Raw genomic sequence first — 144179 nt, 5'->3', positions numbered from 1 at the left:
TTTGTGGGGCAGGTGCTTGTTCTTAAAAAGCATTATAGTAGAGGTTAGTGTACCTCATGCCGCAGTAACAGGCTTTTTATGGCATGTCTTCATGACATTGTCTTGGACCAGTTTGCACCAATGAGAGGCTGTCATTATAGGATCAGTTTCCAGAGTTCTCTGTACGCATCAATTATCTCAGTCTGAGGGAATTTTTTTTGCTGGTCAAAGGCTTAAGTTATCTTGCTAGCCACTGGGCTCTTTCTCAGGACTGTATTAAAGTGCTCTCCACCATCCTTAAACTGGCAGAAAACAATACTGGAAAGTTTGCTGCTCCCACCCACTGGCATTCCTTATCATGCTACCAACACAATGTTGGCAAATGATAATTTCCTCTTTTGCAATGTTCAGGGCATATCATATATAGGGATTGGTGGATTCCCTGGCCTTGTTTCCTGCCCCTCCCCACAAATGTTACCAGCTTGTGGGAAAATACTCTCCAATCACTCTTCTTAACATGGGGTCATAAACTTACTGTCATTTGGCACAAGTGTTTTCCATAGGTACCTTCAAAGAGACTCCAACTCTTAGTTGATATCAGCTGATAGCCAGGCTCCTTCCATAACAGCAAATGTCTAGAACATTGTTTTTCTCCTTGAATACACTCCCAGAAACACTTATGCTGATCACTGGGCTCTTTTGGACATGGACGTAATGTGATTCCTGAAGAGCGCTACACATATATTAAAAAACAGGGCCAACAACAGATGACAAACACAGGGAGAATGGTACTGTGCTGCCTTTTCCTCTGCTTCACTGTACAGCTGCCTACCACCATCACTGCTGGTCAGCATCTGTTTAGGCTGATCTATGCCTCCGAGATCAGCTTAGAGACTTGGTAGATACAATGGGCACAAAGAACCAAACTCAGCACAAAGCAGAATGGTCCTGGAAGCCAGTGCCTAGAGTCCAGAAAGAAGGAGAGTGTCCATACCAGGCTAAAATGGGCACTAAGTGCAAGGGTGATGCCATCCCTTGGGGCTTACCTAACTGTGACATTGACCAAAACAGCAAAACAGCTTGAAAAACATCTCAGCCCTGGAACAGCTAAAGATGACCTTAAGATGCTTCAGCTAAGAGCTAAAGATGAGACAAAGAAAACATCATGAGAACATAGCATAAAAAGTGGTTAGGATGATGGGAAGAAGAGTCTTTTGATACTGCTAACTTTGCCTAGTCTCAGGATGACTTTAAGCTGCTTCAGGCATGGACTGGGAATGACCTGATGGCATCATCATGAAGGAATGGCAGGAAAAAAGAGGTTGCACGAACATGATTAGGTACAGTGGGAAAATGCTCACTGTGTAGTAAAAGCCATTACAAGCTCATTCAACATTCTATATTTTGAGAAAAGGGGTGCTTTTCAAAAAAAAAAAAAAATTGCAGCAAAGAATATGATAAAGTTGTTGGATTTGTTGTTGTTCTGTCATTGCAACCCAGAGCATGGCCTTAAGATGGAAATAATTTTATTATAATTGTAAAGAGACCTTGGTGTCATTTTTTAAAAACTGACAGTAATTCCAGCAGCCTTAGTTTTAAATGATCAAGTGATTATTTCATGCTTGGTAGCAACTATTCAGTCTTTCAAAAATAAGGCCGATGTCTCTGGCTAGCTCCAAGTGTTTGATCATTTTCAGGCCTGAAGACATTTTAAGGACAAGTTCAGAAAGTCTGTCAAGCTTCTAACACTGGTTGCATAATTCAGGCCTATCAGTTATTGTCTACATAGACTGGCCTTGCATGCAGTGAAACGTTGTAATGTGTGCATTAGAAATATATATATACTGTATATGCAGAGCCAACATTATTCTGAAATGTCTGAATTCTTGCCTTTATCAGCATTGCCAAAGTAAATGTGGAGTATGCCAGTTTTCCCAAAACAGCCCTGAGAAAGGAACAACTGGGTGTCTAGCCAGAACTGTTTACAAGATAAATAAGTGGTTTACTCCTTCCCGCACAATGTGGAACATATCGGAGACAATCCATGATGGAAGGAACAAGGAAATTACAACAACTCTGCACTTCATAAAAAATGTAATTTATCACTAATTGTAAAAAATGGGAACTTTTCTGATAAGTTGAGAGAAGAAAATGCAGACCTTGAACTGCTGCATCAGGATAAATCAGTTTTGTCAGGTTAATATAGCTCTGAAAGCCAAACCTTCTAAAATTACAAAAGCCATAATCTCACTGTGCATTTCTACCTGGAACACAACCAACAAGTGGCTCGTACTTTAATGGCCCCTGACAAGACACGCATGACATCACCTTTGAAAGTGACAGCTTTATTCGTTTTACCATTGTGTACTATTGATTTCACATACACAAAGTAGGCCACTGAGCCCTTGATATGTACCACCCAGTGAAACCACTTTCCAGAGATGGAAAAATGCTTTCCTTTTCCTTTTCTTTTCTCTTTCCAGATCTCAATTCTCTAAAATATTAGAATGTTTTATCTTTATCTCATCACTCAGCCTTCCAAGAGGCAATAGCAACCTTGAGGATACTCCTATGAGACCCATTTGGAGATACCCAATCTTCCCCACATTGCTAAGCTTAGGGGAACTGGGCTATAATTTTCATCATCCCCAGCATAGGCACTGGGATGGCAATTGTAATTGAACACAGCTAGACAGCACCTAATAGGAGGAAGATAAAGATAACCTGAGTCTTGATCCTCCCATCAGGGTTTCTTAACCTCAGCAACTTTCAGGTATGTGGACTTCAAGTCCCATATTTCTTCAGTCAGCATGGTCATTGATGAGAATTTGTTCATTTGTTTTCTGATTTTAGGCTGGACTTGGCTTTTGAGTGATGTGTTCGAAGTTGTACTCCCACGAGTACTGAATTGTGATTCCATTTATATTTCAGTAAAAATTAAATACTGTTAATAATTGCTCTCCAATCATATTTAATAACTTCTACCCCTAATTACATTAAAAATTGGAATGTAGTGACAATTCCTAGAAGTCTCTGGGCCCACACTTAAAGATTTTTAGGATTAAAGGCAGTAGTTATATTCTGAAGATGAGGCTACCAGTTTTACAGAATATCAAAGTGAATGAGAAATCAAGTGCAGAAAGTTAAAAAAGTGCTGGAGCATTATATGATAAAACAATTTTTAAAAATACCCGACTGAAAAGCTTCAGTGCCTTTGTTTTTACACCTTTGAAAGTTTTTTTTACTAATTTACTAATTTTTTACCTAATCTGAAAGTTGCCAAAGAAAATATATCAAAAGTCCATTGCTGCAGATCTAGCCTACATTTTTAACAGTTGATTCAACCAATCCTATTCCATGAATGTCCATAATTCTTGATATTGTAAGAAATTCCAAATTATGGGGGTAAAACAAGCAAGCAAGCAAACAAACAAGGATACACATCTTTGACATACAACAATTAATCCAAACTTTTAACAATCTTGTTATTACTCTAACTTTTTTACTCAAGACAGTTCAATTGATATTCCAACTCCTGATCTGCATACCCAACAGCAAAGTGAAGGTCTAGAATGTGTGTACATTACAATTTAAGCAATATGTTATTGCTTAACTAGTCTAAAACTGAAGGTCAGTAGTTTATCAAACTTCTCTCTTGAAAAGATGAGTACCATTGTGTGGTACAATGTAATACCAAAACCTTATGCCTTAAAACCAGAATGTTTAAGTTTATATTTAGCTGAGATCAAAAGTTTATAATGTTCAGAAGTTGGATGGGATGAACAGAGAGTTAATAATTCTTTAACTTTACCTTTTTGAGGATTTCACTTTAACTTTTGCTTCTTTTTATAAGTAGAATATTCATTAATTTGACCTTGAATAAATGCTTTGGCATTATCTCATACCAAAGGGAATAATGTAACCAAGTCCCTCTTAACAGGGAAAAAATCTACTATCTTCTCTTCAGTATTCTAACAAAATCCTTCTTATTCAACAATTATACATTCAAGGGTCACTTAAAATATGTTTATGTTTGTCAGGTAGGGGTGTCAACTTCACACAGGCATGATCTGAAATAATACTGTATAATATCTGCCTTTACCTTTATGTAAGGCATATAAGGGAATGAGAGAGATTGTCATCATCATCATCATCAACAACAGCAATAACCAAAATTCTAGACAAAATTTCTCTGCACAGAAAAAAACAATAGTAAATTCACATTGGGAATGAATAACAAATTGCCAAATTCCACTAAATTAAATTCAGGCGTGTTATCATGAAGAATATAATGAATCAGAGAATGCAATTTTGATGGTGGGGCATCATGTTCTAAAAGGCAATCAAGAATTCAGAGCACTTCCAACTATTATATTAATAGTATTCTGCTTAGGAACATAAATATCAAGATAAAGGCTTTTTCAAGTCTTGGTGGCTTCGTGGATATGCTCATAGAGTTTTTTTGAGCAGCAATATGGAAGTGGTTTGCTATGTCTTCTTCCATCATATTTTTCTTGCTTTCCACTCTAGTTTACAGCCTTAGGATAACCTGGAGATTTCTCATCCAAGTATTAACCAGGCATGACTCTTATTAGCTTCTGGGCAAAGACAAGTTGACTAGTTGTTCTCACCTGCCAAGACTTTGGATGTCAGTTGCTAGCTGCTATCTTATCTTGAGTCAGATTATTGGTCCATATTGTCAAAGCTAATCAGCAGAGGTTTTAGGGTTTCAACCAGATCTGAAATTCTGGGGATGAAAATCAGGGCCTTTTGTATGCAGAATACTTCTTCCAATCAATATGGTCCCTTCTTACACTGTACTTGCAATAATATACATGCATACTGTGGCACTGTATATATGAACATTAACATATAAATAAAATATCTACATTAGAGTGTAGCATTGACTAAAGAAGATAGCTTGTAGTAATGTTGTTATTGAAGCAACACAGGACAGCATTAAAGCAAACAATGACTAATAAACACTTCCAGAAAACAAAGTGCCTGCATTAGAAGTCCATGCTACATTACCCAAGCAAATGAAAAGTGTTGGGATTCATTTTACTGACCTATGTTCCAAAGCAAATAAAATAGAAGAAAAGCAACTTGTGCAACTACTTTGGATGTGTTTTACATTCAGATACCCTCTTTTTCTATCAGACTTTGCTTTACATTTTTTTAAAATGGAAAATACAGGGTTTTTTTAAATTGAGAAACAGTAGCTTTATTCCATTTTTATCCTATCCTACTTAGATATGAATGGTGTTTTTCCATCTGTACTTATTATTTCACAGCAAGCCTTATAAAGCCGGTTAAAATGAAGCCCCCAACAGATTCTGCAGCTCAGAGTAGACGGGAACTCAATTCCTTTGTCAGGCTGTCAGAATTAAGCATACCGACATGGAAGAACCCACTCAACAGTCTTACTTCCAAGGAAGAATTTTAACTTTTTTTTTAAGGAACAGAATGCAGGTTTCAATTTCTTTACAATCCTTTGGAACCCTGGGCCCTTTATCTGCTGTCGGAGATAAAGAAAGAATGTGGCATCGTTGATAATTAGGACTTGACTCCAAGCTATTTAGTCTTAAAATCTCAAAGGTATATCAAACTACAAATGATTATTGTACACTGCCCAGAGACACTTCCTGTGAGATGGGCAGCTATATAAATTTGACTAATAAAGAAATAAATAAAACTAATGATGAATTGGGAAAAAGTAAAGAAAAAGAAATATATGATGAGGTTACACCCTTCTACTTATTTAACATCTTAATAATAGATTTTGGCCTTGTAGCAGCCAAAGTTACTTTGATTTTCCTCGGGATAAATTTTTCATTCTCTACAAGTATTGTGAAACATCTGTTTATATTTCTCCCATGAATGCATAATCCAATAGCAAACTATTGCATTCTGGCCAAAGAAATGGTACAAAATCAATTCTGATACATAAATACAAATCATGGAATGTAACACTTGCCCAAAGCAAGCCTGTGTGTTTCTGAACTTCAAAATGTTCAGAGTTTGCAGCACCGTATGAACACTCCACAGATGTAGATGATAACACTCCTGTGACTGCATGACATTAATCAACATCTGCTTATAAATTATGATTACATGCATTACTATGAATCATTTGGAATATTATACCAAATATGTCATTTATTTGAAAAGGTATGTCCTATCTTGGAAGAAAAGCAGAAAAAATATTATAAGAATAATAATTTTACTATTAAATTAGTTCACTGTTACCATTCGAACTAATTAAAGGCAGCAGAATGAATTCTTTAGGTATGTCCTATCCTGGAAGAAAAACAGAAAAACTACTATAAGAATAATAATTTAGTTTACTGTTACCATTCAAACTAATTAAAGACAGCAGAATGCATTCCATCAGAATAAATATTAGTGTTTATAATTTAAATGGAAGCAAGATTGAATGTGGAATAACCACAAGTCTACATTAGTGCCACAGAGAACTGAGACAGCACTGCACCTCAGTAGTTTAGAAGAACTAAATGTTACAAGGATGACAAGGTGAACACGATGACTATAGAATTTCTGAACTGATATAAATTATTTCAATTCTGTTATCTGCATCTTAACATCCTTTTCAATGCACTTTCTGAATAATCAAGACAGCCTCCTGTGAAAGATACAACAGTTAATATGTATTTTGCTTGTTTTAAAAAAGAGAAGAGGATTTTGTTGAAGTTCATTTTGGAAATGGCTTTTAAGTTTCCCCTTTCTTTACAAATATTTGTGTTCCTACGGTTTTCGTCTCCTACTCTTACATCTTTTCTCCTTCTTCTCACCAGGAGACAAAGCTTTTGATCTTTTTTGTCTCCCTGTTTGCTCAATCTACAAATAGCAAACATAGTCAAAAGGTATGGTCTCCTGTGTCTCGTGAAATTGTAAAACCAAGGGCAAAACTTCTGCTCTTCACTTAACAAAGGAGACAAGCTGTGTGGGCCTCTGTGTTATGCACTGTTCTGGTAGAGCAGGCTGTTCTTCAATCACTGAACCTAATAAATGAATGGCCAGGTTTCTGTGCATCAACATCAACAGAAATGCAACCCCAGCTAAGCTAGAGAATAAACTACAGCAGCCATATAAACACAAACACTCAAAGCATTGAAACCCATAGATTCTGGAAACCCCAGTTATTTAGAAACGAGACCGAGATATAAATTGAGTTCAAAGTGAAATCAACTTCCATCATGTACAACTGAATTAAGTTGAAGACAAACTGATATTGGTAGTTTAACTTGGCAGGTCCCTCAACCCCCTGAGTATGAAAAAACTACTCAATATTCTGAGATTGGAGGCAGACTGGCATTTCCATGAATTGAAGAGTCAGATCCAGCAGAACCTCAGGGAGGCAAATTTCACTGATTCTTCTGTGGTGGCCCATATAACTCCTGAAGCCTCTTCCCCAGGAGTGATTTACAGCATCTGCTAGCAATACCCAGATATCACTGAGGCATTCTAAAGCCTGTCCTCATTACTGTTATATTGGCACGCAAGAATGGATGGATTATTCTAGAAGCTGCTGTCATTCACTAGTGAGGGTCTTGCTTGAGATTTCAGAGCAGAAGCAAGACATTTGCTACCTAAGGTCAAGGACAAAAAGGTACTCTTCTCATTCTAAAACAAAGCCTGGTAGAATAACAACAACAACAGTATCAACGTCAACAACAAAAGTTTTCAGTTATGGGTGAAAAAATGAGTGAAGGGCCCAACCATCTTTCTTAAGGCATTTTTCTCAGTCTGAGTGCAGATGCAGTGACAGACTTTCACAATAAATGAAACAAAAGAAGATTCTGTCATTCACATTTTAGGGAGCACGTAAGATAATATGGGAGGAGGCAGACACTACTGTTGCATGGACCTAAATCACTTATTGTGCCCCAAAACATACTGCCTGGGAAGATTCTACGGGGGGAGGGATCTTGTTTGTACCGAGGGGTTTTTAGTGTGCTTTTGGCGCGCTGTTGAGCTCCCTATCCAAACAAATCTTGTGGGTTTGTGCCCAAGGCCACAATGAGGCTGTCTAAGGTAAAATAAAAGGTAGCATTATCTCTTCAAAGTACAAAAGCCAACTAGACTTGCAACTGAATTTTACTCGGAATTCTGGAGTTGGAAGGAACCACAAGGGTCACTTAGTTGAATCCTCTGCAGTGTGCAGGAAAGCTAATTAAACCATCTGTGAGGGTTGGCCATCCTCTTTAAACATCTCAGAGATGGAGACCCCACAACTGCTTCACTGTTGTACGAGACCTTCAAATAATATTCTTAGCAGGCTTGTTGAAGGAATGCAAGACAGCTGTAAAGAATGCCTACTCTAAAACACCATCAGACTCATAAGCAGATTCACAAAGATATCTGATTTATTAAAGAATAGTATACAGGTTCACAAAGAAAGCTGAGAATGGAAAAAGCGTGCCAAAAGCAAACTAAAAACCCCTCAGTACAAACAAGATCCCTCCCCCCGTAGAATCTTCCCAGGCTCACAATCCCAGGTGCTCCTAACGGCTCCTGATGGTCTGCGGGAAAAGTCCTTGAGCAGAGCACATAACCCAAACACTTTCCATTGAAATGGACATAGATACAGAGCTTGGCACAAGGTTTCACAGCAGCTCCCTCCCAACAGCAGCGCGAGTCAACACCATGGCATGTGAAACGTTATGATGTACAATGCACATTGAAACAGTGAACATGACATACTGCCCCCCCCAAAAAAAAACACTAAGCGGCAGGCTTCAAAGGGTAAGCTGAATGGAAATGGTTAACTAAATCAGGAGCATTAACGTGGCGAGCAGACACCCATTCAGGATGAGGAAAGTGCTTCCAGCAGATCAGGTACTGGAGGGAGCCCCGAAGCCTGCGAGAATCAACGACCTCCTTGACTTCAAAGTGCTGTTGCCCATCAATCATGATCAGAGCAGGAGAAGGAGGTTGGGGATGCCAGCGGGAAGAGTGGTGGACAGGCTTGAGCAGGCTGCAATAGAAAACAGGGTGCAAGCGTTTCAAATTGTGAGGCAGGTCCAACTTAACAGTAACTGGGTTGATAAGACCAACAATAGGGAAAGGACCAATGAACTTGGGAGCAAGCTTTTTTGAGGGCTGTGGGGACTTGATGAATTTGGTAGAAAGATAAACTTGATCCCCAATTTTGAAATCGTGTTGCACAGAACGTTTATCGGCTTGGAACTTGTAAGCAGCCTGGGCATCAACCAAAGCCTGCTGAATCACCGGCCAGGAATCAGCCAGCTGTACAGCCCAGTCAGAGGCAGAACAGGACTGGGGAGGGGTTTGTGGCAGCTCAGGGATGGGAACAAAGTTGTGACCAGAAACCACACGAAAAGGGGTCTGCCCAGTGCTCTGATGGACAGCATTGTTGTAAGCCACCTCAGCAAAGGGCAACAAGTCCACCCAATTGTCCTGATGGTAATTTATGTATGACCTAAGGAATTGTTCAAGAGTAGAGTTCAAAACCTCCATAGATCCGTCAGTTTCAGGATGCAACAATGTGGACAATGCCTGTTTGGTGCCAATCAATTTTAAAAATGATTTCCAAAACTGGGAAGTGAACTGTGTCCCACGGTCGCTGACCAAATGGGAGGGGCTACCGTGGAGATGGTAGATGTTGATGGGAAATAGGTGGGCCAATTGCGGGGCCGATGGGATGGATGCACATGGAATGAAATGTGCTTGTTTGGAGAAAAAGTCTTTTACAACCCAAATGACAGTTTTCTTCTGACTGGGTGGTAGGTCGACAATAAAATCCATAGAAATCTCCTCCCAGGTATGGGATGGGCTGGCCACTGGCTCTAGAAGCCCCTGTGGTTTACCCCCTTTGCGCTTTGACATGGCACAAACAGGACAGGAAGCAACATAGTCTTTTATGTCATGCCTTAAGGTTGGCCACAGAAATTGACAGCAAACCAAATGTAAGGTTTTGACAAAACCAAAGTGTCCAGCAAGTTTGTCATCATGGGAACACTGCAAAACATCAGCCCTCAAAGTTTCAGGCACATAAAGGCGGTGTTCCACCCATGCCAGACCATTTTCAAAAGAAACAGTGTCTCTATTTGCTAGCAACCAAGTGTCAGATTTCAGTGCCTGGAGAAAGTCCTTTTGTAATTGACAAGGAACTTGCATTTTCTGCTTCCCAGATGGGGCTGGGGGCGGGGTTGCCTGTGCACGGGTCTGGCTCCGGGTGACAGCAACCAAGCCCAGTTGTGGTTCAGTGAGAACAGTCCCAACTATATCTGCCATGTGGTCAGAGTCCTGAGGCAAATGTGACAAAGCATTGGCCAGAAAGTTTTTCTTTCCCGGAATAAAGTTTAACTGGAAGTTAAAGCGACTGAAAAATTGAGCCCAGCAAAGTTGTTTAGGACTGAGATGCCGGGGGGTGCGGAGGGCTTCCAAATTCCTGTGATCGGTCCAAACCTCGAAAGGGCATTTAGCACCTTCCAGGAGGTGACGCCAGGCTTCCAAAGCAGGTTTTACAGCAAAAGCCTCTTTTTCCCAAACATGCCACCGGTGTTCAGTTTCAGAAAATTTTCTGGACAGATAAGCGCAGGGTTTTAAGTGATTTTCAGAATCTCTCTGTAACAATATAGCCCCAATTGCGAAGTCAGAAGCATCAGCTTGGACCACGAAGGGGCGTTCAGGATCGGGGTGCTGTAAAATAGGCTCAGCAGTGAAGAGGGTTTTTAACTTTTCAAATGCTGTCTGGCATTCAGGTGTCCAATTCAGCACTGCCCCAGGATTTTTCACCTTACGTGTCTCCCCCAAACCCTTGGTACGTAGTAAGTCAGTAAGGGGCAAAGCAATCTCAGCAAACCCCTGGATAAACTGGCGATAATAATTACTGAACCCTAAGAAACTTTGTAATTGCCTCTGGGTGCGGGGGTGTTCCCAACTTAAAATTGCCTGAATTTTTTCAGGGTCCATCTCAATGCCTTTGTCAGATACCCTATAGCCCAGATAGTCAAGTTGGGTTTTGTGAAATTCAGATTTGGAAAGCTTGGCATAGAGTTTGGCATCTCTAAGCTTGCTTAACACCTGTTTGAGGAGGCGTTCGTGTTCCTCCTTGGTTTCAGTGTAAATGAGAACATCGTCTAAATAAACCAGGACCCCTTTAAACAAATGATCATGTAACACTTCATTAATCAATTCCATGAAGACTCCAGGCACCCCTGCTAACCTGAAAGGGAGGACTTTGTACTGAAATGAACCCAATGGACAATTAAAAGCAGTTTTCCACTCATCTCCAGCTCGTATGCAGATGCAAAATTAGGCTTCACAAAGGTCGAGCTTGGAAAAAAATTTACCCTTTGACAAATGGGCTAACATGTCTTTCATTAGTGGCAGAGGATACTTGTTGCAGATCGAGATGGAATTTAACCCCTGATAGTCCATACAGAGTTTAAGCTTGCCATCCTTCTTTTCCTGGAAAAGCACAGGGGCCCCAACTGGGGAATTTGCAGGTTCAATAAACCCCCTTGACAGATTTTTGTCAATAAAGTCCCGCAATGCCTCAAGCTCTTTCTGAGTCATTGGATAAATTTTCAGCTTGGGCAATTGAGCGTTGGGAACCAACTCTATTGCACAGTCAGTCTTTCGATGGTGGGGTAGCTGATCTGCTTCCATTTCCCCAAAGACGTCTGCAAAGTCTTGGTATCGATCGGGCAAGCCTTCTAAATGTGCCAAACTAAGGTGCGGCATGGCAATTGCAACCCTTCCAACCCCCGCACGTGAAGCTCTCTCCGCTGTAGGGGCTTGGTAAAACCCATCCTTAAAAGTCAGAGTTCTGTGTTCCCAGTTTATATATGGGCTTCGATAGGTCAACCAGGGAATCCCCAGAATTACTAAGGGATTGCCAACAGGTGCCACTACAAATTTTAAAGTCTCCCTGTGGCTGCCCATTTGTATCGCGACAGTTCCAGTGAAATGGGTTGCCCCCCCCCACCATTGAACCATCCAACTGTGTGAAGATCAAAGGCTGCTGGAGGGGATAGCTACCCAGAGCACCCAGAGTCAACCAAAGCCCAGACTTCTGTAGTCTTTGTGCGGGAACCCAATTTCACTTTTACTGCTAAAGTGAGACAGTCAGCACTCACCATAGCATCCTCGCACCCATCCTCCTCCACCTGCCCGCAGGTGCCCTTCATGGCAGGTGGCTGGCATTTCCCGCTGGCTCCTTAGAGTCATCTTCAGCCTCTCCCGAGAAGTAGGCTACTTCCTCAGAGTCGGCTGCTCCCTTTGCTGCTGTCATCTGCTGCGAGGGGGGTGGCGATTTGGCCAGCAGCTTGCCTGCTAGATCTGCAGTCTTGGCTTTTGGGTAATCAGTTGCTCGATGCCCTTCCTTTACGCATCGGAGACACTGACCCCTCGCATAGCACTGATCTCTCCCCTCTTCCCAGGCTCTATAGCCTGGCCGGGCAGCAGTTGCAGCACTTCAGGGTCCCCTCATGGTGGCTGGTGGTTTTTCAGGTCGTTTGGTTTGCATGAAGGTCTGCTGAGCATGCTCAGCCTTGCCAGCCAGCCAGATCCATTCACACAATGTCTCTGGGTCGTCTCTACCCAATGCCCACCGCAGGACGTCCCGGTTGAGCCCCTCTTTAAACCGTTCTATTAAGGTTGACTACGACCAGTCGGGGATTTTCCCAGCTAAAGCCCTAAATTCCAGGGCATAATCAGGTACAGACAGTTGCCCCTGGGTAAGATCCTTCAACACCTTTTTAGCTCTTGCCCTGGCTAGAGGATCCTCAAAATGCAGCTTTAACGCCCCCATGAAGTCTTCAAAGTGCTGAAGCTCAGGGGAGTCAGCCTCACTTAATTGAACATACCAGTCAGCCACTCGTCCCTTCAACTTGGTGGCAATGGTCATTATTTTAGCCTCTTCAGAAGGGAAGTATGGTCCAAACAGCCTCATGTAACTTTTAGCATTGGTTAGAAAGAAAGATAACTTGGTTGGATCCCCATCAAACTTAACGGAAAAGTCTTTCACCCCCACTCCTGTTGGAGCTGAGTCAGCTGCTGCTTGAGTGGTTGGGCCCCAGGTTACCGTATTTCTCCCTCCACGTGGTGGGGGCACTGGTGGTTGAACTCTGTGGAGTGGGGATTCATCCCAGAGCCATCTTCATCCCCGCTCCACCAGCGGTCTGGTTGGGGGGATGGGGGATGATTGCGCGGAGCTGGAATCTCCTTTGCACCTCGGCTGCTCCCCCCCCCCCATGATAGATACAAGATTCTTAGCATGTACTCCATTGATTGTAATTTTGCCTGTACCACTCTTAGCCTTTCAGGAGTTTGAGATTCCTCCCTCCCTCGCGTGTTAGGCTGTCTCTCCATTGACACCATGGTAAACTCTACGTCTGGGGTCAACGGGAACCAGTGCAATGGGAATTCTCCCACTGCATCCCAGGTGATCAACTCTGTGGGCGATTTGTTGGGTGATGGCTGCTCTAGTTCTCTCCCATCATCGGATCCCTCCACCGCAGGGCTGGAACTCGAATCCTGCCAGAAATCTGAGGCTTCTGGGGTGTGGCTCAGTTCTCCGCTCTTAACCGTTGACTCGGCCATCAAGCCAGTCGTTTCCTCAAGTCCCCCGGTTGTGAGCTTGGACTCAGCCATCGTTAACTATTTTCCCTCACAAGAACTTTTCTTGGGAGGAGCTACCGGTATAACTTTTTGGATTCTCAGCTTTATGTAAAGAATGCCTACTCTAAAACACCATCAGACTCATAAGCAGATTCACAAAGATATCTGATTTATTAAAGAATAGTATACAGGTTCACAAAGAAAGCTGAGAATGGAAAAAGCGTGCCAAAAGCAAACTAAAAACCCCTCAGTACAAATGAGATCCCTCCCCCCGTAGAAACTTCCCAGGCTCACAATCCCAGGTGCTCCTAACGGCTTCTGATGGTCTGCGGGAAAAGTCCTTGAGCAGAGCACATAACCCAAACACATTCCATTGAAATGAACATAGATACAGAGCTTGGCACAAGGTTTCACAGCAGCTCCCTCCCAACAGAAAAGCACGTCAGCACCATGGCATGTGGAACGTTACAATGTACAATGCACATTGAAACAGTGAACATGACAACAGCTGCCACATAAATACTGTAGCTCTGAACTTCAGCAGAAAAGAAAAGGAGCTCAGAAATAATTTTTCCTTCCTCCATCCCCTTGGCTGCTGGAAATGGGGCTCTCACTTTGCCTAAGGGTTCTTTTTTTAAAATATGGTTTCAAAGTAATACATTAAATTAATTTTTAAAAATCGGGAAAGGGGCTGTAATGCTATAACAGGCATGTGTAATATGCATGCCTGGGCTACATTCCAGAAAACCAATGAGCAAAGCCAAGAAGAAAACTAAATTTCATTTCATTATATTTACACTAAATTAAAATTATATATAATTAAAATGATCTCCCCCCTGTCAGTAATATGATCAGATTTTATAATTTCTCCTCTTTGGTCACATTAAAAATCAGACTTTCATAATGATTTTCTGGAGGCCACCCTGAAGCCTTTTAGAGGTCACATGCAGCCCTGGGAACTTGGGTTGTGCACATCTGCTGCACACAGTTTACCTTGGAGTAAGTCCATTTAAACTCACTGGAACTTTATTAGGAGTAGACATGTATGGGATTCTATAGTTAGAAGACTATAAGGAGAGAAGAATGTGGACAAGGCAGCTGGGATGCAGGAAACATCTCAACTAGGCCCTAGACAGTAGCAAAGAGATACAGACAATTCTAACTCTTTGTTGCCCTCTAATGTTTGTGCAGATTTTTGCAGCTCATATTCTGATAGTTCTGCATCATAACTTAATAAGACAATTATTGTATTGTACAACTTAATAACAGTTTCATTGCTATCCAAAATCTGCATAACTTGTGACTCACCAACCTAAATGCAGTCCACTAGTCATGCATTTGTTGCCCTCTTGTCAGATGCTTTGATATCATTTCCTCATTTCAGACAAGCTGCAAAACAAGACTTTTTAAATGCATGGCAAGCTGCCATATATGGCTTAAAAGAGTAGGTTATAAGACCTACAGGACCCTCCTAAATTAGAGACCTAATTTTCACTGACAATATATATATGCTTCATAGGCAGTGAATGTAATCCTTCCAGATAACAGAATTTGTATTAGTGTTTGCCTAGGCAGTTTATAAAAGAAGAACAAAATAAAATCACTGATTTAAAAAAAAATCTGCAAAAGTTGAACTCTAAAATGTAATCTAAATGCAGCAAATCAAGCACACTTAATACTTCAATGTATTTAGCAATCTTGTAGATATTAAAGGAGCTTTATGATTTATAAAAGCATGTCGCTGGCAATGATGAATCAAGGGGTTATGACATAATAGGTATCCATTATCATTTACAACCAGGAACTTTCACCACCCATTTTACACAAGGCTACATTGTCATCTGAGAGCAAATGTTGCCGTACATTCAATTCCAAAGGTGCAGTCCACCCACTTATCTACATCTGAAAATGATTTAGGGTTATCTATTCATTAGTTAATTAAATTTTACAGATACATTCAGGAAACTTACTTCACCAAAAGTCTATTCTGTGCCAACACTCTCTTTCTATTTTATGATCTTTTAAACTGTGAGAAGCAGCCCCCACCCCACCACTGGACATTAAAAGACCTTGCCAGGGATGGAGAGGGAAAGTTGTTGGTGGATGGATAAGGCAGAATTTTCCACCACTTCAATATTGTAGGTTAGAAAAGGAATGTTTCACCATTCTAAATTACAGATGACACCAAAATGGGTTAGTCTTCATACTCTTAGGTCACCTAGTGCTCTCCACATCTCTTGGGTATTCCTGGGTATTTTGGCTGAGGCCTACAGGAGTTGTAGTCCAAAGCATTTGGAAGATAACAAGTTAGCTACCTTTAATGGCATGGAAGAGCCTTTAAAAATGCACATACTCAGTAATTACCTGGATTGAAGCCTATCTTCTTCTCTTGCAGCTCTCCATCATGGCACTTGCTGTCAGCAGTAATGAATTCCATACTCTAGCTATGATGGTTGCCTATTCTAAAACACTCTCAGACTCACAAGCAGGAGCTTAATAATATCTGGTTTATTTAAGAATAGTATGCAAGTACAAAGAAAGCTGAGAATGATGAAAGCGCACCAAAATCAGACTAAAACCCCCCAGTACAAATGAAGTCCCACCCCCCATACAATCGTCTCAAATTCACAATCCCAGGTGCTCCTAACGAGTTCTGCTGATCAGCGGGAAAAGACGTTGAACAGAGAAGATAACCCAAACACATTCCATCGAAATGAACACAGATAGAGAGCTTGGTACAAGGTCCCACAGCAGCTCCCTCCCAATCAGAAACGCGCGTCAGCGCCTTGGCATGAGAAACATTACGATTTATACTGAAATGGTGAACATGATTGAAATGGTGAACATGACATACCGCCCCCCTAAAAGAAAAAATCTTAAGCAGAAGGCTTCAAAGGGTAAGCTAAGTAGAAACGGTTAACTAGAATAGGAGCATTAACGTGGCGACCAGGCACCCACTCAGGGTGAGGAAAGTGTTTCCAGCGGATCAGACACTGGAGGGCGCCTTGAAGCTTGTGAGAATCAATGACCTCCTTGACCTCAAAGTGTTGCCTGTCAATCATGATCAGAGCAGGAGGAGGAGGTTGGGGATGCCAGTGGGAAGATTGGTGGACAGGCTTGAGTAGGCTGCAATGGAAAACAGGGTGCAAGCGTTTCAAATTGTGAGGCAGATCCAACTTAACAGTAACTGGATTGACAAGACCAACAATAGGGAAAGGACCAATAAATTTGGGAGCAAGTTTTTTCGAGGGTTGTGGGGACTTTATGAACTTGGTAGAAAGGTAAACCTGATCCCCAATTTTGAAATCATGCTGCACAGAATGGTGTTTGTCAGCTTGGAACTTGTAAGCAGCCTGGGCATCAGCCAAAGCCTGCTTAATCACTGGCCAGGAATCAGCCAGGCTGAACTGCCCAGTCAGAGGTAGAACAAGACTGGGGAGGGGTGTGTGGTAGCTCAGGGATGGGAACAAAGTCATGACCAGAAACCACACAAAAAGGGGTCTGTCCAGTGCTCTGATGGACAGCATTGTTGTAAGCCACTTCAGCAAAGGGCAACAAGTCAACCCAATTGTCCTGATGGTAATTTATGTATGCTGTAAGGAATTGTTCAAGGGTAGAGTTCAAAACCTCCATAGATCTGTCAGTCTCAGGATGCGACGATGTGGACAATGCCTGTTTGGTGCCAATCAATTTTAAAAATGATTTCCAGAACTGGGAAGTGAACCGTGTGCCGCGGTCGGTCACCAAATGGGAGGGGCAACCGTGGAGATGGTAGATGTGGATGAGAAACAGGTGGGCCAATTGCGGGGCTGATGGGATGGAAGCACAGAGAATGAAATGAGCTTGTTTGGAGAAAAAGTCTTTTACAACCCAAATGACAGTTTTCTTCTGACTCGGTGGGAGGTCGACAATAAAATCCATAGAAATCTCCTCCCAGGGATGGGATGGGATAGCCACTGGCTGCAGGAGCCCCTGTGGTTTACCCCCTTTGCGCTTTGACATGGCACAAATAGGACAGGAGGCAACATAGTCTTTAATGTCCCGCCTTAAGGTTGGCCACCAAAATTGGCAATGAACCAAATGCAAGGTTTTGACAAAACCAAAGTGTCCAGCAAGTTTGTCATCATGGGAATGCTGCAACACATCAGCCCTCAAAGTTTCAGGCACACAAAGGTGGTGTTCTACCCACGCCAGACCATTTTCAAAAGAAACATTGTCTCTATTTGCTAGCAACCAAGTGTCAGATTTCAGCGCCTGGAGAAAGTCCTTTTGTAACTGACAAGGAACTTGCATTTTTTGCTTCCCAGACAGGGCTGGGGGCGGGGTTGCCTGCGCACAGGTCTGGCTCCGGGTGACAGCAACCAAGCCCAGTTGTGGTTCAGTGAGAACAGTCCCAACTATATCTGCCATGTGGTCAGAGTCCTGGGGCAAATGTGACAAAGCATCGGCCAGAAAGTTTTTCTTTCCCAGAATAAAGTTTAATTGGAAGTTAAAGCGACTGAAAAATTGAGCCCAGCAAATTTGTTTAGGACTGAGATGCCGGGGGATGTGGAGGGCTTCCAAATTCCTGTGATCAGTCCAAACCTCGAAAGGGCATTTAGCACCTTCCAGGAGGTGACGCCAGGCTTCCAGAGCAGCTTTTACAGCAAAAGCCTCCTTTTCCTAAACATGCCACCGGCGTTCAGTTTCAGAAAATTTTCTGGACAGATAAGCGCAGGGTTTTAGGTGATTTTCAGAATCTCTTTGTAATAATATAGCCCCAATTGCGAAGTCAGAAGCATCAGCTTGGACCACGAAGGGGCGTTCAGGATCGGGGTGCTGTAAAATAGGCTCAGCAGCGAAGAGGGTTTTTAACCTCTCAAATGCTGTCTGGCATTCAGGTGTCCAATTCAGCACTGCCCCAGGATTTTTCACCTTGCGTGTTTCTCCCAAACCCTTGGTGCGTAGTAAGTCAGTAAGGGGCAAAGCAATCTCAGCAAACCCCTGGATAAACTGGCGATAATAATTACTGCACCCTAGAAAACTTTGTAATTGCCACTGGGTGAGGGGACATTCCCAACTTAAAATCGCCTGAATTTTTTCAGGGTGTATCTCAATGCCTTTGTCAGATACTCTATAGCCTAGATAGTAAAGTCGGGTTTTGTGAAATTCAGATTTGGAAAGCTTGGCATAGAGTTTGGCATCTCTAAGCTTGCTTAACACCTGTTTGAGGAGGTGGTCACATTCCTCCTCAGTTTCAGTGTAGATGAGAACATCGTCTAAATAAACCAGGACCCCTTTAAACAAATGATCATGTAACACTTCATTAATCAATTGCATGAAGACCCCGGGTGCCCCTGCTAACCAGAAAGGGAGGACTTTGTACTGAAATGAACCCAATGGGCAATTAAAAGCAGTTTTCCACTCGTCTCCAGCTCGTATGCGGATGCGAAAATAGGCTTCACGAAGGTTGAGCTTGGAGAAAATTTTACCCTTTGACAAATGGGCTAACATCTCTTTCATTGGAGGCAGAGGATATTTGTTGCAAATCAAGACAGAATTTAACCCCTGATAGTCCATACAGAGTCTAAGCTTGCCATCTTTCTTTTCCCGGAAAAGCACAGGGGCCCCAACTGAGGAATTTGCAGGTTCAATAAACCCCCTTGACAGATTTTTGTCAATAAAGTCCCGCAATGCCTCAAGCTCTTTCTGAGTCATTGGATAAATTTTCAGCTTGGGCAATTGAGCGTTGGGAACCAACTCTATTGCACAGTCAGTCTTTCGATGGGTGGGGGCAGCTGGTCCACTTCCACTTCCCCAAAGATGTCTGCAAAGTCTCGGTATCGGTGAGGCAAGCCTTCTAAGTGCGGCAAGCTAGGGTGCGGTGTGGTGATTGCAGCTCTTCCCACCCCCACACATGAAGGTCTCTCCACTGTAGGAGCTTGGTAAAACCCATCCTTAAAAGTAACCATCCGGTGCTCCCAATTTATATATGGGCTGTGCAAAGTCAACCAGGGAATTCCCAGAATTACCATGGGATTGCCAACAGGCGCCACAATGAATTTTAAAGTCTCCCTGTGGCTGCCCATTTGCATCGCTACATTTCCAGTGAAATGGGTTGCCGGACCCCCACCCGCCATTGACCCGTCTAACTGGGTGAAGATCAAAGGCTGCTGGAGGGGAAAGCTAGGCAAGTCCAAAGCAGCAACCAGATCAGGGTGGAAGAGACACCTTGAACACCCAGATTCAACTAGAGCCCAGACTTCCGTAGTCCTAGTGCAGGAGCTCAACTTCGCCTTCAGTGCTAGAGTGGGGCAATCAGCACTCACCATAGTGTCCTTGTGCCCATCCTCCTCCACCTGCCCGCAAGCGCTTTTCAGGGCAGGTGGCTGGCATTTCCCGCTGGCCCCTTAGAGGCAGCATCCCCCTCTCCTGAGAAGTAAATCTCTTCTTCCGCATCAGCAGCCCCCTTGGCCGCTGTCATCCATCACGATGGGGGGGGGGCGATTTGGCCGGTACTTTTGTCACTCAATATCCAGCCTTGGTTTTTGGGCAGTCTGCGGCTCGATGCCCTACCTTTCTGCATCAGATACACTGGCCCCACGTGTAGCGCCAATCCCTCTCCTCGTCCCATGCTCTGTAGCCTGATGGGGCAGCAGTTGCCCCAATTCAGGGTCCCTGCATCGTGGTTGGTGGTCTCTCGGGCCATCTGGTTTGCATGTAGGTGCGCTGGGCATGCTTAGCCTTCCCGGCCAGACAGATCCAGTCATGCAACGACTCTGGGTCGTCTCTGCATAGCGCCCATTTTAGGATGTCCCGATTGAGCCCTTCTTTAAACCTTTCTATGAAGGTCGACTGAGATCAATCGGGGACCTTGCCTGCCAAAGCTTTAAATTCCAGGGCATAGTCGGCTACTGATCTGTGGCCCTGGGTGAGATCCTTTAGCACCCCCTTAGCTCTTGCCTTGGCCAGAGGATCCTCAAAATGTAGCTTTAACGTGAACACAAAGTCTTCAAAGGACTTGAGCTCAGGGGTGTCAGCCTCTGTTAATTGGACATACCAGTCCACTGCTCTGCCTTTTAGCTTAGTGGCAACTGCCGTTATCTTAGCCTCTTCGGAAGGGAAGCATGGCCCGAATTGCTTCATGTAGCTCTTTGCATTCATTAGAAAAAAGGATAGCTTGGTGGGGTCCCCATCAAATTTGACAGAAAAGTCCTTCACCGCCCCTCCTGCTAGAGTGGAACCAGCGGCAGCTCGAGTGGTGGCGTTCACAGTAGTGGTCCCTCTTCGGGGTGGAGATCCATCCCGGAGCCATCTCCGGCCCCGCTCTGCCAGAGGTTCAGGGGGGAGGATGGGGGATGGTTGCATGAAGCTGGAGCTTCCTTCGTACCTCTCCCAGCCGCCCACCGCTAAAGATAGGTTTCTTAACATATATTCCATTGATTCCATTTTCGCCTCCAGTACTCTCAGCCTCTCAGGGGTTTGAGATTTCTCCCCCTGTCGCACGTCAGGCTGTCTCTCCATTGGTAGATTCCACCTCTGGGGTCAGTGGGAACCGGTGCTTCCAGGATGCCTGGGACGTCCCTGGCTGGGGCTCCCCCATCATATCCCAGGTGATCAACTCCACGGGTGGTCCGCTCGGGGCCAGTTGCTCTGGTTCTCCCCCATTGCTAGATCCCCCCAGCTCAGGGCTGGAACTTGAATTCTTCTGGTAATATGAAAGTTCGGGGCAGTGGGGCTTGGCTCTCTACTCCAGTTCATCGAGTCAGGTAATGGGTTAGTCGGCTCCTCCAGTTCCCTGGATGCTAGTTTCGACTCTGCCATTGCTAACTGCTTCCCTCACAAGAATTGATCTTGGTAGGAGCTAATGGTGTACTTTGGTGATTCTCAGCTTTATGTGATGGTTGCCTATTCTAAAACACTCTCAGACTCACAAGCAGGAGCTTAATAATATCTGGTTTATTTAAGAATAGTATGCAAGTACAAAGAAAGCTGAAAATGATGAAAGCACGCGAAAATCAAACTAAACCCCCCCAGTACAAATGAAGTCCCACCCCCCCATACAATCGTCTCAAATTCACAATCCCAGGTGCTCCTAACGAGTTCTGCTGATCAGCGGGAAAAGACCTTGAACAGAGAAGATAACCCAAACACATTCCATCGAAATGAACACAGATAGAGAGCTTGGTACAAGGTCCCACAGCAGCTCCCTCCCAACCAGAAATGTGCGTCAGTGCCTTGGCATGAGAAACGTTACGATGTACAATGCACATTGAAACGGTGAACATGACACTTGTCCTAACAGTCAGAAATCACGCTGAGACAAGGAGTAGGTCTCTAATGTTTATTACTGCTACATTAACAGAATCCTAACAAACTGAAGAAGCGTGGGAAAAACCCAGACATATAAACCCCAAAAGCTAAGGCGGGTCTGATCTATGTCTCTTTGAATGGCTGCTTAATTCCTCAGTACTACGCATGCGTTTTCCACCCTGGATGGGGGGCCCCTCCTGCTCGCCATCAGTACTCATGACATCACCCTCCCCTCTAGATTCACATTCGATTTCAGCCCCCTCCCTTCCAGACGTTTGATAAGAGTCTATGTCTGCTTCTAAGCTCCCATGGGAACTGGGCAACAATGGAAAGTCTTCAAAGGAAAACTCCTCCAAGGATGAATCAGTGCTGCTCTCCAGGTCTGATAACTCTTCTGGCTCAGGTGGCTGCTGCTGGAAAATAGCTAGATAATTAGAAGAGTCGTCCCCCCTCCCCCCTGGGAAATGCAAGCCTGAGATGGAGGGCTGTGGTTCCCCCCCTCCTCTGTAACTGGTGTCAAGGCTTCAGGCAGGAGTGGAAAGTGCAAACTTACGAACTCCTCTGCTTGGGATTCCTTTGCTTGCTCAGCCAAGTGAGGAATCTCTGGTAGAGTGCAAGGCTTGGGTTTGAGAGGGAAAAGCTGATGGAATCGATGAACCAGCGTTGGTGCATGCACATCTCTGGCATTCTCCCACATGCGCTCTTCCTCAGGGTACCCTTTCCAGTGTATGAAATATTGGATGCCCCTTCCCCTCCTCCTAGAGTCCAGAATTTCCTTGACTTCGTATTCCTCCTCCCCCTCCACAATTACTGGGGTGGGGGGGGCAGTTGCGATCATAAGGCACTTGGGGGAGGGTCCTTGGCTAGCAAGGCTCTGTGAAAGACTGGATGGATTTTCATGGATGCTGGCAGCTTTAAGCGATCAGCCACTGGATTTATCTGCTGTACCACAGTGAAAGGGCCCACAAACTTAGAGTCCAACTTCTTGGAGGGTCTGGTAGAGGTCAAAAACTTGGTAGAAAGCCACACTTTGTCTCCTACCACAATCGCTGGCCCCTCTTGTCTGTGAGCATCTGCAGCTCTCTTGTAAGCACTCTTTGCCCTGTTCAGCTGCTCCTTTAACAACTCCTGTGTGGCTTGTTGCTCTTTAAGAAAATCAGCCACGGCTAGAACAGCTCCCTGCTGGGAGGAGGTGGGCAACATCCGAGGTTTAACCCCATAGAGTGCTTGGAAAAGAAACATCTTGGTAGAGGATTGCAGAGAGTTGTTATAAGTAAATTCTGCCATGGGGAGCAGGGCTGGCCAATTGTCTTGCTGATAAGTGGTGTAACACCTGAGATACTGCTGTAACCATTGGTTAATTTTCTCAGCTTGCCCATTACTAGCTGGGTGATGCGATGATGATAGGTGGATCTGGACCTCTAATGACTAGAAAAGGGCCCTCTAGAACCTGGAAGTGAACTGAGGGCCTCTGTCACTCACCAAGTGATTAATCATGCCTCTATATCTAAAAACATGGTCCATGAACAACTGCGCTGTGGCTTGCGCAGATGGGAGGCCCTTGCAAGGAATAAAATGCGCCATTTTAGTGAAAAGGTCCACCACCACTAGTATGGAAGTCAGCCCCTGGACTGGGGATAAATCAGTGATGAAATCCATGGAGATTGTATCCCAAGGCTGACTGGGGGTGGATAGGGGTTGCAAGAGTCCTGTGCGCTTCCCTGGGAGAGGCTTGGCTCGTCTACAGGTATGACAAGAAGCCACGTAGCCCTTTATGTCTGCAGTCATCTTAGGCCACCAGTAGTCTCTCAGAGCTCTATGGAGAGTTTTGAAAACACCTCTGTGGCCTGCCGTTTGATGATCATGGCAAAGTCTCAGTACTTCTTCCCTCAATGAGGGGGGAATGTATAATCGCCCGCTATGCCAGAGGATTCCTGCCTCCACATTGAATGGCGAGGCAGTGTCTTGCGGGCCCCTCTGGAGGTCATCCATCCTGGCCCTGGCATATGGGTCATGTTGCTGCTGAGCTCTGACTCTTGTAAATAGGTCCTCTGCTTGTCTGCCTGCTGCTAAAATCTCTGTCTGGTTCCCCCTCATAGACTGATCAAAGTTGTGAGGTTGTAATATAATAGCCTGTACCTCCTGGTGAGTGGTGGGGGTTGCCTGAATGGGTCGAGAGAGAGGGCATCTGCCAAGCAGTTTTGTGCCCTGGGGACATAAGAAATGACAAAATTGAAACGGGAGAAAAACTGGCTCCTGCATTAGACAAGCCAAAGGGCAAAACAAGGTACTCAAATTTACCAAACCTGGTGTCAAAGACAGTCAGATATTCATGCCCCTCTTTCATCTGGATCAGATTGTACGCATTCCTGAGGTCCAACCTGGTAAAAATGCGTGCTTTCTGTAAGCGATCCAGCAGATCAGATATTAGGGGCGGTGGATAAGTTTCTTTTTTTGTGAGTTTATTTAAAAAACTGAAATTGTGGACCACTCTCATGGGTGCCTCCTGGTTTGCTGGTGCCAACGGGTCAGGCTTCTTTGGTACGAAGAAGGTAGGAGCAGACACTGGGGAAGTAGATGGTCGGATGAACCCCTTTTGGAGATTAGAATCCAAGTAATCCTTTAAGGTGGCTAGTTCTTTGGGAGACATGGGATATTGTTTCCTTGCTGGAATCCTGGCTCCTGGTATCAACTCAATGGTGCAATCACAGTCCCTATGGGGGGGGGGGTTAGTGCTGTGGCCTCTTGTTTGCTGAAAATGTCTGCGAAATCTGCATACTTGGCTGGCAACTGGACCCCCCCCCCCCGCTTCCGTGACTGTGTTGGTTGCTGGAGAGAGGAGAGCAGCTTGAATCTTGTGATGCTGGCATTCCTTAGCTGGGAATGAGATTGCTCCTGTAGTCCAGTTCAGCAATGGGTTGTGGATCTTCAGCCAAGGTGTGCCTAGGACTACAGGCACATTAAGCAATGCAGTAACATAAAGTTGGATCCACTCAATGTGGTCTCCCATTGTTAGTTGCACAGGTTCTGTGAACCTTCTAATCAGCCCTGCCTTGAGGCTGGCCATCAATGGTCTCCACTTCTATGGGACATGGCAATTCTATGGTCGGAATGTTGAAGTCTTGTACGGTCTGTACATCAATAAAATTGGTTGAAGCTCCAGAATCCACAAGGGCTTCTAGCTTGACCTGGTGCTCTGGGTTTACGCGCATTATTACTGGTAAGTAGTAAAAGGATTGCCTGGAACCCTCGGAATGAGCCCTTCTTAATTGATTGATGGTCTCCCTGCTGAGCTCTGTGGAGGGAGACTGACGGAGTTTCCCTGGTTGGAAGTAGAGGTGGAGGTGGCTCTTGTTTCAGCTGCTTGCCCTGGGGCTGTTACGGAATTTGCTTGGCTTCTTGCTGGGCAAGTTCTCACCATGTGCCCCTGGACTCTACAGTAGAAACTCTCTCTCCTTCTCTGTCTCAGCCTCGGAAGTAAGTCTCCTGCTCGCCCCAATCTGCATCGGCTCCTCTGGTCCTGAGTAAGTAAGTGCTGTGGAAATAGCTGGAAATCCTGGAAGCGTCTTGATGCCCCTGCCTCTCCCCGGCTGCATCTGTCTGAGCTCTTCTAGCTTGGCATCTATGACCACAGACAACTGATATAAGGCTTCTAGGGTAGCTGGTGTTCCCTGGCGCACTAATTCATTTTTAATTTCTTCATCCAGCCCCTGTTTGAATTGGTCTTTCAAGGCACTCTCATTCCAGTCCAGATCTCCTGCTAACAGCTTGAAACAGCAATGTAAATTCCCACCCTCTTGTTGCCTTGCTTGAGCTTCCGAATTTCCCGGCTGGCAGTGACCTCTCTGATCGGGTCGTCAAAGTGTGCTCGGAACGCTGCCAGAAAATTCTGGTAGTCGTTGAGAATTGGGTCGTTGTTCCCCACCATGGGAATAGCCCATTTGGCTGCTGGGCCCTTTAGCAGACTTAGAATGAAGGTGACTCTGGTTCTGTCTGTGGGAAACTCTGCCGGTCTGCTGTCGAAAAATATTGTGCACTGTGTGAGAAAGGTTCTCAACTGTCCTGCTTCTCCTCCAAACTTCTCTGGTAGACTGCCCTGGGATCTCAAGACTACTGGTGGAGCTGCTGCTGCTGCTGTTGCTGGCACTGGTTGTGGGTTAATCGGAGCTGGTTGTTGTAACTGCTGTAGCATGGCAGCTTGTAATGTGTTGATCTGGAGATCTACTTGTTGGTGGTGTTGTTGCAGGGCTGCTGCCAGTTGTTGGATGGCTTGCCGAATTTCCTGGTTTTCCGAAGACATTTTCCAAATGTCTCTCCTTTATTTTCTTTGTTCCTCCCTCTTTCGATGGGAGTAGGAGTTTGTTAGGATTGATGTCCTAACAGTCAGAAATCACGCTGAGATGAGGAGTAGGTCTCTAATGTTTATTACTGCTACATTAACAGAATCCTAACAAACTGAAGAAGTGTGGGAAAAACCCAGACAGATAAACCCCAAAAGCTAAGGCGGGTCTGACCTGTGTCTCTTTGAATGGCTGCTTAATTCCTCAGTACTATGCATGTGTTTTTCACCCTGGATGGGGGGCCCCTCCTGCTCACCATCAGTACTCATGACACACTAGCTTCCTCCTCCTAGTTCATCAGTTCATTCCCAGATGCTTCATCCTTTTCTGGTTCTTTCTGCTTACTTTACCCAGCTTCTTGCTTCACAGGATCATAAAGACATTCCTATTCAGAAGCTCTTTAGGGCAAACTTGAGAATATCTGACTGAAGTCATAGTAAGACTACAGAATACCTGTCTGTATTCAAGGTAAGTAGAGGATAATTAATGCAGCTGAAAGTGCCACCGTGCCACTCTGTGGGTTATTATTTTCTAATTAATTTTTAAGATGCCATCCATGGTGTTCTCTGTATTTCTTCTGCCAACCCCTCTATTACCAGATCACTTAGATGAACAGCTTTCCTCTGTGTAGCCTGAAAATGCATAACACTAAGTGCACACATTTATTACCCATGCAATCTTTTGGCAAGTTACACATAATGGAGTTATACTGGAAGTGAATATGAGGTCACCAAACTATATTGTTCTTTAAAAACTAAAAGATGACTCAAAGGGCATGTCTCCAGCCTTCCACAACAATGCTTTGCAGAGTTTGAAATGTTAATAACTAGAAAAAGAATAGATATTCAGGTATATTGTGCCCTATTGAAAGCCTGTGTATCCCACAAATAATTATACATGGCTAAACAAAACAAACCAGGATGTAAAATTTCTTCAAGGCATGAACCTTTCACATCCAAGCGGTAGGTTAATGATTCTTCATATCATATGTTCCATTTCAGTCTCACTGATGTTGATACAACATGTTCCCTGACTGTATATTCTAGGTATCAAAGGGAAAGTTAAAAGGTGTCTTGGTAGGAATGGACAACTACTGTGTAAGAAAGACACAAGGGATGTCAGGCCACCATTTCATCTTTATTTACCCACTAAACTTAGGTAAAAAGGTTAAAACTCCCTCAGGTCAACCTCACACTGGTACCTACATGCTGGTACCTACAGGGGCACAGCAATATACTTTTCTTAATACTAATGTAGACTTGGTTGCCAATTCCTTCTTGGATTTTTTCAGCTTCTCAGACTAGCTTACAGACTTTTGTCATCTAAATATTAACCAGGTCTGACCCTGCTTAGTTTCTTTTTTATTATTTTCTCAGAGCATCTCATTCCTATTATAGAACACTATCTGTGGGACTTAAACATGAAGAAAATCACAGCAGTGAAAGGTTGGAAGCAGAGCCATTCTCTTACTAAAAGGATAAGATATGCTGTTTTTGTGCATCAGTTGTGTGAAGGCCACACAGAGATGGGCTTTTCCATTTGCCTCCAGACTCAGCTGATTTCTCTTTTACAGGAAGATGACAGTGCAGTAAGCAAACAGGACTAGAAACAACAAGTAATGGATCAGAGGAGAGCAGGAGCCACAGTGGGGACTAATGCTTACCTTTCCATGCACATCTTTCAAATTCAAATTTCAGTGGCTTCCCACATAATTCCCAGAATTTCAAATTCTCAGAAACATTCTGCAATGCAAGAACTTTAGTCTAAAAGGCAAAATATACATACATACATACATACATACAGGCTGTCGTCTTCTGCTTCTTGAAGAGCATCTCATCAGATGTGGGATGCAATACCTTGCTTCACACATCAAGATTCAGGAGGATCTTCACAACTTTGAACAATTTAGTAGTGGATTCCTGCTATAAGCAGAGGGTTGGACTAGATGATATCCAAGATACTTCACAACCCTTACATTCTATGATTCCATATATATGCAAAATCTGGATTCACAAGTGTAGTACTGTATCTCATGATGTGGCTTGCTAGGTTTTGACTTCATGTTGTTGTTTAGTCAACAGGTTTAGCAGGATCATTTACAGTTTATTTATATATTTAATACAATAGTTGGTTGATTCAGTTTACTTCCTGTTTCTTTGGGTTTTAAAAAACTGTGAAGACTATTTTCAAAAACTTATTTTCCTGAATTTTTAATGTGGATAATGTCCCTCTATATGTTTATGTTTATACTATCTTATGCTGCTTTATTCGGTTGCTTTTATTTGCTGGATATAATTATATAAACTCCTTATAAGCTGATTAGAGTTTATTTTTTCAAGAAAGATGGGGTATAAATTTCTAAATAAATAGAAGGGTAAGAGAAAAAGAATGGAAAAAGAATAAATAGCCCATTTTAAAATTTCAAAAGAAACAAAAAGTTCATGTTCTCAATACCATCTGTGCAGTTCTTAGACATAGGCAAATAATATACATGGTTAATGCTCCTGTAAAAAGAGATCCCCATAGATAAGCTGTCCTAAAGCATTCATATATACATATACATATACATATACATATACATATACGTATACGTATACGTATACGTATACACACACACACATGTGTGTGTGTGTGTGTGTGTATGGAAATTGCCCTGAACATATGGAGATCAGGAATGCATGCCTGTCTGTCTGTCTGTCTGTCTATCATCAGCTAATTGACTCACAGGAAGAGGGAAAATGCCACTTTCTCATGAAACTGAAACAGAGACACAGCACTTTGCATGTGCCTGTAATACAATAATTAACTCACTTACTGCAACAGGTTGGAAAACCCACACTTCCTGCAAGTCCTTATTCTGATGGATTTGTTCTATTATGACCCCTATGTGAAATGTGCCAACTTCCTTTCCAACGTGCTGTTGCTCCAGACTAGAAGTAGATACATTTTTGGTTCCTACCTTTTGAATTTGGACCAGGTACCAAGTGCCCTTACTCTAGTTTATAGTTTATAGCCAATTTCCAGACCTTCCATGCATCAGAGAGGCACACATATTTTCTTCAGATTAGACCTTGAAAATTTTCTGACACATCCTTAGCTGTTTAAATCAACAAAATTACTCTCTTCTGAACAACAAAATCCTCAATTCACAGCAGATAATAATCTGGCCAGAGGACTGGGTGGTATGCAGAAGACAACATGTAGCAGTCCAAAGGGCTATTTAAACTCCTTCTCCTTGAGATAAAATAAAAAAGACAGTTTGGTGATCTGGTATAAGTAATCTGAAACTGAAAAATTTAAATGTTGTCAACTGCCACTATATATTATAAAACCATGTGCAATATATGTTTGCTTTGAAAAGCACTAAATACAAGACTTCATCAATGATAAATGTAAAATTGAGACTATAGGGGAACAGTAATAATCTCTCTGTGTTTTAAAGAGTTAAAACCTGCCTGGCCAAGGCTAACCATGGACCACACGGAATCTAGGTGTAAACCCTGGAGTTTGGAAGGATCTCTCAGATAACTTTGGCTTCTCTTTAAATGTGTGGCCTGTGGTCTAAATAAGTTTTACATTAGCGTTATCCAAAGTCTTCAGATATGCTGGACTACAGTTCCCATCATCCCTAACCAGTACTTAGGTCGTAAGAGGAGAGAGCTTGGATGCAAAATTGTCTAACTGCTGTTTCTATCAGCTGTCAGATAAGGTCTGCTTCCCCCAACCAGCCACACTGGTCTCGTTGGTGACCAATAGACCTGCTTCAATAAGACTTAAGTTCTTCCAGATGACCATGTATTCATGGCACCAGGCAGCAAGATCCCTCCTGATAAGCAATATCATAACTAGGCTTGCAACTGTGACATATGCATGTGCCTGTGCTGCTTTATCCATAATGGGGACATTCTATTACAGCTCACTGCCTTGTGCTTCAAGGGGCAACTTGTGGTCATATTTGGATTGCCCACCTCCTGGCTTTTGGGCTCATTACACAGCAACTTCTTTTTTCCCTTTCGCCATTCACTCATCAAAGCAACAGGCAGGCTTGGTGGGAAAAGTGCCCAGATGCAGAATTACTAGTGTACCAGCATTTACAAGCAGTGAGGGATGGGAAGAAGATTGATATTTGCTGCTATGGCAACTGTGAAGCTTTGGGAATTTTCTCTGCATTTGTTTATATTTTCCAATAATTGACTTTTCCTTGCACAGTTTCCCATCAAATTGCTTCTGGGAGTTTTTTAAAAAACAGTGAACAAATGTTCACAAATGCATGTACAGAAAGACATTAAGCACTGGAGAGAGGGGATGCTATTTTTTTTTTTTTTAGTTTCCATTTTATCATGGGCTGAAGAAATGTTTGTTTAATTACAGACTCTACTGAATCTGAGGGGACACTCAGTTATTGACCAGCCTGAAAGGATAGCAAGTGAACTCTGTCTGGCAGGCCGACAGTTTTTCTTTGCTCAGATATTAGCCAGAAAATCAGGGCAAACACTGATTGGGTCAGCACTAGATCATCTGAGCATTCACACGATGACAGACAGGAGACCAGGATCCTTTAACTGTTTAATGAAGCAAAATGACTAGGACAGAGGTAAAGCTGCGAATGGAGAATTCCTGCTAAAACATACATTTAAAACTACATTCCCTTGATTGCCTTCCTTTCCCATGAAAGTATGTCACCCCCCTTCTCACCCAGGTGGTGTTGCTGGTGTATTTCTACTGACTGGCCTTGATGTGAACCACCATAAATCTGTAGCCATAATAATGCAATTCACACTCCAACTCAACACCCCCTCCTATCTGGCAACAAAGAGTCTATCCCATTGATAAGGAAGATGCTCCGATAAGGGGTTCTGTGAACCTTTTGATCGAAGGAATCTGACATATCACCTCCCCCCAAAAAACAATATAAAACAAATCTGAGAAGAAAGAGAACAGATAGGGTGGGGAAACTTGTTAGTAAGGGGAGGGTTTGGAAGGGTATCTGAAATGAAATTTCTTTGTTAAGAGAGGTGCATTTACATGACATGCATCAACCCATTCAGGATCTAGAAAGTGTTTCCATTTTATCAAATATTGCAATGTTTTGCAATGAAAATGAGAGTCCAGGATTTCTTTGACCTCAAAATGTTGATGGCCATCAATCATGATGGGTGGAGGGGTTGGTGCAGGCTGGTGCCACTTAGAATGGTTCGGAGCTGGTTTAAGCAAGCTGCAATGAAAGACAGGATGAAATCGCTTAAGAGTTGAAGGCAGTTGCAATTGTACAGTCACTGGATTAATGATCCTAGTGATGGGAAAAGGTCCAACAAATTTAAGGGCTAACTTTTTAGAAGGTTGCTGAGATTGGAGGAATTTTGTAGAAAGGTAGACTAAATCACCCACTTTTATTTTCCACTCAGGGCGCCTATGGCAGTCAGCAAATTTTTTATGCATGTCATGGGCATGATCCAGAGCCTGACAAATGATCAGCCAGTCTGTGGCAACCTGAGTGGCCCAATCGGCAACTGAAGAGTCAGGGAGAGATTGGAGCTGAAGTTCAGGAATTGGAACAAAGTCTTGGCCATAGACAATGCGAAAAGGTGAAAACCCAGTGCTTTGATGCACCACATTGTTGTAAGCCACCTCAGCAAAGGGGAGGAGATCCACCCAATCATCCTGCTGAAAGCTAATGTAGCAATGCAGGAATTGCTCTAGAGTAGATTGAGCTCGTTCAGTCACCCTGTCCATCTGAGGATGGCTAGACGAGCTCAGGGATTGTTGCACTCCAATTAATTTTAAAAATGCGCACCAAAATTTAGAGGTAAATTTCACTGGACACCGTGATCCGAGATCACATGGTTGGGACATCCGTGGATCCTATAGATGTGGGTCAAAAACAATTTTGTGAGTTGCTGGGCGGTAGGGATATTGGCACAAGGAATGAAGTGTGCCTGTTTCAAAAATAAGTCAATAACAGTCCAAATCACTGTCTTATTTTTACTCTCTGGCAAATCCACGATAAAATCCATGGCTATTTCTTTCCATGGGGCTTTAGGGGAGGCAACAGGTTGTAAAAGTCCTTGTGACTTCCCCCCCTTCCTTTTCACTTGGGCACAGACGTGGCATGAGGTGATGTAGGATTGCACATCAGAGTGAAGGGAGGGCCACCAAAATTGGTGCCTGACCAAGTGTAGAGTTTTGGTGAAGGCAAAATGCCCTGCAGACTTAACGTCATGGGAACGGTGCAGAATGGTTTTGTGCAAAGATTCAGACACGTAGATTTTGCTGTTGCAATACCAAACATTGTCAATTTCAGTCAATTGTGCTTTGTTACATTGTAGCCAAGGATTGTTAGGGAGTGCCTGAAGCAGTTTCTCTTTCAGGTCTGCCTGCACTTTCACTTTCCCGGCTACTGCTTGTTTGTGTGTTATGCAAGCCATTCCAAGTTGTTTTGGGGAAAAAGCAGTAGCTACAATTTCAGAGTGAGTGGTATTATAGTGTGGAAGGTGAGAAAGCGCATCAGTAAGAAAGTTCCTCTTTCCAGGGAGGAAATTAAGGGTGAAATTAAAGCAGCTGAAAAATTGAGCCCAGCAAATTTGTTTGCCATTCAACTTTCTGGGAGTTTGTAAAGCTTGGAGGTTTTTATTATCAGTCCAGTCCTCAAAGGGATGTTTGAAGCCCTCCAGCAAATGCCTCCAATGTGTTAAGGCAGTTTTGACAGCAAAAGCCTCTTTTTCCCATATGTGCCAATTGCGCTCAGATTCAGTGAACTTGAGGGAGAGGTACGCACATGGCCAGGGAAAACTTTTCATCTTTTTGAATCAAAAGGGCCCCTACTGCTGAGTCAGAGGCATCTGCCTGTACGATAAAGGGGTGGTTTGGGTCTGGGTGAGCCAAAATGGGTTCCTTCGTGAATAGAGCTTTTAAATGCTCAAATGCTTAAATGCAGCCTGGCAGTCATCTGACCTCAGGGAAGTCACTTTCTGTGTTTCCCCCCTCCCTCTAGTTTTAAGTAAATCTGTCAGAAGCAGTGCAATTTCAGCAAATTGGGGAATAAATTGTCTATAGAAATTGGCAAAACTGAGAAAACTTTGAAGCTGCCTTCTGGTGCAGGGTGGTTCCCAACCCCTTATGTCTTGTACTTTATCCAGGTCCGTTTCAATTCCCTTTGAGGAGATATGGTAGCCCAAGTAGTCTAGCTGACTCTTGTGAAATTCACACTTGGAAAGTTTAGCATACAGCTGGGCATCCCTCAGCACTTGCCTAACTAGTGGGATGTGATCTTCTAAGCTTTCAGAGTGGATCAGAATATCGTCTAAATACACCAGGACCCCTTTGTACAAATGCTCATGGAGGACCTCATTTATATATTGCATGAATACTCCAGGGGCCCCAGCCAACCCAAAAGGGAGAACCTTGTACTGGTATGATCCCAGTGGGCAATTGAAAGCCGTTTTCCACTCATCCCCCTCCCTGATGTGGATTCTGAAGTAGGCTTCTCTGAGATCAAGCTTGGTGAACACCTTTCCTTTTGATAGGTGTGACAGCATGTCCTTCATGAGAGGGAGAGGGTACTGGTCGGTTACTGAGATGGCATTTATTCTGCGGTAATTGGTACATAGCCTCAAGAAGCCATTCTTCTTTGCCCAGAAAAGCACTGGGGCAGCTAAAGGGGAGTTAGCTGGCTCAATAAAAACCCGAGCCAGGTTTCTATCTATGAATTCCCTGAGGACCTTTTTCTCGGTTTCTGACATAGCATACATTTTTGGCTTAGGCAGCTTAGCACCTTGGTCAATTTCTATGGCACAGTCCGTTTTTCTGTGAGGTGGTAATTGGTCAGATTCTTTCTCATCAAACACATCAATAAAGTCCAAGTATTTGTCTGGTATGGCTACCGTTGCCTCTGGCTTCCCCATGGGTATCTGATTCAGTAGTATTCCCGCCAATTGGGCATCCCTTTTTTTAGGAGGTAAGGGTGGTGGGTTGCTAACACCATCTTTAAATGTTAAAGCACCTGTGCCCCAGTCTATCTGTGGTCTTCTACTTTTTAGCCTAGAGGAAGAAAATGTAGAAGCAGTGAAAGACTTTGTATTTCTAGGTGCGAAGATTACTGCAGATGCTGACTGCAGTCAGGAAATCAGAAGACACTTAATCCTTGGAAGTAGAGCAATGACAAATCCCGATAAAATAGTTAAGAGCAGAGACATCACACTGACAACAAAGGTCCACATAGTTAAAGCAATGGTGTTCCCTGTAGTAACATATGGCTGTGAGAGCTGGACCATAAGGAAGGCTGAGAGAAGGAAGATCGATGCTTTTGAACTGTGGTGTTGGAGGAAAATTCTGAGAGTGCCTTGGACTCCAAGAAGATCAAACCAGTCCATCCTCCAGGAAATAAAGCCAGACTGCTCACTTGAGGGAATGATATTAAAGGCAAAACTGAAATACTTTGGCCACATAATGAGAAGACAGGACACCCTGGAGAAGGTGCTGATGCTAGGGAGAGTGGAAGGCAAAAGGAAGAGGGGCTGACCAAGGGCAAGGTGGATGGATGATATTCTAGAGGTGATGGACTCGTCCCTGGGGGAGCTGGGGGTGTCAACGACCGACAGGAAGCTCTGGCGTGGGCTGATCCATGAAGTCATGAAGAGTCGGAAGCAGCTAAATGAATAAACATCAACACACACTTTTTAGCCATGGTAGCCCCAATATGATTGAATAGTTCGCTATGGGGGCTACAATAAATTGCAAGGTTTCTTTGTGCCTCCCCAACTTCATGGTTATAGTTTCAGTTCGAAACTCTACGGGGCCCCCATGGGCAATGGAACCATCCATCTGGGTAAAAACAATGGGCTGTTTAAGTTTCTTAGTTTTGAGGCTTAGTGTGTTGATTAGTGCAGAGTGTATTAAGCATTTGGTGCACATGGCTTTGTGACGTGTTCTTAAGTTTTTTAATTCCACCCTGACTAGCAACGTGGAGCAGTCATCACTCACCAGAGGGTCTTCCCTTTCCTCCTCCTCAGAAGCAGGCGTGTTGCGCCCGGGATTTTCCACCTGCTCGCAGGCGCTATTCAAAACAGGTGAAGTTCATTTCCTGCTGGCTTCTGTTCTTCTGGCTCCGAGTCCTTGCTTGACTCCAGCAGTGGCCCTGCATCTAGGTCTCTGTGGGCCAGCGCGGTCGCAGAGGCTCCTTTGTGCTTGGTCAGTGGGGTCTTGGCTGGTTTCGCTTCCAACTTGGCTGCCTCTGGCACTCCGTGGGGACACTCCGCTGCTCGATGTGTGTTTTTACCACATTTGAAGCAGCTGCCTTTCTTCCAGGTACAGTCTCTGGGGTCCTCTTTCTCTCGGAACAGCTTCCATTGTGCAAAGGGGAATTGGACCGGAGCCCCAGTATTCCTCCCTGCTGCTTGCACTCTCAGTTGCCTACAAAATTGGTCCTGGGTGTTCTCGACCTCCCCAGCCAGGCAGATCCATTCTTTGAGAGTGGGGGGATCCCCTCTGCATAGCACCCATCTTAGGACCTCCGGTTGCAAGCCACCCTTGAAGTAATCGATCTTGGTGGTCTCTGACCAGTCCATGACTTTCCCCGCCAAGGCTTTGAACTCCATGGCATACTCTGTCACACTTTTCCCCCCTTGCCTGAGCTGCTGGATGGCCGATTTTGCCCTCATCTTATCTAGCAGGTCCTTGAACCTCTCCCTCAGAGCTTTCATGAACTCCCTCAAGCTGTGTAGCTCAGGTGCCATGGCATCATACAGCTGCACATACCAATCTGCTGCAGCTCTGCAAAGCCTCGTGCCGACCTAGCTCACCTTCTTGTATTCTGTGGGGAAGCAGGACCCAAACTCTCACATATAAATGGACACGGTCAAGAAAAACGCCAGCTGTCGGGGATGTTCATTGAATTTGACTTGTACCTCCTTTGGAGACCCCAGATGAGCCGCCTCACATGTGGGAGGTCCTCCTGACTCTTCTTGGCTTTCCACGTGGCCCCCACTCCTTTGTCGCCTAATTGGGGAATCGAACCCCCTGGTGGGGGTTATGGTGCGGCGTCTCCCTTGCGGGTCCAGCGATGCCACCCTGGACAGCTGGGTCGAAATTTCCGCCAGGGGATATGCCATGGTGTCGAGGGTTTTTGACACATGCTGCATCATCACCTCCATAGCGGACATCCTTGCCTCCAACCCACAAATTGCTTGCAGGATCCCATCGGTGTCTGTCGCAGTCCCACGAGACCCTGGGCTCAACACCCTCACTTGTGCCTCCAGGGGTGGGGGTGCTCTCCCCTCCTCCTCCTTGGTGCCCGACTGTGAGGGGCCCATCTGTGGTTCTTCCAATATCGCGTCCGGAGTCTCGGATTCTCTCACAAAGTCGAGGGTAAGGAGTGCCTTCTCCAGCTCTGTAGTGTTTAGCCAGGGTTCTGTTTCGCACTCGCTTTCCCCGATCCCGGAGCTCCCTTCTGACTCTACCTTTTCTTCTTCCTCTTTGGTGTACAGCACTGTCCTCTCAGTGGAGGTTGAGGGCAATGGCTCCTTCGCCTTAGATCTTCCATGTTTCAGCATTATTTCATTAACTCTCAACTGAGTTACTTTCCCAGGAAGAGTTCTCAAATACAATGGATTCGCAGCTTAATGTCAGCACTAGATTATTCGAGCATTCACACAATGACAGTCAGGAGACCAGGATCCTTTAACTGTTTTAATGAAGCGAAATGGCTAGGACAAAGGTAAAGCTGCAAATGGAGAATTCCCGCTAAAACACACATTTAAAACTACATTCTCTTGATTGCCTTCCTTTCCCACGAAAGTATGTCACCCCCCTTCCCATCCAGGTGGTGTTGCTGGTGTATCTCTACTGACTGGCCTTGATGTGAACCATCATAAATCTGTAGCCATAATAATGCAATTCACACTCCAACTCAACACCCCCTCCCATCCGGCAACAGAGAGTCTACCCCATTGATAAGGAAGTGATGGAAGATGCTCCGATAAGGGGTTCTGTGAACCTTTTGACTGGAGGAATCTGACAGATGGTTCTCTGTGGTTGATGGTTCTCTGTGAGGTATTGACTTACCAACACATAGACATCTGAGATGATCATGCTCAAAACATCTCGATGTCCGAATAAACCTGCAAAGGCTTGAAATAGTCTCTAGATCAATCTTGAGTGTCTCTAAACTAGGTTGAGAAGATCTGGAGGAAAGAAAAGCTAATGTCTAAGAAGGCCTTTTTATTCAAGCTTGCATATTTTGTGTGCTATGCTGTGACGTTTTACCCACTTCATACTATGCTTTCTCTAGATAGTGAGAGAGGGAAAAAAAGAATGAATGTGCTTTGAGTGAGAGCAATCAGGATGAGGATTTTTAGTAAAAAAAACACAACAAAGCAAACTGTAAGGACAAAATCAGTTGTACAGTAAGAATTAAGCACTAGAGATGTTCTGCAACAACACCTTGTTCCTGCTACTTCCCAGAATTGGTCTCTACCCATATGAATATTGGTCCCAAGAACCAGCTCATAGAAAGCAAGAAAACCAATCTAATCTGCATGAGCATTATGTATCTGGGAGGGATCATCCTTTGGGAAGATTTTTGAAGGAAGTGAATCAGAGGTTTTTAAAAGCCTTCACCTCATAGAGGAACTTGGAGAGAATGAATTGTCTACAACATCCATCCAGGCTAGGCTGCTATGCCTCTACATCTCTAGTCCAGCCCTTCACCATCCTCTCAATTTACACTTGCTCTCACATACCATGGCTCTCATGATAAGGGAAGAACAGGCAATTGTTAATATAATAGTTAAGCATGTTTAAAAGTTATCATAATACTGACGCAGCTCCAAAAATTCCTAGTCAGTATGTTCATTATTCTGAATACAACTGGAAAAGGCTTGGTTAGGACAGGCTGCCTTAAAACAACCCAGGAAAGAAAGTAAATCAGTACTGCTGTTATACCTACTGTAGATATAAAAGTGGGAGTAAAAGGCAGAGGTTTGCATAACAGCATCTTGTGTGAAGTGTGATTTAAACCAAGGTCTTTACTTGTGGAAGCCAACCAGCCAAAAATCCCTAAGAAAATAAATCCTTAGGAAGGATGAACACATCACATGTCCGCATAAGCGCCACTTGGGTGACATTAGAAATATGGCTGATTTAACAGATCTGTACACATGGTTGCAATAAAATATACATCTTCATTCATCTTAATTTTTACATCGTTTTCCTTTCAGTGGCAAAAGGAAACAGTTTGGTGGTCTACGTGCTCAATGTTGTACAAGCAAAGTTCTGCTCATAGAATAACATTTCCTTTCCCTTTCTCCTTTTATCCTTGACATTTTGTGATCTGTTATGGAGGGTCTTTTAGCTCTATTGAACCTATTTTGAGAGCACTTGAGGGGTAAGATTTCTTATCTCAGTGGTGGCCATTCTGAGAATTGATTGATGCTATTGCATATGACCCAGTATTGCTTTCCCCAGGATTCAGTTCTAAACTTTTTATATTAATTCAACCTGTATTGATTTAGGAAAAATAAATGCTTTTAGAATCTATATTCTTTCTGTTCCTCCCTACCACCTGCTATAGATCCATATAACCACTTAAGTAAAATATCATGTTACAACCATTTTACATTCCAAACAATTATTTTATTACTCTATCTGTATTTTCAAATATGAGTATTTGTACTTCTTGCAGGGCTTCCAATACATCCAATATTTTCCAAGTATGTTTTGATAAGAACCACCCCTCATTGTTCAAATACTTCAGTTTTATTCATGTTTGTACTTAATTAATATCACATGGTGATAAATGGAATTTACCTCTAAATGTGTGTAGGAATGCATTCGGAGACTGCAGTTTATCTTGGAGTTATTCCAGATGAACACCAGACATCTAAGCAAATTTTCAGGCAGAATAATACACACCTGTATGTGTTCCCAGAAATTCTTTTCTTTAAAATATTTTTTAAAACAAAAGCATAATCTAGCTGACTTCTTAAATATATTTTACTAGGATTACTTAGGACTTTAAGTTGTCTGCATTTTAAAATGAATAAACCAGAATGAGTTCTGGACTAAAATACAGTTCAGAGCATTGTTATCTTTCAGGTTTCATTCAATTCCACATTTTGTGGTATAGCTCTTATATCCCCAAAAAGAAAAGGGAGAAACCTGAAATGTTTTTTTATTTTTTTAATAAGAATTTTATTATATTTAAAGCAAAGATAAAAACTACAAAAAAGAAAAAAGCTACACAAATAAAAAAAATAAAACTAAAAAGATGTGAAGAACACAAGAAATTTTTTTTTAAAGGTTACATAAAAAGGTGACTTCCGACTTTCAACAAGAATATACAGCAATTTCCATAATCCATCCCTATTTCTATAAATCATTCCATTAACACATTATAAAAATCACTAAACACAATTGCTCTTTCTCCTTATATTAATATACACACACACACACACACACACACCTTCAAATCAACTTCCCCCCCAAAAACATTTATTTAATTATTTCCTTCCTACCACTATTCTATATATTTCTGTCCACCATAATAGAAATCAAATTATAAAAAACATTTACATTATTTACTTTTATAATTAATAATACTACAACAATCTTAACTTATTAAACCTAGAACCAAGCAATTATTATTATATCTTATAAATCTTAAAAATCAAATAAACCTTAACAGCAATCCAGTAAATTTTAATCCAAATCATTAAAGAAAGATGAAATCATACAAGCCTTAATATCAATCCAAATAAGCATTCTTAATTCTCTACCCCACCTCAAAATAAACCATAGCATTTACACATCTCCATATTACACACAAGGCATTTTTCATATAGAAATCAAACAGCCCAACTGCCCCCATGGAGACTCAGACTTCTCAGCAAAAAACCTCCCACAGAACAGAGCCTCTTCTTTCCCATAATGTTCCATCAAAAAAACAAACAAACAACTGCATTTGTGATTTGCAATTTGGTCTGTTCTTTTAACTCCTTCAGCACCAAAATCTGGTCATTCGGCACAAGAGCTTCAATTTCACTGTTGGTAGAAATATCTCCATCTTCACTAGAATCAACTTCTTCCATAACCTCCTCAGCCAGATGAAACATTTTAAAGCTGATATTTTCTGCAATGTCCCAAATATCTTGCAGAATAGCTTGACGGGTATCATAAAAAATTTGTTTAAACTCACAGTGAAGCTCACAACAGAACTCTGAGAGAGTCTCCTTGAAATTGTCCATGTTTCAGGCAATAGATTATGGTGCCCCCTAGATACTTGACCAAAGAGAGTAGGAGTTAATGAGTTGATGGAGAATTGGAGAAAGTTGTTGATGTAAGAGAAAGTATGCTAACAAAGCTCCAGAGGAAGTGAACAAAAAGCTGAAGATTCAAAACAGCAGATTCAATGTGTAGGAAAATATTAAATCCTTCAAATTTAGTATAAAAATAATAAGCCAATTTATTCTCACTCCTCCTCAATATCAATGGGAAAACAAGCCAAAACTTAAAAAGATTTTTTAAAATTAATCCCAGAAATAACAACAAGCACCAAGAGAGATTCCTTCTCCTTGCTGTAGAAAGTCTCTCTTAGGGTACAAAACTTAAATATATATATGTAAATTGGGTGATTTAGAAATGGGGTGCCTCGACCTGTGTCCCTTTAAGGCTACAGCATGGCTTGGAAATGATGACGTCCCTGGCCTCTCTGCGGCTCTTACCCGATTGGCGCGAATGCTGTTTGTGATTCTTGGGCTGCAAGTTGCCATTCCAGGGGGCAAATGGGATGATTCTGAGCATTTTCTTCTGTGAAAATGTTCTTGAGCTTTGGGAAAAAGCCTGCCCTTGCCAAAAAAAACCCCACTGTCAGTTCCATCTGTGGAGCTTGCAGACACAGCTGTTCAGTCAGCCATGTCCCCCACCCAAAGTTCACCTAAAATGCTTTTTTTTTAAAATTAAAAAGTATCATTTTCATAGATGTCTATGAAATGCAATTAAGAAATTAAACATTGAGAAATTATATTTTAAAAGGCATATTTTGTAACATAAAATAATATACAGGTATGTATTGTATTATTTTTATATCTGCAGATTAATGTGGGAATAGAATGGAACAGGTTATGAAAGAACAGATGGAAAATTGATATAGATGGTTCCACTGATCCTTAATGCTGCTAAGGTATTATTTTATTAGCTCTGTGAATGTCATTCTGATTTGTGTGGAAATATTTATGCTTAAGTGGGTATGAAATAGGGTAACTGAAACCTGCGCCCTTACACATTAGCAAATGTGCCTCTAAAATGGCCAATATCATCATTTTTTTTCTTAATTTTAAACAAAATAATTGGAATGATTTTGTTTGCCAAGTTTGTTCTTGGGAAGAAATTATAAAAGCTGATAGCTTACAGGGAGGCATTAGAAATAAAGAACATCTTCTAATGGAAATGCTGACTGACTGCTAATAGTAAGCGCTGCTTAATACAAACACTTCGGAGAGAATGCAGGGCAGTTTTAATACAACAGACTGCACTACGCCCTTTGTTTTCATGTACTTTATGGATCTCCCATCTGAGGCATCAAAACATTGGGTCAGTCACTACCACCAACATACTAAGTTATTGTGAACTGGAGGAATAGAGCCACAAATCTTCAAAATTTTCAAAGAGCTAGGTAATAAATCAGATTATTTTCATTAGGTTCAAGCATCATGAACAAAGATTTATTTTCTAATGTTGGACTTAAAATTACTTCTGCATTTTAAAATAATTCCTTCTTCTACTTGATGGTAAAAACCAGTCTGGTTAGAAAGGGTTTGAAGGAGAAGAGAATCTGAGACATATTCTCATGGGTGAAGTGGGCTGTTCTTGCACTAATCTAGTGTGTGTGAACGGCCTGATTTCATTGCACCACCATCTCTCCAGCAGTCTGCAGACTTCCTGACTTTCCAAGTTTAAATTAAATCCAAAGAAAGACAAAATGAAAGAAGTCCTCCCACAGGAGGAAGGAATTTTGGTTTCAGATTGGGATACATGGGTAGCCAGGGAATCAGGAGAATATTGGAGAAAGATATAAGTGGAAACAAACAAACAAACAAACTTCAACCTCCACCACTAAAGCAGGTTCAGCAAGAAAATAAGCTCAGACAACAGAAAATGATTTACTAATGAAATTGCATAGTACTCCAAGAATAATAGAGAGGAGGGAACTGGAAGGGCAGTTTTAGCACACTATTAGAATATTCTAAAGTATTTTTATGAACTACTCTTCAAACAAGCAGCTTGTGGGGTTTGTGTCTGTGTCAAGGCATATATCTTGCTTTTTTGTTTTGAAATCCATTTAGATTCCCCTCTCCCGAAGTCTCATGGCCAACGTTGTTTTAATTACATTTCATATATAAAAAAGAGCTGTCTTCCCAGTGCTGAAATTGATGTTCAAAAAAGTTTCTATCGGATAAGTACACAAGGAGAATCAGAAATGGCCTCACCGGGCACAGTTTCCATTAGAAATTGGCAAAACCGACTCGTCTTATATTGAGACATTAATCAGATCCTTCATGCAGTAGCAGACCAAAGCCAAAGATATAAACTTTTATTTACAAAGATGTGGCTTTTTCAAGACAGACAACAAGTGATACTGTTTTTTAATATCTTCTGCCTTATTTGACCCATTGGATATTTGATCTCCAGGTTAGAGCACATTCCTTGTTTTCTGGGAGTGGTTTCTAAAACTTTAATCTCTGTTAATGAGACCAACTCATGGTGCTTTCCCCCCACTCCCCAATAACAGTTTGCAGAATCATATATAGTCATTCCAGCCACCAAGGGATTGCCAACAGGTGCTACTACGAATTTTAAAGTCTCACGGTGGCTGCCCATTTGCATTGCGACAGTTCAAGTGAAATGGGTGCCCCCCCCCTGCCGTTGAACCATCCAACTGTGTGAAGATCAAAGGCTGCTGGAGGGGGAAGCTAGGCAGGTCCAGAGCAGCAACCAGATCCGGGTGAATTAGACACCTGGAACACCCAGAGTCAACTAAAGCACAGACGTCTGTAGTCTTTGTGCAGGAGCCCAATTTCACTTTTACTGCTAAAGTGGGACAGTCAGCACTCACCATAGCATCCTTGTGCCCATCCTCCTCCACCTGCCTGCAGGCACTCTTCATGACAGGTGGCTGGCGTTTCCCACCGGCTCCTTAGAGTCAACTTCAGCCTCTCCCGAGAAGTAGAGTACTTCCTCGGCGTTGGCTGCCCCCTTGGCTGCCGTCATCCGCTGCAAAGGGGGGTGCGATTTGGCCGGCAGCTTGCCTGCTCGATCTCCAGCCTTGGCTTTTGGGCAATCAACTGCTCGATGCCCTTCCTTTCCACATCGGAGACACTGAGCCCTCAAATAGCACTGATCTCTCCCCTCTTCCCAGGCTCTATAGCCTGGCCGGGCAGCAGCCGCAGCACTTCAGGGTCCCCTCATGGTGGCTGGTGGTTTTTCAGGTCGTCTGGTTTGCATGAAGGTATGCTAGGCATGCTCAGCCTTGCCGGCCAGACAGATCCATTCGTACAATGACTCTGGGTCGTCTCTACACAACGCCCACCATAGGACGTCCCAGTTGAGTCCCTCTTTAAACTGTTCTATTAAGGTTGACTGAGACCAGTCGGGGATTTTCCCAGCTAAAGCCTTAAACTCCAGGGCATAATCAGCTACAGAAAGCTGGTCCTGGGTAAGATCCTGCAGTGCCTTCTTAGCTCTTGCCTTGGCCAGAGGATCCTCAAAATGTAGCTTTAACGCCCCCATGAAGTCCTCAAAATACTCAAGTTCAGGGGAGTCAGCCTCACTTAATTGAACATGCCAGTCAGCCACTGGACCCTTCAACTTGGTGGCAATGGCAGTTATCTTAGCCTCTTCGGAAGGGAAGTATGCTCCAAACTGCCTCATGTAACTTTTAGCATTGGTTAGAAAGAAAGATAACTTGGTTGGATCCCCATCAAACGTGACAGAAAAGTCTCTCACCCCTACTCCTGTTGGAGCGGAATCTGCGGCTGCTTGAGTGGTTGGGCCCCAGGTTACAGTAGTTCTCCCTCTTCGGGGTGGGGACACTGGTGATCGAGCTCTGTGGGGTGGAGATTCATCCCGGAGCTGTCTCCAGCCCAGCTCTGCCGGCGGTCCGGGTGGGAGGATGGGGGACGGTTGCGTGAAGCTGGGACCTCCGTCATGCCTCCCCTGCCCCCCCAATGATAGAGACAGGTTTCTTAACATGTACTCCATTGATTCTATTTTGGCCTCCACCACTCTTAGCCTTTCAGGGGTTTGAGATTCGTCCCTCCCTCACGTGTTAGGCTGTCTCTCCGTTGATACCATGGTAGATTCTACGTTTGGGGTCAGCGGGAACTGATACTTCCAGGATGCCTGGGACGTCCCTGGCTGGGGTTCTCCCATTTCATCCCAGGTGATCAACTCTGTGGGCGATTTGCTGGGTGCCGGTTGCTCTGGTTCTCCCCCATCGTCAGATTCATCCACCTCAGGGCTGGAACTCGAATCCTGCCGGAAATCTGAAGGTTCTGGGGTGAGGCTCAGTTCTCCGCTCTTGACCGTCGACTCGGGCAACAAGCTAGCTGGCTCTTCAAGTCTCCCGGTCGTGACCTTGGACTTGGCCATCGTTAACTATTTTCCCTCACAAGAAACTGATCTTGGTAGGAGCTAATGGTACAACTTTGGTGTTTCTCAGCTTTATGTAATGAATCCCTATTCTAAAACACTCTCAGACTCATGAGCAGGAATTCAAAGATATCTGATTTATTAAAGAATAGTATGCAGGATCACAAAGAAAGCTGAGAATGATAAAAGCATGCCAAATGCAAACTAAAAACCCTAGGTGCAAATGAGATCCCTCCCCCCATAGAATCTTCCCAAGTTCACAATCCCAGGTGCTCCTAACGGCTTCTGATGGTCTGCGGGAAAAGTCCTTGAGCCGAGCACATAACCCAAACACATTCCATTATAATGAACACAGATACAGAGCTTGGTACAAGGTTTCACAGCAGCTCCTTTCCAAACAGAAACGCGCGTCAGCGCCATGGCATGTGAAACGTTACGATGTACAGTACACATTGGAACAGTTAACATGACACCAACCATGTGTTGCGACTCACAGCAACTGCAAGTGAATCCCCCCAAATGATTTCAGTAAGTGTGGAGGTTTATGTAGCAAGAGATATTCTCTCAAATAGCCTTGACTTAAGCTGCATAGGGCTTCAAATCTAATGACTAGTACCTTGTATTTTGCCACATCTTGCATTTAGACACAGAGGCTACCCCACATACAATATCATACCGCAATCAAGCCTGTAGGCTACAAGCACATATACCACAATGTTTAGATTATTATCTTCCAGAAATAGTTAGCATGCCAAGTAAAGCTGATAAAAATCAGTCCAACTATTGCCTTAATCTAAGAAACTGATTAGAGAGTTGCATCCAGAAGCACTCCTAAACTGCATACTTACTTCTTCTGGGCAAGTGTAATTCTATTTAAAACTCATTGATCTATCACCTTGCCAAAATTATGGACCCTACCAAGGAGCATCTTTGTCTTCTCTCGATTCAGTTGCAATTTATTATCCCTCTTCCAGCCCACTACTGATTGCAGGCAGGCATTCAATAGGAACCACACCACTTTCTGAAGATGGGACAGAGAAAGAGATGTGGGTATCATCAGCATATTGATAGCACCCAGCTTGGAATCTCCTGATGATCTTCCTGAATGGATATTGGAAAAACTCTGGAGATAGAATGGAATCCTGAGGGACACAATTTAAGAGCTCCTGATTTGAGGAGTACCTCTCTCTAAGCCACACCATATGAAATCTGAGATTTTGGAACAGAACCGTTGCAAAGCCATGGTCCTGATTCCCAAATATCTAAGGTGAGTCAGAATACCATAGTCAATGGTACTGAAAGCCACTGATAGGTCAAATAGAATCACTTTCCCTCTATTGATCCCCAAAGATCATCCATTAGATTGACCAAAGCAGCTTCAACCACATAGCCCACTCAATTTCAGTTTGAAATGGGCAGGATAACCTGCCTCTTCCAGTGCTACCTGCAGTTGAAAAGCCACCCATCTCTCAATCACCTTACCCAACCCTGGAAAATTAGTGAGTGGTGTTTAACTGCCCATCCTTAAGAGATCCAGAGCAGGCTTTTAAAGAAAAATATCCTCAGCACCATAAACTGGTTAGCTCCTCAGGGATTCTGTTAGGTAGCATGGAATTGAGACACTAACAAATGCCCCAGTGTATCACTGGTACCAGGTCTGATGTGCACACATTTGACATAAAGCAGTTCTGTCAAATGTATCCTAGTCAAGAAGATACTGTTCTTGTAGGATACAGCCCCACAACCACCCCATCTACTTCCCCCTACCATGCTCTACTCTGAACTGAGCTCATACTGGCCCACATGCCTCACCAGCAAGGTCTCTGTTATACAAGTCAAGTTGGTTATCCCATCAAATTGTGGATAATATTTTGGATTAAAGAAGCATTATAACAGAGCAAGAACAGGGGCTGGAACCATTCTGCAATGCCTGAGAGCTGACATGGCCTCTGGAAAAGGAAGCAGCCCTTAGATTTCTCATCTCCCTTTTCCTATAATGGCCTGTCAATCTTCCAATACCAAATGTTCTATTCTATACCCTCTATTGTGACTGTCACCCAGATTATGGGAAATGTATTATTAACAAATTATTATCAATTTATGCTATTATTAAGAAATAAAATAAAGATATAGCCAAAATCTAGCCACCCCCAGGAAGCGTATGCGTCAGTCTTCTTCTTCCAGAGATACAGCTAATCCATCAGGCCCAAAAGTTCGAGTTTTGTTTCATCGCTCCACAGAACAGAATCCCAAAACTTCTGTGGCTTATTGATATGATTTTGAGCACATTGGAGCTGACTTTTCTTGTGCTTTTGGGTCAGTAGTGGTGTATGTCTTGGAGTTCTAGCATGGAAACCTTCTGTGTTTAGTACGCTGAAAAGAACACTCTGCCTACAGTTAAGCATGGTGGTGGCTCGGTGATGCTCTGGGGCTGCTTTGCATCCTCTGGCACTGGAACCCAGCAGCATGTGGATGACAAGATGGATTCAATGAAGTATCAGGAAATCCTAGGAGAAAACATCATGCTGTCTGTAAGGAAGCTGAAGCTTGGGCCTCACTGGACCTTCCAGCAGGACAATGATTCCAAGCATACCACAAATTCCACTAAGGCTTGGATGCAGAAGAAGTCCTGGAAGATTCTACAGTGGCCATCACAGTCACCTGACATGAACCCCATAGAAAATCTCTGGTGGGATTTGAAGAAGGCGGTTGCAGCACACAAACCCAAGAATATTACTGAACTGGAGGCCATTGCTCATGAGGAATGGGCTAAGATTCCTCAGAACGCTGCCAGAAGCTGGTGTCTGGCTATGCATCTTGTTTGCAGCAGGTCATAACAGCAAAAGGGTGCTCTACTAAGTCCTGAAGATGCTTGCCATGAAGGGGTTGAATAATTTTGAGACTGGAGAAGTCATGATAAGTTGCATTTTCAGTTGACTTTGAGAAAACCACTTGAAGCATTCATTGTGTTGAGCTGTTTCAACTGCTTTTGTTTGATTTGTTCATTGCAAACAGCTGAAAGTCTGTACATTTTGACAATCAACCTGATTTGCAATGGGGGTTGACTAATTTCAATTACAACTGTATTATAAAGACATCATCTGATTTATTATTATTACTTGTGTATGTTTGTAGTGACATAACTAGTTGCCCACAAGTTTAGTATCTGCTTTGGCACCTCAATCTGTACATCCCTGTTTTAGTTAAATGCCCAAACAGCTAACCTAACCAGGTTGGAAATGGAAACTACACATCCTATCAACATAATGAAAATCCCAGGGATTCGTATAAGACTTGGTTGTTCTCCCAAGCCTGGGTTTAGGATGGTGGTCAAGCCTCTTTAGCTTTTGGTTCTGCCTTCGGGTCAGCTGTATTAGTTTTCTTTGATAAAAGTTGATAAAAGTCTTTACTTTTTTTAATTGTCAGCTGCCCAGAATCACTGTGGAGTCAGGTGGCCTCCAAAGAATGAATGCACACATTGGTTATGGGAGCGATACTGCTATCCTTTTTGCCTTTCTCCTATATTATTGTGGTTATTATTCTTTGAAACGGGCTAGCATTCTAGTCACTCGAAGTTCCGCTTCACGAGCGGGTTCTGTCCCCATGTCGCAGTATTCTCAGACCGCGCTCTCCAGAACCTGAGCGGATTCGGGTATTTACGGAACATGTCGTTTGCCACGAAACTGCTCGAGTGCTGTCGCCACGCCCCCTCCTCCCGTTCCGCTTAACTTTCCTTGCGCGCACAGTATTCGGCTATTCCCGGACACCCCTTGCCCTCTCTTCTTCGGGCATTTCCGTAGAGGACTGCGGCGCTTTCCCTTTCTTAGGCGCGCCGTCGTGGTGCATTGTGGGCGAGCGCAGTGGATCCTGGGGCGGGAGGAAGGAGGAGAATCCCCGTCTTAGAGTCGGGCCGCTGCCGCCATCTTGTCTTGGTGTTGCCGGGCCTCGGGCCTGCTGTGCGAGGGGGCCCGCGAGGTGGACGTGGTGCGCCCAGCGGCCCCACGTGGATGCTGGGGGTGCCTTTGGGGCCGCGCTGAGGACCGTGACACCGGCGTTTGGTGAGGCGCTCGGGATGGGCCGCTCCCGCTCGCGGAGTTCGTCCCACTCCAAGCGCGTCAAGAGCTCCAAGCACAACAAGAAGAACCGGAGCCGCTCTCGGTCCCGTTCGCGGGAGAAGGAGCGGGCCCGCAAGCGCTCCAAGTCGCGGGAGAGCAAGCGGAGCCGGCGGCGGGAATCCCGCTCCAGGTCCCGGTCCAACACCGCGCCGTCCCGCCGCGACCGGGACCGGGACCGCGCCTCCTCCCCGCCCGACCGTATCGACATTTTCGGCCGTACGGTCAGCAAGCGAAGCAGCCTCGATGAGAAGCAGAAGCGGGAGGAGGAGGAAAAGAAGGCCGAGTTCGAGCGGCAGCGGAAAATGTGAGCAAGGCCGGCTGGGTGGAGGCGGGATGGCTTCCTTCTCTTCTGGCAGCTTCGGGATGGACCGGGCGGGAGTCTCTGAAGGGATTACCGGAGGCAGCTGAGTGATGCAGAAATCACAAATCCGCTGATAAAACGAGGGTGGGAGCGTGCTGGAGCAGGCCGGGGGTGCTGGGTGGCAGATTTGAAGGCTGGGCTGCAACTGGCTGAAAAGGTAAATGGGAAGGAATGAAAGAAGCGGGATTGGACCTGATTAGTGTTTGGATGGGAGACCACCAGCAGATCCCAAAGCTCTGGTCCGCATAGTTAAAGCAATGGTGTTCCCCGTAGTAACATATGGCTGCGAGAGCTGGACCATAAGGAAGGCTGAGAGAAGGAAGATCGATGCTTTTGAACTGTGGCGTTGGAGGAAAATTCTGAGAGTGCTTTGGACTGCAAGAAGATCAAACCAGTCCATCCTCCAGGAAATAAAGCCAGACTGCTCACTTGAGGGAATGATATTCAAGGCAAAACTGAAATACTTTGGCCACATAATGAGAAGACAGGACACCCTGGAGAAGATGCTGATGCTAGGGAGAGTGGAGGGCAAAAGGAAGAGGGGCCGACCAAGGGCAAGATGGATGGACGATATTCTAGAGGTGACGGACTCATCCCTGGGGGAGCTGGGGGTGTTGACGACCGACAGGAAGCTCTGGCGTGGGCTGGTCCATGAAGTCACGAAGAGTCGGAAGTGACTAAACGAATAAACAACAGGAACAAGTGTTTGGATGGGAGACCACCAGCAGATCCCAAAGCTCTGGCTGGACTGGGAAATTGAAAAAATGTCTCAGAAGGAGAGAATGTCAAACCATTTCCATATTGTTGCCTGGAAAAAGACAGGATCATATTTGTATACTCACCAGAAATTGAACTTGACTCAAGAATCTTGTTACCTTTATATTAATTTTCAGTGCAAGAACACTTCTGTTGTTTAGGATGGAATTATTTAGGATAATTTATCTTAAATACCCTCAGGGCAATTCTTAGCTGTTTTGACCTTCCCCCTCCACTTTCCTAAGAGCTGTAATTGCAGTTTTCTAACTGCAATTTTTGCAGTTCCTTTTTTCTACATGACTCTGATACTTTCCTAGTGCCTGTAGTAGGTAGTTTTATTTGAGCACCATATTTTATGTATTAGTAAAGAAGATGAGTGGGAGGAGGGGGCTGGAAGTAGGCTGGCTTTATTTGACAAGCGTTAATAATATGGTTTCAATTTACATTTTTAGGCTAGTATTATTAGGGTTAGGGTTATAATAAAAAGAAAATAAATTTCTTTTTTTTTTCATTTATATGTTGCTAGACCTTTGAGCATTAAGATATGTTTTCCCCTGGCTTACTGTTTGGGTTGTTTTTTTTTAAATAATCAATTTTGCCACTGTGAATATGTACACTAAGGGAAGTGCAATGGTAATTTCTGTGAGGTAGGATTTTCTAATTCTAATAAACCTTGCTTAGCAGCTTCCGTGAATACACTCCAATGTTGTCTTATTGCATAATAATAATAATAATAATAATAATAATAATAATAATAATAATAATAATAATAGAAGAAGAAGAAGCCTGGTCTGAGTTGGTCTGATTAATGCACCTGCTTTTTTTTTTAACTTGGGATAGAAAGGCAAAAGTTTCCTCTGTAAACCATTGTTGTTTTAGATTTATAATACTGGTTTGTCAGATTCATTTTGACAGAAGGCCTACATCAGTCTTGTGATTTGTGTCACATTGCTCTGTGAAGTGCAATGCTTGCATTAAAATGTCAGTTTCTATCATAACAATGGGAAGTTTGCACCCTGATTCAAACTGAAATGTGGAATGTCACAGGGCTTGAGGTGACCTGTTGATACTAAGTAATTAAAATCTTGACTTAGTTTCTATTTACCTAGACAGCCATAGATGGTAACAAAAGTTGATTAGCATCTTGATACTGTCAAAATCAGTGTGTTATGCAAACTGTGGACATTTGACATTATGAAGCCAATTGGTTAAAACAGGGTTGAAGATCAGAAAAGTGAAAGAAAGTATCTGATGCTTAAGAGACAGATGGGCCATAATGCATTACTAGGGTACCTGCTCTGCTTTTTATTTGAATGCTATTTAATTTCCCCAAATTATTCACTTAACTGGGTAATATTTAATATGCTTCATTAAAATCTGAGGAGTTTAGTGCCACAGTTCAAATTTATTTCTTGCTTTTATGACATGGTAAAAATTAGGAATATAAATAAATGATCTCAGTAGGATATTCCTGTCTATAGCATCTGCTATGCGTTCAAAAAATTTTATTCCAATATATTGCTGTTTCAATAGATGCATATTGCTGTTCTGGCTCATGGTGTGTTGATTATTTTGTTTTGGATTTATATATGTGTGTGTGCGTGTATATATATATATATATATATATACACATATACATATACACACACACACACATACACCCACACAGACACACTTTTGCATTAAATCTGCATTTTGTCCAGTAGAATAATTGATAGACTACCTTATGGTCTGACAATAATGCTTTGACAGCAGTTTCACTGCTTGAAAGGAGTTCTCTGCTGAATTGTCATGAAGTGCTAGACTTTAAAACCTGAGGATTTCTATAGTGTGGCACAGCAGATGTAATTCATCTGTGTGAAACACATTCATAGTATTCTGCCATTAGACAGTTGGAGACAGTATACGCTTTTGATATTATAAAGTGTTTGCCATGGTCTTTTGGCTTTGATACATAAATTTTAAGTTTAGATATGCTTGTAAATTATAATGTACTTGTTCCATTTAAAGATTTATGCAACTGAATTTGGAAAGCAGTGCTTCAAATCTTACATTTCTATTTTTATAGGTATTTTTGTCCCTAAAATTATACCCTAGTTTCTGCTTATATATTAAATTTTTAATATTTCTTTCTCTGTAGTCGGCAACAAGAAATAGAAGAGAAACTTATTGAAGAAGAGACAGCCCGAAGAGTGGAGGAGCTTGTAGCAAAGCGAGTGGAAGAAGAACTGGAGAAGCGGAAAGATGAAATTGAGCGGGAAGTTCTCCGCAGGGTGGAGGAGGCTAAGCGCATCATGGAAAAACAGTTGCTCGAAGAACTCGAGCGACAACGACAAGCTGAACTTGCTGCACAAAAGGCCAGAGAGGTAACGCTCGGTCGTTTGGAAAGTAGAGACAGTCCATGGCAAAACTTTCAGTGCTGGGTTGTGCCTCCTGTTGCGTTGAGAAGGAGATGGAATACAGCAAATCTAATTCCTTTCTTGTGTAAACTTGCATTGCTGCGAAACCTAATTTCTAACTTATTCAGAGGAGCTAACTGATACCTCAAACATTCTTCTAAAACCTGTGAAAGGATACTTGAATTTTAATGGAACTGACCTACTTATTTGAGAATTGTTTGAAACTTTTGCCATGGCTGCAGGATATATCCACAGTTCTTTCTTAACTGGGGGAATGGGTTGAACAATCTGTGATTATGTATCCTTTGTTTGTTTTGTTTTATTTAGACTGTAAGAGGCTTTATGCCTTCAGTCAGCAAGAAAAAAATTAACAGCAGGGTCCATCACTGAGCTGCAATACCTATCTTAAAGAAAGGGTTTTTCTTGTTTTTCCTCTAAGGCAGTCATGCATTCCTCTTGACTACACAGTGGAGTAATTCTGGAACTGTGGTCCCATTCACTTTCACAAAAGGCTTATGCCAAGTTCGTGAGATCCATTTTTTTCCAGTGCTACTAACAACTCCTTCTTTTTCTCTAGACTAGAGAGTTGTAAAAGAGCAGGTTGTCCTTGTCTGAAGTTGAGCTAAACATGTGATTCTTCTGTCAGCAGCTGGAGCAGAAGCTGAAAATGTCTTTCTGTGAGACAGTAATTTGCTACTGGAGGTTTTAATGCTTGTCAGCACTAATCACTCCAGGATCCCAAAATTTTCAAGTTCTTTTTAAGCTTTCTTAAAAGTAGTGTTGAGTTAGACAACGCTCTCCATATTTTCCTGTATTATGATTTGATTAGTTGCTTTTAATCAATTTAGTTGATAATAGGAAAGGAGCTTTAATAAGATACTTTTTAATACAATACAACATGTTTAAAATTTGAAAAAAAATGCATGTGATGAAAATTCAGTTTAATTCTACAAATCAAGATTTTGGCTTTACATAACTGCTGAATTACATAAGATTACAAATCCTTTTGAAAATCTCTGTATAATGGATTTTGGCTGAAATCATGGTCCCTTACCATTCTAAGAGCAGATTATTAAACAGCAGTCAGTGAGTGATCACATCAGGACTTTTACTACGCAGCATAATCTTGAATTCCTGGAGTGAAGGGTGCAAACCTGTAGCTGGTTACTAGACATAGCAAGAAATATTTCTTCAAATACTTGCTTTGTTCTTATTAAACTATTTTTGTGCAGACCTCAGGCTGTTTATAAAAACTGCCAAATATAAAATAACTTGAATATTTATAATGGTAATTGAAATTACTCCTGCAATCTTTTTCCTTAAGGTTTGCATAACAAAGTTTCTTTAAACTTTTATAAAAGAAACTTAGATTTGATTTCTATATAATACTTTGATTGGACTCCTGAATTCCAGTTTAAATGGTAGAAGGACAGTTTAATACTGTCTTTAAAGTTGTCACACTAAAGGATGTTCAGTCCATTTGCCCACGAAGGAAGCCCATAGTTCTACAGAATATGGATTACCATTTGTACTTTTTGCTAACAGTAAATGTATTTTTTCTTATTAATTGTTTGCTTAGGAATGTTTTACATATTTTTGTTCCTTCTTACCGTAAACATCTGCATTCTTCAGCTCAGCCTTCCTTGTATGTTGTTTCTTTATAAATGGTTGAGCTGCTGATGCAGGCATTGCCAAGCTAACAGTACAAATCATTTTAAAGAGGAAGCTGGCGCGTATGGCAGCCGAGGAGCACACTCTGCAGGACACTGGACAAGACAGTAAATATTCAACTTTTAATGCTGATTAAAGGAGTATAGGTAAAGAATACGTAGGTATACATAATTGGTGAGACAAACTATTCACTTTATTTATATTTTATATATTACTCTTTTAATTTGGTAAATACTATCCAGTTTTGTAGTTGTCCTTGTTGATTTGTGTGATATTAAAATGCTAGTAATAACTGGCTAGGATTCTCTGATTAGGGAGGGTTTAGTTGGTTGCTGTTTGGACTGGGAGGGATGATTTAAATTTAGAGCTAGAGACCAATTTTAGTGGCTGCACAGTTTGCTGTTTGAAAGACAAGAGGGTGGCTATAAAGCTGCCCCTTTAAGTCAGTGCACAGAAGGAATTCCTAGGAAGACTAGCGCAGATGGGTGAGTGAGTATTTTACTTTCTAACATCTTACCCTATCCTCCCCTTTAGGAGGAAGAGCGTGCAAAGCGTGAAGAACTTGAACGAATATTAGAAGAGAATAATCGAAAAATTGCAGAAGCACAAGCTAAATTGGTAAGTAACTGTTTACTGTACTCTTATAGATAAAGCAGTAAACCAATGGGGATGGGGAGTAGGACTACAGAAATTACAGGTTAACACTTGCATAATGTAACTGATTCTTAGGCCCATAATTTGATTTAAAAATGCTTGCCTCTTTGTTGGGACTGTAGATTTGGAAAGGTGGTCAAAGTCTCTTTTCTCTTGCTTCCTGAAAACTACCTTAGGAATACTGGGGAAGCCCACCAGAGTAGTTCTGTAAAGAAGTGGTGAGAAGACCAGGTTGAAAGAAATACAACTTCTCATGTAGAAGTGGTCAACCTGAGGCCCTAGGATATGGGCAAACCCAAAGCTTTGGTATTGGTCCCTTAAATCTGTAAATGTTACCAAATTATTAATGTAACAGTAGAACATTAAATACATGACTCGAGAATGATTATATGATTATCATTTTAACTGAATATAATCTAAATGAAAATGAATTCAGATTTTGTCCTGGTCCCACCCACTGTTTCTTAGAATGTGAATCTTACGTGCAGCCTTCGGAACGCAAAAGATTTTGCTTCCCTATGCTTCTGGCTAACTTTCCCTATTGTTATAAAAAATAAATGCTGTGGGGAAAACATCATGATTGTGCAAATGATGAATGTTTGGATTCACTTTTATCTTATAATATTGTGACTTCATCACAGATGTGAAGTGGAAACCATAGGGAATTTTTTACAGGAGCTGTAATACTTGAAGCACAATCCAAAGTATAAATATTGAATAAAGTAATTCTTAACTTTTATGCCAGAATTCCTAACTCCTAGCTTTTAATTTGCATTAGCGGCTGTCTCACAGATCAGATTATACCTGATCCTGTAGGTTGAATTCATAGATTAGGAATACAGGAGAGATGCTCTGCTTGTTGCCTCAATGAATTCTAGATGGATTTTTCTCCAGATGGATTGGTTAAAGCTGATCTTCTAACATCATTGTGGTCCTACCACTCGTTTGAATGCCTTTTTGGGTCCATGAATTGGTCTCTGCATGCAGTTAACCAGCTCATCCTTATTCACCCCTTGTTTAGTCATATTAGATAGCAATCTGTTCTGGAGTGATTTTAAACTTCAAGCCTCTTTGGTCAACATCTCTCAGCTACTTGTGATCTTGTGGTTCCAGATAGTTCTCCTAGCCTTCCATTGAAACATTATTTTACTTTACTTGTTTCTCTCAGCCCCTGGACTTGATTCTTGCTTTTATTTCTCACCCTGTGTCCTATAAATCACCACTTCAAGTATTTTCATTAAAAAGTTCATTGAAATTGTGATAGGAAACAGTTTGGAAATGGCTTATTTTCTTAGAGTAATCCAAAACTGGTTGTTTGCACTTCATGTTTCAACTGTTTCACCTAATGCTAAAGAATGGTGTAGCAGTCAGCTCTTCTCAACAAATATGTGCTAGTACTACAAAGTTATATGTAATGTTATACAAGAAGCATAAAATGTTATCTAAACTCTGTTGTTTTCCTGTTACAGGCTGAAGAACAATTGAAAATTGTTGAAGAACAAAGAAAAATTCATGAGGAGAGGATGAAACTAGAACAAGAAAGACAACGTCAACAAAAGGAAGAGCAAAAAATGATCCTAGGCAAGGGAAAAACTAGGCCAAAACTGTCATTCTCGCTAAAGACTCAGGATTAAATTTCAGCTCGAACTCTAATGGAAATTGGGAAAAAATCTTTGTATAGTAGCTTCATGTTGAAGTGTTTTTTTTTTTATTTTCTTTGGTGATTTTTTTTTTTTTTGGACATCTGAAAAGTTAGCTTGTTCTAATAGGGGCTGTGCTCTGCATCTCTTATTTTAACGTCTGTTAAGTTAAATCCTTATCAGATCATTGTTGTCTTAAAGAATAAAGTTTTCACCTGTTTTGATTCTGTGATAAAGTGGTTTGATGCAGATCAGGTCACTTTATGAATTATGTATGGTCTGATAAGGTTTTTACTACCCGCTGATCTCAGAGTTATACTCTGATGCTAACTATTAATGCTGGTTTTATTTTGCTGACTTAAAAAAAAAAGTTTGGCAAACATTGGTAAATTCCCACAGTGTACTGGATCCTCAGTGGTTTGTTATACCGGTGTCTTTTGATACTATTCCACTATTGTGCTTGATGTTCCTGATACAGGTAAGGAAAAAGTTGGTCAGTGTTGCTGGAGATGTGTAAAGGGAGTTCAGTATTGTCTCTACTAGAATTGTTTTTATTCCACTGATAAAACTCAACCAGCATTCCCAATTGTGTAAATAAACCAATTTGCTGAATAAAGTGAAATCTTAAATTCATATGTTTTAAGTAAATTTTTTAGTGCATGTATATTTATGCTAATAAAACTTGTTTTCCCCAAATCAGGCGCACATTAGAATTAAGTTCAACATTTTTCATACTTTCAGTGCCAAGATTGAATTGCAGGTTGAAATTATTGTGCTGTTCTGTGGCTCTTGCTGGCGTAGTGATGGTTTTTATGTTGATGGGGCACTTATTTCAACTGTGGATTTGTTTTCTTTTTGGCCAGGATCCTGATAGTTACTCTCATGCCTTCCATACATAATAAAATTGTGGACTTGGTACTCCTCTCAGTTTCAAAACTAATTGCCATGGAGCATTATGGAGTTCTGTTGGAGGACAGCTTTGGTCTTGAAATTATTTTGATAGTTTTCGGATCCTCAGCCTGAGCATGATGGGCAAATAAAAACATCTACATAGTCTATTAAGAGTTTTGTGTTCCTGAAAATAATCACAGGCATATATACCTGCATAATAATGATTTCTAAGTTTTGGTACAGTAGTATACTTTGTTTGAAGCACTTTTTGTCATAACATAATTCTTGCATTTTGATATTAGAATAATTTTGTAACTTCTTTGGCAATGTTGTAATACTAAATAAAAATGAAGATTAAGTTTGCAAGCAATTGCTAGCCCTTCTAGATGCAACATTTGCATCCTGCTTGCTTTTGGCAGTTCCCTGATATTTTTTTCACACATAGGTTAAAAGTTGTCATGTACTATTTCCTCTAGAATTCCAGCATTATTCTTAGTGAATTCTTAATGTTCTTATTCCAGTATCTAAATCAAGATGGTCAAAAACAATGGCGCCCATTTAGTTTCATTCTTATGTAACATAAATTGTGTCAAGTTTCCAGTATGTGGCACAGGTTGAACAGACTCCTGTTTTGCTTGCACAAAGTACAGAATGAAAGATCATGATCTATACAGTTGAACAGTCAGTATCTCTGAGAATGTTTATAATAAATTAATATTGCTGTAAGCATTGTGCTGTTCTTAATTTAATCGGTCTAAAATGAAGCAATAACCCCTGGGAGCTTCAGACTATTTCAAGTCTCAGTAAGTTTTTAAAAATTAATTGCTCTGATACTGTAACTAAAATCATGGGTGATCTCTTACATTCCTTTGGAAGAGATCATTTGAAAACTCAATTATGTCATCTAAATGCACTTAATATTTCCAAACATCTTGGACCCTTGTGCATACACCTTTATTGTATCAAATGAATTGGTTCCAGAGTTTGCTTCTGCCAAAGCACAGAACATCACACTCTCTGAAATGTAGAGGGGTGGGTTATCAATTCCCCCATAACCTCAGTGTGCACCTTGTGCATGTTCAGAGGATTCCTTGGACCTTCTGGATCAGATTGCTCCGATCATAGGCTCCAAGCAAGGGAGGGATCAAGTAGGAAGGATCATCAACCCTAATTCAAAAGTCTTCCCAGGAAGGCATGGTGTGGATTCAAGCATTTTGCTATGTGGTGCCTCATTTACAACATTTTTTTACCCTGGGAGGTGTATTTCTTAATATATTTGTCAACTTATAATTGTAGTGGTATAGCCAATGATGCAGTAATGTCACTGAGGGAGTAGAGCTGGGAGTTTTCAACCAGTTTTTGTTCTGCTTTGCTAAGACTTCCCCTAAAAATCACATCACTGAAAACGTATTCATTTTATTATCAAATGTTAGTAAGATCTTGGATGCTCTGGGTTGCAATTGACCTTGGGGTGGGGTGGGGGCTTTGGATTGCTGATGCCAGCTATATAGGCTATCAAAAAGAAAAATACTGCATACTACAATTTGTTTTATCTGTGGCTGCCTTTGAAACGTCCCAAAGTTGATGCAAAATAGAACGTTGCTGGTAGGTGAAAGCTGCCAGTAACATACCGCGCCAGTTGTGGGAATGCTGCATTAGCTTCCGGTAAGCTGCTGAGTATAAAGCTCTTTGTGGGCAGCACTGACCCTAGTGTGTTCATCCCAGATGGAAATGTGGAAAGTATCACTTGCTATGTAAGATCAGGAGCGTAATATTTTGGGGGGAGAACATACATGCTATCCTTCACCACTGGAGATCTGAATGATGCCTTCCCTGATGGCATTCAGGAGGACAAGCAAAACTCAGCTCTTCCACAGAGCTCTTAATCAAAATTGTATTAATTGGATTTTGAAGAATTGAATATGGTCACTAAATAGATGCTGGGGTTAAGTTGTGATGTGGATTGGTTATAGTTACGGATTTTATGAGGATTGTTTGCTCACTGATGGTCTTCGTAGCGTTGGCAATACAGTGTATGAATATTGTAGATAAATAGTAAGTTGTAAAATAAAATGGATACTTGGTTAAGAAAGGGAGCAGGATGCGGAAGTCATAATAGTAATGAACAAAACTTTCACAACAACAGCTCAGTGTATGGCTCTCAGTTGTAGGAACTGATACTGTACTGACTGGGAATTTACTCACTTCTGCTAATAAGAGCTTGTGTGCTGCTCAGCACAAATGCTTTAATGGAAGCCGGCTGTCAGGAATGCCCTGAATAAAATCTGTTGAAAACAAATTCATATATCTTGATCAAAACCGCAACAAAAAGCCTAGTTAGTTGTCCCAAACGCTTCTTGTAGTCCCTTAGGACAGTCCATAAAAATACCTTCACCAAGCATGCTGAAATATAACTGATGTTTCTTGCTGCACTGCAAAAGCCTGCTAGTAAAGAAGTGGTGCTGACGATCTGAGTTTGTGGTACAGCTGGAGTTTCATTCTTTCAGAAGTTTCAAGTTTCATTCTTTCAGAATTACATTTTGTAATCAGTTGCCTAATAAAACCGTATCTTCAAACACAGGATAAAGTGGTGCCATTGTTTGATCAACATTCTTAGCTATGCATATATAGGATGCTACTTTTTTCTAAGGCTTTCCTGCTACCAGGAAAGATGGTGTTGACTTAATCACATTCAGTTATGTTAGGCTGCTGAATCTCTGCAACTAAGTTATTCCAATTCCCCTTGTTATGGCAGATCCTCTAACACAAGTTACAGCTTTAGTTTTGCACTGTAAATTCTTAAGCTGTAGTTAAGAATTTATCCACCTTTCACCCTGTCTATTTGTTAGCAAAAAGTTCTAATTCCAGTCTTACTGCTAGGTCCAAAATGTCAAGTTTGGGGATAATAACATTTGTATTACTGAATTTAGACTCTGTCCTTTTGTTTAATATGGCTTCAACTATGCCCATTTTTGCTTCTCAAGAAAGTTGAGCATATGGGTTAAATGGAACAGAGTGTGTGTATATTTTTCTAACTATTTAGAAGAGGAAAGGGTTACGGTTACCATCTTCTGGTGTGGCATCCTGAGCAATTCGAAGTGGAGCTGCCTGTGAAGGCTTTTGTCCCACCACCAATTTAGTTTCCTGGAAGGGACATTGTCAGGACTGTTATTTATGTGGAAGAGAAGCGTCTTGTCTCCAGAAGGACCGGGGGGATTATTTTTGAAAGGTTTCTGCTGCCAACCTTCACTGTATTTCCTTTCTTGCATTGTGACTATTCTCAGCAGCTGCGGAAACGGTGATGGAAGCTTAAAGTTCAATTTGCAGGGCTTTTTCTTGAACCTGGCTTGAACTAAAGTGAAGAGGGCTGATTCTTTAGGCAGGGCTTAACTCCACGCTTTTAAGTCCATCCAGGTAAAACTAAAACTGTCTGCTGAAAAGACGAAATTCTTCGTGTCTGGGGAGCCAATCCTGAACATCCACTGCTACTCGCATCAAATGCAACTTGATTCCTAGAGTAATTTTGTCTTCTTGTTAAGAGCCCAGTGCCAGCAAGAATTCCTGGAAGCCGGATCCTAGGGACAGTTCCTAGGAAGGCAATTCAGATCATCCCAGCCTGCAATCCAAGGCCTGTTTACCTGCAATCCAGAAGCAAGGAGTCTTACCACACCAAGTCCGAGCATGTATTTCCAATTTAAGCTGCAAGAGACTTTCAAAGACCCAGAAGGGTTGTGTGTATCCAAGAGGGGAGGGGGAAGCACCCCCCAAACGGTGCTTTTTTTGTAGGATGAGACCTCCCCCCCTCCAAAAGGAAGACCTGCGCTGTGCTAATGCCCCCTTTGCTCCCAAAGGAAATAGTTTTGCAAAGGAGAAGAAAAAGCTGGTTGCCACTTCGAAACAAATCTCTTCTAACCGTCCTTCCTCTCCTTAAACTCAACCCGGATGGATCCCATCGGATCTTTTTTGTACCGTAAAACCTTGGCGAGGTTAACGAGGGCCGGAGAGCGCATCCCAGGTGTCCGCGAAGCAGAAGCGAAAGGCGTGAAAGCCCAAGGTCGCCCTGCTCCATTTCGCCGCTGCTTCCCGCCGGCTTCTGGACCTCCATCCCGGGGGCCTCGCGTGGCGGGCTGGATCCCCTCGCTCGCTTCCAGGCTACCCAAATCAAAGTAATTTGTGCCGGTCGCCCGGGTCTCATTTTCCTGAAGGGGATCGGGAGTCTCCGGGCTCCCCGTTTAGGCAACTGCGGCAGGAGGCCCATCTCGCCCCCAACCTCCAGGACAGAGCTTCATGCTCTCCTCGCCGCCGCCCACTTCTTTGGCAGTAAGGCCCAGTGGTGAGCCAGACGTGGTCCCGCGAATATCTGCCCGGGAGATTGCCGTCAGGGGCTGCAAATCAAGCACGTTTTAGGGCTACCAGATTTGGGCTGCACAAATCCGAACGAGCACCCGACGGTAAGAATGAGTTACCGATGTCTGTATCGCTTTGCTGACAGCGCCCGGATTTTTTTGCAGTCCAGATATGGTAACGCTAATCTTCTCATTTCCGGTTTTTATTTTCGAGGTGCCTTGAAACGTGCAATCCTGGGAGTCCATTTGTGCTGTCCTTGAGGAAGGGGGAGCTTCCGAAGAAGAACCGAAGTGGCCAAGAAAGTAATTCCGTCCTTCTCTCACGCACCATTCGGCAGCCATGCCCCAGCAGGATAGGGGGGCCGCACCCAGATCTGCGCAAAGGAAGATTAGTGAAGACCTCTGACACCCTAAAAGAAGAGTCCGGAGCTCTGGGCGACGGGCAGCGGCAGAGATCCTAAGCAGCCCCATCCTCCCGTCTCCTCCCTTTCTAAATGCTTCCCCTAGACATGCCTTCGGGCGCCCTGCCTGGGAACGTCAGTCCGTCTCTAACAACAACTGTTGGGGAACGCTACCGGGGCTCTCTGAGCGAGTTGCGCTAAAAGCCGATCCTTGCACGGTTCCTCGGGAGAAGCCACCCTTGAGGCGTCCAAGCAGCTGCGGAGCGAGTCTTCCAAGTACCGCCACCAGCCCCCGGCTCGCTGCGCACACACCTGCCCCCTCTCCCCAAATCCCGAGCAGGGCTCCCTGGCCTTGTCTTACTGCTGCTCCACAACAGCCAAACGATCCCAGGGAGCCGCCGCCCTATCGCTTGCCCAGCTCAGCTAACTAGATCGGATCAAATAGATCGGGGGCAGGGGAGGAACACCCAACTTCCAGGCAGTCTTCCTGAATGAATAAAGTTCAGAAAAAGTTGAAATCCCTTAAAAGGCATTTTTCAATTCTTCCAAATATTCTGGGAGGGTCTCCTTGGAGCTAAAGTGGTTGGCTCCACTTTGTTCGTTAGTCCCCCCCCCCCTCAAAAAATCCTAAACGTGGCTATTTCCAGCTCTGCTCTTCTCCGAGCTGGCGAAGACGCTGGAGTTGAAGCCGCTCGGGGCTTCTGTAGGGTTCCATACGCGCCTGTCTCGGAAGCCTGCCCGACTTTCTTCGGGGTCCTGGCGAAAGTTTAGGAGAGGGCGCAACCTCTTTTTAGAGAAGGTAGGTTTGGACGCACCGAAGTAATGCAAAGGTCGTCTCCCGTCTCCCGTCCCCCGACCTTCCCACTTCTTCTGCTTCCCCTTCGGACCTGGGGTTGGTTTCGCAGCACCGACTCCCAGGGGTGCAACAGAGGATTGTCTCCCCTCCCTTAGGAAAAGTTATTTGGGCTGGTCCACTTGAGGCGGGGGGGGGGAGTTAATTTTGTGCGAGCGCCCCAGGAAAGAGAGCGAAACGCTCGATCCGGAATGAACAGATTTTAACTGCCCCACTTCGGTGACTCTAGGAGACGGTGCCAAACCTGGAGCTGAGAAATCGGAGTCACTCAGCTTTGGGAAGTGGGACTTTTACACGGCTGTTTTACAAAAGGATTCATCCCCCTAAATAAATAAGTAAAAATCCCACAAATTTAAAGCCATTTCCCCTTGTGAAAATAGTAACCCTCTCTAGTTACGGTGATTTCCTGGGGTCATTTTATTTAAGCGGCAAGGACGTTAAGTTTTCATGACGAGAGGAGAATAAAATTCTGTGTAGATTTGACATTTTCTAGCTTCTTTGTTTCCTGTGGTTCAGCCATTATCTGAAGAATGTTTTCAGCTTCTCGGTCTGAAAGAACTAATTTATTTTTTTGCGTCATTGCATTTATTTTTAAATAAGTATTTCTCAAACAAACCCCTAATGTCTAATCGTATAGTTGAAGTATCACATATCCTTCAAATAGCGCCGCAAAATTATTTGATGGCTATCTTCCTTGCAATTCATATCATTTTAGATAATTTCGAATTCCTACCTCTCCGCTACTCAAACCCTCAATTAAATGTGTTTTATAATTTATAACATATGGGCTACATCTAGTTTTAGCCAGATTTTATTTTGCGTTCATTTGCTTTGGCTACCAGCCGATTAGACAGAACAGATCGAGAGCAGCACATTTCACCTCCAATTCCTAAACGGATTCAATCTCTCCAAAAGCCCCGTTAAAAACAACAACGATTTCAACAACAAAAACAACAAAAGTCCAGTTTTACTGTACTTCAAGGTAAAGTTTTCCGAGGATCGCCAAAAGGAAGGTATAATAAGCAGCTGTTTCACAGCGGCCGCTAGTGGGTGCTATCGTTCTATGAAATTACAGGCTGCTGGCGGCAGGCGACCAGCGCAGCGGACCCAGCGATTGGTATGTCTGGAGCGGGACCTGCCGCGTGTCCTTCAATTTTAGGACTCGGCTCCAAATTTCGTCGCGTCGCCCCCTCCGGATGAGTTCTTCGCCCGTTTGGGCCAACCCTACCGCGCCGCCCGTAAAGCCCCCAGTTCCCGGGATTGGAAGACCGCCTGCAAAGCGATCCCGCGCGCCCTGGCCGCTCCTTCGGGCCCGAGCTGGCGCAGAAGCGAGGAGAGGCAGGCGGGCTGCGCGGAAGAACCGCGCCTTCGGCTCGAAAGTGGCATCTGGGCGAGAAGAAAGAACCCGAAGCCAGAACACCCTGCGCCCCTCGGCGCCCCTCCGGTAGTAAGAATTTGGGCAACTAGCTCCCTGGGAAGGAGGCACAGGATCTCACTGCGCGAGTTTACTGAGCCTGGCGTCGCAAGCGAGCCACCGGCTTTAGTAGGGGAAGGAGTTAAAATGCACCCCTCCTCCCGGCGCGCTCCTTACGCCAGCAGTTAGTCCGCAAGGAATTTCACAGGCTACGATCCGCCGTCTGCAACTGGGACGGAAGGGTCGCGAGGTCGGCGGCCACAGGCGACCGGCTTTGCAGGCGGGGAGAAACGAGCCGGAGCAGCCCAAAGTTCGCGGGCTCCGAAGGGCGTTCTTCCCTTTCGCGCCAGCCAGCTCGGCGGGGCGCGAGAGAAGCGGGAGCCACTCCGTGCGTCCGGGCCTGACGAAACACACCTGCGCCCAGACGGGAAGCCGCGCTTTCCTTCTCGGTCCTGCGCGCAGTGCCCTCGCGACGGGGGCTCGCGCGGCAGGATGGGGCGCGTTACCTGTCCCTCCCTCCCCCTCCCTTCCCCGCGTACGCCCCGCCCCTTTCGAAGGTGGACTCCGGGCCTGGGCGTAAGTGACAGTGGCGCCACCCAACCAGCACAAGACTTGCTGGAGAAGGGGGGTGGCCGGGTTTATAATGAGGAGGCAGGGCGCGGGAGCAGCGACTCGGAGCTTCACTCTCGCCTTTGGAGTCTGGGAGGAGGCCGCGGCCGCAGGAAACCCCGCAGCCCGGCAAGAAGCGGACGAGCGAGGTTTGAGCCGGAGGAAGAAGAGGGCGGAGGGGGAGGGGAAGGGAGGCGGCGGCGGCGGGAGAGAAGAGGCAGCGGCTGCTCCGTGTGGCGGCGGCGGCGAATGTGAGGTCGAGCGCTCCTGCCTGCCTGCCTGGTCTCTCGCTCCGTCTTCTCCGTTCCTCGCCGTGTCGTCGTCGGCGGTGCGGGCGCTGGGAGCCCGCCGGAGGCGTCTCTGCCTTTGCCGGGCTCGCCCCGCGGGAGAGGGGACGAAAAGCGTGTGGACGCCGGGAATAACCAGCTTCTTCTCGGGGGCTGGGACGGCGATGGAGCCCCGCGGATCTGCCGCCGGGCGGGACCGGTTACCTCGCTTTCTTCAAGTGGATTTATAGAAGGGGCGAAGAAACTGCGGGCGCCACCGGGGAATTGGGCGTCCTCTCTCCCGGCTTCCTTTCGTTTTTTCCTTCGCACCGTTCCTGGTGGCCGGCGGCGAGGCGGGAGCAGCTGAGCGCAGCGGCGGCGGCAGCGGCAGGACTGAGCGACGGGCGGTGCTCGTCGTCGTCGTCGCGCTCCTTTGGCGGGCGACGGGGGGGGCTCCCGGGGGCGCTGTGCATTTCGCCCGTCGTCTTCCAGCTCGGGATTGCGGGTCCATGCCGGCGGCCGTGCGCCCGACGACTTAAGCCAGGAGGGCGAGCTCGCTGGCTGCCCGGGATTTGCCTCTGGTTGTGGCTCCTTCGTGGTGGGGGATTGTGGACGCCTTCGTTCTTCCGGCGCCGCGGAGTTGGCGAACCTTTGGGGCAGGACCCGCCGGCGGCGCCCCCGACCATGGTAGCGCGCCGGGGGGGATCCCCGCTCGGGAAGTGCTGCTGGGGAATCTGGGTGCTTTTGTGCCGGACGGCGCTGGCCAGTTCGCTGGTGCTGGAACCAATCTACTGGAACTCCTCCAACTCCAAGTAAGTGCCCGGGGCGGCTCGCTTTCTCTCCAGCCCCGGCGAACGTGGATGGGCAGGGGCAGCCTCGCTCGCTCGCGCGGCCAGGCCCTTTAGACAGGCCGCAGGATCGCCATCCTAGCGAGCTGCGGAGTGCAAATGGGTCGCAACGCGGGCGAGGCCTGGGAAGCGGGACTGCCATCGGGAACGAAAGGGGGAAGGAGCCTCAGCGTGGTCCTAGGCCCTACCTCTCCTAGGTGGGCACTTCGGCTGCTGAGCCTCTCAGGTGGTTGGGGGCTGTCTTGAAATACCGCGCAGCGATTTTTATTTTCTGCGCGCGGGCGTCACTGCATCGGTGCGCACGACATTCCGCTGCTTTAGAAACGAAACGCGGAGCGTCTGTTTGTCCGTAACCCGTACGCTGGTCTTGAGGCTTTCCTTGAAAGGAACGGGGCCCAGCGAAAGGCATCTCGGAATGATTTCTTGGGCGAGAAGAGGAACAGATGACCGGCTGGGCGTCGGAAGAAAAGCTTTCTGGCCATGCTGAATACAGAATGATAGTCGCCGGCCTGCTTTGTGGGGTTGGCAGAAGTTTAAGACCTTTGTAGGCAGACTCGCCATCCCTTTCCCAGGATTGCAGCCTCTTGAGCAAGGGAGGTGTGTGAAAAAGTGGGAAGGGATTGAAGAGACCAAATTCTTCCCTGTTTGCCCTCTATTTATAGACCCAGGTAAAGGCTTCCAGGTTTAATCAAGTCTTGTTCTAATTTTGGCAGTGGAACCCAAGCCAGTGTGTCAGGAAAGAGCTTTGCCCAGCTGAATGCTTTTCCACTGCATGCTGCCCTTCACAGAGCCAAGCAGAACAAAGATATGGGCACCCCAAAAGGGTTGGAACTTGAGACAGAGTTGATGAAGAGGATTCGAAAATGGGAAGTGGTGGGAGTTTCCACCTTAAGTCTAGTGGCTTTAGACGTCTCCCTTCCCCCATAGAGCTGCAGGGGTAAACTTCTGGCGTTCAGAATTTCCAATCATATGATATGTCAGTGAAGTATAATACTGTAATACACATGCTTACATAAGGAGTTTATGCTTAGAATAAAGGGGAAAAAAATTTCCATGAGAGAGGATTTGATACTTCTTTCCCCTGTTGAAAAATGTCTTCCTGCAAATAACTAAACCTGTTAACTTTCGCAGTCTAAGAAGCCATCATTTGCATTGAATTTCTGTTTTTTGTTTCTAAAATTAATGTAGAGGAAATGAAATTCTCTTGATAGTCTTTCTTGAGAAAACAATTTTTAAAAAGCCACATTAAGGTCCATGGTTTAATGGTTCATTAGCAAATGGTTTATTGAAAATTATTATAAGCAAGATCCACTTCTCTGCATAACCTCGTAAGCTTGCTGGATGTGGCAGAAAACAAGTTTCTCTGTAAAATAACAATCCAGTTGGGAAACAGCTTTTCTGGCAAGTGTGAAATAGTTTGAGTTTGGTATACTATTTTTGCAGGCTGTATGAGCTCCAGCTAAAATGACACACATTTGAAGTTGATTCTAAAGGCAAAAGAAGTTTAGTTAAGATATCATGTTCATAAATTAAACCACATTCTGATGTCCATCATTTTTCTTCCACTCTGCTGTTGATTCTACCCAGCCCTCTCCTTTCCCCAACGTTTTTCTGGTCCAATGCAGCCCTTCGTAACATAGATAGCTTAAACGTGAAAAAATGAAGACCGGCTCTTTATTTTCATTGAAATGTGGAAAACTGGCTTATCCTTTGTGGGATCACGACATACTTGTCCAGGTTTACTAACACTTTCTTCCTTTCCTGAGATAGATATACACTCTTGCTCGTTGCTGGACCTGGATGCCAAGAGCTTATTTTAGCACTCTCTCTGCAATTTAGAAAAGATTTCATGTTAAATTCAGTTTAAGCCAGGTAAGAAATCTGCCTCGAAGGATTAGTCGAGTTTATTTAAAGTGCCTGTGTATGTAACTGCATGCTGAAGTGGAGAAGTCATCCTGGCATGTAGTAGTGTTCAGGTTAGTCCTAGAGAAAAAGCATATTTGCCCACCTACCTTTAGGTGCAATCTAGTGATTGCATTTTTCCTACAGAGGTCACTCTTCCAGTACATAAAAGACCACTTTGCGGTGCTGTAGTCATTTCTTTCTCCTTTCAGTTTCTGGGGCTAACTTGCCTACCTGCTTTTTCTGCTTTTCCCCCTGCTCCTTAACCAAGTGTTCTATTTCAGTCTCAAATGATTTACTTGACTCCCCATTTTATAGCACAGGGCCTTGTCACCAAAACGATTCTTCGATTTTACTTGATAGAAATATCAACAGCAACCTTAACTATGATTTAATTATCAGCACTTTCTTCTCTGCCACTTAAATGTGGAATTTCACGTAAATGGTGCCCAGTGATGGGATTGAAATGTTTTGCTATTAATTATTCAGGCTTCATCACCTCACTGAGGTAGCATGCGTAAGTGGCCTGCACTTTGGAATAATGCATTAGTAATACTACACTATGTGAACTGTGTCTGATTGTCACTTTTAATCAACATATTGTATTTCTGAGTGCTGCTCTGTTCTGTGCCTGAAGGATGGCAGGTTATTCCTTAAGAGAAAGGAAAGCTCTTTGTAGAGAGATTTTTCTTTTTCCTCCCTATCCCCAGTGATACTTAGAAGAATCTGGATCCGAGGTTGGTATTTAGGGTTGCAGTCGTAAACGCACCTTCTATGGAATAGTCTTATACAGCAGAATGGGATTTACTTGTGGGTAAATGCATAGAATTGCATTGTAATACTTTTCCAAAGTTTGAAGATATAATTAGTATAATTGATACTGAGCCCTTTTTGCTCAGGGTGAAAGCCTACCGTAACTCAGAAATCTATTATACGGAAAGTGATCAATGGAGATTTCGTCAAGAGCAGCTCGTAGTGAATGTGAGGTAATGCCGTAGAAGGTGAACCAACGTTCTTTCATGACCTGATTTCCCAAGCTGCAGTTCTGTGATTCACTTTGGTGACCAGCATGTTTAGTAGTGGTTAGGAAAGAAAAACAAGGCAATCAGCTGAGACTTTTATATTTATGTTCAGCTGCAGCTTAATACCTTTGTCATGAAAGTACCCTCTATTTTTTTTTTTAAGTCAGTAAGGGATACAACATACGTTGTGCTTTGCTCTAAGATTTTCTTTGGATGTGATTTCTATGTCTTTTCAGCCATCCAGAAAACTAGATGCAAAGGTAGTAATATAAGGTCTTGTATAGCTGTAGGGACACAAAGTGAAGAAATTTCTTCCTGCCAACGAAAATATATTGCCTTGCATATCTTGGCTTTTTTTCTTTGTAGCCAGTAGGGCAATTTCCCAATTATATATAAGTCTCAAACTGAAGTTCTGTTAGGTGGGTTTCAGAGTGAAGGACAGAAACATTTACTTATCAGTGAGGTTACTTAAATTTGTCTTCCTTGTGTAGAGAAGTTATGTCAGCCAATGGCGGAACTCCTCTCCTTAATGAGATGTAATTTGACTAAGGAAAAGCAAACAAATAGCCAAATAGTGTCTCCGATAACCTATTACACATAAAATCCGCAGCAGTTAGCCTGAATAAACATCAGCCTGTCAGAGACTGATAAAATGGCCTACAATTGATGGCCCTATTTAAGCTGTCTCTTCAGTAGCATAAACCAGCCTGCCTCTCATTGTTTGTTTGTGAAATTCTTATTCTTGTTTTCTTGTAGGCAAACAAATGCACATTCACTACTGAATGAATAGCTCCTTGAACTGTGCTCTGCAATTTACTTTGGGTTAATCTTGTCGGTTTTAATACAGAGGAGGAGGAAAGTGGGGATAAATTGTGAGTGCCTTCACATCACCATTTCTTGCATTTTGTCAGGATGATAAACTACAACTAATGGGGAGTCTTGCCTCACAAGGATATAAAAGCTATCAGCAAGGAGAGATTGCATCTTTCAATATGTTTAGTAAAACTTCTCGATGATTTATTTAGAAATCCAGAGCTTTGCTTCTTAATCCTAACTGTTATTGACTTGTGTCCACGAAATATATATATAGTGATACCTGGGAATCGCTGGGTATGCGTAAAAATTATTTTCTGTGAGCTATAGAATGTGCAGATGAAATCTTTGTTTATCACACCTTGATATGATCTCCCCAAATGTATAGGGTTTTTTCATACCACCAAGAGAGTGGGAACTCATAAAACTGTCTTCATAATAAAAGACCATATGTCTGTAAAGTATATCTGACCTTGTAGTATGGAAAGTTAACTTTATATAATGAAACTAAGTCCTTATTTTAAGTTTTCGCTTAAAACATAACATTGCCAGTTGTGGTTTAAAGTTAAAGGCTTATGTAGTATAGTCCTAGCTATGTTTAAGTCCATTTGAGATATGTCCATATGCTTAAAGAGGTTTACTGTCAAGTAAATAGATACTTGATTGCATTCTTCAAAGTAGTGTTCCCCACATAGGTGACCTCTGGATGTGTTGGACTGCAATTCCCATAAGACTGAATCATGTTGGCTGATAGGTTTGGGAGTGGCAGTCCAAAACATTTGAAGGGCACAAGATGCAATGAGTAACTGAAGCTTTAAAAAAATATTTAGATTATGTTTACCTACAGGAAAAGGCTGTTTTTCTGATTCAATGATTGCTTTTTGCCCTTATATACATGACTTTTGCTATTATATACATGATCAGTTGGGAACATTGTGTGTGTGTATAAAAATCTCAAAGCCTCTTACCTGTAAGCTTTCTGAAGTAAAGCAACTCTTAGTTCAGTAATTGCCATTGGGCAACGCAGTCACTGAAAGTCAAGTTGACATAGTAAGTTTTTTCCTCTTTTCTTTATATCTTACTCCTTCCCTGCTCATGAAACAGTTCTTTGATGGGGAAAAATAACCCCAAAGAAATTCATTGAGGTAGCAGCATACCATGTAGGAAGCAATACCCTTCCTTCCTTCCTTCCTTCCTTCCTTCCTTCCTTCCTTCCTTCCTTCCTTCCTTCCTCTAAATGAGTCTGGCTGGTTACCTGTTTCTAAGAAAAAATATTCTGATCAATGTAAAGTAGGCAGGAAAGGTGATGGCCAGAGACTATGTCAGAACTGCTTGGGAACAAAACTCGTGCTGATCCATTGTTTTTCTCCATAGGCGACATATACAAAGAAGTACCACTATTCAGCCCTTCAGCCATGGTGGAAAATGTAAACCCCTGACATGGTTCTCCTTGTTTAACTTGTTTAATTCTTATTTTGAATTCAGTAGTATAGTGGCTGTGTGAACTCTGAAGATTTCTTTGATAATCCATTTTGTAGTTCCAAATCAAAAACAAAATGAAAAGGTCGGACACAATTTGCTTTTATTTTTAGGCAAATCAACCCTGCTCCTAGTTAATAAGGGGATTACAACCCAGACTAGGCCCTTACAGATGTAATGTAAATCAAGGGCAGGGTATAAAGAAAGTGATCCCTTTTGATTGAAGTATGGTAAAAAGGCATAGAGAAACTAGCAGTGGTAATCTGATTGTAGGGCAATAAAACCACCATTTTCTGTCTTTCAGATAAAAAATAATGTGGTAAATCCATGCTGCTCATAAGATGTAAAGACAGATAAAGGGGGATGCCATGGCAACATATAGATTAGCTTGATGTTGGAAATGACATGTCTGTGAAAGGGATGTAGGAACTAAGGGCCTTGCTTCAGGGCTGCAAGGTATTATGTGAGAATTGCAAAAAAAAAGAAAAAGAAAGAAAGAAAAAAAACTTGGGGGGTTGGGATTAGGAAGTATAAAGGCCTGCTTGTGGCCAGGCTGGATGGGCAGCAGAGAAAGGCTGTTCAGTTCTTGCTCATTGGTGGTGCCTAATATGGTAAAGGTGGATTTCATTTACTGCCTTTTTTTTATTGCTGAGATTTGGATTGATTAAAACTTTGGAACCCTGGAATGGTTCAGATGCAAAAGTTTTTTTTTCTTTTTAACTCCAGCTTTAGCTATGACATACCTTCTGTAGGATTAGCAGCACTTCAAATTTATTTCTTTAATCTGTTTGGAATTCAAGTAGGGACATGCTGGCAAGGAACAGAGAAGGAGATGGGTAGAATGGAGGTTATCTGAAAATAAAAAGAGAAGGCTTTTGATTTCAGTTGTCCTTCTGAGACTGTTTTCAGTCTTGTACTCCACAGGAGAAGCAAAAGTTCTGGTTTGGGCCCTCCCTCCTTGGGAATAATATTTTGGAGAACTTTTTAAATTGTTTATTTCACTACCTCTTAAAAGAGGAAGAAGTTGAGAAATTCATTTAAAAATTTTATAGTCATCTGAATTAAACTAAATGGCTTAATTCAAGTAGTGTTTTATTTTCAAATATCATAGTGGATTTAGTCTATGTTAAAAACAGAGAGAAAAAAGCTGGACCAAACTTTCGTGTTAATTTCTCTAACGTTAGGTCAGCTGTAAGAAAGTTTGTTGCTGCTAATCTTTTATATTTTGGGGACTTGTTAAAGTAGAAAAAGAAATCACAGCTTCATATGTTCTTGAGTACATTTGTTTTCTACTACGCTTTGTAAAACAATGTAGTTATGGGTTTTTTTTGAGCTTTTACAATTTTTCAGAAGAGCCAAAAAGAAGAGAGCCTTCAGCTTTTCAATTATTACCTACCAAACTCCCATAAAACTTGGTATGATATTTATGATAAAAAAGGCAAGTTAGTTTGTAGATCACATGCAAGAAAAGGGAGTATTTTGATAGAACAAAGCATGGATTAAGAGATCACAGAAGGCTTGTTGCAATCTGTCAATTTTTTATTTTGGCATATTTGGAGAAGGCTGACTGATTAAACTTCAGCAAATCATCCCTGTTTTCCTGTGTAAAATATTTTTGAAACTTTTTTTGACCCATTACTCTTTTCCCAAACCCAAATGGTCAAACTGTCCCAAGCTGATATGCTTTAAGAAATGTGTAATAATGAGCATTGTGAATTTTCCGGTGTTTCCGCTTAACCTTCAGAAATCTATAGCAAAAGATCCATTTGGGCTGCAGATAATATACAAAGCTCAGGGGAGGCCCTCCTCTGCTTTAAAGGCTGGTCACATCCAAGCACCTTACATTCTGCATTTGACAATGATTGCTAATGGGCTATTCAACTAAAGTATTTGCTTGTTCACAGGGAACAGGGCATGATAAATGTCCAGCAAGCTTGCAGCCTCCTTCAGCCTTTCAAATGCAGACTGGTGCATATTTATGGAAGGCAAATGACAAAAGAAGCAGTTGAATTACTCTGGCCTTATGCTTTCTGTAGGAACAAGGGTTAAAGTGATTAAAGAAATAATGCAAAAACCTATGTCATTTGTTTGCTAACCATTATCCAACATTTAGCTTTGGAACCTACCTGTCATGTCTCATTTCTGAAATGTTGCAGATAAAGCTATGTACATTGTGATACATCAAGAAGAGGCAATGATTTATATAGTGTTTCTCTATGCAGTAGTTGTCAAGTATGTTTCTTCACACTGTTCATTTTAGAAATCAGCCATGGATGTGCATTGCACTTACTTGTATATCTTTGTTCTGATGAGGGCTTGCATTGCACTGAAGTCTGCAGCTGGAGGAATGCATTATCTCTTTGCAAGGAATTTTCACAATGCAGAGAAGAAGCCGTAGTAGATTGATAAGCTACACGATTTCTTTCTTGAAGCACACTCTAAGGCAGATGGTGACGCAAGGAATAACTTCCTGTGTAGAGGTCAAACTATTTTTTTTTATGATGCTGAATATTCTGCTTATTTTATTCATATTTATTCATATTTTGATTTTCCTTCTGAAATTAGTAGATTAGTAGGAATCTAGCTTTTTGCAGCTATGAGTGTAAAAAGGTAAAGGTTTCCCTTGACATTAAGTCCAGTCGTGTCCGACTCTAGGGGGCAGTGCTCATCTCCGTTTCAAAGCCGAAGAGCCAGCGTTTGTCCGTAGACACTTCCGTGGTCATGTGGCCAGCATGACAGTCACAGAACTAGCTTTTTGCAGCTATGAGTGTACTACCACATTAATATATTTATTTCTAATTTTAGGATTTATATCTTAACTTTTCTCTGGGATCACAGTGCACATAGTGGGTTTTCCTCCAACTTGATTTCCTCCATGACTACAAACTCTGGGATAGATTGGGTAAGGAGATTGTTATTTCTCCAAAGGCATTCCCTGAGTTTCCTCCATTGAGAATAGACTTGATCCTAGTCCATACCACTTTTTGGCAATCCAAATATTTTGTGATAAACTGGATCCCAAATATGTATGGATGTATGGATGGATGTAACTGTTGCCCATTTTGAACATTAAACCGGAAGAGAATGTTGAAGTCCGATGAGTAGCAGAAGGCTATTAATACTGAACTAGCATGGGTGGGGTTAACTGTGTTGGGACATGTGTATGCATGCATCTTGATAACCTATCAGGTAAGCCCCAACATTTGGATTCTAATGAAACTAATGCTGCGAAAGATTCCCCTTTTTCCTCCCTCCTCTGATTGATGATCTTTCTAGAACACCAGAACTCTGCAGGATCTAACCAAATACCGTTTTAGCCCAAAATTCTGTTCCTGCAGTGGCCAGCCAAGTGTTTGTGGGAGTTCTAACAGCTAACAGAAAGGTGTTTTGACACATCTGAGGAAAGAGCCTTCTACAGTTGATGTGGGAACATGTGATAGGCTACAGCATGTCATTTCACTTGTGGAGTGATGGAAAATGTGGTATTTGTGCTCTGCATTAGATCTTTTTCAAATTACTTTTGTAAGACCATTAGATGTACATAGGAGGATGTACGTGCTTTGCCTGATGTGTGAAAGCACTTCAGGTTATCCATTCCATAAAAAGAAACACTATCGTTAACACATTATTTTATCATTTTTCCAAAGACATGTAATTTGGTCCTTAAGTCTACTCTCATTAAAATAATTGGAGCTAGATTAAGACTATTTTTTTTTAAGTTTGATCAACTCCTAAACTTTAGCATTTGCAAAGTAGCCAATCTTTCCAGGTCACTTTGTGGCTTTTAGGTACTGTAGACAATTCAGATACATAATTACACTTGGGTCATAGGAGAAAACACAACAGTTTATTTGCATTATAAAATAATAGGAAACACTACCTGTGTCTAGTGAGTTTCAGGCCAAAATAGTGGGATATGGGCTTAATTTAATTTTGCTTTTATTTCTGCAGTTTTTCTCCAAGCATATTTTGTTAGTCATCTAATCTCACTGGCTTTTCATAATGTGACATGAACAAAATAGGACCAGGTAAGCCTGCTATTGACATTAAACCATATTTTAGAGAAGGTATTCTGTGTTTGGTTCATACAGCCTTGCAGAAAGAAGGAACCATAAAGACTGACAGGGTAACTGTTCTGAATGCTTATAAAATACTTGATTAAAGCTAGAGAAATTGCAGAAGCAATGGATGAGAACAAGCCAGTCTCTACATCCTCTAGAATCATTCAGTGAGTGACATCACTATTGCTATTGCTTATTGGAATAATGAAAATCCCGTGGAAGTGGTTCCTTTTTTAATTTTTTCCTTTCTATACTTATACTTAACTTGGAATGAAAAAGCCAAATAATTTTAATGCTAACATTGATATCCTAAATTCTAGCTAATATTGATAGAATGTCTACTTTTTTCTTTATTTCCAATACTCAAAGTGATCTAAATAATAGAATGTCAAGAATTTTTAATTATATCATATAAATATCATAGCAGGGAGCCAGTTTGGTGTAGTGGTTAAGGCATCTCAGGCTAGAAACCAGGAGACCGTGAGTTCTAGTTCAGCCTTAGGCACAAAGTCAGCTTGGTGACCTTGGGCCAGCCACTTTCTCTCAGCCCTAGGAAGGAGGCAATGGCACATTGCTTCTGAAATCTTGCCAAGAAATCTGCAGGGACTTGTCCAGGCAGTCACCAGGAGTCAGGACTGACTCAAAGGCACCAAATAAAATTAAAAAATCTTAATAGTGAACTAACATAAACTATCAATATTTATAACAACACAGTAAAAAGGAAAAAAAAATCGTGTGGAAGTAATAGGGTTAGGGGCAAGAAAAAAATACCAGTCAATTTGAGTTGTGCTCAGCTAACTATATTTCTCCTCTGAGTTAGAAATATACGATCATTTGCCATTTTGTGAAAATTTTGCCAGGTTCTAGCCATTATATACACTGCACCCCATGTTATAGATGAAAGAATGTATTTTGGCACTTTTTGACAACAGAGATCCAGCAAAATCTCATACATGGAAAATGAGCTGGGTGAGTCCTGTGGCTCAGGGACTATTGTAATCATTTTAGATGGGGTTAGGCATATCTGTGTAATACGTACTGCTTTTGGCTTTCCCATCACTTTTGACCCACACTGATTTGAGCCAGCTATGCCATTTCCTCCAGCAGCATGTTATTTTTTAGTTTTTTTAAAAAAAAATGGCAGGTGTATTGAGAGGTTGAAAGGAAGAGCTCTGGGGGAGGCAGGTCTTTTCTGTCATGTGTCCCTTAAGCTAACTTCTCACTGCCAGGTACAGTGAAGAGTGTCATTGCCATCCTATATTGAAATAAGCTTCACCTGCCATTCTGGGTCACTTCTGCATATAGACCTTCCTTTAAACAGCCTAGCCTGGAAGTAGCTCACTATCCTATTCAGAGTACCACAGCATCTGAAGCAGTCCTCAACTGGTATGTGATAGTCTCATTGACTTCCCCAAAAAACATTCAGCTCCAGTCCAGCCCATTTTCTGGCAAGCTAGTATCTCCACTTTTAATTTTTAAATTTTTTTATGCTTCTCTGGGTTTTTCATGTGTGAGAAGTCAGATTTAAAAAATCCAGCTGGAGAGTGATGTATGCGGACCTGCACATTGCTGCGTTGCTGACTCTCAGATGGGTTATCCAATAGGGCCACCTGTACTGGTGCTTGCCGTTTGCTGTAGTGGGGCCCAAACAGCAGTTCATTTGTATGCTTGACTGGGTACAAGTGTCATTTAAAGTTAAGAGCATCTTGTCTCGGGGGAGGGGGGTCTTCTGTCCTTTCACATTTTCTGTCCACCCTTCATTTGTTTTCTTCATGCTTAATTAATTTTCAGTTTTATTCCAGGAGCAGTTTGGTTTAACTATCCTGTAGTGCTTAACCTTTGGTGCTTTTCCTGTTTTTTTTTTTTTCTTTCCTCATGACAATTTTAGATTTCATTGGTGAATCGAGGAGGGAAAATCAGTTTGCTGGCAAGGACACAAAGTTCTGTAAGAGAGATTTGTTAAGAAACAGATGTGCCCATGTAATGATTGCCTAAACCCAAATACTCAGTCTCACAAGCTCGGGCTTAAAGATAACTGATTTATTAAAGGAATAGTATGCAAATACAGAGAAAGCTGAGAATGAGCAAAAGCGCGCCAAATACAAACTAAATACCCTCGCTTCAAACCCAATCCCGCCCCTCGCCCCACCATAGCAACCACCCCCTCCCAGGTGTTGGCAACCGTCACACATCGGCCTGGGAAAGTAACCTTGAAGACATGTCATAACCCAAACATACATTCCTGCAGAACAGCAAGGAGATTACAGCCTGGCACGGCTGAAATTCCCCTCCCCGCAAATGACAGACACGGAACAGGAGAGTGACATGTGAAACGTTACGATGTATTCAAACCATTGGAACGATGAACATGACATATCGCCCCCCTTAAAGAAACTAAACTAAGCAGCAAGTTCATGCGGCTAGGCAAAATAGAGACGGGCTAAGTGATTTTACAGTGTGGGACACGCATCAGCACCTATACATAGGAAGACACGCATCAAAGAATCCACATGTGAAACGTTCCCATTCATCTCTACACAAGATCTAAGCATTGGCATGAAAATTTTCACGATGCAGATATTAGCATTGAACATTGCGATCATGACAAAACGCAAGGAACAGGTTACAGTGGTTAAACAGCATATAAATGCAAAAGGCTAAACAGCATGAGAATGCTAAAGCAAACCACAGAGCCCCGCCCCTCCACTCAGTCCGGAGGGACATGCTTCCAGCAAACAAAGCCCTGAAACCCACCCCTATCTCGCCCGAAATCCAGGATTTCTCGCTGATCGCCAGCCTCGCTCGGTGGGTCCACCTCCTCCGCCCTCAGTGCGATGAATGCGTCGCCTTCTTCCTCGGGCCCCAAGGCGGGCTGTCTCACCTCGGCCTCTCCGCTGCATCCCGCCCGACCGCCGCCGCTCTCCACGCAGCCCAGGCCCCTCGAGGCCGCACCCTTCTTGGCGCTGACACAGGCAGGAACGATGGCTCTCTCCTGCCGCGCTTGCATCCCGTGGAGCAGCGCCATCTCCAGCCACAGGAAGTTCCTCATCCAGTCCCGCTGCGCCTCCGAGCGCTCGCACCGCAGCTCGGCTTCGGTCAGCAGGAACACCCACCACTCCAACGAAAATGCCGATGTGCCGCCCTCCTTCGCCGGAACCATGCAGCCACGCCGCGTCCCAGCCTGGGCCATCAAGGATGCCAGCCACTCCGGGGACCACACCGGGGCGCCGCTCTCCACCTCCAAACCCATCCCCGACTCCGGAACATCGCTACCGGCCACCGCGCTGAGGTCGCTCCCCCGCGACTCTGCCCGTTGCGGCCTGACCCGCCGATCAGCGAATTCCACCTCCGGAAACGTGGGGTATTGGGGTCTCCAGGTGGCATGAGCTAGCCCCGACCGAGCTTCCGCCACGCCGTCCCCGCTGGAGCGCTGTTGCGCCCCGATTCGTCCATCCATTGTTAAAGTCATCGCTAGCTCTCCCCTTCACCAAAGGCTTGGATGGGGGCTAGCGGAAAATTTCATTATGATTCTCAGCTTTATGTAATGATTGCCTAAACCCAAATACTCAGTCTCACAAGCTCGGGCTTAAAGATAACTGATTTATTAAAGGAATAGTATGCAAATACAGAGAAAGCTGAGAATGAGCAAAAGCGCGCCAAATACAAACTAAATACCCTCGCTTCAAACCCAATCCCGCCCCTCGCCCCACCATAGCAACCACCCCCTCCCAGGTGTTGGCAACCGTCACACATCGGCCTGGGAAAGTAACCTTGAAGACATGTCATAACCCAAACATACATTCCTGCAGAACAGCAAGGAGATTACAGCCTGGCACGGCTGAAATTCCCCTCCCCGCAAATGACAGACACGGAACAGGAGAGTGACATGTGAAACGTTACGATGTATTCAAACCATTGGAACGATGAACATGACAGCCCATGATTTCTGTTACTTTAGGATCTACAAAATTAGTGTCACTCTCATGATTTTCTTAAAGCATATGTTACTTGCGGTGATTAAAGTAATGGATTTGTAACCATTGCTGTGATCTTGATTTTTTGTAAACTAGTGCTAATAACACACATCATTACAGCTTAGGTCTTTTACTAATATGCATCTAGTGGAAGAAGGCTTGGTTATACTTCGTGAAATCTTTTAGTAGCCTAGCTTGGGTGGAATAAGAATGTGATATATAATGGTGCAGCCCTGAACATGTCTATGCAAAAGTAAGCCCCACTGAGTTTAGAGAGGTTTTCTTCAAGAAAATACATAGAGGATTTTGGCTTAGTTTTTGATAACCACAGAGTATCATGCATCTGTGGTGGTGACATTTGACATCTGAGCAGAACTACTTCATAGATTTTAAACATCAGTGATCAATATTAAAAGTATGCTTTGTAGGTGGCACATAATTGCTGGTTCCTGTTAAGTATACACATAATTTCAAATAAACTTTGCATTGAATATATGAAACAGCCACATGCAAGTCTTCAGATTGTTCCAGCGGTGTGGTTAGTTGTGTCATTGTCCAACACAATTCTATTTGTTTTTAACCCTAAGCCAGTTTGTTGCACATAATGGCATATTTTTGTTTTTACAAAATTATATGTAATTTTGTGGCATCTTGCAGACTGTTTAATACTTTTTACTCTGAATTTGTAGTGAATTAAGTAATTAGATCTGAATCAGGGATTTTGACTGTTCATAGACAAACTCTGTATGGCAATAGAATGATTTGAAGGTATTGGAAATATCTATTTCAGAGATAACAATAGGCTGTACATTTGGTTGGCTTGTTTTTGGCGTAGCGTGATCTGTGCATGCATCTCCAGAAAGAAGAATTCATGCATTGTACAAATTAAAAAGAAACACACACACATTATGGTTTAGTGTTATGTGTAAAACAAGGTTACATCTAAAATACATAAAATGGAGTTTATGCTGATTCAGGCATTTTTTATACATTGTTTACTCCTGTCCAGATCATGTATGGTAATTTTATTTGCATTAAACAATGCTAAATTCAGTATTAAAGGTACCTTGCAATATACAGTATATCCTGGTGGTATGCTTGTTTGCTGTTTGGATGTTGGACCTATTCACAAGGGTCCTGGTTTGCTGGCCAGGGTGGTAAGTGCAAATTCAATTTCAAAAGGAGAAGGAATGGCTTTGAATAGGGCTGGCAGATAGAGAGAGAGAGAGAGAGAGAGAGAGATAGCCAGGGTGAAGAAATAACTGATGTATTACATCTCAGCTTGAAAACAGCATGTTTTTGAAAGCTTCTGTATCTCTGTGATTTTCTTACAAACTTCCATCAAAGAATAACAAAACTAGAATTTCCTGTATTATAAGATGCAGTTGTGGGTCTGACATTCCAGGCAATGACAAGATTGTCACCACCCTTTCTGAACTTGGAGTAAAAAAACCACAAGGGCTGACAAATTGTAATTAAGAGGAGCCTCAAATTTTAGACTGCCATCTTACTCTTAAATCCCTTTGTTAGTCAGAATGTAAGCATCTTTGATAGCTCAGAAATGGAAAAATTATTTCTGTGTTGACTCTGCTAGCTTTGCTTATGAGTTGCCATGCCTGTTAATAAAGCTAACTAGCTGGTTTTTGCTATCTTAGCCAGGGTTGAAATTTCAGATTCTGACTATTTTTTTTTCTCTTGCATCCTTTCAGAGAAAGAATGTTTATTAGTACTGTACTGCACAGTTCAGCAAAACTTTCCATATCAAGTAGATCTTTCCCCCCTGGCAATCACGTTAAAAAAAATTGGAAAAATGATTACCTTTTAAAACAGAAATAACGTTAGTGCTGTATAGTTTGAACACACAGGCTTGCCTCTTTAATACAATATCAGACTCTTCCATTTTGTGGCAGCAGAACTGAAAACTAGATTTGATATCAAAGGGAGTTGGCTTTCATTTCAGTGAAGGTTCAATTGCACATTGCTGAGGGCAGTGAAATTTAATATTATTGTGACTTGTTTAGTAATTTTAAGATGACAGGGAAATGGATTAAGTTTAAATGTAAAGGTGCCCAGCACATACAGGCTTTGTTCAGTGGAGCCTGAGGTTCCTTTGGAAGAGAGAAAGTACCTTCCTTGCCCTTATCAGTATGGTATGTTTGTAAACAGTGTGCCACAAGGGAAGGTTTATGGCTTGGAAAAGAAAGGAAAAAAAAGGAAGAGCAGCGGAATGCAGGAATACAGTATCGCCATGCATCATTATGCATAAATTACGGTGCTGCTGCAATTTAGAGCAGCTGAACTAGTTTTTGTCTCAAAGGCAGCAGGGCCTCTGAATTCATTTTTGCTACTTTCTTTTGGCATGGCATTGTATGAAAGGCATGGCTTGAAAAATAATTGTGCGTATTTAAGTCCCTGCTATGTCTATCCTATAGTGGCCTTTGGCAGATAATCTCTCGGCTCCTGCTCTCTTTCCTTGTAACCATAGCAAACTAATTTAAATGGCAGTATATTTTGCCTTGTACATCTAAAAACGAAGGATATTCTAAAATAACAGAAAAGATTCCTCCCAAGTGCGGATTTGCCTGCAGAACAGTAAGAAAGTTTTGGTTTAACCCTGCATATACTTATTCAAAAGCTGTTTGTTTAACTTGCTTTGTCATCCTATTTGCTAACATATTCAGTGATGTAAGGCTATAAAATACAGCTTAGATTGTTTTGCCCTTCTGTAAATCTTCACCTCTGCGGTAGTCATCTGCTGTCTCACCGGGATTCACAATTGCATGTTCATGCTCAGACTTGTTCTAATGTTGAAGTGCAAAAGGGGGCAGTAAAGTGCTACCCAGAAAATCCTATCTTTGTGAAGAACATTAAAAAAAACAACACATGTGGATTCTCATTTTACTCTTGATTTGTTATTTCAATTACTGATTAATTTGTTATTTTGGGCAACTCTTCTCCTGCATTTAGTGGCATTAAAAATGCCTATGTGTTTTGTGCATGTAAAAAAGTGTAAGAACTACCATTTTAATGATAAACACTGAACTGAATGTGATTTTGTTTTCTGTGTCGCCCAGCCCAGCATGCAATTTCCCCCACATTTTTCTTGGAAATGCTCAGAATTCTTCTATACATTCTAAAAGTAAAGTGCTTTTTCAAAGAACCTAATTCAGTCACAGCTCCGTTGCCTTCTCTATTAACAGCCTATTCCTATGAAAACACAGGGTGCACTTAAAAGAGAAAAAGAGAGAACTTTGAGGCTGAGGATTGAGATCTGGAGAAGTAAATGTGGAGTGAGGTTATGGGGTCAACAGTTGGGCTCTTGCCAAGAGGTACAGGCATGATTCATCCAGAAGTAGTTGGAATAAGTATCTAATTTCCCTGTATCTGTAGACAGCTTCATTCTCTCCTAGTAGTTCCATAGCCATTCATAATCCATTTCTTAGAGACAGGCCTCTAATTTTACTATTGATACATTGCGTATTCCTGAAGACCAGTTATCATGTGTTAAATAGTATTTCAGTGGATTTAAGCTTTTTCCTTCATATTGGAGCTTCTCATGATAGTAAGGGTGCAGCGTAGGTAGCAAGTTTCATAGCTAGAAATATTTCCAGAATGATAACAACAAACTACAATAGAAAATCTGTCTGTCTGTCTGCATTTTATACTGGGGTGTGTGTGTGTGTATGTATGTATACACACACACACATATAAGAAACTGCCACATACTGGCTGCTTCCTTGTGTAACCAAAGTTGAATCAGTAAATGGATTAAAATTTTCCATATGTACTTATGATACAGTTATGAATTTTTTTAAATCTTGGATTGAATATATATGTAGTAGGGTGTTTTTTTTTTACTTTTTATTCATTATTCTAGACCTAGGATCCTTAATCTGACATTGTGGGTAACAGTGGGAATCTCCCTTGGGAATTGTGAAACTCTTGCTCCATCCAAGTTTATACATTTTTAGGCAACATTTTAATCTGAAGAAAATAGAGAGCTATCATTTTGCAGAGTGAACCATCTGTTTCAAGCATCATCTTGATTTGCAAGAACGTCCCTGAGTGCGTTCTCTTAGCGAATATAAATGGTGGGTGGCTGCAGCTCAGTACTTTGTTTAGAAGTTAGCCACCAGTTACGAAAAGAAGACAAAAATGGGAAGCAGAGGTCTAGTTAATGTCCATGGAGGGAAGCTAGAGGAGGTAGTGTGTTTTTGAGACTAGTACTATTCCTCCAGATGCCATTTTGTGAATGGGCAAGCCCTTTCTCCATGGCAGACATTTTGTGAGAGCACTCATGACATGCCATCAAATTTCCAGATGTGCTCAACTGATGCCCAAAAGATGGAGGCCGTTGTTCTAGGCTTTATAAATATTCCTGCAATTTGTACTTGTAACATGTCTAAATCAAGAAAACAAGTCCAAGTGCAAAATTTAGCTTCTCATCTCAAGTATACAAAGGAAATGGAAATGTTTGAGAAGCCTGCATGTTCCTCTGTATAATCTCCTCATCAGTTGAAGGGAATGGAGTGTATAAAAGGGATTAAGGACCTCAGTGTTACAAAATGAAAGTCAGTTAAGCTTGTCTAGAAGCTGTTGTCTTGTTGGAATCCTCAGTAATGACAATTACTCTCAGAGCAGCAGACCGATCCTGTCCTGTGTCAACTAGACTTCTCTATCGATAGACCCTGTTGTGAATTACACCGATGCAGTTATATTCTGAAAATGTAACATAGTCAAGGGAAGTGCATTTTTTGCAATCTGGTTTTGGTTTACATGTTTCCCACTCAGGAGAGGTCTTCAGCATGTTGTTTAAAGCTGTACTCTAACAAATGAACACATGCTTGTTGTCATATTTGTATCTTCAGAGGAAATAATTTACTAGATCTGATTCTGCTCAAATTGAATGATTAAAAAATGTTAACGTCTGCTTCCGTAGAAATAAAATTCCATACAAGTATGATAGTACATATAAGTATTCTATATACAATAAGATGAAAATGACAGGTAGTAAAACAAGCTGCATCAAGAAGCACAGCAGTAAAAAGAACGTTCTTGAGAAGAATACATTATCTGTGTGATTGGTCTGATATGTTTTGATCAAATCAGATAAAGCTACAAATTAGAACAATATTTGGAGGAATACCCGCTCTGTGTATATCTGTGTTTCCCAACCTTGGCATCTTTAAGAAAGGTGGACTTCAAGTGCCAGACGTTGGGAAGCACTGGTCTAGACATTCAGTGAACATAAGGAGGAATGGGATTTCCCTGCTAGTCTTGTTCACAGTGATGTGGTTCCTTGGCAGTCATGCTCTTAGCCTAGAGCATTGTTTCTCAACCTTGACAACTTTAAGATGTGTGGACATCAACTCCCAGAATTCCCCAGCCAGCATGAAGTTGAAGTCCACATATCTTAAAATAGCCAAGGCTGAGAAACACTGGCCTAGAGGTTTGTTCTTAATATCTGATATATGGGAGGCACAGATATAACCAACAGACGCAGTCTCCCATATCCTTTTCTGTAAAAATCACATAGATACCCTGTAACAAGGAAGCATAAGTTGGAGCCTACTTTGAAAATAAGTTTTAAAATGAAAATAGTGATGTATTGAGTATTCATATAGTTTTCAAATTTGAAATGTCACTGTTTGGACTCTTTGTTGTTTTTTTCAGGAATAATGGGGTGCCGTAGAAAAGTAAAAATAAGCCCATAGATTTCTTTCTGGAGTTTGTGTATTTCATGTTCAAGTTGTTTGTCCCAGTATTTCAGTACAAAAGCTGGATATGCTTTGGCAAAAGGTGCCATCAGGCTGTGCCTCTTGGCTGTTGGACGGGATCCTAGTAACCATATGCAGTTCCATATTTTCTGTTGCAGCAGCTACAAGTAAGGCGAATAAAAACAAATAAAGGGAGATTAGACCCATTTTGTTCATCAACCCCATCTGATTCTGTATATCAGCCTTAAAAGTAATACATTCTCTGTCTGCCTCACTTTACATATATATTCATCTTACACTTGTTTGTGCCCCTCTGCTTAATTTATATGGTTTCTTACTTGAATAAAAATCTGCAGTGGGGTGAACAATAAGTCAACTGTGAGTCACTTTTTATAGCTCCCAGTTTCACATGCAGATGATGGTACTTTTTATCTCATACCTTTGCTGTCTGATATACCCAACTGCTATAGACCTACTTAGCTTATCCCTGCTGCAAAACTTCACACTGCACTTTTTTTGGAGACCATGCCCTTGAAAAGTTTGGCACCAAGTATGGGATTCAGGAAGTGTTTGATCTAGTCTGTAAGTTATATATCTGTTTTAATTAGCTGGAACATTGCCACCTCATGTACCTCTTTCAAAACAGGTGGACAACTTGATTGGTTATGAGCAGATGAAATGCTGTAAAATGTTTGTAGTTTGCCTCCTTCTGCTGAAGGATTATGTAAATGGAATATAGCAGCTGTAACTGTGTAGATACAACCTTTCAGGTTTTTTATCTTTCTGATGCATGACTAAAGTAAAATTTATGACAAATCTCTACCTGCAGTAATCTGAGTTATTGTGGTCTACAAAATCTGCATGTCTGGATGAAATTTGTCCCTATGAGCCTGCCTTGGGGATGCATGAAATAAAACAGCATCGGAGCTGGAGAACTTGTTTCCTATCCATTATTTTATACTTTTGATCATACAAGTGTCTGCTGGGGGGAGTCCTTAATATAAACTGCTGAAAAAGGCTATTAGTTAAGAAGCCAATTTCTCAGTCTTCAGCAACATTTTATTTTACAGTAAGATAACTGCCATGACAAGTTTAGATTAGGAGGCATTTAGCCTCAGTATTAATACTAGGGTTCAGTTTGGTCTAGTGGTTAAGGCTCCAGGCTAGAAACCAGGAGTCCGTGAGTTCTAGTCCCGCCTTAGGCCTGAAAACCAGCTGGGTGACCTTGGGCCAGTCACTCTCAGCCCAACTCACCTCACAGGGTGGTTGTTGTGGGGAAAATAGGAGGAGGAAGGAGTATTAGGTATGTTCCTTGCCTTGAGTTATTTATAAAAATAATTAAGGCAGAATAAAAATTTAATTAATTAATTGATTGATTGATTAATTAATTAATTATTGATATTAGAACCTGCACCCGCAGATCTAAAGATACTAACTGGAACTCATGCAACTTAGGCAGAAAGGAAAGATCACAGTGGCCTTTCTTGCTTAAAAAGAGTGTACTTAGTTTGGAGCTAAATCAATATTGCAAGAAATTATTTTCATTTTAAAATATAAATTTTGTTAGGGTTCTACGTTAAAATAAATGGAATTGTTTGAATAGTGAATGGCCAGTTTTAAGTAATTTGAAATATTTCATGTGTCCAAACCAGGAACACTTAACAGGTTATTGGTGCAGGTTCTAGTTTTAATGAAAGGTAAAGCTTTACTTGTTCTTCCTTTCATGTTTCAAAAAGATGAGCTGAAGCCTTGCTAAGGGATAATAAAATGGTGTAATAAAAGAAGGTCAGATGTACAGTATATCCAGTGCCTGGAAGTGCAGCTGCTGTGGGTTCCCAGTCTCTCCATATGGCAGACTAGGAGAGAGGTGAAGCCGCTACCTCAGCGGAAATTGTTATCTATAATATAATGAACAGTGACTCCAAATACCGATAATACTGGATAAGTTGGATATATAATTTTGGAGGGTTTTTTTTAGCATCACTAAAAATGTGCTTTCTAGGATAGTTTCTCCTTTTACATCATGAATTCTTACAAGAGTGCTGGCAGCAGCATTCTCCAATCTTTCCTGTGCCCATCAGCATTTCCTTTTTAACTTGCAGGATGTTTTCATAATTCTGCTGTTTCTTTTCATTGTTAAAAATTAAGTATGGGAAGGGAAATTTTTGACTTTTGTAGCAAGGCTTCACCAGAATTGGGTTTCTCCTATTGTTACTTTTGTAGCCTGGGTTGTCTTAACAACTGTTTTTGTTGCTATCCTCAGTTTTTGTGTTTTTTTTGAAGGGTGTGATAATTACTTCTCTTTATCAGATGAATGACTTATACCTGTTTTTTTCTGATCCTTTTAGATTCCATCCTGGACAAGGACTAGTACTGTATCCAAAGATCGGAGATAAACTGGATATTATATGCCCAAAGGTGGACTCTAAAACTGGTGGTCAGTATGAGTACTATAAAGTCTATATGGTTGAGAAAGACCAAGCAGAGAGCTGCACTGTTAAAAAGGACAACACTCCTCTGCTCAACTGTGCCAAGCCTGATCAAGATGTTAAGTTTACCATCAAGTTTCAAGAGTTCAGCCCTAACCTCTGGGGTCTAGAATTTCAGAGAAACAAAGATTATTACATCATATGTAAGTGAACAATGACTTTGTTTCCTTTCCTTTTTGATCTTGCTGTTTCTTAATTTATTCGTTGTATTCAATCAAGTAAGAAGCTTAAAGGATTTATATTGTTTTCTTTGAAAGTATTTTCATGGCAGCTTATTATTAACTTCTTCCCTACTGTTTTTAGATCCTGCCTTATATTTCCAGGTTTTCAGAGAACTGATGTAGGCTGAGCTGGTGATGCTAGTAATGTAATTGATGAATACTTGAGTATCTTAACCTAGTTCTAAATAATATAAGGAAGAGGAAAACTCAGGCTAGAAATTAAAGTGCCGTATCCCATAGGTCATCTTTCTGATCTAACACATTTTCTCTAAATCCCATTTGCAATATTAAGACATCGGACTTTTGAGATGTAATGAGATATAATAAGATTCAGTCAACATTCGTTCAGTGGGAAACAACAATAATCCTGATTTATAACAGAATGACATTTTAACTCTTTCAGTGTGTTTGATGGTGTGTTTGATACACACAGATATATACTGTACAAGAGAAATAGTTCACAAAGTGAGGTAATAGTTTTGTACAGAAAAATTAAAATATAATTGGAGTAAAATTTATTTGTTGGTATTTTCATCAACAGTTTTGTTTTTTACTTACTTGGTTTTAAATGCTGGATATTTAATAAAAATGGAGTATGATTAGCTGGTATAGCGGTGGTGCCAGGAAAGAGGTGGAAGAATGGCTGAGAGAAAGCAGAGAAAGCTTATCTCATGTCGTGGGTGCTTTAAATTGGACGGAAAAAGAAGTTGGAGGCTCCTCCATTGCAAGAGACCAGAAGGCCAATAGGTGCAGTTGTTGCTCTGTCAATGGATCAGTGCTGTGTCCCAGCCATAAATGTGGGATACAGCTGAAAATAAATGAAATGATTTTATTAGGTCATTCTTATGTAAATAGGCATAGTATTATAGGCACAAAACATTATTTTTTTTAAAAAAATTGTCTTATTTCCTGACTCATCCCTGAAAAACGAAGTACAGCAAACACTCATCCTCTTATGTATATTCATTTAAAAATTGCAGAGAACAGAACTGGATTAAAATAAGTAGCAATAAAATTGGTAAATTCATTCATATGTATACTAACTATAATGAGGACAATATGCTAACTTCAATAAAATTCAAATGTGTATTGTTCAGAACAAATATGGTATGTTGAAAATGTAATTTGGTGCATGATGATCTGTTTTAAAATATGGCTGTTGTAATTTTAAATGAAGACTTCTCAGTGCCTACGACTTCTGAGAAAGAAGTGTATCAGTGAATTTTGTACTGCTAGAATGAAAAGTACAGAGTTGAAACTAGAGACGGTAGCCTGTGCACCTGGTGAAAAAGTACAACATAAACATGTCCCTCTGTGCTCAAATAGCTGTTATGAAATATTTCAGTTATCTAATGCTTTGGGGATTAATTCTCAGTAGTAGGCCAACTGTGACATAAATGGCACCATTTTAATTATGACTAGAGAGTTATGGACAAATCGAACTTATGGGAGACTGTCAGCTATGTCATCTGTGTCAGTAATACTCTGAGTAAATCCATAAGTAGGACTCATTTTCTTCATTTTTGTATAATTATTTCATTATGGCAATATGGTATAATAATTACATTTCCGGGAGGATTATAGCATTCTTTGGGGTTTAGAGAATTCCTATCTTTCAGCCTGGTGCCTTGGAAGTGGTATCAGACTTACTGTAATAGCTTAGGAAAAAAATTGGGAGTAAAAATGAAATGATAGGAGACTCCTCTTGATGGTGGATGGTGCCTTCAAGATCTTATTTCTGATCCCAAGTCAGTGTACAATTCCCTGAAGAACCCCAACAAAGAGCCTATTTATTTCATAAAAATCTGACCTCATGTTAATAGAGATACTTTGTTTCACATGAATTTGTAAATAAAAGCAATTTTTAAATTTGCCTATGAGAAATATCAAAAACCTGAATTCAGATATAAGATTCAGATACCTGCATGTGAACAAAGTGAAGTAAAAGTGGGAAAATCTGAGAAAAAGTAGCCAAGTTTCTTATCTCATGATCATTCTTGGAGAAGGATGATACAGCACAAAACAGAAAAGAAGAGACAGAGGGTAAATCCCAGAGTGAACAAGAATAAAAGTGCAAGGAACAGATTGCCTTCCTACCCTTTGCAGCTTTGCGAAGTAGAAATCAGTACTAGATTTACAGCAGTTGCGTCTGTCTCAATTGCTGTAACAAAATCTCCCGAGGCATGGTTAACTTAATCTGCAGCTCTATGTATTCTTTTTGGAAAGCAAATTTGATTACTTCTGAGTAGCCTTATAGAGGACCATATCCAGATATCTGTATCCATTGTAAGTATTTCTCAGTAACAACACCTGGCCAGGTTTTTATTTAAATGGTGTTAGGTTAGAGACAAGATACACTCTATTATCCAATTAATAATTCCTTCATGAAGACTCTTGTGATCCATTTTCACAACAGAAGAGAACTTAGCAGTAGGAAACAAATATAGGATTTAATCTTGGTTCCTAAAAGGATGATAAACTAAGATCAGAAAAGAAGTGACTTTTTCCTTGTCTTCAATTTTTTTTTGGCCAATCAAGATTCTGAAAATTTGACAACTTTTAAATCAGCTACGGATACTGTTAGAAGTGGTAGATAACCCTGAAACTGGTCGCCTTTGGTTGAACAGGGCTCACAACATGTTTAGTGACTTTCAAGCAGAAATGAGAATAGTGAAACCTTGTTCAGATTCCATTAGTCCTCGCTTAATGACCATTTGTTCAGCTACTGTTCGAACTGCCACCTTAGTGCCACAGTGCAAAGCCCCAGCCACCCTCGCCACCCTGCGTTCTGCTGGCCCAGCTGACTTTTGCTGTCTCCTTCCTCTTGCTGCTGACAAGGTGCTAATGACCATGCCAGGCCTTCTTCCCAAGGCCATGTGCGCCATTCTTTTGATGCTTCAGAAGGCTTCTGTGGCCTTCTGAAACCTTGTGGGAAGGCTGTGCCAGCCTTTCTCCAAGTCGCCTGTGCCATTCTCCAAAACTATGCCTTCTGAAGCATTGCGAGAATGGGACATGCAGTTTGGAGAATGGTGCATGCGGCCTCAGGAAGAAGGCCTTTGCACGGCCAGTGGCTGCTGGGGGTGGCAGGGCCTATGGAGTAAAGGGCAGCAGGGGCAGCTGGGACTTTGTGTTGGGGTGGCTGGCTGCAGCCCAGGCCTTGAGGTGGTATGCCTTGGCGGTGGTGGCACTGGCAGTGCTGGGGCTGAAGTTGAGGCCCAGAGGTGGTGATGGCCAGCTGAGACTGCTAAAGGCCCCAGACTTCTACTTCAGCCCCAGTGTTGCTGGCACTGCCAGCACTGTGCAGGGTGTCCAGAAGGGCAGAGATGGGGGTGGGGAGATAGGCAGGTAGAGAGAGTTGAAGAGGAAGAAGTTCCTTATCTTACTGAGGCTTGGGGCTGGGAAGGACCAAGCTGGGAATGGTTTGGATCGGGATGGGTCCTTGCCTAACGACCGGTGGGATTTGATTAATGATGGCAATGTAAACTGCTGGGATTTCACTAAGCGATGTGGTCACGTGACATCGCACTTTATGGCTGCATTGCTTAGTGACGGAAATTATTGTCCCAATTACTGTCGTTATCCAAGGACTACGTAATCTAAAACACACAGTTCACTATCCAGCATACAGATTTAACGATGTTACTTGCTTAAAAAATTACAAGAGAAATGCTAATTGAGAAAAAGATTAAAAGATGTGTTACAAATTTTATAACACAGGTGAGTCTATATCAGGCATTGTTTACTGTGACTTAGATTATGAGTACTGTATCTAATCTAAAATCTGAAGAAAGTCCATGCTTCAAAAGAATGGTAAAAGAAAGTTGCTACTTTTTAAAAAAGCCCACAAATCTCATATTTGCAAAATTGAATTTTCCATACTCAGATTGTCAAGAGCAGAATCTAGTTCAACTCCACTTTCAGCCATAAAAGCTTACTGGGAATAAGTATATGTGTAAATAATTTTATAGGTTATAAAAATATTTATTTATTTATTTATTTGATTTATTTGATTTCTATAGCCGCCCATCTCAGCGAATGACTCTGGGCGGCTTTCTCACATTAGTATAAATGAACATAGTAACATTTCCTTCTTATTTGGATGTTTCCATGTAGTTTCATGTTGACTGTTACACATTAGTCATTACTCTGTTGGATTTTCTAGTTGAGATTCCCAGCTGTGCCTTAAATGGATAAAACTCCATCTGTTTGACTCTAAGGGCAAATGAAAGTAAAGAAAAGCAGTTCAACCTGATCCTGAGTTTAAAAATGTAACCCCCCAGATGAATAATACTCAATGAAATAATTAAAAATCAAAATTCTACTACAAATTTATACACAATAGTATTAGCAAAATGTTTTGAATATGAACACTTTTGTTCCCTAACTCCAGCTATTTCTTTGCTTTTGTTTTGAAAGGCTGCCATTGTCTAGTTTTTTTAAAGCAATAAACTTTTAAAATGATAAACAGTGTGGGTTTGAGGCCATGGCATTCTTTTATTGTAGTACATAAATGCATATCTTATAAAGTAATATGTTGCTTGACCATAGGCAAAATAGGATCTTTGTATTCTCTCTTTCATCTTAAGTTATATTACACATACGCAAATTACTTTCAACTTCCCCTAGCGTAAAATGATACAGAAATTTTAATCACGGAGTCTTTTGAGAATCTCTCATTCTTAATTCAGCTAATTCAGTTCTGTTTGAATTAAATACACATCATCGACGTAAAATTACTGAAGGGGAAAATGATAAGGATTTTCAGGTTTTTTGTTTTAACATTGTGGGTAGAACTAATGGATGTAGAATCTGTTGGGAGTGCATTTTCCCAACCCACACGGGTCTTGTAAACTTACTAATATGGCTATTATAGAATGCCTTCATTCATATACATGCCATTACATAGGGAGTGCCATCAGTTGATCTCATTTAAAGTTAGACAGAAAGATACTCCAGCAGGGAATATGTAAGTACGACTTCTTATTCCCAAGGGTAGCAAATGAGAGAACAAGATGGCTGTACTTGTTAATAGGAGGGAGCTGGTGAGCCAAAGAAAAATCTTCTCCACAATGTATGGTAGATACTGAAGTACTCAGAAGCTAGATGACACTGCTTACAAGTGAAGATGAAGGATTTCAGAGTTGCTTAGAATTGCTTTTATTGTTTTATAATCCATAGTTGAATATTTCCAGCTAGTCTGTTTAATATTTCATGCCATCTCTGGTTCACACGTACATGCACACATAAACATAAAAGTTTTGACAATAAAATTCTACAAGGAAAGACTCATTTTTCTGCTTAAGGAGCTTTTATATATTCATTATGCTGATTACTATTACATCAGACTAAAATGCTTTAAACATAATAAATAACTTAAACCACTGGTTAGAAGGGCTTACATGTAGTGGTTTGATTTTATGTATATAAAGCATCTCTGTGACTTAAGTAGAACTACTCCCATGTGTAAAGTTAACTACTAGTGTAAAACTATGCAAAATTAGTGCCCTAAGGCTCTTTTCCTCCTGCAGTGGGATTTGAAGAATTCTCATTAAATCAGAGGAAGTCATTTGCATCCTATAGAAGAGTGGGCCCGTTAAAAAAGAGTCAGAATAAATTTAAATGAGTAACATAATACCTTTTGCAAGTGTTTAATTTTTTCCTATGTGGATATGATAAGCAAAAGGTACATAAAATATTTAATTGTAGAGTTGGAATAACAGAACCATAAACATATATTGTAAGGATAGTACAGGTTTCCACTTGCAGTTTTATACATAACTTTCCTCTGATCTTGTGCGAAAAGAAAAAAAAAACCTGAGTCTTTTATTTAGGATTTTTCAAACACTGTCATGAAGTTTGTTCTCTGTTATTTATATATCATGATACAAATGCAAAATCCATGTTTAATTAGAAGTAAATGGTGGGGGGGGGGGCTTGGAAATGCCTCAGAATTGAGTGTACAAGTCAAATTCTCTAGTTAGACTACAACATTCATTGTATGCATTACCACCTTCTATAAAGTAAATGTTGGCATCTGTGTAACTAAATGGTATCACACTTAAGGTGTGTCCATATAGCTTCATCTCCAATGTGAATAATACAATTCATCATAGGTGTCAATGATCCAGAGCGATGCGCAATGGTAAATGAGTAGCCACACATCCAGTATCACAATTTGTTTTTCCAGCATCAGTTGCTTGGGAGGAATGGAGAGACTGAATGCAAGCTTTATATTCTCCTCTAATAGTGAGTTGAATACTGATTGCAGCACCTCACAGTCTAGTTTTGGAAAATGATTTTTGTAAAGAGGGGTTCAAAAGATTCAGGGAGAATAACACTCATAGTACATAAGCTTTGGTTTTGGAAACTGCTGCTATCCCCATGTTGCTCTTGCTGCACTGGGGGAAGATCACCTGTATGTATTCTCAGTATTTATTGTATTGTGAATATAGATTGCCAGCTATATTCACTTCCACAGCAAAATGCCTACCTAAAACATATTAGAAAAATCAATTCAGAATGTACACTTAAGATGTGTTTATTTGCTTGTTGATTAAAATCAATATGGAGTATTCACATAGCTTGCATTAACAGTAGCCTTCATTAACTTTTAGAGTGTGTCTGGATTGTCACAGAGAAGTTTTTCTTGCATAGGACTTTTTTCTATTTACATGGAAGTTTTTGTTTCTTAATTTAGAGCTATGCAAAACATTTGAGTGGTAGTGTTGTCTGTGCATGGATAGCTTTTGGAGCTGCTCGGCAAGCATTGCCAAGAATGCAGCTGTTTTAAACCCTGGATCTCCATTCATGCAAAGGTGATTGGGAAAGTACAAAGCTTTTACTTTAATTTCAGGATATTAATATACAATTGGCCTGTCTTGTTTGCATTGTATGAAATAAATTTTGTTGAAATTCTTTTGTTAGGGTGAGGATTCAAAGCAATATTACAATCTGTGCCTTCAACATTGTCCAAATTTAAAGGATCGATCTTAATCTACCTAACTAATTAGGTGATTTTTACATGCTAAATTATTTTTACAGTAGACTATGGTCACAGGATCTAAATAGCTTTTTTTTTCATTGTTCAATAAAACAAACTTCTCTTTGTTCTGAAGTTAAAAGCAGGAGATGAAGGTATACTTTTATTGAAGTCAACATGTGGAAAGCGGCAGTATATTGTTATAGTAGACATTATCTCCCCTGAAAGAAACGTGGTTCATCTGTGGGACAAACCCTGTGTCACTTTGGTGAGGGTACTGATGGACTCTGTGCGGTCAGAGCGAATAACGTCATGTCCATTTAAGCCATTAGAGCGTGAGTCGCACATTTTTTGTCTGTAGTGTTATATTCTAAAATGTCACTAGGCATTAAATCAGTCAGTGGTGATGGCCTACCACCTAAAGATGAACCCTGCCTTCTGATGATGTTTTCCACTTCAGTGCCACTCTTACTGTAATTACTGGGTCATTAATATCATTGCCTGCAATTAGTGACAGCAGACTGCACAAGGAGTTAGCTATATATTTCTGCCTCCAGTAGGAACTTTTTCTTTTAGCCTTTTTCCAACAGCAAATTAAGCAGTAAACTATAGGAACATTGGGTAGATCTGTTAAGATTTAAGACAGCTTCCCCCAGAATAGAAAATTGGGCAGGAAAAAAACAGCTTACCTTGTTAGTGCAGCTTCAATGAATCTAAAAGTGACCTTCCTATTTTGGAGAAAAAGCTAGCCTTCGATTTAAGTAGACAAATACAGTTTTAAGAAAGCCAATTCTCTATCAACAAGCATGTATTTCTGTAATGATAGTACGAATAGCTTGACTATCTCATTTTATACAATTTATTCAACTGAATATTTTAAAGGGAAGGTCATAGAATAGGCCAGAAAAACGTTCTGCTGGTTTTCTGATATTTTCAAATGTTAGTATACATAATATTATATTTACTTAAAACTGTAGCTGGAAGTGAGGAGTTAAATTTTGAATTTATTGATTGATTGTTCTTAGTTCTTTGTATGATGCCCATTTGTTTCTGAGATGGGCAGCTATATAAACTTGAAAAATAAAATAAACAAATAAATCAAAAATCATGTGGAAAAGGTTAGGATTTTTAAATGGGTATATAAATACCAACTCTAGAGAAATATATATATATATATATATATAAATAAAAATAGCAGTTTTCATTACAAAAAGAGAAAATATAGGCTAACATAATACCAGTTTTTATTGCTTTAACAAATTCTGGATGTAAGAGTATGAATTTCACATAATTTAAACACCTAATTAGAGCAACTTAGCTGCTCGCTTTCAAGAAATTCCTCTTTTTCTAGAGAGCTTTCTCCTTTGTATCCTTTTTTTCCTATTTGTATGCTTATGTTTGCCATCCTGTCTGGTTGTCTGTTAAAAATTTCAAGTTTGCAGGTATCAGTAAACATTGCGAGATGCCATATGCCCTGATAGCACAATATAAGCATTTAATCATATGTGAGCATAACGTGGCTGGTTTCATCGTAACAATAAGGGAATTACAGGAAAGAAGGGTTATTTCACTAAAGTTCTTAAGATTAGTGTATCTGTTGCAGAGGTACAGTATATAAATGTTAAAGCTAGAGCCTCTTTTTAGAAGTGAGGTCATCCTTCACAGAAATCAAGAAAATACCTGCTGAGGCTATATGACTCTTGATCTTCTTGGTAGTGCTTGTGTTTGAACTTGTTGAATGGGCTGAGGTTTCTTGAATGATGGGCACTTTTCTGCATGGTACTGGTAACCTCAATGATGTGCTGTAATACATTACTTGTCTTGCTTGTATACCACAAAACCCCTTTAAAACTGTTTTTCTCAGCTTGCTATTGTTATCTGCTAGAGGTGGTATAAATGAAATACAGGCTGCCCTCATAGTGACCTGCACAACCAACTCTTACATCAAGTTTGTGCCTTTCTGAAACAAGGCTACATTCACATCAAAAAGTAGGAACAGCTGATTTTGGCATTAATTCCCATGGGCCTCGCTGTGCTATCTTTTATACATTTGCTTTTTCTTTGCATTTGAAAGCTATAAAAAAAATTCCCATAAATAACTCTTCCAGGTAGGCTATACAATACCTAAAACAGAAAATGGAGTGAAGTAAACACTGATTAGCTTATTGATTGCAGTATTTGTAACCTGTCCCAATCTCTAAGACTCTGGATAGATTGCTGCTTTTCATAAATTTAGGTTGTGAGTTTTCATAGTTCAGCAACTTAAACACCTTTTCATCTCTCAATATTTTATTATTGCCAGGGTAAGATAAAAGATGGCTGAAAGCTCAAATTTAAGCATTCCCTTTGCTCTGAAACTTTATCAACATTTGTAGAGCTTGAAAGTCATACTTGTTCCATTGTTGAGAGAAAATAGCAGATCGCAGCTGTAATGTCTTTAGGGCTGAATCTTAGATAAACTTCATCATATATTGCGCTTACTATACATAGAAAACAACTGCAAGTCCATTCTCATTAGTTCCATAAGAACTAATGAGACTGCTGTGTATTTGTGGAATGGGGGTGAGATGGTTAGGTTGGGCATGAATGCCTACCTGTGTGCTGGAACACTAAACACTAAACTGTTTTGTGAGGATTCTTTCCTTTCCAAGGACTGGACATACCACAGCGTAGCAAATCTGTACACAATGCTTTATTGCAGCATACACCTTCCCCAACAACAGACTATTGTTCTGGGTCAACCCTACCCATTGAGGACTTCTTAATGGGTGGAGTTGACCTCAAGCAGTAGTCTGTTGTTGGGGAAGATGTGTGCTACAATAAAGCATTGTGTACAGATTTGCTGCGCTGTGGGTGTCCAATCCTTGGAAAGGAAAGAATCCTCACAAGTGGTAGAAGCACTGGAATCTAGGACTGTGGTAGGATCCAGGTCCAAGTTGAAATCCAAGCCTGAGGTTGAATTCATTTCTACAGAGGGATCCAAGACTGCAAATGGTGACCAAGGCATGCTGAGAGGTGTGTGAGAAGGAGGCTAAGCAGGAACCAGTGTTTGATACCTATTTACCTGGTGTCATGGCCTCAAACTCGACCTTACACCAGGGATCAGCAAATGGAGCAAGAAAAGGCAAAGATGGCTGCTGAGGAGCAAATGGAAGGATGTGAAGCAGCAGATGAAAGCGAAAGCAAGTTTGACCCAGTTGAACTATGGTCCAGTAGTATGAAGGAAATGCTTCAACAATGGGAAGAGTGTGCACATATGTTCAGAAGAGAGGATGAAGAAAGGAAATGGCAAGAGGCTGAATGTAGAGATTGCCTAAAAAGAGAAAGGGACGAGAGAAAAGCTTGAAGAATGGAGTTTAGAGAGCTAATTTCCCTTCTCAAGAACACAGAAGCCACTGGACAAGAACCTCCAGGTTTGGCTAGGTCTACTCCTAGTTTGGAGGGGGTGTAGGCCCCTGGGTTAAGGATGTAAAAATCCATAAAGTAAGTGAGGATGAGAACCTAGAGGCATTTTTCACTATGTTTGAACAGGTGGCAGTATCATGTAAATGGACAAGGGAAGATTGGGTGGCTAGGTTAGGACAGGAAAGGCTTTAAGGGCATATACGGGTCTCCCTGTTCAGGAGGTGGTGGATTACAAGAATGTAAAGGAAGTGGGTGTCTATCATTATGAAATTATAAAATACAGTTACCAACAGAGATTCAGGGAATATAGGTACCAGATGCAGGAAGGAATAAGAATTTTGGATAAGGTTGGCAGACCTAGCTAGAAAATGTTTATAGCCAGAAGAGCTGAGGAAGCTAGAGGAGGACATGAAGAGGTTGAAAAGGGAAGAAAAAAGAAATAGGGACTGAAAAAGGAGATATACAAGGAAAGCCAACCTTTTCCCAGTCTAAGGGGAAATCAAACAAACCAAGGGGAGGAGAGAACCTGTTACAAATGTGGCAAGGTAGGACACTCAGCTAAAGATTTTTCTTATGTGTTTTAAATGAAATTTTGCTATGCAAAATAAATGAATAAAACTGACAGTCTAGTACACAACAAAAACCAGACTACTTGCTATGTGCATTATTCTCAGTTTAAAATCTTTTGAAGCACTGTTTACAAAAACATTCTCCAAAACTAGACTGTGAAGAGCTGTGATTGGTACTTAGCTCATCATTAGGGAAGAAAATAAAGCTTAAATTCAGCTTCCATTCCTCCCAAGCAGTTGGCACTAGAAAAACAAATTATGTTACTTGTTGCGTGGCTAAATACTTACTATTGTGCAGGCATCACTCTGGATCATTGACGCTTATGTATTATTCACTTTCAGGTTGAAGCTGTAGGGACACACCTTAAGAGTGATATCATTTAGTAATAAATATAAATGCCAATGTTTACTTTATAGGAGGTGGCAATGCATACAATGAATGTTGTAGTCTAACTGGAGAATTTGACTTCTAATATTTCTCTCTCAATCTGGACTTACTGGACAACTTTTCAGCAGTAACTACCCTTCCCTTTTGGGGGAAAGTTGTTGGAAAGAGGTGGGGAAGTCATCTTCTCAACAACTATAGCTACAAAATGTCCTAGAAGCAGCAGACTATGTAGATCCCTTCCAGTGCAGGATTTAGGCCACACATGAAGTTGAAAAAGCACTGGTTGGTTGGTGAATTACTTTGTTAGGGCTGGTTGAGGTTCTTGGTTCTTCTTGATCTCTCAGTAACCTTTAATGTCATTGATCGTGGTATCCTAGTGGGTTGCTCCCAAGGGGTGGAGGTAGGACACAGCATTTTATTGTGGTTCAACTTAGTATATATCTGAACGGGTGTTCATGAGAAAGAAGTAGTACCACAGTCCTCTCTCCCATTTTTTGAATATCTACTTGAAACCATTGAGAAAGGTGATCTGCCAATTTGCAATGGGCTATAAAGGTGATATATCTACCTTTATATCTACCTTGCCCTAGGCTGAGGGGGAAATGCTGTGGAAGTCATGAGCTGCTCTTGTGAGGGTCTGGATATGGATAAATAAACTCTTGGGAATTTGGTAGTACTTGTCAGCAAACATATAGACATTCCTTAAACATCAGTTCTAGCGTTGGTTTGGGGTAGATTTTCACTCCCTTTAAAGAGCAGGCTTGGACTTGGGGATACTAGTGAACTCATGGCTTTTGCTGGAACAGCAGGTAGAAATCATATCCTCGATTTTGGACAGCTTTTGCCTGGCTTTGGTTGCTGCACCACTTACAGCCCTCCATGTAAGCCTTGGCAATAGTTACTCAGGTCCTTATCTTTACATGTATTGACTACAGCAACCTATTCGGAGGGGAGGGGCACACCTGGAAGCTACAATTGGTACAGAATTCAGCAGACATAACATATCTATTTTACAGCGACTGCCTGGTTGCCAGTAAGCTTCCGGGCCGAATTCAGAGTGCTGGCTATTGTCTATACTGTAAGATCCTATACTGTACTTGTAGTGCTGGGTTACATTAAGGGACCACATTACCAAAAATGTTTCTTCCTCACCTTTAAGAGCTTTGAGACAAGGCTTGCATGAGGTCCTGGCACTATGAGTGGTGTAAAGGGTATGTCCAGAAAGCAGGGTTTCTCTGTGGTTTTCCTGGCAGCGTAGAACATGTCCTTGGAGATAAGGCTGACTTCTTCACTTTTGAAAGTGAAGCCCTGAAGATTCCTTTCTAAGCGGAAGGCAGGAAGCATGCCCAGATGAGCTAATTCTATTTTATTGTAAGGTTATATTAACAGAATCTTGCAAGTCTGAAAGTACATTTCTCCCCTGTTGCCTTTACAGCCCAAGAAACCAGGGAGGGTCCCTTCTAAGACATTTGCCATGCCCACATTCCTGCTGTGGGCTAAGCTGCCTCCTATCCAACTATTCCTCTGGCTGAGGCTCCTCCCCCTCCCTCCCAAGGCCATTTCCACGTGCCATTACAACTGCTCAGAGTCACTTGATTAGATTGGTCTTGAGATTGTGTAAATGAATGCAATGAATTGAAATAATGTTACATCCCAAGATAGAGCTGAAAAAGAAGCAGGGGCATCTGTGGGGTGGGGGTAGGGGGAAAGATAAGAGTCAAGATGGCAGCTACTTGCAAAAAAGGAGCAGGTCTTCAATTAATGCAGTTGTAGCTGCCATATAGACTTTTTTTTATGCCTGCCTACGGGTGGCCCTGAAAAGAAGAGGCGTTATGCTGATCTCCTACCTTAGGAGTAATTATGAATCATTTCCTCTTGGTATGTAATTTTTATATTCTAGTTCCAGTTCTAACTGCATACATTAAATAGTAAACAAGAGCAAGAAACGATGTATAGGATTGTTGTTTAAAATAATAGATATTGAAATAAATAAAGCCAGACAAGCTGAAGATAGAAAGCTGGGTGAGGGTGTGGTAGGATCTCAGCTGCAGATCCTTGCAGTTTTTTTTAAAGGGATGTTTTGCTCCAGAGGAGCATATCCACTAATTCTGGATGTGACCGGATATTCAGCAACATAATCTGCTTTGAAAAACACTATGTATGTATTTGTGGCCAGTAGGACCTGTGTTTTGATCTATTTAACATTCTAGCACTAGAAAACTGCTTACACCAATAATTAAATTTAAATGGAAATCTGCATTAGGAATGAAGTCTATCATAGTTCAACTAGCACAGTAAATGAGAGCCTCTGTAGGCTTTAAACCCTGTCTGAGATTTTCTTCTATAGCTTTCAAGCTCTTGAGGACTGGGGATCAGGGGATTGGTAGAAAAGCAAATGTAATACTTATAATTAAAGCCCTGCGCTTAGATCACCACAGACAGCTGCTTATGTGCAATTTCTAGCTGCTACTAAAACAAGCACCTTGATTTGTGGTTTTATTGCCAGTGTAAGTCTGGGTGTTTTTGAAACTGTCTTGTAAAATTAGATTACATATGTATAAGAAGTAATTACTTGATGCTTTACTAAAGAAGGCATTTAATGAAAGCGGAAGCAACTGACATCAGCTACAGCATAAATATCCAATCTTATGGCAAACACATTTTAAAAAGATTCCTTTCAAAGGCTTTGTACTTGAAAATCCTGTAAATTCATATTAGAAGAAGTACAGTTTTACATCAGAAATTGTTCTTATTGTTGTTATGGGATATGAAACATTGGTGATTCCCTCTAATTTTTATTGGTTTTGTTTAAGTTTTTTAAGCTGGTATTTGAAGGAAGTTGGCTAAGAGCTCAATAATACGATTTTCTGAAATATAACTTCAAGTCATATGTATTTAATATCTCTGAAAGAGCTTCTTCATATTACTTTTTAATCCCCCAAAGAGGACAATAAACAGAATATATTTTGCTTGATCACCCAGGAGACTTTTGACTTTGTTCCAGTCTCTGGTCTCTTCACTTTTATTTATCATGATGTACTATGTTCAAGAAATCAGTAGCTCTGTGAGTGCATTGCATCTTATATGGAGCTTAGAGATGCAGGAAAAGCATTTTCTCCTTCCCTCCTATTATCATGTGTTCATACTGTCATTCCATGTTTGTCTTTGGTAGACAGAATATCCAGAAGCATCAGCTATAGTATATTTCTCCAATCTGATGCTCTCCAATGAATTGGACGGGAGTTGAAGCCCAAAACATCTGGAGTCCCAGAAGAAGGCTTCTTAAATACTTCCACTTTCAAAAATTATTGCTTGTTACCAGCCCTCCTTAGTCAAGCTGCATTATCTATTCTAATTAGGAAATCAACAATAACTGCAGAACATTATTGGCAGTATTGGTATAGCTTGGATAAATTTTAGAATGCTTCAGAGATTGAACAAATGGAGAAAAAGATAATAGATTTATTTTGGAGCTTTGTCTTCTTTACCAGTGAGAGATTAACCTGGGAAGCAGAATGATGGGTAACTATAGATCTGCCATCTCATTATCCCTGATAGTTGTCATACTGGCTGGGCTGATAACAGTTGTAGTATAAAAGATCTGAAGAGTGCAGTGTCTCATTGTTGTACAGTGATTTCCACATCTGTTCTCAGTTAACTGAAGAAAAAACAACAGGATCATAGTCTACTGTAATCTACTGTATCAGTTTGGTTTATTTCCCTAGCCAGTCCTTGTCCTGGTAAACTTGATTGGTTTAAACAGACGTTAACACTTCCAGTTTCTTCTTCATTAACTGTAAGGGATGGAGGAAAGGGCTTGAGTGGGAGTCAGGGGCCTTTTCACATATTTACTAAAGCAGGGGTACACAGTCTTTTCATGCTTGCAGTGCACCTGGTTCTTTTAGTAATATGCTGAGGGCCACATTAAAAAAAGGTAATTGACACTGTGAGGACAAAATTCCTCTACATGGACATTTAATTAGAAGGAAATATCTTTAATACAATTACTCTTCAGTGCTGTATTGAGTGATGCTTATAATGGCAAAAATTGCAATTTAATATTTTTTCCCCCACAGTTCTCTTGTGACTGTATGTGAGGCTTTTGAAGACTACAGGCAGCTCTGGAGATATAAGTTGTACACCTTTTTATGAACTGTAGTCTAACATGATATCTGAATGAATCTAGTACTTGTGTACCAGAATTTAGGAAAGAAAAGTGACTTCGTAGAAACTAGGTGAAAACTAAATATTTCTGACTGCCCATAATCACAATGAAAACTTGATGATACATTCAATTCACTTCTCCAAGCAGAAAGAAATTTCAGCATTCAGTTCCCTTTAGAAGATCAACTATAACTTTTGGCAATGTGTAATATTTGGATATTTACAACCTCACAGATTGTATAGGTGGATATGTACCCAAATCCTCTGGCAGATAACCAGATAACTTGTCCTCTAGCAGATTTCTACAGAGACAGCAGACTCTAAATATGCTGCCAGGCAGTGCTTCCTCTTGAATTTCTCTCCTGGGCACTATTTTGGGCTTCTTTTCATATGTGATTATACATTAACTGTCATTAGCTGGTTGGGGAAGGGGGATGAGAATGGGGGAAGAAAGCCAGGTATCTCTAGCCATTCAGCAGACACAAGGTTTACCTGTTGAAAACAATAAACTAATTTCTTAACAAAAAAATGTAAGTGACAATTTTGACTGTTGAAGTTAGTCTCTGGCATTACATGCAGTTTCTTTAAACATCTGTTACTTCTACTTCCCAGTGTTAGAGCAGTACAATAAAAATGGAAGTTCCATACCCATATTTTGTAATGGAAAATGTACTGAACTAGCTGGAAATGTTTAAAGCTGGGTCTTTCCATGCCTCTTCCCTCCCCCCGCCCCCAAATATAGTAGTTACTATTTTTTGAATATTTTATATTATCTCCATTTATCATTTATATGTAATCTCTTCCAAGATTATTCACAAGGTAGTATGAATCAAATGCATTATTCATCTTATTTAGTGTGAATTAAATGATTGCTTGAATTATAGTAATGTAGCTCAAAGATTTTTATATTAAACTACTTAAAAATGGGGGTTCATTTGGAGTGGACATTAGCATCTAATTGGTAGCTGACTGTTACCATCTGTAGTTTCATTGCAATAATATTTGCTTGCTTTTAAAAAATGCACTCTGTTTGGAATTAGGAATGAGTTTTGATTTTGTGTGTTTTGTATGTGTCTTGCCTGTGTTTTTAATCTCTTTGTGAATGAAAGGCTGTATCTAGGCACAAATCCAGAAGCTTAATTCTCCATCTGATTAGAGCAATGTTACTAACTTGATAGGTTGAAAGCAGCCAAGATTTAGGCAGTGGCTTAGCCTTCTGGGAGGCAGAATAATAACAATCAAATGAAGAAGTATTAAAATGTAATATTACTTCCACCCCACAGGACTGTATAAAAATAATACCCCTGAAGTTATTTGTCTATCACTCTTAATTTTTTTCCTTCTTCATTTGGGGTGAAATGCATTTCATTCTGTAAATAAAGATTTCACAGATTCTGAAGATATATGACGGATCAAATCTTGGTTGAAAGGACTTCCTGTCTTTTTTTAATACAAGATTGCCTACAGGTAAATTTAGGCACAGGGAGCCAGTTTGGTGTAGTGGTTAAGGCATCAGGCTAGAAACGGGGAGACTGTGAATCCTAGTCCCACCTTGGGCATGAAGCCAGCTGAGTGACCTTGAGCCAGTCACACACACTCAGCCCTAGGAAGAAGCAGGCAGTGGCAAGCCACTTCTGAAAAACCTTGCCAAGAAAACTGCAAGGGCTTGTCCGAGCAGTTTCCAGGAGTCAACACTAACTCAAAGGCACCAAACAAACAAACAACAACAACAAAAATCTAGGAAGCACCTTCAGCCTTGAACCACTTTCATAATGTTTATGTTGGCTGCTTAAAGCTTTGGAAAGGGGCACTTGGGCACAATGGGCTTGACTAAACATGGTTGCATTAAAGCATCTGTGTCCTCTGAAAGTCGTGTCTCAGCTGTGCATGTGTGTGCACAGCCACTTTGTTTCACTGGCAATACCAGCAGAATTATTGTTTGTGCATGGGAAGACTGGCAGGAAAGCAGTATGTGTGTGTGTGCGTGCACACACACACACACACACACAGACCTACCTGTGGGAAAAACCTTCGAAGTTGCCATGCTGAACCTTTTGAAGGATGTGATGTTGTAATGATTTGAGGAAGCATGCTTTCCTGCACCCGTATTCTTTGGGACATACCCATTTCAAATGCTTTGCACAGCCTTAATTTTTATTGCTGCAACCATGCTTTTTAAAAATCCTATACATTCAGGAAATAAATGGGATCATATAAATAAAATCTCTGTGATGGAAACAAGTTTACATTCAAATAGGCCAACCCAGCTTGAGACACACTATGCTTCTGTAGCCTAACAGAAATATATGGCTGATGTTTTGCAGTTTCATACAGTTTCAAACAGGATTAATTTATTTGTATCTCAAATATGAGAAAAAATTACTTTCTGCCTTCATATCATATTAATCATAAAACATTAATTTGTAGGTTGTATACCAAATGCTGAAACCCCCCAGAAAATATTAGGCTGTCTTAGCTTGTTGGACTACAAGCTGTGTAGTACTGGGTCAGATAATAGAAAACAAGACAACTTGTTTATAAATGCAGAAATTAATGTGTATAAACATTTATACAGAGCAATTCAAAACATGTTTCCAATTTTTATGTTTCTCTGCATACACGTTCGAAAAGTAAACTTAGCTAATGTGGCAACCCAGAGTTTGTCTTTTTAATTTGCAAATGTGCACAAATTATTGATATACTTGCAAATTGCTAGTAAGTAGCTAGGCACCTAATTTTTATTATGGTGCACTTTTGCTGTGATCCTGCCTTGTGATTACATGGCCCTCAGCAATCCATTGCATCAGTTACATGGTGGATGGTGTCACAGTTTAGTCACTAGGTGGCTCTGAACCTAGTTGAATGTGGGTAGGATCAAATGGTAGTGTCAGGAGTTTCTTCTGTCCACGTCTGACAGAAATAGAGAGCTTGTGTAGTTTCCTGACTCATGGGTCCCCTCAGACTACATGACAGGAACTAAGGATGAAAAGATCAACCGACTGAGGCTACCACATTGAGCTGTAGTTGTACTGGAGCTGGATCTTGTGTTGTGTTTTTGGATAAAACTTATAAATGTATTTATCCTCCAAGGAAGGATGAAAGTTGAGGAATATAATAGCCTAGTGAGAACTTGTGTGTTCTAATGTGCAAATGTTCTGACGGACTTAGCTAAACATTGTCAAATTATTGTCCTTTAGTCATATACAACATGAAACACACACACGCACACACACACGGAATGCATTAGCCAGGGCAGGAAGACACTCACTTGCTTATTCAGACATATCAAAGTATAAATTCTTAAGAATTTTGAATAGATAGTTCTTTATCAGAGGCAAGGAAAAGTAAACATGTAAAAACATGATTTTTAGAGTAAATTTGCTCTGAAAGGAGCCACTAGCTCCCATAGTAAAGAATTCTGATACTTTTTTTATTGCAAAATCATTTACCAAATATTTATAACTCCTTCAGACTATACTAAATTATAAATGTAACATTTCGGTAGAGACTTGTGAGCAACACCAGCTTTCAAGCTAGGCAGGTTTAGATCCTTAAGGAATGCAACTATGTAATTGTATATTTTTCTTTGGCAATACTAGTTTTCAAGGTTTTTTTTGCTCTGTAACTGAGGTTAAGCTCTGGATTGTTTACATGATTATTGTTGCCTCCATCACAGTTAACAAAACCACACCTTTTCTTTTTTGAAGATCAGCATGACATATATACCTTCTTACATTTTAATCAGAGAAAGTAGGTAAAGGAAAGTGAATTCCTGCATCTTGGCATTAAGAACAAGAAGCCACAGTTTATTAACTTTCCTGTTTACTGGAGTTTAATTTTATTATTTCTGTAAACCATATGGGCACAAAGGCAAAAAACAAAAAGGTCATAAAAACACAGCAAAAAGATGCATTTGATTTATGTCCAGAACTGGTTCTTAGTATTGATTTTCTTTTCTCCGGGGAAGAAAAAGATCTCAGCAAAACAAAACTATACATCTCCATTATTTTCTAGCAGTGCAGATGTAACACTTCACATTGGTTTTCTCCTGAATTACTCACTTTAAAAATGTACGCCAGAAGTTAAAAAAGAGGTGAAATTTTGTTAGCTGTTTGTCTCTAACACCAAAAGACAAAATGCGCTTCAGAAGCCAGGAAAATAGGAGAGGGAGCTGCAAGAAGGGGAAGTTCATGTAGGGAGGAATTGTGTTACACCCACAAGGAGGGAGAAGTAGAACAAAAGCAAGAAGTAGATCAAAGGCAGAGAAAAAGTTCATAGTTTTTGCAGCTAGTGAGAAGATTAGAGAAAGAAAAATATCAACATGGGGCTGGGAAGACGTAGTGAAAGACTCTGGGCCTATGAAGGAAACAGGAAATATATATCTCATATATATATATGTGGTACATTTTAAGAAAAAAAAATCCCCCAGGAAAAAAATGTGGGATAACTAAAAGACCTAAAGAAAAAGACGACTTATGGGGCCCTATCTAAATTAGATGAAAGGGAGATTCTGCTTAGTGCCAGAAGTCCCATTTAATTACTTTTTCTCCATGGGAAACCCTACAAGTATTTTCATGGCCTTTCCTTTTTCCTTTTCTTTAATGTTTTTAGTAAGTGGCCAGATGTGGCATATGTGCTTTGAAAGGCTGAAGAGCATTGTGTGTGTGTGTGTGTGTGTGTGTGTCTGTAGGGAGGATTCCTTTAAAAGGCAGATCAGCCATTTAGTAGGATTGTAATCAATTAGCTACTTTAGTTTTGTAAATCAAGATGGACAATCTGCAACACTATTTCTGGATGATTTCTGTACTAAACTCTGTGAATCAGATTGGTAGCCTGAAGATTCTATCCTGGCCCTCATGGTCTTCTAATCAATACCATGTCAGGAATTTTCTTCAGTTCTGCTCCAGTGGCAACTTTCTGAGGAACCAACACTGATACCTTGTGTTTAGCTCTCAGCTAATCTGCATACTCTTTCAGCACTTTTAGAACATGCGTTTGGGCTGTGTGAAGAGAGTGGTAAGCTGAAATAATATGATTGCTGCAGTGAGAATTTTGTCAAGCAATGCAATTCCATTTTAAGGAGAAAGTGTCTTTTTTCAGCTAGGGGTGGTATACATTGCTAGACAGATGTAGTTAAAGGATTGAAGATCTTTCTGTTAAGGTAAATAAGCTAAGGAATTAGTAATGAGGTGAGATAATGATTTGAATTACTAAGTTGTTGTTTTTTTAAAGTATCTTTATCTTTAACTGATGGCCCTTTTCCTGTTTTTTTTAAGTAAACCCAGAGCTTACCTGCCTCACTGAAGACACAAAGCTAAATAGATGCTAGTCTCCAATCCACATCATATTGTGCCCTTTTAGAATATAAACGTGGGCATAGGAATGAAATGAACTGTCATAAACTGTAAATCAGAGATATTTACAATTTGTCACAATCTAAAAAAAGTGATTTGTTTAATCTGTGGAATCTCAGTTCAATAAAAAAATAAAAAGTAAACTTGCTTGCTCTGCTGAACTTGGCAAACTTTTTTTTTCCTCTGAGATAACTCCTTTTTTTTAAGGGAGTGGAGGTGCTGGGTGTGGAGAGCAAACATTGGCATAATAAGCCAGTTCACAGCTATGGAAAAAAGTACCTGGATGAATTAGAAACCTAAAAAATGTGTACCAGATATCAGGAACATGGCACAGCCTGTATTGGATGTGTTTTTGTTCTCTTAATTGCCAATATTTTTAGTGAGGTTTTTTTGGGATAAACTTGAACTGGAGTAAATTTGGACAAGTGACATCTATTTTCAACTACTCTTGTTCTGTGTGGCTGTGTGGTATCCCGAAAACTTTCATTTCATGTTTTATTTTGTTTTCCAATCAGCAACATCCAATGGATCATTGGAAGGCTTGGATAACCAGGAGGGAGGTGTATGCCAGACAAAAGCCATGAAGATCCTCATGAAAGTTGAACAAGGTAGTGATTATTATTAATTATTATTATTATTATTATTATTATTATTATTATTATTTTATTTTCATTAAACAACTGTGAACAGCCCTTGCTCCCCAATTCAATGACCCTGGCTTTGCAAAGAGGGTGAAACTGTCTTCTTTTATGTTCTGAAGTAAAATTCTATTTTCTCCACCTAAATTACTGACAGATTTTATAGGAAGAGTTAATTCACTAAACTTCTTTTCATTGAACAGCTCTTCTTGGAAGGATAAGTCATCCTTAAACACTATGTGCTCCAGTTATTCTTGCTTGTAGACTATATATTAAAGTACAGTTTCACAGCTCAAAATAATTTTAAAAGGAGAGGGAGCTAATGTTTTCATAGCTTGCTTGTAACAAAACCTCACTAAAATGAGGGTTTTGTTCATGGTCTTTTTCTCATCTACAGATAACCTATTGTACAGGGAAAGAAAGAATTATTCCTCCTAATTAGAGGTTGGTTTAGTAGTCAATCAACTTGCTTGGCTGTGCTGAAATGTCATTTGCAAAAGCTTTCTTGCCAATTTCAGGAATCCCCTTCATTTTCGCTGATAGCTTCACAATCTAAATCTCTAAAAAACTACATAGCATTTTTTTTTAAAGCTTGCTTTAAAGAGGAAAATTACATTCTCATATCTCCTTGTAGTCCTACATAAAGGACCTTCTGTTCAAAGCCATTCATGCCTCATGAAAATTGATAACCAGCTTATAAAGCACATTATTGTTAGTTTGTAGTGAATCATTTGTGTTCTTTCAGTTCCCAATTCTGGTGGGTCCCCAAATAATGCTGATCCAACTAAACGCCCGGAACAGGAAGCTGGTACCAACGGGAAAAGCTCCACAACAAGTCCCTTTGTAAAGGATCATGCAGGTAAACAGGAGAACATCTAGATCCTGAAGGAGGTTCTATTATGGGCTATCTAAATGCAATCCTATGGAGACCGGGGTGGGGGAGAGATTACCTATGGCAGAGGAGCTACCACTTCCTAAACTCCTTAGAGCTTGCACCAGCTTTAACAAGAGTGACAGAATGGCTTTTCTCCTTTTTCCCTCTTCTTAAAAACATGCTTCCTCCCACTGATTTGGTTGGAAAGAAGTTAACTATGCCTGTTCCAAGACTGGCATAACCCTCCCTCTCACACATAGAAATTCAGAGTATGTTGGGGAATGAAAAAGCTTAGCTTCAGAACTTCCCTTATATCATTCCAGTATGTTCCTTTGTCCTTATCACCTGCATGGCCATGGAGCTTTTGGCTGCTGATAAGGGACAATCTGTGCATCACATTTTTCGACCTATAGAAGGGAGTCTCTAGTATCCATTGGATCCTGGAAACATTGTATTGCACACAAAAAGTATTAGGCAAACTAAACAAATTCAATATACGACAGCAATTTTTTTAAAAAAATATACCAATCCGAAAGAGGATAAAACTTCTGCAGAAATGTAATCTCTCTCTCTCCTGTTTGATTTCATATGAATTTGATTTCATACAAACTTGCTACTAATCTTTAGAAACAGTCCTTTTTTCCAAAACATTTTGCAATTTTAAGAAGTGGCTTTTAAGGGGGGGGAAGGAAAACTTTGGTTGCAGTCTAGTACATAGTTAAGCACCCTTAAACCCTGTTATTGTTTGAGTATGCTTTTTATATTTAACCAATTGTGGATTGCCACCATTGTGTCCTGGCAGCGTGTATGAAGGTTTCATTTCCTGACATGGTGAAACTACCAGCCTACAGTTATGTGGAGGGGACAGCAGTAGAGATATTGTCCTGACTGCAGTTTCCCATGCAAACACACAGTTGCTGTACAAAGGTTGTCCCTGTTGACATCAGAAGCTTCCTCTTCTGCTAGAGCAACCATCCACTGCTACATTCATCATGATTGCATGATGGTGACTGCTCTACTCTGTGCTGCTATTTCCCATCTCCTAACACCGACAAATGAGGTTCAAAAGACCTCTCTCCCTTTATTGGCATGCCATGGTGGCTGGTATTTTTGCTTAGTTAATTATATCACCAGCCACCACTTTAACATCAGCTTCTTCTCTTTACTTCACTTGAACAAGAAAGAATACACTGGAGAAAGTTAGCAGAAAGAACAGCAAATTGAGATTACTGTTCAGTCATCATGGATATTAGTTTATTTTAAAATTCTCAGTTGTTTCATGGCTTCTTTTCAAATTTATTTGCTCTCATGCTTATAGACCCTTTAGTTGGCAGCTATTAAGCATCTACACTTTTGTACTATAAATATAGTGTGCAGTAGCTTTTCACCTAAATTTACTATCACAGCAATATTCCAACTTAAATCAGGCATCCAGCTGCAGTTAAATTAGCACTGATTTTTCCAATGAGGGAGTATTTGATTTAATTAATAAAACTTAAATATCCTTGCAATAAGGACTGCTGCTCGCATTATGCTTGTTTCTGATGTCACACCTTTAACTATTTTGAACTCTATAAGCAGCAAGTCCCTTGCTACCAACCATGGCCAGCACCCTGGATTGCTCTAGGACAGTGTTCTTCAAACTTGACAACTTTAATGTGTGGACTTCAGCTCCCAGAATTCCCAGCATGGCATGGTGAATTTTGGGAGATGAAGTCCACACATCTTAGAGTTGCCAAGTTTGAAAAACACTGCTCTAGAAGGTTCTAGTGGACCATGATGCCCCATTACAAACTATGGTTCTCTCCCAGCTTTTTCTGTGTACCAGTTGAGTTACATTGGGTATGGAAAGCTATTAAAGGCAGTTCCAAGACTTGAGTTTGGATAGAATCCCAACATTGATATGAAGATGTCAGTTGCATCCTTCAGTCAGTGTTAGAACAGTTACACTGAAGCCTAAAGTTACCTATTCAGCTCATAAATGTTTCCATTTTGTTTTCATTTCTGAGCTATATAATAAAGATGCATATGCATACAGGAGCAGACACACAGTGGTATAGTTTAATATAAATTGGTATTTGTAAAAAAGAGAGTGACAGATTAGCTACGAGTCTTAAGAATTCATGTTTCCCTATTTTATTCTACTAGCTGCCTTAAGCTGGCCAACTTCTGTAGAGACATGACACGCATCAAAGGCTGTTTTATCAGTGCTGTCGTTCACTACTGATGGGTGAAGATAGATACAGAGAACAAAGTGTAATTTGGGAGCAACATGACATGAGAGCAACAGTCAGGCTGTCTCTTTGTAACACGAATTACTGGTTGCATCTAGCTATTCAGGTTGTTCAGAAGACAGTTAAAGACAGCTGCAAAGTGGTGATGGGACAGTGATTGTTTTGAACTTAGATTTCTCCCTTCTTTTTCTCTCTTTCTCTCCCTTCCCCCTCCAACCTTATTCCTAGGTCCCAACTCAGATGGGAGCAAAGCTGGACATTCCAGTATCCTTGGTTCAGAGGTGGCCTTATTTGCAGGGATAGCTTCAGGGTCCATCATATTCCTCCTCATCATCATCACACTGGTGGTTCTTTTGTTGAAGTATCGAAGGAGACACAGGAAGCATTCGCCTCAGCACACGACAACTCTGTCACTTAGTACATTAGCAACCCCAAAACGCAGTGGGAACAACAATGGGTCTGAACCCAGTGACATTATCATCCCTCTGAGGACTGCAGATAGTGTCTTTTGCCCTCACTATGAGAAAGTCAGTGGTGACTATGGACATCCTGTGTACATAGTTCAAGAGATGCCCCCTCAGAGCCCAGCAAACATTTATTACAAGGTCTGATGAACACTCAGTGTGGTACCTTTTTTGAAACTCTCTCTCTGTCTGGTCAAATGCTATCCATGACACAGAGGTTGGGGATTGTGCTGAGCCACTGTGCTGGTTCCTGGACCAGATGCAGAGGAGGGAACAGCAAGCCTCACCCTATCACAGAGAGCTGCTTTGAGAGGGCAGCTTTCAAGTCTATAGAATTCCTGTCTTGGTGAACAAGCATTTACTTGGAAGCTGGAAGAAGTTACATAGAAGATTCCCATAGCAATTACTGTTTGTTCATCACCTTCTAAGCCATGTGCGGTAGGCATTCAGGCACGTACAAAACCCCCAGGGAAGATGGAGCAACTCGCAGTTACTAATGGTTTTAGGCATTCTGGGAAGAGAGTCTTAAGTCATCAAGCTTGAAATGCAGCCCTGTGACTTTGTGTGTGCTTCTCTTGGTGCTTATGGATTTGTCTTACAGACCTCTGCTTTTAAGTAAGATTTTAAACTTTTTTGTTTGTTTTTAGTCAGTCCCTGTGGCATTTTACTTCAACTGAATAGCATTCTGTCATCCTTCATATGAAAATTCATGCACCCCGTATCCTGCATTGCTTTTGGAAAAGTGATTTTTTATTATTATTTTTGCCATTCCATACTCCACCTGTTTGTAAAAGCAGCCTTACTTGAATGGACAATGCTTTGGGAGAGACTGGGCTTGCTGAAAGGAGAATCTTCCGGCCAAAAGCTAGCTTGTCAGCAGAATCAACAATGTAAATGTCGTGTGGCAAAAGAGAGAGGGAAGGGCTGAAAGAATGCTACTGTCTCTGGAATATCAACTAGACAAAGCTAGACAATTTAAGTAGCACAGCACTTTGATATCCGGAGTTCCATGAAGAGTGTTAACACACAGCAATAGGAGCAGCTGATTAGGGTCTGCACTTGAAGGATGCCAAGGTTTTCTGAAATAGTAACTTGCAGGAGAAAATAGTTCTCCCACAAAGTAGGCTAAAAGAGTGCAAGTAAATTAATGTGCCTGGAAGACAAGACAATAGAAGCTGCTGGTGATATATTAGGGCAAGACTGCTGTGGTACTTTACCAGCAATAAGATTTGCAGCTTTGAACTAGCTGTAGCAAAATCTTGGTCTGCTTCAAATGACTTTTTCTTTTTAAAGCAGACACAGCTGCTATTACTTATCACATTTTATCTAATAGGGAAAAAGGAAAAAAAAACAGCAACATCTGACATAGAAAAATCACAAGCTTAATGGTCAAGCGAGCTATAATTCCATCACTTAAAACAAACATTCACATCTCTATAAAAATTGGTCAGGATTATATTTTTCCTTCAATCAAGCCTTTTGACATTCTGATTTCTGGCAGGGCATTTTGGGTTAGTCCTGTACTGCCGTTCATGAGATTTTTCTCTTTCTGAAATAAAGCACATACGGCAAGCCACTTGCGGTCTGTAAAGATGCAACACATTCAGCTACAAGAAGGGGAGGTATAGTATGACTTATTTATAATAGGTGTATAGAACCCAAGGGATATACGGTAGCAGATTTTGCTCAGATTACTAATATATCTATATATTGAGATTGCACAGAATCCATACAGAAGATGTGAAACTCCTCTGTGACCATGAAATCAATTTGGCTACTTCTGGGGGAAAATAGATCTTTAACTCCGAAAAGAACAATATGGAGAGGAAATGTAAAAATAACCAAGCCCTCTTAGCTGTCTTACATAATCAGTAGACTAGGAAACAAAGCCCCTGAATCATGAGATAAGTGTATAACTACACAATGTATTTTAACAAGATATTCTGATAAGACTTTTCTGTGCTGTGTTTTCCCGCCTTGCCTTATGAGATGGAGTATTGTGAGCTGGATACCAATAGGAAAGTTTAACTAAAAAGTTCCTGCTTTGAAGCATAGTTGTCGGTCTCCCTCCAACCTCTGCACCCCGGGGGACGTAAATCTACTTTTTTATGTGCTATGCAAAATAGATGTCTTATCACACAGTCCTGTTACCATAGCAACACTTCACTTTCTGGACCGAAAAGAACTTGTAGCTACAGCATTTTAGGGTTCTCAACTTCCACAGAGCACGTGCAAAAAAACAAAACAAGACAAAAACAAAAACAAAAACAAAAAAACGCCAGAGTCCTGTCAGAGAAATGATTACTCTCGGTATTTCCTGAACCTGAAAATGACGTTGGTGCAAGAAGGGAGAGATGGAGGGGAGAGGAAAGCAAAGAAGTAGCGTGGTTCTGTGGGAGGTTACTATGGTAACTAGCTACAGCACAGAAGCAGTTCTTTCCTAAAGCTTTTCTCTCTAAGAATCCATCCATGCGAGGTTTTTCTTGTAAGTCATTAAGATTTTGAGGGGAAGTGGAGAAATAGATGGGCTTCGTTAAAAAACAAAACAAAACCCGAAAGAGGTTATTTAGTCAGTTAGTGACCTTCTCATTATGTACTCAAGATGGGGAGGGAGGGGGATATTGGATAAATCTATAAAGAAGAGCAACCTGCAACCCAGGAGGGGGGGTGGGGAGAAAAGAGCCCCATGTACCTGTGTTGTGTGTTGTGCAGAATAATGACAATCTTACCAACTGTTCCTTGAGTTGGTGTTTGGTTCAGCTTTGAAAAGTTACTGTAAATGCCTTGCTTGTGTTACCCCTAACTTTTTGAAATTTACATCATCCTGTTTAAGAGTGAAGATGCTGTAAATAAGTTCAGATTTACTGTATATGGATTTGGGGTGTTACAGTAGCCTTATTCACCTTTTTAAATAAAGATTAAATAAAAAAATACACATGGAATCAAGAATAAACATCTTTTCTTAACCAGACTGTGTATATAGAGCAACACTGGTTTTTTATAAAGTCTAAGCGAGATGTTTTGTATAAAATCTGACTTTTGCTATGTATTTAGCTACAGCTTGTTTAAAGGCCGTGTCATTCCCCTTTGCACAGTATCCAGGATAAAGAGATAAGATTTAAAAAGGTTGCCAAATTGCTGCATATTTGTGCTGTAACTGTGTATCATGAATATTTATTTAAAAATTCCTTTGTCCGGTTTGTAAGTAACACAGTATTACGCTTGAGTTATAAATAATTTTTCTTTTTTTTTTAAAAAAAAACCCTAGACTGTCTTAGTTTTGAAATCTGCTTTTGTTCTACGTTGCAGTTAGCCCCTTCCAGAAATTGAAATCTATGAAAATTCACATTCCACATCTGTTTCAAACTGAATTTGTTCTTAAAAAAAAATAAAATAAAATATTTTTTTCCTATGGAAATAATGCATTCAATGGCTTTTTTTTGGGGTGGTGGTGGTAGTGTTTCCCAAGCTTTCCCTTTCTTTTCCAAGTTCAATTTTTAGTGTAATGAGCTTTCTTTCTCTCAAGAATGTTAAGAATGGCTTGTTAAGAACTTGGGAGAGCTAAGTTTTAACTTGCATGGCAGCATATAAACCTTGAGACCTAGTCTGAAGTCATTTGTGAGCAAAGAATTAATTCATGGTATCCATTTATGGGTTACATATAGGGACACAGAGCAAATAAAATTTACCTGGTCAGGACCAACTTTATCAGATAGTGTGGACTGAACAAAAAAACGGTAAAGTACTGGACAACTTTCAGGAAAAGGAGGTCTGTCCCAAATACTGGTGAAAAGGTGAAAGGTCCCCTGTGCAAGCACCGAGTCATGTCTGACCCTCTGGGGGATGCTGCTTTCTCAACGTTTTCTTGGCAGACTATAGCGGGGTGGTTTGCCATTGCCTTCCCCAGTCGTCACCTTCCCCAGCAAGCTGGGTACTCATTTTACCGACCTCGGAAGGATGGAAGGCTGAGTCGACCTGAGCCGGCTACCTGAGAGAGAATCCAGCTTCTGCTGGGATTGAACTCGGTTTGTGGGGAGAGTTTCAGTTGCAATACTGCCACCTACCACTCTGTACCACATGAGGCTCATGTCCCAAATACTAGTTTTTTGTATTGCTGTACTTCAGTGGATCAAGAAAAAGTGAAAGTGTGTTTCTCCCCATCCCAGAGAAAGATGCTGCAGATCTTATTTCTGAGCAACCACACTTTTGCCTGCCTTGAGTTGAAATTATTCATAGATGTTATACTTCACTCAGGCTGGAATCTAGATTCAATCTCATATTTGTAATACGGAAGCCATTATAAGATAGTATGATTTATAAAGTTAGGGTACCTCTTGAAGAGAATCAGTATGCCTGGAAGAATAAATACAGTGTACTGTGCCTGTTTTCTTGTAAGATTTATAATGACAGCCTCTGCCAAATGAAGAAGCACCATGTTTATATTTGCATTTTAGTATATGCTGATGCAATTTTTGATGGGCAAAGATTGCTTTTCTCTGGTCCTGCCTCTGATACAAAGACTGAGCAGTAAAATTAATGCAAAATTAGTCTTGTGGCCCCTCACATTTATGATTGCATCAGATTTCTCACACACAAATGCATAAGTTTTGTTGGAAAGGGAGGCCAGGAAGGGGAGAGAATGATAACAGAGCCACAGATGTTCTTGTATTCGGAAGCTAGCTAATGTATGTTATGAGGTAAGAACTGTTGGTCTTTCTTGAATCCATGAAGAGTTGCATTAAACTTAATAATTTCTGCTGCCACTATTTCATCCTGAAACCAGTCTTTATATTCATCTTCTCAATTATTCTTGGGGTCACCATAGAATGTCTTGAAGGACTGAAATGTGTCTTCACTAGTTTTCAATATGGCCATTTATGATTCCTGATTTTGCCATATTTTTTTTTTATTATTGGCTAAATTGTCCAATGTGAACTGTGGCAAGACATTGCTGAATAGTGGAGGTATACACCATATTGGGAGCATAAATTAGGTTAAGTTCCCCAGTTGCAGGTGAAACCATTAGACTGTGTAATAATATTGCCAAAGTAAATATGGGAACAAAGTTGGCATTTAAGTCACAGGTTTAGTTCTGGTGTCTGTAACTGTGTGGCATAGACTTAGCCACTTCGGGCAAAGCGCATGTTTGCAAGCCAGTGCAGGTTTGTGAAAAAGAAGCCTCATTGTGCAAAATGAAAATTAGATTTGGGTTGCAAAAGATAACTCTTTGCTGCCATCTAGAGATTGTCTGGTTTTTTTCAGCCTAGAATTGGTAGCCCTACTCTAGATCATTGATGTTTGTTTGGCTTTACCTGGGAATAGGAAGTGACAACAAATGAGTTTTCTGCTTTAATCTTGGAAAAATGTATTCCTAGGGTCTGTCAATCTGTAGTTCATTGGGCAGGTATTGTAACTTGAGAAACATCTCATTTCTTGGTTGATGGAAGATGGAAAAATTGATATTCTTGCAGCAACACAGTATCATTACAAGAAGCTCTACTTCCTGAGGTAATATCCAGCCTTAGTGGCCAATGCAGGGAGTTAAATGCATAGGAAAGAGCCTTAGAAAGTAAATAGAAATATTTTGCACTTTTCATAGCTGTCATGCTCTTCATGATTATAGCAATGTTATTTTGATTTTGTGCATATTTTGTTGTTGTATGGCAAACAGGCAGCAAATCAAACTAGGAATTGGCCAATGGTCATCACTTCACTTTTAGTGTACGCAATATATCTCTAAAACCATAATACCCAACCTATTAAAACCAAGCAAACAACATTAAGAAAAACTTTGCCCAATATATCACTAAATAATAACTAAAACCACATCATATGTTCAATAAAATCTTTGTAGGAGAAAATAAGGGAAAACAAGCCCACAAGGATGGAGCTTAGCTTAGCAATCCCCACCCAAATATTTAAATCTGGTGTGCAAATACTGTTTCATCTACTTTTCTCAAATTCTTGTAAACATCAAATCCACAGATTGCAATTATTTATTATGGCATTAAGCCAATTCCTTATGGTACTAAATCCTGCTTATGATACTTGCCCTGGTGTGTGAGCAGTCATATAAATTGGACAACAACAAAATAAACCTTTGGTAAATAATTTTTTACCATATTTGTTTTGTCAATTGCTGCCCTTCCCATAATAACCATTACACGCTGGTATGCATTTTAAGTTACATGTTATTTCCCAACAAACTGTTTCATTGCAATGCATTGGTACTTTGTTAACATTTTACACTGATACTTGACAGGATCAGAAATAAAGGAACAAACTCTGAATTTTCAGTGTTCCATCATCATGATAAAGTGTGAGTAGTTAAAGATCTGCCTCCGAACTATCTAAAGGCCCAGTCTTTAGCTAAGCAAAAATGCTGCTTTTTCTCCATATAGAGATTTTTGTAGCCATTATTTTCCTCTGCTTTTAACTCTGATATTGCAATTATATTGTAGAACTACTACCTTGGAATCATGGTGTTAGAAATCAAGAGATTATTAATATTTCTTGAGTCAAGAGTTGAGGAAGAATCTTGAATCCAGAGTTTCTCCTGTGTTGATTCTGGAATTGTTTTCTTCTCACTAATTAATGTGCCCTCTTAAAGAATATCTTTGGAGTGATAGTTGCACTGTGATTGATAGTGTAATTCTATGCATGTCTATGAAGAACAAGTTGGTGACTAGCTTAGTCTGTATCCAATCCATTCCACTCTGTTATTTTACAGGTAAGTGCATATATAATTACATAGTAGGTGTAATACCTTATTGCACAATGAATGGGTGAACAAAAGACCCTTACTTCCACTATTCAATCTTAAAATCAGTATGTACAGTTGTAATCGAAATTATTCAACCCCCATTGCAAATCAGGTTGATTGTCAAAATGTACACTTTCAGCTGTTGTGTTGAGCTGTTTCAATTGCTTTTGTTTGATTTGTTCATTGCAAACAGCCAAAAGTCTGTACATTTTGACAATCAACCTGATTTGCAATGGGGGTTGAATAATTTCGATTACAACTGTAGATTCTAAAAACAGTTGTATTTGGGGAGGGGGTTGTGACACATTAATATCATCTCTTGTTAATCTGCTCTGAGACAGTATCCAAACCCAATGCAACCATTTCTAAATATGAATTTTTAAACAGATTTTCTCACACCGTGACCAACAAATGGATGTTGGGTAAGGAAATGACATAGCTTCTACTAGTCCTTGGTTTATGAATTCACTAGAAATTTTGATCTGTGATGAGTTAAGCTCACAAGTACTGATGAGAGCTTGCTGAATCTTCAGTGGTGTTCAAAAACTTTAAGCTGTCCTAAGACTATTGCATGATATGGTAACATGACCACAAGCATGGAAGATGTATCAATGACACTCTATCATATGACCTAGATATGGCAGAAATTTGTTTCACTGGAACTGACAGAAAACCTCTCCATCTAAGACAAAAATAGCTCTAATTTCAATTCACTGTCAAAAGTATAGGCACAGTAATTCTGTGCTACTTCTTGTTAGGTTAAGGATCCTTAAACAAAGAAGCTACTCCTGTGTGAGTGATGTTTGATTTTTTTTTTTTACCACAAGAGGATGGCAGCACTTGTGTGAACGATCATATGAATTATCTCTTTCTCATATGTATGAGCATTTAAATTCCATCAGCCCTGTGTAATGATGTATCGGGTACACTGACCTTGCTACAATCATAGCTATTGTAGCGATTGCACATAGAAGTAGATTTTGAATATGCTGCTATATGTATTTTCTGCATTGTTTGCTTCTGAAGCACTTTTTCCAGGTCTTTAAGGCCTTCTTCCCTTCCATGACATTGCCTTTCAGGTCTGAATATATTTTAGCTTCTGTTAGTGTACTTCACTCTTTGAAGCCTATTAAAATCACAATTCTAAGCCTATTAAAATCACAATTCTGTATCGCCTACGCAGAAGTAAGTTCCTTTGAATTCAGTGACTCCCAAGTAACTGCGCATGTATCTGTAGTCAGTTCAGTGAGGCTGAAATTTAAACTCAGGCCTTTAGGTTGCAATCATATTTATTGGAGAAACAGTTCTTACTACACGTTCAAATCCCTTAAATTTCCAGGTGCTTTCAAAGCCACTCTTTCCCTCCATTAAAGCACTGATTATTTTCAGCCTGCAATAGACATAATTAATCATTTTAAAACAATTTGTCTAGGCCAGGGCATGAGATTAAAATTACCAATTTTCTGACATGGCAACTATAGTGAAAAACTATAACTATTAACAACGACTGTTGTTAATGAGACAGGGGGACTGAATCATAGGTGATACCGACTTTGTGTTAGGCAGATTTTTAAATTCCTCTAATGAGTACCTGCAAAGAGAATTTTACAAAAGCTGGACAGTTTTTATAACTACACACAGTGTAAAACAAGTTGACGTATACCCTGTTTTTTAAACTGAAGAGAAAAGATGTACTTTCATTTTAAACAGCGGCTGACATGGGGTTATTAACTCAAAATCACAATGTATTACTTCATTATGAATCTGGGCTGAATCAATATGATGGAAATGGAAAATAAGTTAATGCACATGCTATGATCCATTCTGAATAACAAAATAGACCTGTCTTTAAAATAGACCTAAAGTATAAGAAAGTGGTGCTTCTAAAATCTACCACCTTAGGCTTTAAAAACAAAGAATGCATGGCATTAATAAATCCTTTTTTTTTGAGCAGACTGAATATCTGGTCACTATGAATCTAAACACTAAGAATTGTTTTTTTTCCCAGTAATTTATAAATTTATGGGAAAAAACTAAGTCCTAGCTACACTATTGCATTATAACATTTTCAAATTCAAGCTCTCATATGACCTCCATCTTCTGTATTTCTTTGCACACTATAGTGCTAATCTGTAAATAGTTGAGCCAATTAGCAGCTTTGGTTCATTCTTGAGTAACTTTCATAAGATTTTATTCTAATTTTAGGTACCACCAAATCTTGAAATATGTAAGAATTGTCAAGCTTCCATTGATTAACCCTTGTGCCTTGATCATCATCTTCTTCAAAAAATTTTTTTCTTATATGGAGTTCAGTGGTGATAATCCAGGATTTATGACTCTTTGATACTTATCCCATATTTTTATTATACTATTTGTACGGTTATCATTATTTGGTTCTTGAAGATTTATTTCTATCGATCATTTTCAGTGGAAAAGCTGTTGATTTGAAGAATAGACCTAAAATATATATTGAAAAGACAGATAATTTTAACTTAGAGCGACTGTGTGCCAAACAAAATATAATTGGCAAATAATACATCAAGACATCTGTTATAATAAAATTAAGCATAGTGTCTACTGGTGACTACCATATTCCAATATACTCCAGTGACATCTTACATGTTTGTTTGTGAACTTATGCAGCTGCTTCAGAAGCGGTTTCCATATACATGCAGAAGTCTGAAAAAAGAGCATCTGCTTTAATTATTCAAACAGAAGTATTTCATAATGCTCCTGCATGTTCCAAAACAACAGTAGATATACACAATGCTAATAAAAATGGCATGCTCTCCCTTAGGTAATACTAAAATGTGTATTCTCTAATTTTAGTTTTACTCTAAAGAGGGACAATAAACTCAAACTGACATGATGGATATTTTTTAATAAGCATCACCATATCTTCTAAGCTGATTTTTTTTCTTGTTTCATGTTTAAAAACTTGATACATATGATTCCCTATGAGCATTCATGCCTAAAATAGTGATATCCATACAACAGACTGAACCATCCCAAAGAAAGAAAATGCAGTTTTAAGCTCTATCATGTTCAGCTTACTGGATTTACAAGCCATCCCCAATGAAGAGCAAATCAGTCCAGTGAGATGCCTTTATTTGCACTGCTTTAGCTCCTCAACTTTCATTCTATGTGCTGGGAGTCAGGTGCAGAGGAGGCGGGAGGGGAATTTAATTTTCAATAGAAAAACAAAGAGGAGGATACAAGAATGCAGATGTAATCTTCTCCCAAAGTAGGAGAGCAGCTGTAGGTTTTGGTAGTGGAAAGTATCTGGTAGATCTATTTCTGTGCTAGTGATTTATAGCATTCACTATAGTTAGCCAACCATTCTTGTGTCAAAATAATAATAATACACACAGCTTTAATATCATTGCAAGGATGACTTGATGTGGCTTAGAAGTCAAGTGGGGATAGGCCTAGTAGTGACCTTTGGGAAACCAGGGCTGTGAGATACAGGGGAAGTTGAAAAAGTATCCCGGAAGGAGGCATTGATGAACTACTGTGTTGCAGCCAAGATAAGTCAAGCTCAAATTGAAGAAGGTTTCACTTTTTAATGAGGTCCTTCCAGATTGCAAATAGCAGCATGAAAACACTGAAGGGAGTGACATGGGATATTCTCTGTAATTGTATCCTTCGACCACACATCTATTACCTACTGAAAATCCAAGGGAACAACAATAACCTTATATCAGTTCCCTGAAAAATATAGAAAGCATACCAAGTGATTATCTACACAGCCACACTGGTGGGAATTCTTGGAGTTGTATTCCAACACTTCTGGAGGCATCAAATTGGAGAATGTTTTATAAGCTTATGGACCCCCCAGGACTTGATCCAACCCCTGCCAAAAGCCAACTCTCCTACCTCCCCATAAGCAGATTTGAATGGCATGAATTGAAGGCCCTTGCAAATTTGTCTTATAGTTCTTACAACGTTTATCTTCACCCCGACTTTTTGATAGAGGTAAAAGTCTATACTACAGAGAATGGAACATTCTCTTACCTTTTACTTGCCCGTTGGACAAGACCACTGGGCTTATGTACGCAGCACTGTTTCTTCAGTAATCAAAACATGGCTGAACAGAAAACCAGTCAGGACATTCTGTGTGATTACATACAGTCTTTTTATACCAACATGCTACTCTTCCAACTTAAATACCTATCCCCTCTCCTACATTGTCATCCTGCTTTACTGCTGTATGTTATTTTATTCTGTAACTTTTCCCCCAGGGTAAATATATTAAAGACAAAACAGCAAGAGCTCTGTATAGCAAAAATGTACTTACACAAGCATTTCCATACAGCACCTCTGTTGCAGCTGGTAAGAACATGACATTTGCATACTGCTTCTTTACTCCATATCCAATAAAATAGAAATAGTGCAAAGCTGACTTTCTGCAGTGCACCATTGGAAGAACATATTGTTCTAAAAAAAAACAGCCAAGTTTGCTATTTTTAATGGCAAAACTGGAAATGCGGCATATTTAAGTATTTGAAAATACTTATTGTAGTCAGTACAGATTTTGCATTCTGTACAACCTTTTGTGCTATGAATAAATAATGCTGGTAAGGCCTATAGGAGCTACCTGGGCTTTCAAGGCTTCCTTCCAGAAAGGTTCTCCTATATTACCCTGGAATACCTAACCCTCATTCACCTGCATCTAGTCAAAATCCTGCTGTATAAAACATTCCAAAAAGAAAACGTTATTCATTCTTATGCAGCTACACAGATTTGTACCACCTGGTGGCTTCTGAATGGGATGTGTCTAGACAACTCAGTATTTCCAGCTTTTGGCTTTAAACCCTGAAAGTCAAAATGTTCATCCTGAATAAAGAAGTCCTGGGTTTTGGAAAATCCTGTTATCTCTGTTCTTTTCTGTAAACCAACTACCTACGGAGATAAAACATGAGATGAAATCTAATGGTGAAATTATGGCTGTTGGATTTGACACACTACAAGCCTCAGTTGTTTTTCAGCTGTTCTTTTGCCTACCCACCACTTTCTGATCAGAACACTTGTGATCCTGCTCACCTCATGCAGGGAACAGTGACCTAATTATAGAGAGAAAAGTAAGGAGGAGGAGCAAGGGCGCTATTCCTTTCCAGAACTAGCTTAAAATAGAAAGGGTGGTTCATACAGGCATAGCTCTTAGGAATAATGAACACCTTCCTCTCCAATATTTTACGCTCCTTCAGCCTTCTGACTAGAATGTTATACAAAGTATGAAACAATTGCAGTATAGTTTGCCCCTATATCTTGAACCAATTATTTTGAAGCCAGTTATTTAAAATCCAATATTTCAGAATATGTCTGTATCTAGAGAAGTCATAATCACTCAATCTTTTGTCCCAGAACAAAGGCTAGAAACAAGTATAGGAAAGGAATAGGAGAGATCTCCAGCCTTATTTTGGCTTCCTTCCTAATCAGAAACCGGACTAGGCATGGGGAGGGGAAAGATGGACACTTTGGCTGATCTGTTATGGACCTCTCTTCAGGTTCCTTCCTTCCTCATGTTTGTGGTTTAGAAGAAAAAAACGAAGCTGGAAAACAAACAGAAAAGTTTAGCATAATGCCAAAAGATAATATTTTCTTGGAGGAATCTCACCCACTTTCTGACTCAAAGATGCCAAAGAAGCAATCATTGATAATTGCAGAGTTTCTATGAAACAAAATATCTCATGGAAAAACAAATGCTCTCTTATTTATCAAGACTTTCCCTCCACAGAAATAGACTGTCAGGAAAAACTCAGTAGGAGTATATTCTTCTTCACTGTAAAACAACCCTATGTCCCAAATGTCAAATCTTATTTCTGAAGTTCTCAATTTCTTTGACAAATTCACACACACACACACACACGAGGAGACATCTAGAGTGCATTTGTATATTAAAGTCTAACCAATTTATTATGACTTAAATTTAATAGACTACAGTCCACTCATCCAATATATGAAATATTACCATCCATATATACTAGTCCATATAAATATGGACATCACCTATGAGTCATGGGATTACTGAATTCAAGGATTCACTCCAGTAAGATGGCTAACTTCAGAAGAGACTCCTGAGGACTTTTGCTCTGTTTTATGGTGATTGTTCTCAGGATTTCTCATGTAATACAGATATTCTGAACTAGTACTTCAACATAATAATGAGTGGGAATGGCATTAGACTGAAATCCAATCTAAACAACTTGAAATATTACTTGATAGTTAAAGGGCCAAGATGCATTACCTTTTTTTCCCCCCTGGCTGAGGGCTACACTTAACTTTTGAATGTCATATATGAAGCCGTTAGTGGACAGCTAGGACCACTGTATGGAGCAGAGCTTAACAGAGTGGAGAAGCTGCGCACAGAAAAAAAAAAATATCTTACAGCTTTAATGAGCATGTCAGAGAAATACAGGTTATTGATCTTACACACTCAGCCCTCCCAAGCATAAAGAATCACATGCTTAGACAAGTAGGTTTAAAAGTAAAAAAAATCTTACTGATTTTATTATTGGTTCAGTTACATCCATCTTCGGTAGAAAAATGAAGATTCTTTGTTTCTTCTGTCCCCTAAACTTAATGAACTCTTAGCCCTCATAGCTGCTAAGAGCTGCCTGCAGAAAATGCAAAAAATCCTTCTCCAAGGCCCAAGCATGTGGCCATAATGGAGAGAAAGAGAGCAGCACGCTTGCTGCCTCCTCAGTCAGTGGAAGAAGGAAGAAGAGAGAGGAAGTGGGAGTGGCAACAAACAGCTTCCTCGCACATAGAGTCTGCATCCTAGAGCAACTCATACATATGCTAAGATGAGGAATGCTGATTTGTTAACATCTCCAACAATATAAGGGTATAATCAAGTAGTGGAGCCAGGAGGAGGAAGCAGGGCAGGGCAAAAGCATAATATGCACCACTACTTTAAATGTTCTGGCTAATATATCAGTCACAAACTCATCTGGGCAAATCTGGCCTTGCAGTAATTAATTCATTTTTGCAGTCTTCCATTGCTGAATGCATTATATATGATGCAGTATTTGAAAATAATCCTAGAATTTCAACTAGAATTTCAAATCAGGATGGCTAGAGTATTAAGTAATTCTTTATTATTCGTTTACCATATTTACCATTTCCTTTCATCAAATTCATTGAGTTGTGTGGGTTAAAAGTAAAGGGCTTTTTCAATAGTGCTATCTTTTATTTTATGTATAAAGCCAGATGTAGTCCATAAAAGTTTAACTCATGGTTAAATTGTGATTACTCACGAGTCTTCAAAGTGTCACAAAGCTATGGGGAAGGCAATCATAACTAATATAGCTATATTCTGAAAGTACAATGAGTATATACTCCCAATTAAATAATTATAAGTAGGCATGAGTTGCAGGCTTTAGGCCCTGTTCTTCTGAAATCCAGTAATGGTAGAAGAACATGTGCAGTTACTGTTTCTCACCTCTAAAGAAGATTCCACCTTACCAATCTGATAAGAATGATTTCAGGAGGAAACTTTCTCTAATGCCACAATCCTATGATGATTGCTTGAACGTAAATCTTGCTATATTTAATGCAATAATATTATTTTTTTCTTTCTTTCCAGAATCTGTCCCCATTTCAGGGAAAGAAATGAAACCAGTTTTTACAGTAGCTGGGCATTTTTCTCACTGAATACAATAACACATGGAGATTTTTCTGAAACTTGTTTTAATTGCCAGGGAGCTATAATACTTGATAAACTAGTTGAACCAGCTCTTTCCAAGAGAAAAAAAAATCAGTAATGAGAACTGCCAAGATAATTTAACATTAGTTTTGTCTTCAATAGTTGGCTCTTTTTCTTTCCATCTTTTATAAAATAGACGATATTTACAGCATTCCACACTGAATTGGAATGAATGGAGGGAATGAATACCTGTGTGATGTTAACACAGAAGCCATGGAGCAGACATACAGTACATACCCTCAAATGGTTCAAAATGCATTTCCAAAGACAGAGTAAGAGTCTTTCTTAAAGGCAGTAATTGCATTGGCAAACAACAAAACAGCTTCTGATTCTTCTAATTATCAACATATGCCCTATTGATTTATTTCCCAATGGTACTTTTTCCTCTTTTCTTAGAAATAAATCCAATTCTTCTATTCCACAGTTCCATGTTTCCACAGCATCTCCTATGAGTCCTGCTGCTTCTTCATCTTCCTCTAGTTCCTAATAAGTTTGCAATCTTTTCTGTATTTCGGGACTTGTGCTTTTACCAGCATCCCAAGGCATGTAAATTTAAATGAAATTTAAAGCCAAAACTACTGGAAAGTACAGGATTTTAACAGCCGTGTTTCAGCAGAGGCTAGTATTTTCACTGTCAGGGAGGGGCCCTGTGTCCAATTAAGTTTCCTTCAGATGTGTTCAGACTACAGTTTCAAAAATTCCCAGCCAATATGACATATGGCTATGCTGGAAACTTTAAAAGCTGTCAACCCAATACCCTTTGAGGGTTCCGGATAGAGAAGACTACTATATTATGAAAAATTGCACCTGCATGAATTATGATAATGATAGCTAAAATAGTAAAGATCTGACAGTCTCTGCCAAATAGACAAACAAGCTAAACTGAAGAAAATGAGGTATATTTTAAAATAGTAAAATCCAGTTTAAACAATCAAGTTTCAATCAAAATAAGTAGCTAAAAGTCCAGGAGTCCTGTTTGCATTGGGTTATCTAGTAAATCTAGTATAATATTACAAGTCAAAGTGCAGGAGACTTACATTCAATTCATTCACAGCTTTGCCTTCCCCTCAATTTTAAGAACAAAACATTTGTGAAGGGAAAATACAGTGGAAATTAAACTGCTTGATAAAATAATGCTTGAGAATTAGCAGTGGGGAGATGTGGGATGGAAAAGGAAGACTACAATCAGTTTAAGGATCCAAGGAACATAATTAGAAGAGTGGGGATTTTGCTATACATTAAATAATTTAAAATTATTTATCACTTTTTAATAAAGCTGAGTAGGCCTTTTGGGACAAGAAGCCAACTTTTCTTTAGCTCAAGAGACTACCCCCCCCCCACTTTTTCTTTTATAACTTGACTAGTGACGCTGTTTGTTAGGTCCTAGCACTATGAAGATAAGGGATGGAGAAATCCACTTAAAAGTGGTGAGACTGGAGAGATTCCATGTGTATCCTGTGCTATATCAGAGACTATGCTATGTTGGTTTGGGAATTTCTATCTTTCATATCTATTTTGTATGGTGTATTTTGCTGGATGTATTCTAATGAGTGAAGGGAACTGATGGAGTTGTTTAAAGATGGCGGTTTATTGTCTGGCTTTGTGAAGGTAAATGTTGACAGCTGTGGCCCATTAGAAAGCTGAAGGATATTGCTGGAACCAATTAATAAGCTATAACAGAATAAAAGCAATGTAGGGAAAAGAGATGCTTTGGTCACGGGTTAGATATCCAAAGCTGAGGTGCTTTGCCTTGATGTTAGTTGACTGGGAATGATTTAAGGTTTCCTGTAAGAAGGACAATTGTGGTTTCTTAAGGCCACCCTGCTGCATGGAGGAAACTGTGAATGATTAATGGCTTTGTCACAAGAGAGACAGAAGTTGGTCCAGTAAAAATATCACCTAACTTACTTGTATCTCTCTTGCAAGGGAGACAGGAATTATAAGGAGAAGTTGAAGGAAAGTGCCTCAGATGTGACAAATGATAACGCAGACCATTTCTGCAATCTCAGGAGTTTCACTTGTCCAAAGAAATGAAACCACGTCCAACCTAATACAGCTGGGGATTTCCTCTCAGTGTCTTGAATGGGAATATAATGATTTTCTCCTTGCAAGATATAGCCTAGGTTCTGCTGTATGGTTGGTGGCTTCTTTTGGGGGTACTTCTCTTATTTATTATTTCTTTATCCCACATTTCTTGGAATGGAATTGGAATAATGAAAAAACAGACCATAATCTTGAAGGCAGAAGGGAATATACAAGGCAGAAGGAAATGAGGACAGAAGGAAAAGGAGAAAAAAATTCCACTTCTTAATATTTCAGCAGTCTTGTAATAGTCCTTTGCGATGGAAACCGATGGTTCTGTGCCCCAGGGCTTGTAGTCCTTTGTTCTGATTCATAGACAATTGTCTCCAATGACCTTTGTGAGAAGGAAGAACGACCCATAGCCCAGCTAGTCACAGCAATAGCAAACAGAAATAGCAGTTCCTCGTGGTCTGCTGATAGGTCCCCACCCAGCAGTTGCCAGATACCAAGTGGGCGAAGATTTTTCTGCCATGACTATTAAGTGATGCAAAGAGCTTCCTTTGCCTTACTTTTTTTTTCCCACAAGGCTATTGACATCCATATTTGGGGATATACTTCTGAATGCCCATGTCTTTCATATTCCCTGTGCAGTTTTTTTTTTTTTTTTTTTTGAGAAAGAAGGGCAAGGGTGTGTTTCCTCTTAAGAATGAAAAGTGAAGGGTGAAAGATCCTGTCCTAACAGCCAGGAACCACGCTGAGACAAGGAATAGGTCTCTAGTGTTTTAGTACTGCTACATAACAGAAAATCCTAACAAACTGAAGAAGCATTGGAAAAACCCAGACATATAAACCCCAGAGGCTCAGGCGGGCCCGATCTGTGTCTCTTTGAATGGATACCTAATTCCTCAGTACTACGCATGCGCTTTACAGCCTGGATGGGAGCCCCCTGCTCGCCATCCTTACTCATGACAGATCCACTGTGCAAGCACCGAGTCATGTCTGACCCTTTAGGTGGATGCCGCTTTCGCAAAGTTTCCTTGGCAGACTATGGCGGGGTGGTTTGCCATTGACTTCCCCAGTCGTCACCTTCCCCAGCAAGCTGGGTACTCATTTTACCGACCTCGGAAGGATGGAAGGCTGAGTTGACCTGAGCCGGCTACCCAAGAATCCAGCTTCCGCTGGGATTGAACCCGGGTCGTGGGAAGAGTTTTGGTTGCAATACTGCCACCTACCACTCTGCACCACATGAGGCTCCTCTTAAGAATAAGCATATGAAATTATCAGATAGATAACCTCTGAGAAATCCACATCAAAGTTTGCTGGTTCAACAATGTTTCTATAGTTTTCCCTCCCTTAAATGGAGTTCTCCCTTCCTTTAGTTGTGTCCTAGACATGCATAGATACATATTTTTCCCAAGCTTTGTTCAATTTTTATTCTAATTCAAGCTGACTTCCTAAAATAATAATAATAATAATAATAATAAGAATAATAATACTTCACTTAGAAAAATCATAAGGCATACCGTCTTTTATGCATTTGTTTCTTATTCTCCTGAGCATTCATTTATGCTTCTAAACAGTATCCTTCAATGCATTTAAAGGGGGGGAGGTGGAAATACACAAATCAAAGCTGGCTTGGTTTTCTATTCTATGTCTTTTAATCTCCAGAAATGAATTCTTGGACACTTTCCCTTTACTCTTCTATTAGCAGAGGTGACAATTTTCCATTGTTCAAATTAACATTAGAGGTTTTCCAAAAGACAAGCACATGACAGCTTCTTGACAAATGATCATTTTGCTTCCCCTCCGCCCCCCCCCCCCCGATTTAATCTGAATGCAAAATTGCAGGGGAAGATTGATATATATATGTTAATAAATATATTGGTATCTTTTTGTTTCTAACTGCTGGGCATTTTTACTACATAGTTTGTAATATTAATACACCATTATTTTTCCATTTTTAGAGGGGCTGCCATATTATTCTGTGGGAGCAATAACTTGTGACATTTTAAATTCAGGGCAACCTGTGCTCTTAGAGCAACTGCATGAAATTTGGCTTAATTTCATGTGGCCTTCAGCCTGGTTTCAGAAGCACTTCACAAATTATCAGTTCAGGCTCTGACCAAAGCAATTGTACCTTTTCTGAATGGTTGCTATGTGAAGAGGAAAAAAGGTAGAAAGGAGTGGCAGAAAGAGACAAAGAAGGTATCAAAAGAGAGAAAGAGAAAGAGAGAAGGTGTGTGTGTGTGTGTGTGAGAGAGAGAGAGAGGGAGAGAGAATTGCAGCCCAAGCCTCTTAATACATTTATGCATTGTTATTCTGGGAGTATAACTGCACATTATATGCTAATACTATTTAAAAAGGAGAACTTGCGGAAGGAAAATGAGATTCTTAACTTGTCTCTGTCTTCTGTTTCTTTCTTCCAAAGTAATCCACCTCACATTCCCCCACCCCAAACAAGGTTGAAATTATTGCTAGATTTGTATTACATTTTTTCCCTTTTTCTTATTTATTTTGATGAAATTAAAAATCGAAAAACGTGAACAGATGAAGGTGCAAAGACAACAGTGTAAGCAGCTGTCACAGTGTCTTTTATGCTTTCAGATTCCTGAGTTTTTTTTTACAGCAATTGTACCTTCAAAATACAGAATGCCTACTTTTAAAAGAAAACATTTTAAGCATTCATTTAAGCATCAGCTGATAAAAGGCTATGTCAAAACCTATGCAGTCCATGCATTGTACAGTCATTATCCCTTAAGGCAAAATTGTTAGACAGTCTGTTCTACTGAACTGTTTTGTTCTGCTTGATTTTTAAAGAGGTCTGCTATTCTAGTTTGTTTCTCTAAGTTGCTCACGATAAAAAAAAACCACTTTTTTTCATATTAGGCTGTTTGCCTTCTAAGTTAACTTGCAAAGTGTTTTTGTCTGTTCCTACATCACCCAGTTTTACAAGGCAAATTGCTAATTGAGGAAAGCCACAGCCGCCTAAGGTTATCACTCAATTTGAGGGAAAGGCCAGATTTTACTGAGAAAAATCATCAGTTAAAGCTTCCAGAGGCTAAGAATATGGGTATTTCATCTGGATCATCATTTTATTGAAAAGGGGGAAAATATCAACTGGCTGAATTACTGGGACTTTATGGCCTGCCAAGGGCCAGCATACTGTTTAGACTCCAGTATATCCATGTCAGATTCAATTCAGATAATCACAAGTCACTCTAACCCCTATAATTTATCTCCTTCAAGCTGAGCACGCATGGAGCCTTCTCAAGAGGTTGAGAGAGAGTGCGGGGGTGGGGTGGGGACTTGTCTCACTTCTAAAAGAGTTTACAAAAGCTCCCTCAAAGGGAAAACCTGAAGGAAGCCTAACCTCACACAGTGGAGATGTCAGCCAGTCACAAGAACAGGGCAGAGAGGTTATGAGAGATAATGCAACCTAAAAGGGAGGTGGATGGAGGGGGGAAAGCTGCATAGATGCTGCATGACTCACCAATGGGAAAGGGAAAGAACTCCCTTTATGAAAGGAGAAACAATATTCCATGGTAATGAAACCATATGCTGGTGTTGTTGTCATCCACGTCCTCTGAAAGGGACTAGATTTCCATTTAATAATGAAAATAAACTTGAAAATCTGCACCAGAGAACTGCATCAGAAAAATAATGGAAAGAAAGGAATAGGGGAGGTTGCCATTGTGAAGTTTATTTTATCTGTCATTAGAATGTGGTGACAACTAAATTATGGATGTGATATTTGTAAGTTTAGCTTTAAGGAGCTTATTTCTGTCCCTGGAAGTCTTTCCACTTGTGTCTGCTTCATGATTTGCCTTGGGGCCATGTGCTAGATTGCCTGCCTTAGTCTGGAACCTTCAAATCCCACCCATCCAGGAGGTCCAAAATGATCATATCTGAAATTGCTGTGGTGGGGAAGCCTAATGCTAGATCGTTGTTGACTAACTGATGTATTTACAGAGCATATAAGCCATTCCAGTCAATCAACTCTGAGTGGCCTACACCTCCAAAATTCATAATTTGAGATTAAAAACAGATAAATAATTAAATTTAACACTAAAACCAAATGATTATTGCAAAGGACCATATATAACCATGAATCAACATTCATTACAATAAAACTATTTTAAGAGGAATAGTCACAGCAGCCCAGTCTCCAAGGCTTGATGGAATAATTGAGTCTTCCCTGACTTTTTGAAAATCAGGAGGGAGTTGGCTTTTCGAACATTAAGGGGATATTGTTTGGGGGGGAGGGGCAACACATGAGGAGGTATGTTCCCATGGCCTTATGTGTGGCAATCTCTAATCGAGGAATATATAGAGCCGTCATTCTGCATGATCTTATTGATATAATTAGGAGAAGGAAGGCTTGCAGATATTCAGGCTGTGAACCATGAAGGGCTTTAAAAGTAGCAACCACATCTTGCATTACACCCAGAAGCCAACTGGCAATCCGTACAATATTTGAAGTAAAGGTATTACGTGGATGCCTTGAGTATGTATAAAATTGTGCATATGTGTGTAAAAAGATGACTAAAATTAAACTGTATATTATAAACAATATCCAAATGACTTGAGAAATATATCCTCACCATGTCAGATCAATCTTTAGTGTAAACTGATGACAGATCTAATTTGTTTTAAAAAAAAAGAATTCAATCCCAGTGGTTAAGAAATACTCACAAGTGGTTCATTCTCGAATAATATGGTTAAACTATATTCATGCAGTTACTCAGAGTCAGTTCCCAAGATCACAATAACTTAATTGATTTTTGCAGTCTAGTTGTGTTGAAATGGAAAACCACCGCAAGCGGAATACAGTAATCTCACAAAAGAATTGCAAGGAGCGCTTGCTATGCAATATAACATCCATTCAGTAGTTCAAGTAAGAGGGAAACTAATTGCACTGGGTAAACAGTCATCATGAGGCATCACATGGGACTCTGAGTTATGCTTCCCAAATCCCACCCTAATGCCTTTTGAGCTGCTCAGCTGACCATTGTTAATCCAGGAAATCACTTTTTAGACTTCTGTTTACATTCATGTAAGGGAGGGAGTGGCCAGGTATTCTAGCCCCTTGTTCCTAAAGAAGTCTTCTTGCATACAAACTCTATGCACTGCTTATACTGTACGTGATAGGTTTTCCTGCCCTTTGAGCTACTATCATTAAGCATCCAGAACCTATGCCTGGGGCTTTTTCAGATAATGCAATTGTGAGCAGTGGGGCTACAAGTTATGGTGCTACTTCTCTGGTTGTTTGAACAGAAATTACGTTAGAGGATAGAAACATATAAAACTGACCTGGTGTAGAGATGGAACAAGGAAGATGACCTTGTCAGAAATATGTAAGAACTGTAACCTAGGCAAAGGGGGCTGAAACATTTTTAAACCATGAGAAATGAGATAACATGCTGCCCTGATTCACTGGGATATACTGTAAGCAGGGGGAGGAAGTACAGCACAGTCAGATTTGCAAGCTTCCATTACTATAGCTAATCTCAGTAAAAATAGTTTTAGCCTTCTTTTGCAGTTGATTTTTTGGTTTGGTCTGTCTGGTTGGGCTGTTGCTACCGAAGCAGGTCAATCTAGCTGGGATGTTGGGAGGACTAGTTCATTAGCTTTTTCATACTTTGATACAAAAACCTTTAGTGAGTCAGAAACAAAGAAAATGGAGAGCATCATGATATGCCATCAATCATAAATTAATTAAAAATAAGATGGAGGGCTCAGAGTGCTGCTGTACAGCCCTGCTGACCAAGCCATGTTGCCCCAGGCCCACCACCAGGCTGTTCTACTTTATGGAGTATTTTCCCTGGCCCAGCTTGCACCTCTATGCAGTGTTCAATGCCTTGGCCTTGCTGGGCTTTATCCTCAGTGCCTGCAAAATATTGTTGTAGGCTGCAGAAAATGACTTGGAAAGCCCCACATGTGGGCATTTTCAGCAAATGGAAGTGTCATCAAAATGACAAAATGCCTGTTGTGACATCACTATGAAAGTTATATCCTTTACATAATTCAGTGTGATATCTGAAGTCAAGTGCAAAAGGGGCAGAGTTTGCAATGTGAGACCTGTTTCATCATTTGCTTCTCTACCCCCAACACCCATGTGACCCACAGGCTACAGGATGGGGACCATTAATCTAGCCTAGGATCAGAACTGACTTATCAAGGTCTTTGAAAGAAATATTTCCTGCTATATTAAAAATGTTTAATGATACAAATCCTTGCTTCCCTTTATGCAGAGGCACTGCAGAATGCAGTCCTTTCATTTTTTCTAGCATTAATCTGACGGTAAGTCATCATGTGATCGGACTATTGCAACATACCTTATGTGGGACTGTCCTTGAAGGCAAATCAGAAGCCTCATCTGGTCCAGAATGTGTCAGCTGGATTGCTGGCAGGACAACCCCACCAATGCAGAATAATACCTCTTCTAAGCTTGCTACCCTGCTTTTCAGTAGGCTTCCAGATTAAGTGCTGGTTGTCAAGCCCATAAGGTGCAGCTGTGGGACACATCAAGCACTTCATTGCCAAAATCAAATATGCCCATCTGGTTCAAACATCTGGAGAGGGTCTATTGAAAATCCTTTACCTTGCTATCAGTACATGCTGGGTGGATAAAGTGTCAGACCTTCTCTATAGTAGCCACCATGCTCTGGAACATGCTTCCCCCATGGGCATATTTGTCCTCCTCTCTGCTTGCATTTTGCAAGGCAATAAAACATTAATTTTACATTGTGCCTTTGACCTTAAAGGACTGTGAGGGTTCATCTTCGGAACTTTTTTATTTATGCTTTGTTGTTCACCTCCTAGAATTTCTACTAATTGGGGCACTGTACAGATCTTGTGATTTTAGAGACAGTGCAGCCTAAACCACCAAACCATGATTCCCAAACAAGGATTGGATAAGCTTGACCATGATGGCACCTAATTCAATGCAAAGGTTTGTAATAGATTCCCAGTCATAGAGCTCTCCTGCACAATTGGATGGTACTTTGCATTGATTTCCTAGATGTTTACAACATGTTACATATTTAAAGTCTCAGAAGCTAAGGAAAACATTCAATAAAAATATGCATCATCACCGTCCAGTGGATTTAGTCTAGATGCTGCAATGCTGTTTGCTGAAATTTCTATGCTATTTGCCATGCAGGCTGGCTAATGCAGCTTTACTTTCCTCTGTGTGGTTTGGAGAGGTTTGTGATTAAGAATTGTTGTTTATTCGTTTAGTCGCTTCCGACTCTTTGTGACTTCATGGACCAGCCCACGCCAGAGCTTCCTGTCGGTCGTCAACACCCCCAGCTCCCCCAGGGATGGGTCCGTCACCTCTAGAATATCATCCATCCATCTTGCCCTTGGTCGGCCCCTCTTCCTTTTGCCTTCCACTCTCCCTAGCATCAGCATCTTCTCCATGTCCTGTCTTCTCATTATGTGGCCAAAGTATTTCAGTTTTGCCTTTAATATCATTCCCTCAAGTGAGCAGTCTGGCTTTATTTCCTGGAGGATGGACTGGTTTGATCTTCTTGCAGTCCAAGGCACTCTCAGAATTTTCCTCCAACACCACAGTTCCAAAGCATCGATCTTCCTTCTCTCAGCCTTCCTTATGGTCCAGCTCTCGCAGCCATATGTTACTACGGGGAACACCATTGCTTTAACTATGCGGACCTTTGTTGTCAGTGTGATGTCTCTGCTCTTAACTATTTTATCGAGATTTGTCATTGCTCTTCTCCCAAGGATTAAGCGTCTTCTGATTTCCTGACTGCAGTCAGCATCTGCAGTAATCTTTGCACCTAGGAATACAAAGTCTTTCACTGCTTCTACATTTTCTCCCTCTATTTGCCAGTTATCAATCAAGCTGGTTGCCATAAACTTGGTTTTTTTTTGAGGTTTAGCTGCAAGCCAGCTTTTGCACCTTCTTCTTTCACCTTCATCATAAGGCTCCTCAGTTCCTCTTTGCTTTCAGACATCAAAGTGGTATCATCTGCATATCTGAAATTGTTAATGTTTCTTCCAGTGATTTTAACCCCAGCCTTGGATTTCTCAAGCACAGCATATCGCATGATGTGTTCTGCGTACAAGTTGAATAGGTAGGGTGAGAGTATGCAGCCCTGCCGTACTCCTTTCCCAATCTTAAACCAGTCCGTTGTTCCGTGGTCTGTTCTTACTGTTGCTACTTGGTCATTATACAGATTCTTCAGGAGGCATACAAGATGACTTGGTATCCCCATACCACTAAGAACTTGCCACAATTTGTTATGGTCCACACAGTCAAAGGCTTTAGAATAGTCAATAAAACAGAAATAGATGTTTTTCTGAAACTCCCTGGCTTTTTCCATTATCCACCAGATATTGGCAACTTGGTCCCTAGTTCCTCTGCCTTTTCTAAACCCAGCTTGTGCATCTGGCAATTCCCGCTCCATGAATTGCTGAAGTCTACCTTGCAGGATCTTGAGCATTACCTTACTGGCATGTGAAATGAGTGCCACTGTTTGATAGTTTGAACATTCTTTAGTGTTTCCCTTTTTTGGGATGGGGATATAAGTTGATTTTTTCCAGTCTGATGGCCATTCTTGTGTTTTCCAAATTTGCTGGCATATAGCATGCATTGGCGCTGCGGGTTAAACCGCTGAGCTGTCGATCGGAAGGTCGGCGGTTCGAAACCGCGCGGCGGGGTGAGCTCCCGTTGCTCGTCCCAGCTTCTGCACACCAAGCAGTTCGAAAACATGCAAATGTGAGTAGATTAATTGGTACCGCTTCGGCGGGAAGGTAACGGCGTTCCGTGAGTCATGCTGGCCACATGACCCGGAAGTGTCCTATGGACAACGCCGGCTCCAAGGCTTTGAAACGGAGATGAGCACCGCCCCCTAGAGTCGGACACGACTGGACTTTACGTCAAGGGAAACCTTTACCTTTACTAGCATGCATTACCTTGTCAGCATCATCTTGCAAGATTTTGAACAGTTCAGCTGGGATGCCGTCGTCTCCTGCTGCCTTGTTATTAGCAATGCTTCTTAAAGCCTATTCAACCTCACTCGTCAGGATGTCTGGCTCTAGCTCACTGACCACACCGCCAAAGCTATCCCTGATATTGTTATCCTTCCTATACAGGTCTTCCGTGTATTCTTGCCACCTTTTCTTGATCTCTTCTTCTTCTGTTAGGTCCTTGCCATCTTTGTTTTTGATCATACCCATTTTTGCCTGGAATTTACCTCTGATGTTTCTAATTTTCTGGAATTTTCTGTTTCTCTTCTCCTTCCTATTCTATTGTCTTCTTCCACTTCCATGCATTGCTTGTTTAAAAATCATTCCTTATCTCTTCTGGCTAACCTCTGGAATTTTGCATTTAATTGGGCATATCTCCCCCTACCACTGTTGCCTTTTGCTTTCCTTCTTTCTTGGGCTACTTTTAGTGTCTCAGCAGACAGCCATTTTGCCTTCTTGGTTTTCTCTTTCTTTGGGATGTATTTTGTTGCCGCCTCCTGAACAATGTTGCGACCTTCTGTCCATAGTTCTTCCGGGACCCTATCTACTAAGTCCAGTCCCTTAAATCGATTCTTCACCTCCACTGCATATTCCTTAGGAATATTAGTGAGCTCATATCTAGCTGATCTGTGGGTCTTCCCTAATCTCTTTAGTCTGATCCTAAATTGTGCAAGAAGAAGTTCGTGATCTGAACTACAGTCAGCTCCAGGTCTTGTTTTTACCGACTGTATAGATGTCTGCCACCTTTGGCTGCAAAGGATGTAGTCAATCTGATTTCGGTGTTGTCCATCTGGTGAAGTCCATGTATAAAGCCGTCTCTTAGGTTGTTGGAAGAGGGTGTTTATTATGCAGAGTGAGTTGTCTTGGCAAACTTCTGTCAGCCTATGTCCTGCTTCGTTTTGTTCTCCCAGGCCATGCTTACCTGTAATTCCAGGTGTCATTTGACTGCCCACCTTAGCATTTCAGTCTCCCGTGATGAAAATCTCTTTTAGGCGTGTTGTCCAGTAGGTGCTGCAGATCCTCATAGAACTGCTCTACTTCAGCTTCTTCAGCATCTGTGGTTGGGGCGTATATTTGGATCACTGTGATGTTAGATGGCTTGCCCTGAATTCAAATTGAGATCATTCTATTGTTTTTTGGATTGTATCCAAGCACTGCTTTAGCCACTTTATTATTAATTATGAAGGCTACTCCATTTCTTCTGTGATCCTCTTGTCCACAGTAGTAGATCTGGTGATCATTTGATGTGAAGTGGCCCATTCCAGTCCATTTCAGTTCACTGATGCCCAAAATGTCTATCTTTAATCTTGACATCTCCCCAATAACCACATCCAATTTGCCCTGGCTCATAGATCTTACATTCCAGGTTCCAATGGTGTGTTGATCCTGAGAACATCGGATTCGCCGTTCACCACCAGCACCGTCAGCTGCTAGCCATCCTTCGGCTTTGAGCTAGCTGCGTCATCACATCTGGGGCTAGTTGAACTCATCCTCTGTTCCTCTCCAGTAGCATTTTGACCATCTTCCGACCTGGGGGTCTCATCTTCCGATGGTATACCATCATATCTCTGGTTGTACTGATCCATTTAGTTTTCACGGCAAGAATACTGGGGTGGGTTGCCATTACCTTCCCCAGGGATTGCATTTAGTCTGACCTCTCTGTCATGACCTTCCCTTCTTGGGTGGCCCTTCACAGTTTAGCTCATGGCATCATTGAGGTGCTCAAGCTCCAGCACCATGACAAGGTAACGATCCTTTGCTGAAGATCTACAACAAATAGAAACATTAAAACCTTCATGGTTAAAAAGTAAAAACATCCCAATACAGTAATTATGATTACATCCTAGCTCTGCCATCATGTTAAATTAATATGCCATAACCATTATATAACAGTATCCAGCCTGACATTCAGTAACAGTACAGTAAGATAATGTTAAAATCCCAAAGGCCTCTGGAATAATTCAGACTTTATTGTTTTTTAGATGGCCATCAACGTGGGTGCTAATGTTCTAGAAGGCCATCAAGGTGGTAGATAATCTTATATCTACAAGGAGGCAGTTCTATAGGATGGAATCATATAAAACAAAAACTGGTATTCCAATATCCAATGCTTTGTTGAGTTAAGTTGTGGCACTGATGTGGGAAATAGCATTGCAGCTATATTCTGTGCTTTGAAAGGTCAGCAACTGGTAAAATCTTGCTCTGTTTTCATTCTCTAAAGTCCAGAAGTGAACTCTTTGAATCAGTAACTTTTTTCAATGAGATTGTCTCATCTCTGATCAGAAGTTCCTTTAGTAACATAGTTTTCTTCCCAGCTTAGCTACAGTTATTGGAAACTTCAAATCCTTTAGTGTCACCAAAGGAACAATTGTATCTGTTCTTCCATATCCTGCCTGCCTAATAGTTGACTGACATTGTTTGACAGTGGAACTAATTATCTAGAGAGGTGATGGGCTCCCCTTTATTGGACATGCAATAAGCGGTAAGCAGCCACCAGCTGAGATGCTTAAATTTGGAATGAGCCCTTCCAACTCTGTGCTTCTATGCCATAGAAGTAGCAATGTTTTCCATTTCTAGACAAGGGTGTTGAATTTCAGAAAGACTACTTTGCTAAATGTTCTGCCACCTATTCATGCAAAATATACTCATGGATAATACCTTTGCCTGACAATTCATCTTCTTGTCAATAAGCCTACCCATGTCATTTTTATCAACCTGAGGAAAGTGAAGTTGTTCCTTTGCTTAGCTTTTTCTTTTCTGCAAATATAACTTTATTGTTTCTGAGTTTGATCTTAAATCTATGGATAATAAGACCAATCAGTTGAAAAGAGAATCTCAAATTCTAAATAGCTTTAGAATTTAAAGCTGGCTAGATTATAGTGGAGACCAGGATTCATATCCCTGCTCACCTGTGAACAGCTTGAAGAGTAATATGAAAATCCCTCTAGCTGACACACTAAACTACAAACTAGCCATTCACAGTTTAGACTAACATGCTATGAGAATACAAGTCATGTGATGAACTTAAGTTTAAGTGTCTTGTGTCAACTCAGAAATTAAATTAATTTGAAAAAGAGACTAAATAAACTATGAGTAAGTAACTATGCAAGAAAGCTATAACGCAGCTTAAGTTTCCCTTCTACATATTGCTGAACAGAAATTATACAGTAGATGCATAATCTGAAGGCTGACAGAATGCTAAATAAAGAAAATGAAAGAAATTTGCCAGAGACAAAATGTTAAAAAGCAACCTTACAGAGAAGAAGGTCACAGATATGAGGCAACAAGCAAATGCAGAATGTGGAAGTGTAAAGAACATTCATTTTTTATTCCGTGTAAAGTCTGGGCTGGATTTGGTTGCCAAAGATAAAACATGGCACTCTCCTTTGTGTGCCTCAAGGAGAAATATCTTCATGTGTGTCTTGACCTTCTTGATTTCCCCATAGTCCATATCCCCTTTTTGGAGTTCCTGTATGTTCTCTGTCTCATAACCGACACAGCACTGATTATGAAATGTAATTTGTGCTTTGGGAAGTCATCCCTTCTGTCTAAGATCTCTGTACACAATCACTTAGTCACTGCTGTTTTTGTCTTGTATTTGCTTTTGCTTTATCTTTTGTGGTGTCTCTTTCATAGTATTTTCATAAAGTACTGAAGGACCTTTTCTAATACTTTCAATCTGACCTCAGTTTTTAAAAATCTGCATGTCATTCCTCTATAATTATATACTTGGTAGGGATAAGCCAAAGCTCCAGTACTTTACAGAAAGAATCCAATAGTTATTTGCATTATAAGCTGCCGATAAACAAAATACATTTTTAATTAATTCTGTTTTGTTAATTTAGATGGTATTTAACACTTGTGGTATATTAAAATTGATAATTGTACTTACTTTATTAACTGATTATTAAAAATTTAAGCCGCCAACTACTGTAGTTTCATAGTGGTTTACAACAAAAGCCTACAATCAGAATTAATAAGAAGTTAAAATAACAATTAAAATCCAATTAAAATAAATAATTAAACCCCATAAAATGTTTTTAAGGTCTTTAAATTAAAACTGAAGGATTTCAATTCCCTCAATTCAACAGGAAGTGCAATCCATAGACCAGGAGTTGTTATAAAGAAGGTTCATCTGAATGTAGGTTGATACCAGAGGAGCCCATAGCATCTTTAGATACACTTCATCAGATCATCTCAAAGAAGAAAGGAGAGAATCATTAGAAAAAGGCATTCTTTCAGGTAATCTAGACCCAATCTATGTAGGTATGAAGAAATTTAGATCTGACCTTGGGAAGGGGGAAAAGACCATTAAGGGAGAAGAAAAGACAACTCAGTCCTGCGAAAGTGGAAAGTGTGAGAAAGAAACTAAAAGCAACCTCACCTTGATTTTGTTTGGTATAAGATGGGGCAGAGAACAACTCTATCAGGTTTTCAAGATTCTGTTATTCTATCATTCAGTAATAAAGATAATTCCTGGAATCCCCGTCTTGTCTATTTTTTGACCTTGCCTACCTTGAGGAGTGATAATAGAGCTTTTTTAAAAAAATAAGCAGCAGCATAAATTTCATTCAGAAATGTATTGGCTGACAGTGTAATGCTTTCAGCTGGACTGGAGTAATGTGGTCTCCTTGAATTCTTCCAAATATCAATTGATTGCTGAATTATGTACCTATTGAAGTATCCAGACTAGATACAAAGGCATCGAGATAACATTTCAGTAGTCAAAATCAGAGACTAGTAAGGAGTACATCATTGCAAGGTCTTTCTTTCTTTCTTTCTTTCTTTCTTTCTTTCTTTCTTTCTTTCTTTCTTTCTTTCTTTCTTTCTTTCTTTCTTTTTCTAGAAAGGGCATTGGGATATATGAGTCAGAGGTAGCATACCTCCTTCTTAAAAAACCATACCCTGACCTGGCTATCCTAGAAAATTATTGACAATTCTCCAAACAACCGGTTCCTGGTAAGATATTTGAGAAAAAAATTGGACTGCAACTGCAGAGGATCCTGGATGAGATATATTTCCTGTATCCATTTTAGTTGGATTCAGGCTTGGGAATAGACTCTTGTGGATACTTTTGTGGATAATCTGTGGCAGTCTGTGGAAGGATCTTGTGCAGTACTCTTCTTGAGCAACCACTTCCAACTGGTGTTGAAAGAGGAGAGCTTTAACCCTTGGGAACTCCTGCAACCCTTCGCAGACTCCAGCGTGTTTCAAAGTTTCACACTTATCTTGTTCAGAATCTGGGTTCGTGGCACACATGGTCCCTTCAGCTGAGTCTAGCCTAATTCCAAGTTCCCAGCCTTGCTCCAAGTCTCCAGTTCAGAGAATCCAGCCTGGTCCGGGGCATCCAGCAGAGTCCAGCCCTGCTCCAGCTTCAAGCCTTGTCTTCAAGTCTTCAGTTCTGAGTACCCAGCCTAATCCAGAACCCCCAGCAGAGTCTAACCATGCTCTGAGTTTGAGTTCTGCTCCAAGTCCCCAGTTCATCCCTGTCTGTTGTTTTTAGTCCTGTTCCAGGTCCAGTGAGTCAGAGATTCAGTGTCAGCACCATTCCAGCCGAGGACTGTTGCCTCCAGTTGGCCCAGTTGGGCGTGTTTAACCAAGTCTTTCATATCAGAGGCTTCATTATTGTAAATAGTTATTTAATAAAGATTATTCTCTAAGAACCTGTCTGGTGCTTAGTCTGAACAGGACATGAGGTTACACTGGCCCTGAAAAAGTGTGTGCACTGGGCGGTTCTCCTGGACTGATACATCCTACTTGAACAGCAGGTAGAAGCAGTTGCCAGGAGAGCTTTGGGGAGGTCACCAGGTGTGTCTGTTCAGAAGGAAACCTTGTCTGGATTCCACTTTAAATTATTATCCAT

General features: G+C 40.9%; 2 protein-coding genes across 4 annotated transcripts; both read left to right on the top strand.

The window, feature by feature from the left end:
* Positions 1-48716: 48716 nt before the first annotated feature.
* ARGLU1 (arginine and glutamate rich 1) lies at positions 48717-57090 on the top strand. Of its 2 annotated transcripts, none has more exons than XR_010068052.1 (4): positions 48717-49280; positions 52234-52459; positions 54213-54781; positions 56287-56352. XR_010068052.1 is itself a non-coding variant. In XM_063304834.1 (4 exons), exons 1-4 carry the CDS (start codon positions 48934-48936, stop codon positions 56449-56451), a joined length of 822 nt encoding a protein of 273 aa, XP_063160904.1. In that variant the 5' UTR covers positions 48729-48933; the 3' UTR covers positions 56452-57090. The 2 variants fall into 2 exon arrangements, 1 of the variants encoding a protein (XP_063160904.1); XM_063304834.1 differs by having other exon boundaries at positions 48729-49280; positions 54698-54781; positions 56287-57090.
* Positions 57091-65156: 8066 nt separating this feature from the next.
* Positions 65157-115080, top strand: EFNB2 (ephrin B2). 2 transcript variants are annotated; one of them, XM_063304832.1, is made up of 5 exons: positions 65159-66049; positions 87402-87685; positions 109138-109230; positions 110006-110119; positions 112597-115080. In XM_063304832.1, the coding sequence occupies exons 1-5, from the start codon at positions 65922-65924 to the stop codon at positions 112977-112979; spliced, it is 1002 nt and encodes a 333-aa protein (XP_063160902.1). In that variant the 5' UTR covers positions 65159-65921; the 3' UTR covers positions 112980-115080. The 2 variants fall into 2 exon arrangements, with proteins under 2 accessions (XP_063160903.1, XP_063160902.1); XM_063304833.1 differs by lacking the exon at positions 110006-110119 and having other exon boundaries at positions 65157-66049.
* The last annotated feature ends 29099 nt before the right edge of the window (positions 115081-144179 follow it).

The sequence above is a fragment of the Candoia aspera genome, chromosome 5 (assembly GCF_035149785.1).
Source record: "Candoia aspera isolate rCanAsp1 chromosome 5, rCanAsp1.hap2, whole genome shotgun sequence".
NCBI classification, from domain to species: domain Eukaryota; kingdom Metazoa; phylum Chordata; class Lepidosauria; order Squamata; family Boidae; genus Candoia; species Candoia aspera.
This window is presented reverse-complemented; position numbering and strand designations above follow the sequence as displayed.

What these genes read in the sequence shown, in the direction of transcription:
- EFNB2 (XM_063304832.1), top strand. Translation starts at nt 65,922, where the DNA reads ATGGTAGCGCGCCGGGGGGGATCCCCGCTCGGGAAGTGCTGCTGGGGA. An exon ending in TGGAACTCCTCCAACTCCAA is followed by an intron (nt 66,050 to 87,401) that starts GTAAGTGCCCGG and finishes TGATCCTTTTAG; the next exon opens with ATTCCATCCTGGACAAGGAC. An exon ending in CAAAGATTATTACATCATAT is followed by an intron (nt 87,686 to 109,137) that starts GTAAGTGAACAA and finishes TTTTCCAATCAG; the next exon opens with CAACATCCAATGGATCATTG.
- ARGLU1 (XM_063304834.1), top strand. Translation starts at nt 48,934, where the DNA reads ATGGGCCGCTCCCGCTCGCGGAGTTCGTCCCACTCCAAGCGCGTCAAG. An exon ending in CTGCACAAAAGGCCAGAGAG is followed by an intron (nt 52,460 to 54,697) that starts GTAACGCTCGGT and finishes CCTCCCCTTTAG; the next exon opens with GAGGAAGAGCGTGCAAAGCG. An exon ending in CAGAAGCACAAGCTAAATTG is followed by an intron (nt 54,782 to 56,286) that starts GTAAGTAACTGT and finishes TTCCTGTTACAG; the next exon opens with GCTGAAGAACAATTGAAAAT.